General features: G+C 41.8%; 1 protein-coding gene across 4 annotated transcripts; it reads right to left on the minus strand.

Moving 5' to 3' along the window:
- Positions 1-34,674: 34,674 nt before the first annotated feature.
- Positions 34,675-120,879, minus strand: LOC148005168 (uncharacterized). 4 transcript variants are annotated; one of them, XR_015622311.1, is made up of 8 exons: positions 120,683-120,879; positions 118,447-118,645; positions 116,767-116,904; positions 113,692-113,732; positions 78,338-78,432; positions 62,396-62,627; positions 61,055-61,350; positions 34,676-36,913 (listed from the first exon to the last, which is right to left on the minus strand). XR_015622311.1 is itself a non-coding variant. In XM_087554936.1 (7 exons), exons 2-7 carry the CDS (start codon positions 118,568-118,570, stop codon positions 39,968-39,970), a joined length of 648 nt encoding a protein of 215 aa, XP_087411062.1. In that variant the 5' UTR covers positions 118,571-118,645; positions 120,683-120,860; the 3' UTR covers positions 39,185-39,967. The 4 variants fall into 4 exon arrangements, 2 of the variants coding, with proteins under 2 accessions (XP_087411063.1, XP_087411062.1); XM_087554936.1 differs by lacking the exons at positions 34,676-36,913; positions 61,055-61,350; positions 62,396-62,627; positions 78,338-78,432 and adding exons at positions 39,185-40,093; positions 42,475-42,565; positions 108,901-109,028 and having other exon boundaries at positions 120,683-120,860; XM_087554937.1 differs by lacking the exons at positions 61,055-61,350; positions 62,396-62,627; positions 78,338-78,432 and having other exon boundaries at positions 34,675-36,913; positions 120,683-120,860.
- Positions 120,880-121,896: the final 1,017 nt, after the last annotated feature.

A 121,896-nucleotide genomic window follows, 5' to 3' on the forward strand; every position in this document is an offset into this window, starting at 1 on the left:
TTCTTTTTGCTGACTTCTTCTCTTGACTTTTATACACATGTAAATTTTTTCCCTTAAGAAAAAAAAATCAGCTTCTACCTATAACAGGAAAGTGCAAACATGCCATCCAAACAATACCGTCTCCTAAATAAGACCCACACAGTGCCAACAGGAGTGGACATCCCAACGCAGATGAAAAAAAGTTTCACAAGGCCACACCTCTAGATGGAGAGCTGTAGGGAACCAATGGTTGCTGACGGGGAGAATCAGTCTTCTTTAGGAATGAGCCCACCGAAGAATTATTCAATCCCCAAATGGTCATATATACATACACATGGACCTAAAAATATGTACAAATAATACTAAATGGACTCAGAAGGTTAAATACATATATAAAAATAATAATTTAAAAGAAAAGGTCATGAATTTGAGAGGTAGTGAGGTGCTACAAGAGGATGTGTAGAGAAGAGAGAGAGGGATAGCACTAATGTAAATATAGTTTCTGTGAGTGAAATTATTTTTAAATAATTTAATGAAAATACCACATATTCTTGGGTATTCCTGGGCATTTGAATGAGGAAGAACCATCTAGTTTAGATATATTTTTGAGTTCATGCACAGAAGGACTAACTGTGTCACCTGAGAGAAGTTTTGGGAAATAATACTAATCTCTAGTTACAATCTTATCCTTATGCATGAGTGAACATATGTACGATTAAAGTTAGATGCATCATGGGAAGTTAAAAAAAACAGAGGTAAAGTTTAGGTAACCCAAATGTGTCAATGAAATAAAAGAACCATCCTTGCTATATCCCCTATCCACCAGCTCCCTCTCCTCTTCAGCAACATTAAAGGAATCCCCAAATAATAGCCAGAGACCTGAGACACTCTCTAACTCACCTGACACTCTGTTCCTCTTGGCAGCATATCTGACCTGCATTATCATTTTGCTTTGAATAAAATGTCCTTGCTACATTGCAATCTGTGTTTGTCTTTAGCTTAGACTTTTGACTAAGACACCACAGATCTGGTTTGTTGGAGTCTAACTTCTTGAATTCTTTATATATTTTATGTAAATAATAAATATATTACATATTAGCCCTATATATTTATATATTATATATTTATATATTAGCCCTATATGAGATGAAGCACTAGTAAAGACCTTTTCACAGTCTTGTATGCTGCTGTTTTTGTCCAATTGACAGTGTTCCTTGCCTTATAAAAGCTTTCTAGTTTCATGAAGTCCCATTTATCAATTGTAGATCTTAGAGCCTGAATCATTGGTGCATTCAAGGCTATTTCCCAGTTTTTCTTCTATGAGATTTAGTATCCAATTTTATGCTGAGGTCCTTGATCCACATGGACTTGAGTTTTGTGCAGGGTGATAAATATGGATGTACTTGCTTTCTTGTACATGCAGACATGTAGTTAGACCAGCCCAATTTATTGAAGATGCTTTTTCCTCCACTGCATGGTTTTGGCTTCTTTGTCAAAAATCAAGTGTGTGGGGTTATTGCTGTGTCTTTGATTCAATTTCACTGACCAACATGTCTGTGTACCAATACCATGCAGTTTTTATCATTCTTGCTCTGTGGTACAGCTTGAGGTTCTTCCAACAACTGGAGCTGAGACTCTCCCTAAATCTGTAGCCTGACTATGGTATCCATTTCCCAACAGGTCTGCCTCATCTGGCCTCAATGGGAGAGGATGGGCCTACCATGGCAGTGACTTGATAAGCCAAGGTCAGGGGATACTGGGGTGCCCACCCTCTCTGAGGAGAAGGGGGGATCGAGAGAGGATCTCTGTGAGGGGGGACAGGGAAAGAGGTAAAGCATTTTATGTAAATTAATTAAATAATTAAATGTTAAAAAAAAGATACCATGAATCTGTATCCATCCAGAACCCAGTCCAGATACCACCCTCCAGTAAACAGTGTCCCTTCGGTTTAGTTGGATGGCAGTCAGTCCAACAGAAAAGCTTTACTCTCACTTTTGCAGTTTCTGTGCATTGGTACCTGTTGGACAGCTATTCAGAAAGGTAACCCTATGTTCTGGTTATTTTGGGATGATTTACGCTGATGTTTTCATAGCGTGAGATCAGTTGTCATGCGCTGTTTCCCCTTCAGTGCTCACTGCATTAGGAGGCACAGTGACGGGGCTTCCAGATGATTTATTACATAGGACATGAGTTTCTGTTTACCCACTCATAAAGGCCATGCCTGCAAGATCCAGTTTGCATCAGTGCACTGAGCTGAGATGAATAAATGAATAATTGCCTTGATCACATCAAGCAAGCATGTGTCATGTTGCTTTCCTACATCTGTTATTAACAACGTAAACAAAAGGGGGCTGCACCAATTGCAAGTTACTTTGCTTTCAGAAAGAATGCAAGGTGCCAAGATGGTTGGCCTCAGCAGATACCACATAGACATGGTGGGCTTGTCCTGATTATCCCAGATCAAATGCAATTGAATACCGGTGTGTTTAAAATCAATCGGATGACTGAGTGAAAATCAGTTAGGGGCTTTATGTTAAATACCCACTGTTTTTTTTTTCCATCCTCTAAGATTTCAATTCAGTGTGACTCTGGGGCAAGGTAGGGAAAGGAGCTATTTTAGCATATCTAAGATGTAGCTATGATATACAGCCAGGTCCAGGTTCTTCCTCTCACTGTGGCAGCTTCCCATACAGATCTCAGAATCCTCTTCCCCCTCGTACCAGTGGGGAGAAGACTTCAATCAGTTCTCACATAAATTTGGTCTTTGGTGATTGCGTAGTTCTTTCTGCAAAGTGCTGCTGTAGATATCAGGTTGATGAGCATTCATAGAGATTTCCAGGTTCTCATATCTTAGTACAAGGTCTTGGCCTACAACAAAGAACTTAGATGAGGGTAGACACTGAGCAGGCAATATTTCCTGAGAGTCACGCAGAAGACAGAGATGAGAGATCATAACTGAAAAGTGCGTCACCAGCATGTAACACTGACCAGGTAATTCAGCACATAGCACTAGCCAGGTAACCTAACACACTAATTTGGTAACCCAGCACATAGCACTAACTGGGTAACTCAGCACATAGCACTGACTGGGTAACTCAGCACATAGCACTGACTGGGTAACTCAGCACATAGCACTGAATGGGTAACCCAGCACATAGCACTGACTGGGTAACTCAGCACATAGCACCGACTGGGTAACCTAGCATATAGCACTAAGCAGATAACACAGCACATAACACTAACTGGGTAACCCAACAAATAGCACTAATTGGGTAATCCAGCATATAGCACTAACTGGATAACCCACCACATATCACTAACCAGGTAACCCACCACATACTCAGTCCTGCAATCTCTCTACCTCTTTGCAGCATATCTCTGAAGCATTTGAAAAGTCCCAGGTGCTAATCTGAATCATCATGCATATGGTGTCCCACAGTGCTTTCAAGAAACAGAAGGTGTCATTTGCTCCAGTCAACATAAAAATACCTGAGAATGTTAGGACTTCCCAGAGTAAGTCAAAGAAGTTATGGCTTTTAAAAAGTGTTTATCAGTCTTCATTGACCCTTGGATTCTATAGCACATGGAAGACAGTCCTTCCTGTTTTTTTTGTTATGAGATCACATGACAGTTCTGAGGCAAGCATCACAGATAAGCCTAGAAAATCTTTTTACATTCTCCAGACAGCTGCTCTTCACCTGTCAGAAAAGGTTATTCCCACCGGCTGGACACTGGCGTCAGTGTTCAGCTAAGTTTAGGTGGGCCAGCAGACAAATAAATATGCAGACAAATAATGCCTGGATGACTGTGAGCAGGAGGAAACCAAGGAAGCAGGGAGGGTGGAGTGCAGAGCTGTGTGAATAAAGAAGGACAGAATTAGCAGGGAGAAGGGATGCTACCCAAGAACATGTACTTGATAGTGTATGGTTTTGCCTAGGAAATTATTTGCAATTTTTCTGAGGAGAAATCATTGGAACATGTGGTTCCATGGTGTCCTGGTTTGAATGCTATACATTCTTCAAGAGTCTGCTAACCAGCTAACCCAACATATAGCACTAACTAGGTATAACAACACATAGCATTCACTGGGTAATAAAACATACAGCACTTACTGGATAACCCAGCACATAGCACTAACTGGGTAACTCAGAGCGTAGCACTGGTCCCACCACCGCTTGTGCTGTTTTAGGTCATTGAGGAAACTTTGAGGATGGACTTGGGAGGGAAGGTTGTAGCCTGTCCCTACTTTTGCCTACTTTTCACTCCATGAATACCTGGGGTTGGAGAGTCTGAGCTGCTTTGCACTCTCAAGATTGTTAAGCAGCCTCCTTGGCTTTCCACATTTAGGTACCAGCAGCACCTCTCTCTCTCTCTCTCTCTCTCTCTCTCTCTCTCTCTCTCTCTCTGACAATCACACATGTCTGCATGAACTGCCTATTCCCAGCCTGCAGAGAGCTGCCATTCCACTGAGACACAAAGGACTTCCTTCATCTAGCTGTTGTCTCTGCTCTGGGGCAATGGCAGAAGAAAGGCATCAACGGAAACCATCTGCCCACAGTACTTTCCAGATTTACTCTGAACTTTACAGCTGATGCTTACTAACTCCTGCTCTAACACCCAGGAGGAACTCAGTGCTGGAGAATGCATGAGAAGGGAAGGAAGAAAATGAAAGAAAGGGTCTGTTGGTCAGGCAACTAACCACTTCCTCGCTTTTCTGATTGTAAGTCATGGCATACCTGTATCAAGAGGACAGCTAGCCCTGTCCTGAGACACTGTGACTACCAGTTAATTTTTGAGATTAGTCTCTTCTGATGAGACTCCAGGAAGCTAGGACTACAGACATCTCATCAGCTGAAAAGAACTGAGAGGAAGGAACACCTAAGACCTACTAACAGTGCTGGACCTGGGTATGTATACCAGCCTGAACTGGTTCTAAGTAAACAAATCTCTGGATGGAAAATTAGTCCACAGGCCAACATTTATAGAACCTTCAGCTATCTCACACATTCAGATACAGTGGCTGCTTGCATTCCAGAGAGTTCTTAGAATCATCATAAGTTCCTTTTGTTTGTTTTTTTGTTGTAGGTAGTATTTTTGCTTGTTTGGTTTTTGTTTTGTTTGAGACAATCTCATTCTATAGCCAAGACTTCCCCAGAATTCACTCTGTGATCTAGATTAACCTATGACTTGAGGCAACCCTCCTGCCTGTGTCTGATGAGTGAAGAGATTACAGATGTGAGCCGTCATTCCTGGAAGTTATTTGTTCTTGACATAGGGGGAGGATCCTATATACAAAGGAGTCATATAAAGGTCATGGAGTCAGAAGCTGACTTGGTCCAGCATAAGCCTCCCTTTGTGTGTCTACCTCACTGTGGGGAAGATAAAAACCTGTTCAAATCAGTCACATCCACAAAGATAGAAGATATGTCTCTAGGGCAGACTGACACTTCTAGTAGTCCTGGGCCTGAAAGGAAATGAGGGAGAGACAATTGAGTCCATTCGGGAAACCTGCAGAACAGCCTGCGCCTGCTCCCAGGAATAGGACTAATATGCAGGGTAAGTCTGTCTGAGATTTTGCTAAACTGAATGCCTGTGTGGGGTGCTGAGTAACTGGAAAAGACTTTTCAGTAGCACAGAGAGGGGGAAGTCATGTGTGCAGAGGCAGGCAATATAAAGAGAGATTCATCACTTGTTCTGATAACTTGACAGTGAAATTAAAAAGCTTAATTATTTCAGCATGAATTTTGAGAGGCTTCTTTTCCCACTGAACATATGAAATAGTTTCAAAGCATTCCGCGGCAATAAAACATCTGTGACCCAATTTACATAAAACAGAATAAAACCAGGAGCCATTAGGATAGCAAAGAGCACCAAGACAGTTGTGAACAGTTGTTTCATTTTCAAACCGTAAATAAACCCCGTGCGCATTGCAGGTGAAGGAAAGGTCTGTGTGCATCTCCAACACTTGATAGATGGGATGGTTAGTCCTTGGACCCAAGATAGCCCAGAGAAGAATGTGTAAAAGTCCTAGCAGACCAAAAGGCCAAAGGAAAAAGCCATGGCTGAAAAGGTGAATGACAGAAAGCACAATTGAAATACAAATCACAAGCACTTCCCTGGAAATATTGAATCCAAAGCATTCAGCAGTGCCTTCCACCTGGTTTCTTGTGTTGCTAATAAAAAAGTGAGCTCAAGAGCTGAAAGGTGCCATAGAACTTTGGGATTGGTCTTGACTTTTCCCTTGATATAACCACAATAGATCTTACACAGCCCTGAACAAAACCATCAGCAAAGACAGCCGAGCTCTGATTTATGCCCTCATCACATACTCACAGTCTATGAGTGATCAGATGTGAAGGAACTTATCTGAAGTTGATATAAAACCAGACAGAAATCTGGCCAAAAGAATGTAGACAATATTTATATAAGGTATTTTATTCAGTAGAGAAAACCAGTCTGTAGAATATTAACCTTAAATAGGGCACACTGCGAAGTAGGGTGAACTATTGACAAAAGTGCTTGGAGATGATTTTGCAGAATTATCATTATTATTATTGTTGTTGTTATCATTCATATATGGGTATGTCTCAGCTAACCCATGATTTGAGCCAATAGCAGATACATTTTAAGGCTTGATCCCAGGTACCTATTTAATTACAGTCTATCTATTATACACCAAAGCAATGATTTTCAAAGGATAAAAGTCTTGGGGAGTGAAAACATCATTTGTTAGAGACTCTCCAATCAGAAACACCTGCAGACTTCATTCCAAGCCCTGGAGGAAGATTCTAGTATGCATTTCTAAAGTGGCATAGTCTGACCATAGACCCATATTCCCTTCTTACACAAACAGCAAAGCCCTTGTTGACCTACTCTCACTATGAACATGACTTGTTTTTATCTCAAGTGTGTTTGGAAGCCCACATTGAAGTATCTCTGCTTTAAACACAGTCAGGTCTTCTATCTGCCATTAGTTCAACAGAGCTGCCAAGAAAAGTGCTTTCTATATGGCTGGCAATATGCACAGAATAGACACAGAGGTATCTTAGCTTGGTGTCATGAAGACCTTTTGCAAGCTGAGCATGGAGAAGTGACAATAATAATACAGCTAGAAACACAGGTCATCGCACCTGTGCTTTGGAGCGAGTTGGACAACATGAACTGTTTGCATGGGTAGATTCAGTTGAGCATGTGGCTGTGTCCTAGAGGAGACACAGAGCCTCATGAGGTCATTGGAAAGGACAATGACTATTGGTCCACTCTGCGGGGGCTCTTTATCCAAGTGTAGCCTTGCCGTACTGACCACATCTCAGTGTACCATCATGGCTAAAAGTCTTCGCATTATTTTGAACTCATTTATATTGTATTTTACTTACGCAAATTAAGTTTCTTCAAGAAGGCACTTTGGTAATTATCAATTATCAAGAGCCTTTTGGTTAAAAGGAGCTAGGAAATTTTCAGCTTCCCTCTCTTCGTGGCTTCCAGAAATCTTAAATGCATAGACATATAGAGTCACTCCTCTGGACAAGAGTCTTCTTTATCTTTTCTAATGATTCATAGATTTCTTTTTCTGGTTTCTTGATTTTGTTTTTAGATGTAATAAATGCGTGGAAGCACTATTAAAAGTAGCCCTATTAAGGACTGGGAATATCGGTCTGTGCTAAATTGCTTGCCTAACGTGCATGAGTCCTCAGGTTCAATTCCCAAACCATAATATTTGTAGACTCATGAAACTTTTCTTATACTTTGAGCTAGGCTTAGTAATCTGCATATGTTCTCTCAGCAGTGCTGGGAGGCTGAGATAGGAGGATTGCTGCATGTTAAAGTCTAGCCTGGGCTACATAAGGATCAAGTCATACTAGGCCGTGGTTAATTTGGTGTCAGTGCTTGGTGTAAAAATATTATTGCATAATGGCAATTGTGCCACAGAACTTTAATGGAATGTATCAAGTTTATGATTAAATATAACAGTGTTTGAATGGAGAGTAGTCTGCATTTAAATGTCATCTACCCTGAGACATCACATATTGTGTTTGCATCTTCATATTGGATGCTAAACCTGTCTGTGAACACTTCTGAATCCATTCTTCTTTCTGCCATTGGCTGTTTTTTTTTGTCCCAAAACACTTCACAATGTTATCAACTGTCATCTGCTGTATCTTGTAGCCTAGTAATATAAATATTATCATTTACAAAATGCAATTAATTCATGTTTAATATGACCAAAGTGTCATATTAAATGGTGACCAAAGTGTCTCCATTCCTTCCTTGCAAGGGGTAGATATTGGTGTCTCCATATATTGGAGAAAGCTGCACACAGTAGGCCTTTTGCTTGTGAAAATCTTCTTCAAAGGAAGTCATTATATTCTATCATTTCTACTATCCATTAATAAGTTGAAATGACAAGACTTTCCCTGCCAACGTTCTGCTCTTTTGAGACACCATTAATATCTTAAAGATGACGATTACTGGGGAAAGAGGTAAACTATTAATTACAGGGTTCAGAGTCCAGGAAGGCTATATATCAGTCATCTGCCATAGAATGGCAGGGTTCATGATGCAGTATTTTTGTCATACCTGGAGATGACGTTCCAGAGATGGATCCTGTCCTACCTCTTACCTTAGCTTGTATCATGAGCTGTGCCAACGGGCAGCATCCAAAGTTGCTTATAAGATTCTCTATACTTCTACTGATCTAATTATTCAGGCTGATCACTGGTCATCCAAGTAAACTGCTGCTTCCCACATCTACCACTGCACATGAATTTGAAAGAAGAAAAATGTTCCAGGTGTGATACCTCATGCCATTAATCACAGAGCTTGAGAGCAGAGGCAGTGGAGCTCTGTGATTTCAAGGCCAGCCTGGACTACATAGCAAGTTATAAGTCAGTCAGTCAGGAATATACAGTGACTCTCTCTCTCTCTCTCTCTCTCTCTCTCTCTCTCTCTCTCTCTCTCTCTCTCTGTGTGTGTGTGTGTGTGTGTGTGTGTGTGTGTGTGTGTGTGACAGCATTTGTTAATGCCCATTGTAACTCAGTGGATCTCTATGTCAGGAGGTGAGACCCACTTAAAAGGAAAGATAGAGGGAATACACCAGCTGATGTCATTCTGAGGAGACAGAGTCTTGGAGCTTATCTAATGCTGTTTATAAACAATACCATCTCCTGCCACACCACCCTGAATGGGGTCTCATCTTGCCTACGTGAATACCCATGCTGTGAGGATGAGAGTCTGAACAGTCGAAGATCAGTCCATGTGTCCTCAGTCTGACTTAATCCTTCAATTCATAATCCTTTTCACACTTAATGCATAAATAAATTCTCTTTTCTTGATAAGAAAAGCCATTCCTGCAACACTCATAATAACCATTTTTTCTTTGGCATTAAAATAAATTTTATTTAGGGGTCAGTTTTGTTTCAAAGAAAATGTTATAAAAATAAGAGCACCTCTATTATCCACAAATGCTCTGAAATGCTTGAATAACAGAAAAAATAAAGGATTGTGGTGAATTTCAGTGGAAGAAGAGATAATAAAGACTGAAGACAGTGCATCTGGAGAGAGAGAGAGAGAGAGAGAGAGAGAGAGAGAGAGAGAGAGAGAGAGAGAATATAGGTACATATTATGTACATGTCACATACAGACACACATTCATACATACATGTGTACATGCATAATGTTTTTTGTTGACCTGTCCAATTGCCATTTTCTCTTCCCCTTTGACTGGTCAAGAAAAAGCTACCTCTTACCCATGACCAATTCTGAGAAATACCAGGTTGCCCTTTTCTTAGCTCCCCTTCAATCATCTGGGGTATATTACCAAACACCATCCAGGGGCACTTAAGGGCCTTTTCTCTAGTACCTGTGTGTAACCAATTCTTCAGTGATGAAGATGTTACAAAAGAGACTAACCTTCTGCCCAGCTCTTTGGAGGGAAGTGTGGCACATTTCTGAACCTATCATGAGACAAATTTACAGGCAGGACAGAATAAAATTATATGCTAAGAACAGAAGACATTTGTAACGTTCTAGCGTCCTGGGCTTCTACTTACCTCAGTTCTATATGGTGTTAGTAAAGTTTCTACTTAGTTGCAGTCAGAATCAGCCCAGTTTTGCAACTGTAAAGGTTCTATTTCTTTTCCTTCTTTCATCAGCCAGAATGAAACCAAACACTAGGTTCACTCACACATGGAAATCTTTAGTCATCATGGAATTGTAAATCAAAACAACCATGAGATTTCACCTCACACCAGTCAGGATGGCTAAGATAAAAACTCAGGTGATAACAGATGCGGGTGAGGATGTGGAGAAAGAGGAACATTCCTCCATTGTTGGTGGGATTGCAGGCTGGTACAAGCACTCTGGAAATCAGTCTGGAGGTTCCTTATAAAATTGGACATAGTTTTAAATGAAGACACAGTTATACCATTCCTGGACATATACCCAAAAGATGCTCCAACAAATAACAAGGATACATGCTCCACTATGTTCATAGGAGCCTTATTTATGATAGCCAGAATCTGGAAAGAACCCAGATGCCCCCCAACAGAAGAATGGATACAGAAAAATGTGGTACATCTACACAATGGAGTATTACTCAGCTATTAAAAACAATGACTTCATGAAATTCATAGGCAAATGGATGGAACTAGAAAATATCATCCTGTGTGAAGTAACCCAATCACAAAAAACCACACATGATATGCACTCACTGATAAGTGGATATTAGCCCAAAAGCTTAGAATACCCAAGAAACAATTCAGAGGCCACATGAAGCTCAAGAAGGAAGGCTAAAGTGTGTTAGATTGAAGGAACTGAAGGGGTTTGCAAGCTCATAAGAACAGCAATACCAACAAACTAGAGTTGCCAGGGACTAAACCTCCATCCAGGGAGTACACATGGACAGACCCATGGCTTCAGCTGCATATATAGCAGAGGATGGTCTTGGTCTTGTTGGGCACGAATGGGAGGAGAAGCCTTGGTTCTGCCAAGGCTCAACCCCTCAGTTTAAGGGAATGTCAGGGCAGGGAGGCAGGAAGAGGTGAGTGGATGGGTGGGGGAACACCCTCATAGAAGAAGGGGGAGGGTTGGGATAGGGGGCTATGGACAGGAAACCGTGAAAGGGTAATAGGGACATTTGAAATGTAAATAAAAAGATAAAAAATCCAATTAAAAAAGAAGTGAATGCACATAAACAAGCTGACTCTTAAAGAAAAATAAGCTGTAAGTAACTTTTCTCTAAAACACAGAAAGTCAGAAGTACACAAAGAATTTGTTTGAGGTTCCAGAGAGAAATGCACAGATTCTGTTCTGCTTCAGCACATGGACACTAGTGCATCTTCATTCACAAGGGCATCATTCATAGTGCGGATGTCTGAAATGAGGAAAGCCTGTGTTTTGATACACTCAGAAAATACGGCCCACACTTGCAAACATTCTAATGGGCACCTTCCTCTGGACCACGTAATCAGATTTCTACATCAACCCTATACAGTTGGAAATACCCCTATTTCATAATGAAAAACTGGAAAGTTGTTAAGTAGAAGACCCTGGACAAAGAATGACAAGAAAAATAGTGATATCCACAGGAAAAACAGCAACTTCCTGGTTTCTGGATATGGTAACACAGATATAATCTTAACCAACATTCGCAGTTTCAGAGAATGAGCAGAGAGCATGTGTTATGCTGGGCTGTGATGTAATAGGGACATGAGTTCAAATGCTGTTTTAATAAAAAAGATTAAGTGAAGAATGGTTTCTGGGTACCAAGCTGATCCTAGCGTTGGATAGTTAATCTTATATGCTTTTCTATGAGTTTGTTTGGGGCCTCTTTCACTTATATTTGGTTTTCTTTATTAAAAATACCATGGAAGTGTTGCAAATATGTTTTCCCACAGTAGCGAAGTACTACATGTTGCAATCCGAATGGTCAGATAGAAGCTTCCCTAAAAGGGGCAGGGGTAGGAGCCAGGGCGAGGCTGCTGGGCCTCCAGTAGAGACCTTCCCCAATATCAAAGGTAAATGATATATTGAAGTACAACTCTCTTTAGAGTGGCCAAAATTTAGAGCAAACTATGTCTGAAAGAAATGCTATGCAGAACAGACAAGATAGCTATTGCCAGGAGTTTCAAGGCTTCAGAGAAAGAATCAATTTTTGCTTTAACGTGAAGAATTCTCAACATGGTAAAGCAATAGAAATTCACACTCTTTTTTAAATTTCCTGTTGTTAGATGAGAGAACAACAAATTCAGCCACCGTTTTTCCCTTAGTGAAGTGGCAGAGACTTGGAGGACTGGGGAATTTTCCAGGATCCGTGGTCAATGGAGTCAGAGAGGAGCTCTGTGCTTGCATAGGATCCTGGTACCTCCTCTCATAACAAAGCGTCCTCCCTTCTTACACTCATTTGCCATCAGCCATCAGGATGCCTGCAGAATGGCTTGTTCTCCGGGGGTAATTGCAAATTTCCTTCCCAAGCTGAAACTCAGGAATAACCAAGCAGGCCTCGAAATCAAAGGCATCAGTTGGTTCCAGTCCCTTAGCAAATTTTTTCTCCAGAAGTAAATAATTGTTACTGGCTGAAATGACATTCAGCCGAGACAAAATGGTCCTTGTGAGGCCCAGTGGGGTGCTAATGGTCAGATGGTATGTCCTTAGCTTGCAGGGATGCGAAGCACTGAATCTTGCCCATTCGATTTGAAACACTTAGCTTTTCAATAGGGAGCACTCAGAAGGAGAGGAAAATTGCTCTGCCACCAGAATGAGCACAAAGCAGGAAAGCAGAAGCGCAATTGGTGAGCATCGAGCTCAGGGCCCGGTTTATTTTCTTCCTCATTGTTACATTTGTAGGGATTTATTTTTGAAAATGTCTATACTAAAAGGCCAGGCTCAATCAAGAACAATGGCGTATTTGGTAGCTAATAATCAACAACCATGCTGATAAGCCATGTGTTTCAAAATGGGAAGAAAACAGGAAAGAAAAAAGAGGGGGGGGGCAAAAAGACAAGAAAAAGAAAGAACAAAAAGTTCATTCAAAGCACAATAGCAGTTACACTCTTCCATTCATCAAAATTGGCCAAGATGGGGCTTTTACTAATCTTAGAGATCTGAGGTTGGCACACCACAGTGTCTTCAGATTTTGTAGCTGGAACTATTTGGCAGAGTCGCTTCTACAGGCGCCATCAAACTTCCTGAAACTAAGAAGGATGACCGAGAGGCATATCCCTTGGCTTAAAAAGTGGCAGGCCCTCTCTCATCACTCAAGTGTGGCTCTCTGCTCTGCTATGGACACTTGACTTTCTAAGAAGGGTGTACTGGCCATCATGGCCCTATGAGTGTGGAGCCTCTCCAAGTTTTTTTTTTCTTGATGAGCAGAATTGAATATATAAATGTGTGATAGATAGAAGATTATTGATTGGTTGACACATAGATGTATGATAGACAGATTGATAAACAGATAAAAAATAGATTCTCATAGATGACAGTTAGATATTACATACTTACACAAATGATAGGTAGATATATAGATAGATGATTGATAGCTGGGTAGGTAAATAGATAGGCAGATAGATAGAAATATAAATAGATGATAAATAAATGGATGGATGGATGGATAGATAGATAGACAGACAGACAGATGTGGGGAAAAGAGTCCAGAAGAGTTCGAAGAAAAGCAGGGTTGATCCTGATAGGAAGATCAAGATCAGGAGATAGAGCTAACTGTAGAGATAAAAAACTCAGGCAAGAACACAGCTAAGCTTCAGAACCCTCATGATTATGTTTCTGGATTTATTGGTGTCCTCTTAGTTAAGCCTTCCTGAGAAGGGATGAATGACAGCTCAGTTGGGTCTCTGTGACTTTTGAGGCGTCCATAAGCAGTCTTTTATCTCTCACTTCAACTTAGAGGAGGTGAGGTCATGGGAAGTTGAAGGATCATGGTGAAAGTTTCCTGCATATACATCTGAAAAGACTGTTAATGCACTGGCACACCTTTAATTAAACCAACTTTTAAAACTTAAATGTGTTCCAGATTCTTTTCAGTGATGTTGATGATGAGCTAGTACATGTGTGTAGAGGGTGGGTAGATGGGAAGAAACAGTAGAAGGCTGTTTTTATTTAGGAAAAGCCTCAAGCTTCATCACACATATATAAAAATGTCATAATGAAACATCATTTTGCATAATTGATATGTGCTAATTAAAGGCACATGCATTAGTCTCTCAAGCTGTGCTTCCTGGTATATTCAGCGGTTCCTATCACTTTTCTAGACAGATACATTTCCTAAGAACATGAATATAGAGTGACTGTGTACCAGGACAAGATTCATGTAGAGTGACATCCTTACTAAATCTTTGTCTTAAACGTAATAAACGTTAAAGTTTCCTCTTGGCCAAACCCACTTAGTTAACTTTTCGGTATTGTCCTGGAGAAAGGAGGGGGTAAATGCAGCATTTTGACAATCAGGAAATGATTTAAGTATTTGTACCCAACAATGATCATTCCATCTTCTGTGAGTATCTTTTTATTGATAAGTTCGGAGGTTAGGCCCTCAGTTTGAGGTATCAAAGTTCGTGGGAATAAGACTACAAAATGACACCAGAAAGAAATATATACAAGCCCTAACACCCCAAGTCCTTAGGCTTTCTCTGTTCACTTGTTCTACAACTATGTTCTTGTCTTTGTCTGACTCCAAGAGTACATCACATGGGAACACTGTGCAATGTGTACTTCAGGGCTGTTCCTATTTCTTCAAGAACACACATATTCACCCCGGTGTTAACACATCAGTAGACCCAAGACCCTGGGAAGGGTGTTTCAGTGAGAAACGCAGAGTTTTATGCAAGTGGGCCAAGGAAAGTGGGAAAGGAGTCAAGTTGGACGAGCTGAGTTACTCACAGTCACACAGCACCAGAACATTTAAAGTGAGGCAATGAAGGTGCCTACACAAATAATATTACAGGGAAGACTATATGGATCTTTCGTGTCCCATATACACAGCTCAGAAGAGTTCAGCTCAGTTGACTACAGATGGAACGAAACCTTTGTCCCTAAAATTATAGTTTTTATATGAAACAGAGATCATATATTAGGGTTCTCATGACAAACAGAATTGGATATATAAATAGATGATAGATATATGGTTGATTGAGAAGTAGACAGATGTTTGTTAGACAGATTGTAAGCATGTAGATAATAGATTCTCGTGGATAATAGATGATATAGATAGGCAGACAGATAGATGATACATAGACAGGCAGACATTAGTGGAATTGCTTCACAAAATGATGGAGTCTGAAATATTGCATGGAGACTCAGAAATGCAGATAGTGTACCTCTCTCTAGGCCAATGCCCGAGAACATGGTAAACATTAAAGTTCAAAGGCCCAAGAATATGACCCTTTGACATCAGAGGGTAAATGTGATGATTTATTTTCAAATAAATAAACAAGATCTGTAATAGAATTGTCTAGGGGACAAGCCTTCAAGGACACATATGAAAGACTATTCAATTAGATTAGCCTGTGTACATACCTGTGAGGAATTACCTCAATCAGGTTAATTGAGGTGGGAAAACTAATTCTAAAGGAGGATAGTGCCATTCCATTGGCTTGAATCATGGATGTCATAAAAATAAGGAAGCTAACTGATCATGTGTTCATCTTGCTGGCTATAGATGTCATATGACCAGCACTGGTTGTTGTAACTTGCTAGCTGTGATGGACTGTACCCTTACATAGAGACAGAATGAACTCTTTTTTTTTTCACTGCTTTTGTTCAGGTGATTTTATGACAGCTGCAGCAGAGAGCAAAAACACTACATTCCTTCCCCTCCTTGCTCTCTTTAGGACCTCAGGAGATTGATTGACATGTTCGAACACCAAGGACCACAAGCCTTCTGTACTCAGCCCACCAGCTCAAATGTTTGCCTCTTCAGGAAGCATCCTCACAAATATACCCAAAGGGATGCTCCACATCTGTATAGACAACCTTCAAGTCAGTCAATGTGAAACCAAAAATTAACGATCACAGATACTTAAATACGAAACATAATTTATGCATCCACATAAATACAACAAATAGGCAATATATTAATACAAATGTATTTTATACACTTATATAAAATATATAAGTGCTATATATTTTATGCAATATATAAATACATAAATATATATTTATATATGTATATATTATATAAATGTATAAATAATTATACACAAATATATTTATACATTATTTATATAAATATGCTGTATATATTTATATATATTACATATTTATATAAATATATATTGTATTATATTTATATACATCATATATTTATATACATAATTTACCAAAAGAACAATAATGTCAGTGAGACAGTGGAATATAGACTACTGTCTAATTCAGTTTAGAGATGTGTAGTAGTCATAATTGCATGCAAAGAGTTACAGTTCCTCTTATTTATTCTTTTACTCATCAAACATTGAATATCATGTAATGTATTACTTTGCAACCATGATTTTTCATACTTACTATGTTTATGCATTTCTTTATATATTTGTTGAAATCTATATTTCATGGCTTCTGAAGTATGTTTCAATCAGACATTTGAAATATTTTAGTGGCCCAAGTGATTCTAGATTGAACAGTTGAACTAGGTAGTCTCAGGAGAAGGTGAGAGGGTTTCACATATAGTGGAGCCTCTGTGGAAAGTTCATTTCATATAGATTCTCTCGTAAGTAGATATTGTGGGGACAAAACTTTAAATACAGTGCAATGTAAAAGTGTCATAGTGGGGTGAGCACACAGAACCCCCAGAACATCGAGGAGTGTGCCTCCCCTGTTTTGATCTAGACAGTCTCAGGCTTGCCAGTTGTCAGAACTTCTACTAAGTTTCTACCTTTGCCAACTGTTTGTTCCACCTACATAAGTTCCATAGAGATCATGAGTTGGCAATAAAGGAAAGGAAACTCACACAGACACAAAATTAATTCTGACTCTGCCCTGGCTGCTATCTCTAGTGGTTTTCTAGTAACTACAAAAAGAAAAATCCAAATCTTATATTGAAGAACCATTTTTCAACATGTTCTCATCTGCCTGACCATCTGATACATCATCTATTGTACCAGTATCCTTGGTTTTGAATAAATTACTATGAATGAGCTGGAATTAAATGAACAGCAAGGTCAGTAATGAGTCTCCTTCAATCGCCAAATCAGGGTGCAGACTTATGCAGGAAGCAGGGGCTGGGCAAGGAAGGAGAGACGGAAGGGAAACGTTACGATGTAGAATGGGCAGAGCTCATATAACCCATGGTTGTGTTTTGAGAATTTCCCGGAGATGCTCCTACTTTAATCCTCTGATTGCCAGTTCCACATATGGCAGTTGACATGCATGTCATTATCTTATGACTCTCCCGAGAGTGGAGTAAGTGTGAGGTAAGTGTCATCAGCTCACTTCCCTGGGCCACAGAGGTTAAGATGGTGGGACTGATTTATAGTGATCTTGACAATCGCTGAAGCTGAGCTTGCTTCTTGCTCATTACTTCTGATAAAGACCCATGGGATGTCCCAGAAAACATGAAGAGTCTAATGAGACCCTGGGGGGCAACCCTCTGGGCCTTCATGTCTCTGCCTTAAACATTTCTCTTCACTCGAATTCAGCCAGGGCCTCACACAATCTGCTTACAGATTTTTGAGCACTGTTCAGATAGCTCCCACCTCTTACTCTATCTGGATTCCTTCTTACAGGACTTGTCACTGCATCACCACAGCTTGTCTGAACTGTCCTTAGAGCTGAAGTGAGGCTCTGTGCGATGTGTCAGTGAAGCCCTGGCCTCATTCCTGGCTTTCAAAAATCGACCACTCTTTCTATGCCTCTCTCTGTCTGGCTTGATGTCAAACTCTTTTGTTCGTCACACTTCAAATACTCAGGGCCTCATCTCAACCATCCTCACTGGGAAGCATTGTGGATCCCACAAGACTGGTCCATTTCATGCCCCACAGAACTATTTCTTATGGCAACTTAGAAAATCCTTTAATACTCATACAACCTGAAAAGGAAATTCCACTCTCTGCTTTATGATCTATATTCATTGCATTTCTTTCTCTTATTGAGCTGCGTAGATGTTCATTTTTATGTATGTACAGATGTTTTGACATAAAACAAGAAGTCCCTGGAGCAGAGGCCATTCCTCAGAGTTACAGCCGTCTTCAGATGTAAACATCCCTGTGGCATTAGGAAGAGAGGCCACACTTGCCTATGTCTGAAGCAGGACTCTACCATAGCAGAGCATGCTCTAGGACATGGGAGCCCAGGGTTATACAGGATGGTCAGCGCACGTGGCTCTTTTCCTTGATGTAGAGGGAGATTCTGTTGTGTAATGTGCCTGAGTATTCTCCATGAAGAGGTGTTAACAGCCATGTGGGAGGCGGGGGTGGGGGGCAAATAGTTCCAAATAATGTGAACCTGAGTCTTTCTAATCCTTGAACAGAGATTGCTGTCCAGGCATCCTGAAGCCCACATTGACCATGCTTTTGGGTCAGAGAGCCTCACTGTGTGGAGACACGGAAATGTCTCCACAGCCTGGGTTAGCAATGACTGGACCAATAAAGAAGAGGCTGAAAGATTCCAGCAGTCTCATTCCTGATCTTTTTTTCAACTGGATATTTTTTAGTTACATTTCAAATGGTATCCTCTTTCCTAGTTTTCCGTCCATAAATCCCCTATCTCCTCTCCCTCCCCCTTCTTCTGTGAGGGTCTTCCCCCACCAATCTGCCCACCCCTTTCTGCCTACCAGCCCTGACATTCCCCTACACTGGAGAGTCAAACCCAGACAGGACCAAGGGCTTCCACTCCTATTGGTACCCGACAAGGCCATTCTCTGCTACATTTGTCGCTGGAGCCATGGGTCTGTCCATGTGTACTCTGTGGGTGGTGGTTTAGTCACTGGAAGCTCTGGTTGGTTGGTATAGCAGTGTGCAAAAGTTTGTCCTTAGGAAAGTTTTGTTTCCCAGGTCATTTCTGTTTGGTTTGGTTCAGTTTGGTTTGGTTGTAAAGTTGTCTCTTATCAAATTGAGGGAGCTTTCTATCATGGCTGGCTTTGTCTTGCTTAAGCATTAAAAAATAATCTTGTATTAAACTAACCTAATAATCAAACTCTTAAAAGGTGGTAATGAAAGAATGGGGTATTTACCCCATAAGAAAGAGGTAAATAACTTGGGTTAATTGGGTTAATCAAAATGGGAGAAGACCCTAGCCTTGATAAGCTCCTTCTGTAGTTCTAGCAGAAGGTTAAGCTCTGGCCCACTGGAGGTTTGCTTACCTCTGGGCCCACAGCAATATTAGAAATTGTTAGAAAAAGCAATATTAGAAAGTAGAGGAAACCAGAGAAATATGGAGGGATATTCTCGAGGAGATTTAGCAGTTAGAGGAATGAATGTCCTCAGGAAGAGGTAAAGACCATTCCAGAGTAAGACCATCAGGACAGAGGGCCATTACACGAATAATTACAAGAAATCAGCATTTTATTGTTTGCATATTATATTCCTATTGCAAAACAAGGCACCCAGAGGGGGAGGGCCATTCACAGATAGGCTACACCAATTCATGAATGATCACCTTCAGTTGTTTTTCTCAGACAAGCTCTTGATTTTTAGAGGAAGAATCTTTCCCAGAAGCATATTTGGACATGTGCATATTTGGGGGGCAAGTGAAAAGGTTGTGGAAATGTGTTCAAAGAGCAAAAAGAGACCATGCAAGTAGTCTGGTCTGGATTCTTTCGAAAAACATAATTAGCATGTGAGATTATCAAGTATTTTAATGATAAGACTTAACTACATTTTATGAAACTACATTGTCTCCTTACAAATAACTACAATGTGCATGTCATATATTTCCACTGTGACAATGCCAAGAGAGAAAATAAGCATTAATATAACATTTGTTTTACAGCAGGTACTATCATATGCATTTATATGTGTGTTTATATGTTGAGACAAACATATCCAAGTACATGTTCTCTAAATGTTATATATTTTTATATGAATATGCAACATACAATATATAAAATATAATGTATAGAATAGAATATGTTATATAAATATAAAACAAAAATAAAAATATTAAATATATTATATGTGATATATAATATGAGATATATATGATACATGATACATAATACATGATGTGAGATATGATATATCTCATATACATATATAAAATATTCTCTCTTAAAATTTGTTTTACATGTTGTAAAATCACCTTGTACGTCCCATGTGAAATGCTTAGACTATATTCATAGTTAAGGGCTGCTGTGAGCTTAGCTGTAGCAGGCTAGGCTAACTGGAGATCCATTCTCTTTGCCTCGCTGGGTCATACACAGTGTTCCTGCTGGTAACAGCCTCGCTGGAACCGTGAACAGTTGTCCTTCATAGTTATCTGGTGGAGCACCTAGGTCGTTTATGTGGAGATGTCGAAAAGCACATTTTTAAGTGCACTAATGCTAACACATTCCTGCAGCTGAACTGTTTCTGAGTTCTTTTGATTACACTTTGTGGGTAAGGTGGAAAGAAAGAGTCTCAGTAAAAACTTTCCATTGCCCAGAAAAGAATTGTGTTGCCACAAATTCTGCAGGTCTGACATTCACTCAGGTGAATGAATACGGCATTCTAAAGTATACCTTAGAACTGTGTGCTCTTCCCTCTCCAGCATCAATGGAACCAGAAAATTCTGACTCCAGAATTTTCTGCATATGTCCAAATATGCTTTTGGGAAGAGCCAAAGTATTTTAGGTTCTTCCTCTAAAAACCAAGAGCTTGTCTGAGAAAACAACAGAAAGTAATCATTCATGGTTGCTGTAAACTATCTGCAGAAGGTCCTCCCTCTCTGGGTGTCTTTTTTTTTGCAATAGGAATATAATAAGTGCTGACTTCTTGTAATTATCTGGCAAGGAACAGTATAGTTTAGGACCATATAGTTTCAACACCATCATACTGTACAAAACAAACAGGTAGTGGCATGTTACTACATTCTCACCACACCTCCTCAGACCATTCAAGGAAACCAAGTTCCTAGATTAACAGTAATTTCTACTGAGCATGAAGTAAGATAATATCAACATTTTATGGAATAAGAAAAGAACCCTGCTCTTACTCTGGTCTTGCTCTTGTTCTTTCCTTCTTGCTCCCAATCTTTCCCCGTTTCCTTCCCCCAATTCTTTCCATGTGCTCATGGCTGGCCTCTATTTCTCTACTTCTCTTCTCTCCCTCTCTTTCTCTCTCTACCTTCTTCTGCCTCTACTAACCTCTTGACTCCCCTCCACATGTCCTGAAGAAACTCTATTCTATATGAAAGGAAGGAAGGAAAGAAGGAAGGAAGGGAGGAAGGAAGGAAGGAAGGGAGGAAGGAAGGGAGGAAGGAAGGGAGAAATAAAGAATCCTGTGCAGTGACAGATGCAATGATACAGAGATCAAGGAACCAGGGCTTTAAATTGTTGTTGGGGAGAGAAGAGACAAAGACAGATTGAGGGCAATAACCTGAGGTTAGTGTTGAAATGGAAAGAAACATTTAAAGCTCAGGGCTAATAGGATAGAGGCTTTGGAGGAGATGGGCTAAAGACCCAGAAAGAGGATTGGATACTGGAGGGCTGAAGACTCAGGTGGGGAAGGATGGATGCTGGAGAGTGAAAAACAAGATCAAAAGGGCTTCGTGCCTAAGAAAGTGGAGCAGAATAGGTTTTATGTGGACTCAAAAATGACTCTCCCAGGTTAAGAATCAAAAACGGGGTAGATTTTAGTTGGGTAACGTGTATGACTCTGAGATTCGTATGGGAACCTGAGCAACTTGCATTTGACTGACTTTCCTCTGTGACAAAGAAACTATAAGGAATTGTAAGTTGACATAAAAAGGAAGAGGGGTAGTTTTTTCCAGGAATGTGAATCAGGACACTGAACCTAGTGTGACACTTTGTATATGCTAGGCCCAGGGAGTGGGACTATTAGAAGGTGTAGTCTTGTTGGACTAGGTCTGTCACTGTGGGGATGGGCTTTCAGATCCTCATCCTAGCTGCATGGAAGCCAGTCTTCCACTAGCAGCCCTCAAGTGAAGATGTAGAACTCTCAGCTCCTCCTGCACCATGCCTGCCTGGATGCTGCCATGTTCCTGCCTTGATGATAACGGACTGAACCTCTGAACCTGTAAGCCAGCCCCAATTAAATGCTGTCTTTTATAAAACTTGCCTTGGTCATGGTGTCTGTTCACAGAAGTGCAACCCTAAGACACCCAGCATAGGTCATATTAACAGAAATATTTCTAGAAATACATATAAAAGTTTGAACTGAACATAAAGTCCCAGAGGAAAGCGGTGACAGGACTGGTGTCATGGATAAGTTTGACTAACTTATTGGGTGATGTTCTTTGGAAATAAACAGTGCGTGATGCAGGGGTCTGTCCACTGCACTGCACTGCTCCTGGGGAGTCACCAAATATTTATCCCTTACTCTTTCATTTGCTGCCAGTTATATTTTTTATTGCCCTCCACATTACCACCTATTATTGACACTTTTATTTTAGATAATCCATGTTTCCCTTTTTTGTTTCTCTCCTTAGAGACTCAGTTCTTTGTCAAAATTCTCTTTGGTTTCCTCTTTTTCTACAGTTATCAATCACAGTTTATTTAAGTGTCCATACACTACTTCAAACCTCAGAATAATCTATGGTTCTTTTGATCTTGTCTACTTTTTTCATAAGTTTCTTATGGTGCCCTATGTTTAATTTGCCTTAACATGGTTATGTATTAGGTGATTTTGGATGGTACTTCTTCGTGTCTCTTAAAGATCTGTCTATCCCTTCCTACTGTGGTAAGGTAAAGGATGACCACTTTCACTAAATCAGCCCATGATAAATATCTGTGGTGGTGTGAATATGTGGGGTCCAGGGAGTGGCACTATTAGGAGGTGTGGCCTTTTTGGTGGAAGAGTGTTACTATTAGTTGTCTGGAGGCCAGTCTTCTGACTGCCTTCTGGTCAAGATGTAGAGCTCTCAGCTCCTTCTCCAGCACCATGGCTGCCTGGATGCTGCCAGATTTCCCACCTTAAGGATAATGGACTGACCCTCTGAGCCTGTAAGCCAGCCCCAATTAAATGCCATGTATAAGAGTTGCTTCTGTCATGGTGTCTCTTCACAGCAATGAAACCCAAACCGAGACAACTTCAAACCTGGGTAGAAGTTACATCAGACTCAATGGACCTAAAGTGTGCCCCAGATCTAGCCTAACACTTTGCAGGTTTTGGGCTCAGAGCTTTCAGTGTTCATCAGAGCCCTTAAATGAGCCTCAACCTCTAATCTCTGTGGCCTCAGTCAAGACAAAACAGAAAAGAGTCTCAGTCTCCTTTTCCAAGCCTCCCTGCCCTGTGCTTCTTCCTTATTAGGTAAAACAGTTCTGGCATGCATGTCTCTGGTTTTATTTCCAGCTCCTCGAGCTTGCCAAACTCTCCCGCTTTTCTTGTCCCAGAGCATCAGTCCTCTGCCTGGGCACATCCAAGATGCTCAGCCTGAAACTCTATGAAAAGATTTGGTACATGCTGCCAAGGAGAAAACGGCTGTGGAGCCTCGACTTTGCCCCTGAAGGTGCCTGCTTTCACGAAATCTTAGCCTAAGAGGCTCTCATCCCTCTAGTGCTGAGATTTCTTCTGGCATGCTTTATGCATTCCAGCAGTCACAGACCTGGTTTACACCAACCACTTCAACTTACACAGGACGCAGACCCTGGATGGTGCTGTACACTATAGAAACTTATAAACCTTTGGAGGATGGTGGCTATTCCTTCAGCCCTAACTAGATCATTGCATCACCCCTGTAGACCCACTACTGTAACTCTTCAAACCACTTACCAGCATAGGAAACATTCAGCATGTGTCCGTTCCAGCCACAACTGGCCTTAGAGAACACAGCATGAGTTTCTTCCAGTTACCTCCCATCCTTGAAGCCACAACATTTATGAGGCACATAAGTGACACAAAGTGCTTTTTAGTCTCAGTAGAGCTGGTTTGTGCTTAAAGACCACAGGCTTTAGGTGATCCTCCTTGTTGCTGCCACATACTCACTTCAGACAGCTTTAACGCACAGTACATTGTGGGCAATGATGCAGTGGGGACCTCAGAGGTTCAAAAAAAGAACTAAAGGCCTTTCAAAGAAAGTAACCCCATCATCGGAAAATCCCAGGCCAGAGGATCTATATCATTAAATTTTCCAACATTACTTACTTTATCTTATATTGGGTCTTATCCATTCTTCCTAAATTATACATATAAGATAAATACTAACGTTAGAATTCTACCCTCATCTATGTAATTGTTTCCAATGAAGCTGCTTTCTCAGACATTCCTGATCAAGTTGGACACCGGGTCACTCTGCCTTGGTGACAATGAGTTTCCTTTTTGCTCAGTCGGCTTGTTCTCAACCCTTAGGAAAGTTGTTGAAATCAGACTCACTCTGAATTAGGTGACTGATATCTTTCTAAAGTGGCAGCATTCTGTTCTATTGAGGAATTAAAGTAGACCATGTGGCAAAGTTTAAAAACTGAAGCATTCAGGAGGCATAAATGGTGACTCTATATAAATGGTGACAGTATGTAATATCATCCCTTTCACTGAAAGGAATCCCCCCCTCACTCTTCTCTACCGGTAAGAAACAGGCTTGTTGTACCCATTTGTATATATGGAAATACACTAGCCAAAAACTTAAAAGCAAGCAAAATTTGAATGCATAAACAAACAGTGGTCTTCACTACAAAGAAAAAAATATTCCTTAGTACTTGATACTTAAAGTTCGTAAAAAGAGATTGGGGACCTTTAAACACTTCTTGTCGATTTTACCTTTTATTGTATTTATGTGCATGTGTATGTAGGTCTGAGCAACTGAGTGCTCGTGCCTTTGGAGGCAGGGCACTGCATCCTCCGGAGCCGGAGTCACAGATGGTCCTGAGCTACCCAACATGGTGCTACTAAAGGAACTTGGGGCAACACAAGAGCACGATGCAATCTTAGTCACAGAACCATCTCTACAGCGCCAAACACTTACTTCTAAGTGAAAGAAGCCTACTCCAGAAGACTATGTATAGAAAATTCCAGTATGAGGACATTTCAAAGGAACAAGCAAAGTTGCATAGATCATGGAAAAAGATCAGAGTTTAACAGGAGCTGGACATGAGCAGACAGAGCAGAAAAATTTCTGGGCAGTGAGATACTAATTTGCTTGACTGTGGGAATCAGATATTACTATGAATTTGTCAAACCCCAAATAATGTACTCTGCCAAAGTGAACTGAGGCACAAATGGTGGCATTCAGGAAATAATAGTCTATCCAAGATGTAGGCTCATCGTTTGTAACAAACGCACCACGTTATCGTGATTCGTCAATAACAGTGAAACCAAGGCATCCTTAATCTTCCTCTTAAATGTTTGGTATGTCTAAAATTCTCTAAGGAATAAAGTCTACTGATTTAAAAACAAACAAATATACAGCATAGTATATCTTCAGAAAGTGTGCAATCGAGTTGGAGGAGTTCCTGTTTGATATATCCATCAAACAAGTCATTGTTGCAGTTAGCTCTCTGTAATAAATACTATGACCAAAACCAATGTGGGGAAGAAAGGGATTGTTTCTTCTTGTCCCTTACAGTCCAGGAAGCCAAGGCAGGAAGTCAACGCAGGAAGTCAAGGCAGAAACTGGAAGCAGAAATCATGAATGAACATTGCTTACTGCCTTGCATATTATGGCCTTTTCATCCTGCTTTCTTATACAACCCCAAACCATCTGCTAGATATAGCATTTCTCTCAGTGGTCTGAGGCCTCTTCAATCAATAAACAATCAAGACAATGCCCACAACATGCCTACATGCCAATCTGATCAAGGAAATCCCTCAGTGGATACTCTCTGTTCCTAAGTGACACTAGGTTGAGTCATATTGGCAATAAAAACTAGCCAGATCAGTCTTGTTCAAGGATGGGCTATACTATCAAGCTGATTGACATTTTGGGTCACAGGTCATAACAAATAGATACATATTAATACATTCCTTTAAAGAGGTGTTTATTTATATTTCTTAAAATAGTATATGATGATGGTTCCTGAGTTCTCATGGATGTTTTGTAAGAAAACCTTCGAATATTTTTTGGTGAACATCATTTCTGTTGTATGCTATGGTACAGAACTTTTTGGGACTTGATTGTCCAAGTCTGTGAACAACACTGAAGCCTCAGGAAAGCTTTATTTGGATGCCTGCCCTGAACAGAAATCTATATTTCCCTCAGGGTATGCCAAGTTAGAGCCTATATATGTTCTGAATACCAACCCTATGCAGTCCTATCTGAGAACCAGAGCTCAATCTCTGCTGTACAAATCAGATTATGTCCACTTTTGAGAAATAAAATCCTTGCATAATTGTTAATGTATAGGCTGTCTGTCCATGTCCCTATAATTTTCAATTTTGCATTTTCAAACCGAGTGAAATTACTTTGGCCTCTTACAGAATACTTTTGTCATTATTGCTCTTAAGCATTAGACCATTGACCCTAGCCAGAGACAGTTAAAAAATCTATTATAAATCATGAAGGTATGAAACAAAGATAGCCCACATAGGATCACACATTTTAGTGTTTGTTTCCCAACTTCCCTGTTAATGGATTGTTTAAGAAGCATTAGGAGTTGTGTCACAAGGGTAGGCTTGAACGTTTCTAAAGCCCACACCAGGGCTAACTTTTCTCTCTCTCTTTCCCTCTGCCTCCATATTGAAAGTCTTGTGGAGTCTTAGTTACCATTCCAATGCCATGCCTCCTTGCCTGTTCCTTCACTCCCCACAATGATAATATGGACTAAGACTCCTAAATTGTAAAGAAGCCTCCATTTAAGTTCAAAAGCTGCCTTGGTTATGGTGTTTTCTCACAGCAATAGAACAGTGACTAAAACATAAACCTGTGGTATTTGTAGTGAAGAAGTTGTCTAAACGGAGAGTTGTGTTTAGATTAAAGCAATTTATCAAGGAACCAGTTATTACATTTCAATTCCATGCAATTCTTATGATGAATGTATTTTATCAGGCTTCTCTAAGTAATTTTTTTATGAACCATGAAGGTAAAAATAAAAATTTTAGTATATTTCTGTCAGTCAAAAATATCCAACATGTGTGCTGAACTATGATTCTATTTTTGGTCATTTATTTCTAAACATTTCCTTATTAAAAGCCTATTTGGCCAGGTGATTTTGTCTCTTGTTTTACAAATGACAGTGTTTCATAATTCTCTATTTGATGTGGTCAAATAGTTGCCTTTGTTTACATCTGTTTTAAGAACAATTAAATGTGCTAATGAAGCTGGGTGATGTCTATGACTGCCAAAGTTACGAAAACAGCCAGAACTCCATCAGAAGGCTCGGCCACAGTCCTTGTGGCTTCTAACAGCGAGAGCCACCATCCCTTCAGGCAGCTCATCTCCGTCCCCTCTTGCTTCTATGCTTCAGTGCCTATATTTAAACTTTTGACAATAAGCAGACAAATGTAAACTCCTTAACCATTTTACATGCTAATTTCTTGGCTTTCTCATATGTAGAATTTAGATTTGGATTCACTTTAATTTTCTGATAATATATGGTAACAGAAAGAGGGACATGAACAGCTCAATCCATTGCCACAACAACTGGCAGTTCTATGAATAGAGGACATTGTGGCTGTTATTACAGCGACTATTAAAATCCAAAACAATTGTCATATCAATCAATAAACATATTTTTCTGAATATATACATAATGAATACAGACTCATTATAGTTATATGGGATCCACCGGTCAAAATCATTATAGCTCTCCTTTCTCTAGAGATAGAAAGTTCTTGGTGATAGAATAAATGTTTAGAAATCCTGAATTCTTGTTTTGCTGCCAAAATATGCTATTATTACTCATATTCATCAGATCTTAGCCCATGTAACAATATTAGTCAGCATCTGAACACACTATCATAATAAACACAATGCTATGTAAATCTTCCAAGATGCATTCCCAGTGTCAGAACTGCTCAGGGGAGGAAGAATTTGTCTGATGGAGCACAGACCCTCCCATGAGCCTTTGCTCTGAGCTTTTTTAGCCACTGTTTTCATTGTCCCAGAAAGACAGAATTTATTATTTCAATATCAGCTTATTATATGACTAAATAATTACAATGAGAAGTCTCTTCCCATCTACTCTCACTTGATGAGGAATAAGCAGAAGAGCTTATAAAAATGCTTTGGAATTCTTGGGTAGAATAAAGCATGGATAATCACCATTTATCATTCTTATTTTCTATTTAGCCAGCAGCTATCCACAGGCATTTCCTTTGACCCCAGGGTTTGCTTCAGAATTATTTCTTCCTGGAAGCTTGCTCAGACTTCCAAAGTTGAACTGGTTTTCATCCCACCCTTAAGGTCCTTACCATATCTGGACCTCTGACCTCTGAATCAGGTGCCTCTGTTCACGATAAGCTTCTCGAGGGCAGGATGTTGTCCTGTTCTTGAACTGTGTAGCTTTTCCAGTCAGTATCTGCTTGATTGATGGACACGCAGTAGGTGATTAGTGGTGGATTGAAGAGATGAACAATTCCACAGGTACCCAGCAGAGCATGACTTCTACATGAAGTGATGCAGTGTTCTTGATCATACCATGCTCTTTGACGATTACATGAGCATTGACACCCCTATTAGAGCTGTCAGTAGACCAGCAGGAAAAAGAGCAATCATGTTTGGAGCAGACTAGGTCAAGGTTGTGAAGGTGTATCTTGGCTGGGACAGGTGGATGCAAAGGTCTTAGTGGGTCCATCGTGGTCCCTGGATGTCATACATGATGGTCATTCCTACAGATTTTGTTTTTCTGTAGGGCAGCTAGTTAATTCTATCATAATTTAGGGCTTTTTGGTAAGGACTAATTATTTTCTAAGATTTATTTGGTATTTTAATTGTATATATTTTAATATATAGATATATATGCCTGTATGTGCTTATATGCTTTTAGTGCAGGTGCCCACAGAGGCCAGGGGTGTCAGATCTCCTGGAACAGCAAGTGTGTTGTGTCAAGTGGAATTCTATGAGGGTCCATGGCAAAGAGGGTACTTGATTCATCAGACCTGACACTCAATAGAAATGCTTTTTATTATTTTAACTACTTTAAAAAAAACTGTACGAAGTCCAGTGATCTGTAAAGGATGAAAATTATGTACATGTGTATCAATTTCTCTTATTGGTTGGTTAACAGTGATATTAGGCATTAGGTTTTTCCTGTTATTTCTCAGATATGATTCATTGGACAACTTCATTTGCATAAATGACAATACCACAACATAATCATGGTGTAGAGTAATGTGAGTGTCTCTGGATCTCAGAATCTCATTTTGCAGCTCCATTCTGATCCAGACCACCTTCATATTTTAAGACTAAGCATTATTGGCACACAAGCACGCTGACCATGCAAATTTATCTACAGAAACTGAACTATCAGCTGTGTTTTATTGCATTGCACTTCCCACTATTCAGGCAGCCTTTTGTTTCTCATCTTACATGAGCTGTGCGCTGCAATAAATCATTAAGGTGCCTGGGAACAGCATCAGGCACTCTCTTTTTAAGTAGAAATGGACTCTATTTGACAATACAAGAACTGCACTTAGGAGGAACTAGCACAGTATCAATGAATAAGTTACTTGTAATTTATTTGCATGGTTTTGATCCTCTGTCCCTAGTTACGCCTCAAGACACTGACTCTACCCATCAATTCTTTTTTTTTTTTTCGGAGCTGGGGACCGAACCCAGGGCCTTGTGCTTGCTAGGCAAGCACTCTACCACTGAGCTAAATCCCCAACCCCCTACCATTCAATTCTTGAAACATCCACTGAAACTATGAAGTCTCTGACTGGGACCAATTGGGAATTCTGTGTCTCCCTCTTCTTCAGGACAGAGCAAGTTAGGACCCATTGCTTTCAAGTTGAAAACCAGAAAATTGGTATTTTTCTAATCATCTGAGTTAAATTTGCACTCACCATACTCTTCAGAACTGAGAAAATCAATGTGTGGTAAAACAACCCTGTGTTCCCCAGCCTTTCTCTTAGATAGCAGGACTCATCCAGCCAGACTAATTTGAGGTATGGCTGAGAGTGTGAGTACCCCCAAACTTCCTTCTCAGCATTTTCTCTATAATTTGTTTTACTCTTCCATTGAGCTTTGGTACAGGATAGAAGAACAGTAGTGTCCTCTCTGCTAACTGTGAAGGTGGGCTTGCAGATAGCTCACTTCAGATGTTGTTGCATGTTGGCATGGAAGGCTAACTCTCTGGGTAACATGTTTTCTCCTGTGGAACTCCCTTCTACATGTAAACAAATGTAACTCCATAAAGACCCCTTTCAAGAGAAAGTTCCAGCAAGGAAAGATCTTTGCAAAAATCATCCACATACATAGCTTCCTTTGCTTCAGCTCTTTCGGGTCCTGGTTTTCTGTACAGAGAAAATAAAATTAACAAAAGCAGAAGAGGGTTCAGAGCTCTGAGGTGAGACAGGATAGTTCTGTCTTTTCCATTAATTAATTTATTTAATCATTTTACATCCTGATCACAGTTCCCCTTCTCTTAGTCTCCCCCTCATGTAGCCCATTCTTTCTTCCCCCTCCCATTCTTCTCTAAGAAGGGGGAGGCTCCCCTGGGTATCAAACCATGCTGCTACACTAAGTCACTGCATGACTAGATGCATCCTCTCCCACTGAGGCCAGGCAAGGCAGAAATATGAGTCAGTGTAGATACACTGACCAGACCGTATCAATGTTGGGGGAGTCTTCATGGAGAGCCAGCTTGTATAAGAGGAGATTATGACAGAAGAAACAAGAGGACCACAGAGGAATTAGACAGACAGACATCTATCTGCTACAATCAAGACATCTGACATCTCCCAGTCAATATATACAACTGGAGATTAGGCAAGACCTATGTACAATCACAACTTTCATACACATATGCAGACAATGTTTTATGTGTTTTGCAAATATTAACTCAGCCTTCAGATCAACCGCCTCAGGCAGGCACCATGATTGACTCCATTCTTTCAAAGACAAAATTGGCACACAGGCTTTTTTCTAACTGTTATTTACACTTTCCTGATTGAAAAAAAAGTCGTCTTTCTCTTAGCAAATTGTGTATAATTTATTCCATCTAGAAGGTTTAATGCCTTGCTAGTGTTCTTCTAACATAACAGACACCAAGACTTTCTTCAAGGGTCCAGGCTCAGTTAAAGGCATATTTTAGAAAATGTAATTCTATTCTAAGTGCCTCAGAGGAAACTAATATGTTGGGATCAATAAGCAATGAATGTATACAAGAAGGATTTCAGTGGGACATGAAAGTAACCATACAGTCCACAAGATAAAGAGGCCAGCAGAAGAATCTTCCTCAAAGTTCTCTGTGGGCACCAACCTTGTCAATCATGACCTCAGATTTCCAGCCATCAGAACTGGAGGACGATAAACCCCTGCTGTGTAAGATGCCCAGTCTGTAGCACACGGTTTTGGCAGTGAAGAAAACAGGTGACAGGTAGCACGGGTGACACAGCAGAGAAGTCTCTCATGAATTTGTGTTTCAGGAATGTACTGGAATGTCTTCAGTGTTATATTCCAGCTTCATGGTCTTTTGAGGTTGGTCTTTATCTCAGCCATCTGTGCTGTCCTGTAAGACATAGTTGCCTTCCAGAAACATCCCAGATGAGTGTGCCACCAAAAGTGCCAGTAATTAATGAAAGACCGGGAATTCTGGAATTGGGAAGAATAATGAAAGCTACAGGAGCAGAAACTAAAGGCATTAACCAAGATGCACAGGAACGATGGGACACATACCAGAAAAAGATCATCTGCTGGCTGAGGAAATAGTATTCTGTGCAAATTATTATCCCTGTAGTCATTTGGACTATTAGGACACAAGATTAAGAGCACAACTGCAAAGTAACTAAATATGGAAGTTCAGTGTCACATTTCACACAGAATGGGTTTACTTACTCCTTTCAAAAGAAAACAAATAATCCCTACTCTTGATGATTCAGAAACACCTTAGTGTGGAGCCCGGCAGACAAGTATTTTTAACCGAAAGAGACAGTGACGATACAGCAGAAAATCCTGGGAAGGATGCCAAACTGCCAGGATGCTTACCCACAGATCCCAGGAAGAGCCCTGGAGTCTGATGTAACCCCACAGCTCTCCTCACAGCCCTCATCCCCCGGGGGGCACATGTGAAGGATGGAGTCTCACTGCTGCCTTTCCCCAGGCTCAATGATCGTCCCCAGTCTTTGGCTCTGATGGCTCTGTCCCTACCCTGTTGTCTAATATACTTAGTTTCAACTAGGAAAGTTTAAGAGCAGCTGCAGTGATAAAGGCCATGGCATTTTCAAGGCATATTTTCGTTGAGTGTTAATGCCTAACAGCTTGTAGGGCTGACAGAGAGATGCATGCCTGTGGGTGACTGCTAATCGTCAGGTTAGATCCTGTTTATGGTGTCAGCACACCAATGACATGGTGTGGCATGTGGAAGTGAAAGTGTTACACAAAGACCTTAGACATCTAAAAATACGTTGCACTTTATTTTTTATATGTGATTTAGGGAAGAGTTAAAAGATTTCTAACCTCGGAGGAAAATGCACTGTTAGGGCCCTAAGAGGCTGTTGAAAGAAGTCATCGCGAAGATTCGTCTGAGAAAAAGTTACGGTGAACCTTGGGAGGAATGAGAACGCTTTGGACAAATGGGAAAAAGATTGAGAGTCATTGAGGTATTGCCACACGATCTTGCCTTTTGCTATCCTGATGTTGTTGCGGATAAAATTCAAATCCCTCCAGCTCAAAGAATAATTACTATTAACTCCCCAACTTCATTTCTTACTTTCTCTCTACTCTCTCTTCCCTGGTATACTCAGAGGCCATGAGGGGCTGGTGTTGATGGTCCATTTCAGACTGAGCAATCTATCAACATTTTGGCCAGTTATGGTTCCTGTACTACCCACTGCCTGCTACAGTATGAAGCAGCTCAGTAATATTAATACTTATGAATATTTAGATTATATTAATCCATAAACACTAGTATTTGTACTTAGAAATTAGTTTGATATCATGACTGTTCAGTAGAATAATAATGGTACACTCCCCCATAATGCCTATGAGCAATAAATAACCTTCCATCCATGCTCATTCGAGTAATTCCTATACTAAGTGGTCCACACACACAAAACAAGGCATGGAAGGAAGAGGAGACTTATTGAGATGAAGGCTTCTGGGGGAAGAAAATGGGGGTGTGTGAAATGACTAAAAATTTGTTATATAAATGTATGAAACTGTCAAACAAGAACAACAACAAAAAATAAAAACAACAAAAGTAATTACTCATTATAAGCCTTGGGGCAGAACACCTGTGTGTAATTTCTTGGCTGAGTACTATGTGGCTCAGTGGTTCTCAGCTCTAGGAGACTCAACCGGGGAAGCTTTTAAGCCCCTCAGAGTGAATGCAGCATCCTGCCACGAGTAGATCACAACACACAGACTTGGGATCCCTTGCAAAGTGTGCGTTTAAACATTCTTTAAATAAGAACAATACAAACACCAGTTTGAAACCAGTATCAACTTTCTGTCCTAAAAAGCCACTTCCTATATTCTCACTCAGGCTTCATCTAGCTGACAAAATGGACTGTTTAGGGGTTCCATTCTCTTCCAGCACAAGGTGATGCTATGCCCGAGAAGCAGATCCTGGAATATTTGGTGAAAGAGGTTTTCCTTTCCTACTATAAACAGTCTATGCTCATGAGCCCCCAGAAGAATGCAGACGAAGAAATAGCCTTGACACAGTGTCTGATCACTGGGACATCTTCAGATATTCCACCCACTTCCGATCTTCAGACAAGACAGTACCACAGTCCCCACAGGCAATGTGGCCCATGGGCTTCTGTGGTGAATACTTCTGCCTGATAGCACTTTAGGAAGCTCCCAGAACCTTTAGATGGAACCTAGCTGAAGGACGTAGATCACTCAGAAGCATCACTGAGAGATATTCTTCCCCTTGCCTGTATCCCTTTTTTTCTCCATTTCCAGGCAGTACTGGTTAATTTGGCCTGTCAATTTGACACAATCTAGCATCACCTGGGAAGAGAATCTCAGTGAGGAATTACCTAGATCACATTGGCTCATGGGCATGTCTGCAGAGTTTGATTGTCTTGGTTATTAACGAAAGTGAGAAGAACTCTGAATATGACTGTTTCCATTTCAAGACCTAGACTCTGAACTGCTCAAAAATAAGAAACTGAGTTGATCATGAACAAACAATCAAGAAAACAAGGGCTGTTCACCTGTGGTTTTTTTTTTCTGCTCTTAACTGGATGTAAGACTAAATTCTTGTCTTGTTTTTCCCACAATGAATTGTTACAAATAAGTCAAACATTATCTTTTCTGCTAAGTTGCTTTCTTTTAAGTCATTTGTCACAGAAACAGAAGCAAAACTAGAACACTGTATACTCTGAGGTGAGGAGCCTCTGCCACACTCCCTTTTGTTGTTTTGATGTTCTACCTAGGCATACAAGTCCATCACACGGCCATGTACTGAACCCTCTGAGACAATGAGCCAAACTATTTCCCCCTTGATGCAGTCACTTTTCTGTTGTTACAGTAAAATATCATGACATGACCAGGAGCAACTTATAGAATTATTTATTGTGGCTTATTGTCCCAGAGGGTTAAGACTGAAAGAGATCTATTCATGATATCTCCATATATCACAGGTCAGTGGATAGTGGTCCCTGTCAGAAAGGAGACAATGGGAAGTGCTGGGATGCAATTGTAAGACAAGGAAACAGTAAGCAATGTGACAATTCAAAGTAATTACCATACATAGGGCTGGCTCTTGGTGCACTGTACTTGGCTAGGCACATAAAGATTCTACGGTTCAGGAGACAACCTTGAACTTCCTCTATTACACATTTTAAAAGTTTGATCATCACAGTGGAAGGAATCAAAATATTCTCTCAACAAATGTATTTTATATAAAGAAGTGGGTAATACTTTGTCTTTGCACAAATGCATAATAGTATAGATAGTATGAAATTAGCCATGGGATGCATATAACCGAATGGATATAGGTGGGTCATAATAGGGCGTCACTTGTAGTCTCATGTGGTGATGGACCAGGCTGATCTTGAATGTGCTTTACCAGTGCCCTCTTTGCACATTTATTCACTGTAAAATCTATGGCTGAGATAACCAGGAGAACAGAGAACACTTGTAGAATGCTTGATTCTGCTTTTCAGAAGAACCAAACCATAAGCTCTGGGTAGAGCTATTGGGTAGCATCAATAGATGTGGTAAAACCATGTCATTTTGACTAGTTCTGGATGCAGCCACAGGGAAGTAGAAAGCACTGCCCTCATGGGTGGTAGATTCAGCAAGATTTAGTACCTGCATTGGTCAAGATGGGCATCAACAGAAGCCCTTGATGTGTCCCTTATGCTACTTGTCTACCTTGCACCCTAGGCTCCTTGTCACTGTCAAATTCCCTCTAGAATCTCTGTTGCCTGCATGGTTACTGTCTATGACTTTGCTGGTTGCTTGGCAGGAGAAAAAATTAGAACGTGATTATCCACTAGATCATAATGATCCACCCCCTTTGGTGATATGGATTGTTTTAGCTTGCACTTCACTGACCTCTTGAAAGTGGCAAAGCCATGCTGAGTTTTGGTAGCCTAGAGCATGTAGACTTAGTCCCAGACCACAGAGAAGGCAAGAGCAGAAGTCCCTCTAAACGTCACAGGGCAGGCATCTAGGAAGGTGCTCCAGGAGTCCAGAGAAGAAAAGACAGTAATCAGTAATTCAGGAGGAGCCAGGAGGGACTCTCAAGGTTACTAAGGAGCATCTCACTCCCAGTGACAGGGATAGCCACCTATGACAGGAAGGCATTGCTAAGGGCATCTGAATACTACAGCATGGCCATTAGTTAAAGAGGAGGATTCTTGCCAATTGTCATCATTATTCACTTGTGTTCACTTCTGCCAAGCCTAAGAGATCACTACCAGGGCTCCAGAGCTAAGCAGAGTGCCCTTCAGATTGGCTGTGCAGATGCCAGGGAACACGTTATCTCTTTTTAAAAGGGCAGGGGTAGCTGGAGTTCTGGATCCATGGTTATAGCACTTGCTGCCAAAGCAAGAGGAGCTGAGTAAGCGACCTGGGTCCAGATGTCCATCATCTACAGAGATTCTGGCTGGGTGCAATGACCCACTGATAATCCCAGCCTTAGAAGGTAGTGACAAGGAATCCTTGGAACAAATTGGCTAGGAAAACCAGTCATGTGAGAGAGGTCAGGGCTTTCCAGAGACCCTGACTCAGGAGTAAGACGGAAGGCCCATCAGTGAAGATGCTGAACATCTCCCTTGGCCTTCCACAGTTACAGAACATATGCATGTGCATCCTCACATAGGTACATGCACACACATGCGAACATGCATATACCTGCATACAACACATTATATAAACACACGAAAAAGTAACCAAAATTGCAGCTGAAAGCGTTAAAAAAAAAAAAAACCAAAGCTGCAGTATTAACCACACACCTGCATCCTAGGAAGACTTTCACTTCTTTACATTGTTCTTTAAACACCCACATTTCCAGAATTTTCTGTGCTTATTAAGAATGAGGCTCCAGCAGTGGTCATGCCAGCGCTTGTGACCTTCTTTCTGATGGGCATGTGGTCTTGCTCTCATTGTCTGGCCAGCTGGCTCCGAATTGATCTGCACAGACTGGTTACCCCAGGCTTCTCCGGCTGCCTCACGCTTTGCTAACTCCTCCAGAGTCAGCACCGCTGTTCCAAACACCAGTTGTCAAAGAAGAAAGAGAGACTGGAGCAGGTGGGCTGTGTAGGCTGAGCTGTCACACCTACAAAATCTGCAGAGAGAAAGAACTTCAGTGTGCGGTTCACTGCACTTTAAAGTACACACACACACACACACACACACACACACACACACACACACACACACAGGGAGGGGGCATCTCTTGAGAGCCAAAAACAAAGGCTGCGAAAGCCAGAAGGGAAGGCATCGCCAGCATCATGGCAGAACAATCTTCCCTCTGCCCATAAAAATGCCAAGATGAAAAAAAAAAACCTTGAGATCTGTGTTTTGGGTTTGTTTGCTCCTTCTGTGGAAGCTTCTGGGGTGGGGGCGAGTGGAGACCTTGACTTTCCATCGTCTCATCCTGAGCCTAAAACGTTGTTGTCTTTGGATATACAAAATGTATGTTGAATAAAGAAAGGCGATAGAAAATGAAAACAAAAACGAAAAACAATAAAAACAAGAGGGAAGCAAGCAGGGAAATTTCATTTTTTTCCTTCCACAAAAGAATTCTCTGTGAGGTCCCCGTAAACAGTGTGCTTACAGGGCCACCTGGGTAGCTGTTGTTAAGTCCCCTAATTAACTAACATGCCGGCAAGAATCAACAAAGAAATTGTTGAAATAACTTTGGTTTGTAGAACACATTCAGACTGCTTGTTCTTAGCTTCCCTGGCTCCAGCTGGAACATAAATAGTTCTATTTGGTTTACTTTGTTTTCTTAGCTGACACTAATAATACAGAAATAATAGGCAAAACAGTGTGTCATCGTGTATCCTGATATTGCATGACAAAGCATCCAATTCTCTTGGTTCCTCCTTTCCTTCATTTGGGTATCATCAAATGCCCATCATGTGCTACACTTACTTAGCTTTTAATTTGCCACAGGTAAGATAAATCTTGGGTTTTTAAAGAAATAAACCCTTAGGCTGAGGTGATGGCTTCACTCCTCATCTTTCCAATCACATGGCAATTATCTCTGTTATTAGCTTGGCTTAATCATCAGTAGATGGACAACAATACTTACAACATTAATGTGAAGGAGAAGGAAAGAAACTATGCCTGGGAACATAGTAGACAGTAAAGATTCCTCTTCTGTAGAAGCAGTTTCCAGCAGAAAATGGGTGTCAACTCTTTCATTAGAAAAGAGTTTGATAAAGACATTCCTCTGTTGACCACCACATAAACTCCACGTCACTAAAATATTTATTTTGTAATATATTAGGCTAAAAGGAGTTTGCAATTTCTTTTCTAGGATTCCATCATTTCAGACCTACTTCACATTTCAACATTTTCTTTCTTCATACTGTATCGATTGGGGTTTTCAAACTAGAGCTCTCCAGAGAAATGAGAGTAATAGGATGGATGATTGATGGGTGAGTAGACTGATAGGATAGAGTGGTCGTGAAAATTGGCAAATGAGATTATGGAGAAAGTACACAAGCTGCCATCTGTAAGCTGCAGAACCGTGAAAGCCAACGGTGTCCAGTCCAAGTCTGGAGGGCAGAGGATGGAAAGCCAAAGCCAGGTGAGAATAGATTTCCCAGCTCCGGCAAACACAGACAGCGAATTTATCCCAGATTCTTCATGGTAGATCTACAGCTTAGATGACTGACTGTGGTGGATTCTGTAGCCTCTGGGAATAACCTGACTTGAGTCATTTTTAAATAAGGGTTATGAAACTCTCAAGAGACTAAGCCTAAGGATGTGCCCTTGTGGAGGGGAAGTGAGAGCGTTTACACAAGGTGACTCAGGAGAGACCCATGAAGGACTCACAGACAAAGAAGTGCAGGAGTAGCTCAGAAGGAGGACCAAGATGCCTCAGGAGGTGAACAGGGATTGCACATGAGAGCCCACCCCTCAGAGAGATGTATAATGATTTGGAGGGAGCTTTTATTACATTGTGTAGCCATACATAGTTTGAGATGTTCCTAAAAGTAACTCATTAGACACGCTTCTGTAAGTCACCCCAATTAAACTCTTTGGTTCACCAAAAAAGACTTGGGTGTTGGTCTGACAGTGGTAAAGGGAGATTTGTATATGTCCTTAGGTTAGCAGCAGCTGTACCATCCACTACATCTGCTGAGACACATCCAAAATTAATGTTCCATCAGGTAACTGAACCTTGCTTAGAATAAAGTATCACTCCAGGGGCTAGGCAGACAGCGAAGTAGGTAAGCTCAGGTCCAAAGTTTGGGTCCCTGGAACCAACATGGAGAGTGTAAGGTGCGAACCAATTCTCATAAGTTGCCTTCTGATCTCCACACAGGCACTATAGCACTTGTGTGCCCTCACACCACATACGGAAAAAAAACACACAAAGAATAAGGAAATAAAATGAAATACATATTATTCCACAATGTATCTGATCATTTTGCAACATTAACAAATACTCAGCCCAAACCCCAAATTAGCAATAAAATAGGCATATCTGCTTTCAGGTGTAGAATTTGTATATGTCAGCCTCTAAGCTTTCACATAAGAAACCAAAAATATGAGGGCCAAATAAAGCAAGGAAGTCTACCATATAGCCAAGAGTCAACACCATCAGCAAAATCAGACTTAGATAGGATGTAGCCATCGGGATTGTCACTCAGAGATATTAAAGCAGTTGTCACTAATTTGTTAGATGTTCTAATAAAAACAAGTACAAAATTCAAGAACATTTTGGTAACTTCAATGGAATGATGAAACCAGTACAGATGTACAAAATAGAAATGCTAGCCTTGAAAAATATAGAAACAGATGAAGCACACCATGCCATTTCTCAGCTATTGGTTTGAAGAGTGCTGTCCTGTATTTATATCCACGTGGAAGCCCAGGATGTGATCTTATTTGTATTTGGAGTCTTTGCAGATAAAACTAGTCGAAATGATGTCATGCTGAATAGGGGCTCACAGTAACACCCCCTATACAGAGAGAGGAAACCAGCATGTGTGAAACTAGGCCGACATGAGAAGAAATATAAAAGTTACTTCATTAAAGCCTTCAGAGGGACCAGAGCCATCCTGGAACTTTGATTTCTGACTTCTAAGTTCTGAGATTGTAAGAGAATAGTTTCAAATATTACAAATACACTCTTCTTTTGGCCAATGAGATAGCTCAGTGGTTAAGAATACTTCTTGCCAAGCTTGATAACTTGAGTTTGATCTCCATGATCCATGTAACTGATGAAGAGAACCAATCCCCTCAAGTTGTTGTCTGACCTCCTCAGAGGTGTGGTATTACACAGACACTAAAAAATAAACGGACACAGTAAATACACTCATTTTTTAAGAACATTGTCATAACATTCCTACAGAACTCATTCAAAAGTCTCATCAATATTCCTACACAGTAAAGAAGGAATCTCTAATAAACAGATCAAGAGAAATTGCCCAAACTGATACATCCAAAAGCAAGCTAAACAAATTTTACAGGGACTAATCCCAGATGCTTATTTAACAGGGTAATACACATGCAGTTAGAATCTTAGGAACAGCAGAAAGAGAAGAAATGGTTGAAGAATTGTCCACAGACTATACACAGTATGTAGCAATTAGCCACAGAGGTAAAAACACTTAGCAAATGGTTATCAACCCACAAACACAAACATGCATACCAGAAACTGGGGATGCCCAGGGAAAATAACAAAAAGTCAAAAGCAAACAGATTACATTTAAAGAAGGTGGAGGGAAATGAAGAAAAATATGACCCATATTAATAAATGGAATCTTAGCCCATTCTCATCAGAGCCCCTGTGTGAGGGGCTGAATGAGAAATGTACCCTTCAGGTTCATGTATTTCAGTTCTTCCTCCTTAGCTGACAGTGCTGTTACGGGAGGTTGTGACACTTTTAGAAAGTGGAATCATGCTGGAGGAAGTACTTCAAGGAGGGGAAGTAGGCAGTCTTTGAGGGGGTGTAGCTACACCCCACCCATTTCCGGTTCTTTCTGTCAACTTCCTGCGTGCACATAAAATGTGATCACTTTGCTCCCAGAATCCCATACCTTTACCACCATCATAGACTGTATCCCTTCTCTAAGTATAAGTCAAAATAAATGCTACTTTTCTAACTTGCTTTTTGCCAAGATATTTTATCATAACAACAGAAAACTAAGCAATATATCATGACTTTCAGAAAACAATGGAATGGCAATGTAAACTGGTCAGAGGGAAACAACTATTAACCTGGGGTGCTACTCACAGTGAGCCTGCTTAGCAAAAAAATGGTGACAGGCTCCCTCAGAGAACAATCAGCAAAGCTAGATGTCCATCAAGGGTGAGCCATCAGACAGAAACCAGGACATAATGGAGGGTGTCAGAAACAACTGGAAGGAAGCAATTGTGAAGTCAGTGGTTTCCTCCTCTTTCTTTGTCTCAATACCTGGGAGAAGTAAGATGGCAACATTTGAAGAAAATCGTGAATTAATGCAGAAATGCCAGTGAAAGCCATAATAAGCTTAGGATGCTGGCTCCTCCAGAAAAGAGTCTTTTATGCAAGTGTTAAGACCTGAGATCAGAACATCAGAACCCATGCAAAATAGCCAGATGTGGTTTCTGTAATTTTAACTTGGGGGAGCTAGACTCAGGAAGGTCACTAGAATTTGCTGGCCAGCAATATACTGGTGATCACCATGCTTCAAAGTGTAAAAACATGGGTGCAGGGAGATGACTGATGTCTACTTCTGGAGACAACATACACACACACACACACACACACACACACACACACACACACACTTAAGACACCACATATGCATACAAAAAAGAGAGAGACCACATCCACACACACCACATCCACACACAGAGTGAGATACCACAGATACCACAGGGAGAGAGAGAGAGAGAGAGAGAGAGAGAGAGAGAGAGAGAGAGAGATCACCATCCCAACCAATGAATGAGACTGTCTCTTAATTTTCAGATTGTCTCCACATATTGTGTAGAAAGGACAGGATTGATAGGACTAAATAAAACCATAAATATTGGTGTTGTTTGTTCCTGACGTAAACTTTCTGCTTCTTATGGCTTTGGCCTACTTCCTTGAGTTCTCAGGAACTTTGCTGTACAAGTTGGATGCAAAACTCAGACCTCTGTTTCCTTATGCCTTATCAAATATCAACCCTGATATTAGAGGCTGAAACAGTGGAAGGTGGCATCTGGAGGTGGTCAGCAAATGTACTCTCAGAACTCTTTCCCTCACAGATCTCTAAAAGTTAACTAAATGTGTTCTTGATAAACAGCCACTGAGCCACAATAACATAGACTCCAGGAGGCAAAGAGGCTCGTAGAACACAGTGACTCCCAGGGGCTTTGATACCTGATGAGATGATTCTGCTAGTGCTCCTTCAGACATCTGCTAATTTGGATTTCTTCACTTAAGAATTGGGGTAATTTTCACTCGCCCTTTAAGGCTTTGTTGTGAACTGACAAACAGGCTTTTGTGTGGGTGTTTCCGTGGGGACTTTCTCCAGCTTACAAAGCCTCTGTGGCAGCCCATGGCTCCCTTCTGACCTGGCAGCACCCCAAGTCTGCACCTGCATGTTACTGATTGTTTGCCCTGCTCTCTTGTTGCTTCCCGAGCTGTGTGAAATGGGCGGAGGTGGGAAGAAGATTGAACACTTTTACGACCCTCACCTCTTTATACACTGAAGGTGTAATTTCCCAGCATTGCTTCAGAGATTTCATTGGTGGTAACAGAACATGTCTCCTGACATGTAAAGAAGTCCTATTAAAAAATAGACAAGGCCAAATGGGATACTGTGTAGACAACCCCTATAGACCATCATCTACCTGCACAGATCCAGTGCCTAGGACAGGCAAATGCCTCAGTATCAATAACTGGCTCTTGTGAGGTCAACCTAAACTTGGAAGAGTAGGGATCCACACGAGATGGGCGTGGGTTTCCATCTCTTCCCCACTCACAGACACACACACACACACACACACACACACACACACACACACACAAATACAAATTGTATCCATGTATATACTCACTCCACACTCCCATACTCATATGCAACTCCACATTCACTACACTCACACACCTTATAAACATGTACATCCACATACCACACACACACACACACACACACACACACACACACACACACAGTATCCCTGCCGTTTCTCCTGTTCCACCTCCCTCACACCCAGTCATCACTCAGGCCTCAACTCTCTCTTTCCTGGCCAGCACTGGGTTCATCCCCAGTTACTATTTTTATATAAGCCACTTTCCCCCCAAAGTACTGAGGATGTGTGAAAGCCAGAAAACGCACACAGCTCATTTCTGCCCTCTTGACAACATTCTTCTGGGCAAGAAGCTAGGAGAAAGGAAGGGAGGAGTTAAAATATGCACATAATATACAGATCTTCACAAACTGTTCCTAAACTGTCATCTCTTCCCAGCAGAAAGAATGGCTTTCTATGCAAAGAGGACCAAATGGACATCCTTAACCTGATGTAGGTGCTCTGGCCCTGAGTAGCCCTGGGGGCCTCCTGTTCCTTCCATCTCTCCACCTGGCCTATATCTACCCTCTACATTATTACTTCTTGGAGAAGCAAGCATTGTCTGGATGAACTCGTAAGCGTATTTCAAAGCCCAGCTCAGATGCATGCGCTTCTGTGTCGCTTTCTCCTTCACCCTTTCCTGCCCATCACACTTCCCTCCCCACAATGACATGGAAAGTTGTATCCCAGTTGCCACTTAGACTTGAGGACTATGCACCTGGGAAGTGCTGATTGCATTGTCCATAGCCTGCTCACTTCTGAGCAGACAAATCAAACACAATTGACTTCAAAATCTAGCTGTCTTTGCAGGAAACCACATGCCACGCTGCAGACATCACGGCTGATGTGTAGGAGCCTTGTGACATCACATGTATTGCTCCCATGGATGCAACTGATCATGACTGCACTTTATATTTCCACATGTGCACTTAATGGATTTCTTCATTACTGTCTCACACTCCATGTTGGCGTTGGCTGAGAGCAGTACCTGCCCTTGGTGAGACCAGCTGTAATAATGCAGTAGTCCTGCAACACCTTTGAGAAGATGCCCATGAGGGCTCAGTGTACATTTCCATTATGCAGCCTATTGAAACAGACTCCAGCCAGAGTGCTAGAAATGTTCTCAGTAGTTTTACATCAGGGTTCACCTTCCCAGTAACAACATATTTCTTTCATCTGCTCCAGCTTAACTGTCAACAGGTAGAGGAATTCCTCTTATGGGCTCCCTGGAACTCAGCAACACCTTACAGCTTTTCTCTTTCTAAAGCAGTGGAAGACGGCTGTATGAAAAGCTGAAGCGTGCCTCATTGGATGTTCATGCGAACTGAACTCAAAGCAGATAAAACCTGCACCCTACCTAACCTGTGGCTAACGCCATCTGTCTTCCTGTGCTGATGATAGAATAGCTGACAAAAGCTACCTATGGTAGGGAAAGGTTATCCTGGATCCTGCTTCCAAGGAAACAGTACATCATGATATAAGCATTCAAAGACATAAGCCCACGGAAGTCAAAACCACAATGATGGACCAAACCAGGGTCTGGGATGCTGCCACTCCATCCCATTTCCATTTCTGTCTATATCATTCACTGCTTCCTTTTCAGATTTCTTAGAAAGACTAAATCTTAAGAGAGACTCTAAGAAAGGTTGTACTGAGAAAGAAAGAGAGACAGAAACAAAGAGAGGCAAAAACACTAACAGACATAAAAGCAGAGGAAGACAGAGGCACACAGATAGAGAAAAAGAAAGAAAGAGACTTTATAAGTGAAGCTGCAGCTCTTGTCTCTTCGGAGGTAGAGAGAAGATGGTAGAAAAAATGTTCAGTGTCCTGGCCAGCAGGGGTATCTCAGAAGTCACTCTCTAAACAAAGCTGCAGAAATAAACCAGGCTGTCTGAAACAGTAAGAGACTGTGTCTGTGGAAAACAAAATGTTGCTTCCCTCAGGAGGTCTTGGGTCCTTTTAAGGGAACCAGAACTGGAGAAAGAAGGTTCAGGCCTCAGCTGTTTCAGGGGGATGGTCATCCTAACTGGGCTGTGGGAAGCCCAACCCCCAGATGGTTGGAGACCATTGGGGAGTGCAACAGAGCACAGAAATGTCTCTTAGAGTCATACCTGATGGCAGCCTGGATATCAGGTTCACACAGAGTCAACTGGGGAACACAGCTCCTGTCAATCTTGACTCCTGTGTGCCAGGAGAAGGCTGACAGGGAAACCAGGGGCCAAAAGAGAGCCATAAGGAGAACCAAGCCTTCCTTGTGATTAACGACTCTTGTCAGTTCCTTTCACTCCATGCTGAAAACTTGGGGTGACCCCAGGCGATGAAGGATCAAAGTTGGATTTCCTTGGCTTGGAACTCCCCATTTCCTGGTTAACATGACTATCCATCTCTTCCATCAGAAGCAAATCGCCCCCTGAAACTCACAAGACCACTGTCAATAGAATCAGATCCTTCCAAGCCCCATCTCAAGCCAAGAAATTTAGCTATCTCAATTGTCCATCCAGAAGTAATGGCCATGAAAGTAAACATAAATATTTCTCCATACTCTTAGAAAGAAAGAGAATTAAAGGTCATTCCATTCTACTCTCTCCTCTCACTGACATATGGACACAGAGCTTCTTGTCCCTAAGCCATGGGCAATACATCCTTTGAAATATTCTAAATGAAGCTTTGTGCTTGGTAATAAACTTTGGTTTGTAAGATGTCAGCATCTTGTCTCCTCCAAAAGACATGTCTGGGCCTTACATAACAAGGAAAGTGCTCTGGAAGCTGAGATGTGTTGCTACATCAGAAAACAAAAAAAGAAAGAAAGAAAGAAAGAAAGAAAGAAAGAAAGAAAGAAAGAAAGGAAGAAAGGAAGGAAGGAAGAAAGAAAGCCAGCCAGCCTGGGTTCTCTTAAATTCCAAATGACGGTAAGGAAAAATAGACAATGTCTATAGATCTAACATAGTATGCCAGGGAGTAGCAAAGCAATGGCTGACGAGGAACCAACACAAAAAGGAGAGTTTCACTGCCCTAGAGCCACAGCCCTTGGCTCATCACCAGTAGCTATCTAGCTCTGTACTGTGACGGCAGAACTGAGGGTTGTGGCCATGCAGAGGTCCAAGGAAGTAGAAAATATGAGTCCTTGACAGAGAATGTGAGCCAATGTCTTTAGTTACCCATCCAGGGCTGAGCCGGTGACTGAGTGTGATGATTCCATGAGAAGTATACTAATACGGTACCTGGCTGATGCAGAGAGTGATCCTTGGTGGGCAGCAGTCAATAAAACTAGAGTCAAGATGCAGAGCCTCCAAGGGACAACAGAAAAGGTCTCAGGTCCTGGATTCTCAAGTGTGAGCAGCTGCATGCACGTGTCTGTGTGTGTCTGTGTGTGTCTATGTGTGTTTACGCACACACATATTCCTGTATGTAAGTGTAGACGCTTGAGGTCAACCTCAGCTGTCTTTCCTTGCTCCATTCATCTTGTTTTTGGAGACAGGATCTCCCTTTGATCTGCAGCTCACAAGTAAGGTTACGTGGATGGCCAGGGAGCCCCACGGATCTGCCTGCCCAGAGCTCACATTTCAAGTACACATCTCAGTGCTAGGCTTTTATGTGGGCTCTTGGCATGGACTCAGGTCCTCAGACTTGTGAATCAAGTACTTTGTCAGCTGAGTTCTCTCACCAACCACATCGCCATGCCTTTCTACAGCACATCTCAGAAGGACTGACACAGGCTTTAAGCCCTGAAGCTCAGAAGAAAATGGTCACCCCATAAATTATATACATGAAATAAAATCATGTTGCCTAGAAGATAACTCATCCTCTGGACTCGATACATAATTTATTTTGTCTTCTAAGCAATCTGCCCTTCAGATATCTGAATTTAGAAGAAAACTGACATTTGCTGAGTTAGGAGCCAAGCTTCAGGAAAGGCACCGTCCGCCATGCAAAGCAAAATCCTTTTTCCTGAGGGAAAGTTGAGGATCAGAGATTTAGTATCCTATATTACCCAGTAGGGAAAAGCAGACAGGATGTAGGGAAACCATGTCTGTGGTTTCGAAGTCTTTGGCCCTTCCTGATGTGCTAGTCTGCTAGTCTGTGGCACTGGCCAGGTCTGACTCTGCTAATTACAGCCTGGAATCCACCTCATCTTCCCCTGCAATGCCCCAATGCTTCTTAGACATAAAGACAGAGCACTTGAAGGACTTTCACATTAATCAAGAGCCTTAGACACTCCCATCCCCCGCCTGAAAAGAGCATAAGAGGCCTGTGGCCGACAGTCTGCTTGAGCGGCTTGATCGAACACCCACACCTCAGGTCGTTGGTCTCTGCCAAGCAAAGCCACCAGTCCTGCTCTGATGAAAGTGGTAGTTTTCCAAAGACCCTTGTCTGAAGAGAAACAAAGAGCACTTAGCAGCCTGCTTTCTGATCCCAGTCTGTGCAAAGGAGGCACATTATAAAAACATTAGCACTCAACCAGAGCTTCAGTGATCCCTCAGTGGATGGTGGGTGCAGCAAGGGTGATTTGTCAGAACTCAGCACCGCAGCTGGACACCAGCAACTGCTCCTGAGGGCTACAGCCTGGCACCTCTGTGCCCATGAATCACCTTATGTTAGGGTGAGTCACAGCCCTGAGTTGGGCATAGGAGAAGGGCTCAAGAGTGCATGCTTCCAAAGCGAGCAGATGGCTTAACCGTGTTCCATGTGTGAGAGAGATCACGCCCAGCTAACAGGAGCATTTTGACAGAGCACCAGATAACGAATTTATCAATCCTGACTCACTGACAGGAGCTGCCTGCTGGTCTCCACCCCTCACAGCATGGCGAAACCTTCCATTATTGAGGTCACAGATGCCAAAGCCTTCCCAGCACATATTCTAAAATGTCAAAAGCTCCCTCTGCATTTCTCTCTCTCTTTCTCAGAATAAATCCTCACTCTTTCAACACATATGGAGGGCAACGCAAGGAGCTTGATCTGCCGTGGGGGGCAGGGAAAGAGTGGTACTGCCCTACAATATGAGTGGCCTGGGAAAATGCCATGGTTCTAAGAGACAATGTCCTTTAGTGAATGAGCTTCAATTACAGAGAAAGAAAAGAACTATGGCCCATGGATTAGAACTTGAGACAATGTGTTCCTGTGGTTTGTTCTTCCTAACTGTGGGGTTTGGGGCTTTAATATGAAAGTTACTGACTGGGGGCCATGGTCAGGGATGGATGGGAAACTTGTCCAACACGCCCTGGATTCTATTGTCTGTGCATTATAAAACCTTACCCAATCACCTACAGGTAACATCACAAATACTTTGTAAACTAGATAGAGACTTTACCAGGAGAAAATTGAATTAATTGTTAATAAATGTAAATGTGTGGCTGGCTCTTTGTAGCCATATGACATAGACTGCCATGACTCTCCCTTAACTGCCCTGAACACAGTATGTTCATGGAGCAGTTGACTGGGGGCTGGGTTCATTCAGAAGTATCTAATGAACAGAGTCTAGTGATTGTGTTTAAAAAAAAATTGGAGGATAAAAATGAGGAAAGAAGGGAAGCCAGGAGATAGCCAGGTTTGGGGAACACAGGTCAAGCAGAGTGGTACCTGTCAGGGGCATGACCTGTGAAATTATTTATATTAGCTATGTTTCTTTTTACTCTGACCAAATACCTACCAGAAGTAACTTAAGGGAGGAAGACTTTACTTGGGTACATAGTTCAGATGAATGTGGCCCATCACAGTGGGGAAGTGTTCATGGCGGCATGAACAACTTGGTCCATTACCTCCAACACCAACCAGGAAGTGGAGAAAAGGAAATACCAATGCTTTTTTAGCTTCCTCCTTTTTCTCTTTTTTAATTCAGTTTGTGACTTTGGTCTGTGATGTGGGGTTATCCACATTTGGGACAGACCTTCCCTCCTCAGACATATCCAAAGATGTACTTTACTAGTGCCCCAGACATTTCTTACTCTAATCAAATCCATAGTCAAAATTAAGCTTCACACAGTGTCTCTACACAAAGGCATAAAGAGACCAGGAAGGAAATGTGTACCTTCAGAAAAGAGACCAAACCCAAGAGCTCTGCATCCCAGATGCGTTTGTATGTGACATCAGCCTGTACTGGAGGACAAAGTTAGGTTCTAGGACAGATACCAGAGAGTCTACCCCAAACTACCAGGAAACCCACAGCACTTGGAATTCAAGCCATGACACAAAGTATGGGACTTAATGACTTCCAGACATGAGGTGACTTCCCATTTGTTTAAATCAATTGATTTCCAAAAGAAATCCTGAGTGAGTTGGTGTAGAGGGAAGAGGGAGAAAAGTATAAATGTGATCTCTGTGTTTGCTCTTCCAAAAAGCAAATCTCAGATTTGCTTCGGATAAAATACCTATTAAATATCCACTCACTGTGAAAGACAGATCCTCCACCACACCAAACAAAAAGCTATGTTCTGCATTGCTCACAATGACTTCCCTGGGAGGCAAGACATTGCTTAAAATGACTGCCCCATTGATTCTACTAACTATAATAGTATCATAGCACTGATGCGGGAAGTGCCGAAGCAGAAAACCAAGAACAAGAATAGGGTAAGGTTAAGAACATTTCACTGTTGACAACTATTGTTAACATTAGGTCACTTGGTATTAAGAAGTTAGGAAGGCAGGATGGACATACTATCTCCATCCTGGCAAGACACACTTGAAAGTGTTAATTTTTTCTGATCCTCAATAATGCAATAAGGATAGTGGGACTCATTCCCTTCATGTACGATCTAGTATGATACTTAGCAAGAAGAAGACATTTGGGTCCATATTAGAGTATTTGTGATACCTTACCAGATCCCTAACATACAGCTCTTTGTGTAACCCATATAACAACCTTACGAGGAGTATGGCTAATTTACATAAAAGCTATATGAAGATGAGAGGGTTACATAATAGCTTTTTGAGCCATTGGGTTGATGTGAACTCCTCCTGGCGGAGTTCTGGTGGTCAGTTTCCATGGGTTACATCTGGGGAGATTTTGGAGGGAAAATGATCACCAACTAGGCTGTAGGAAGCGAAATAAGGCATGTAAGGACAGAGATCCCAAACCCCAGGTGCTTCACAACCAGTGAAGTAGAGACCTTCTAGAGACACACCCCAGGAAGGATGTGCAGATGCTGCCTGGGTGAGCCTTCTGCTGGCCTGTCAGATCTGCACAATTAAATTTATTACACTACATGTGCATTGTTCACACCAAGTTTGCAAAAATCTTAATGGAATCATCTATCAATGATAATTCTGAAAAATAGAGACTATTTCTCTTTGTTGGTGAAGTTAAGGAACCAGTCTTGGTGCCAATACACAGTGAAGAGGACTTTCTATAAGCAAATCTGAAATTTATTTTGTAGTAAAACAAGCTCATCACCTTAAAAATGCACTCTTCTCTTTGTAAAACTGAATTGTCACTCAGTTTATTTACTTTCATTGTATAATTGTTAAAACAGAATTCAATGTTATCTTATTTATACTAACTGGAGTATAGGCTTATTTATAAAATGAGAAATTTCATATTTTGGATATGAAAATAAGTTCCAAATAATCTATGCTAATACCTCATTTGGCACATAAAACTAAAGCAAATGATATTAAGTAAATTTTGATTATTTAAAATAGCATTTTTAAGCAGGGCATGGATGGTAGCACATGGTTTTAATCCCAGCACTCGGGAGAAAGAGGCAGGCAGATCTTAATGAGTTTGAGACCAGTCTGGTTTACATAGTGAGTTCAAGGCCAGTGAGGGCTATGTAGTGAGACTGTTTCAGTAAAACAAAACAAAAACAAAATAATTAATTTATTTATGTAATTCCAGTAACACAAGAGATTAAGTCTAAGGCCAGAAGATCACAAGCTCAAGGTCAGTTATAGAATTATAGAATTCAAGTCAGTCTGAACAACTCAGTAAGACCCAGTATCAATACTTTACAGAAGACTAATTTGTGTGTGTGTGTGTGTGTGTGTGTGTGTGTGTGTGTGTGTGTGTGTGTGTGAAGATTTAGCTTGGTATATGCTTGACTATCATATATATTATTCTGTATTCAGCTATTACCAAAAACATAGATACTTGAACTGTTGGTAGGGCAAAGAGGAGCACGAAATGTAAGCCAGAAACATGGGTGTGAGCATCATCCCTCACAGAAATCTTTTACCAAGTCCAGGCCCAAGCATTTGTTGTTCTCTATGACCAAATTCTGCATACACGTTGATGCTCATGGCTACCAGACTTCCTAGACTAGGTCACATCCATTCTCCTGTTTCTTCCAGACTTTCTGGGAACACTAAGGAAAGGACCAGACTATTTTGTTCAGTATTCTCATTTCCATCAAAAATGCAAATTAGCTCAAACTAGCCCTTCTTTGTGGAAACACAGCCAGTGAACAGGAAGTCTAGTCATTCTTGCTTCCTTCAGGCCCATGTTTCACACAATTATAATATTTTCTTTGTCAAAAAACATGGGGTTGACAGAAAATGCAAATGCTTTATGAGTCATAGCAATGATCTGTGATAGTATGTCCTTTGTACAGAATTCAAAAAGAAGATTGGGGTAGGGGCCAAAGGGTATTGCAATGGAGTGAATATTATCCAGTTGATTAAGTCATTACTTGGAACAGAATGTATGTTTTTTTAAATGTTATTTCCACTAGAAACATCATAGTTTTGGCGCTGGTCTTTGGCTTCTTTTTTTCTCATAATCCCAGATATAAGTGTACACGCACACACACATACACACACACACGCAAATAACTGTATCTGATTGTCAAATGCCAAGTCAGCCATCTTTTCTTTCCAAAAGAAACATGAATTCTTAGCAGGAGTTAATCATTACAGACCTTCCTACCTTCCTCGACTATTGGTTTTCGATGGCAAATTTTAGCAAATCAGACACACAAAGTGTCACTGTATCTGAATTTGTGTGGAACAATTTGCTTGTTAGAAACAGATCTGGAAGCCTGGGATGCAGCTTTTTCGGTGGTTATTCTGGTAAACAGTGGTGACCATGACCCTGTAATGTGTTCTCTGCTGATAAAAATGATAGGATGCTTTCCCATCCTTTCTGCTGAAAGAGGGTACAAATGAAGCAGCACATTCCAGTGAATGGCAATTTCTCTACATTGTGTTGCTTCTTTCTAATACCCAGTCAGCCCACACATACAAGCAGAAACCTGTTTTGTTTGATTTCTGAAGAGGGAAGCTTCCAAGCTGTCCACACAATAGGCAGTCTAAGAGAAACAGCATGTGAGAATGCATAACACCTCTTGAAACATGACCCAGTACAGAAAGTTTGCTGTGCGTTCTAGCTTCTTGCAAAACTATTTTACCAGCTATCCTTTTTTGTTTCTTTTTTGATTGTTTGTTTTCTTTTTGTTTTTTGTTTTTTTTTGTTTTTTTTGTTTTGTTTTGTTTTTTGTTCTCTTTTGACACTGAATTGACAGGGCTGAGTGTTATTTTTCTCGATTTCAGTTTACATTGAAGATTTGGTTTAAAATGACAACTTCACATCCCAGCAGCCACTGTGGAAAACTCCCACTCCTGCTACTGGTCTACATGGTCTTACAAGGCTAGACACACTGCTAGTGTGGTGATAGTCTCCTGCAATCACAAAACTCCTATTGGGAATTTAAGCCAACCTGAGCTACATATCGAGATCTCTGACTAAAGTTTAAAAACAGCAGCTGAAGAGATGATAGCTCAGCCTGTAAAGTGATTGCCTCAAAAACACATGAATATGAATTTGATCCCCTAAGACCCACATGAAACAAAAGTTGACAGGGCCTAAGGAATAACACTTGAACTTGTCCTCCTGTTTCCACATGAATGTGTACTTCCACAATTACAATTATTTCATTCTTTTACTTCTGAAATGAATTTGCCAATCCTGAGAATATTCTTCATTTCATTCTGAATATATAAAATCATTGCATAGATATGAAGCCATATATATATATATGCATATATATATATCTCCTAAGAAATACATATGTATATATATTTATATCCTAAGAAACATTATATATATACTAATATACACATATAATGATATATAACGAGCAGTAATTTTTTCTTACACTTATTTCTATGGTGCCAAATAATAGAAATTGTAGAAAGTCCTATGTAGGAAGTTCATTTACCTATAAGAAGTTTCCTGAGAGAAATAACACAAAGGACTTCTTCAAATGTCATTCTATTGGTAGCCAATGCTCTATCAACATGAGATGCAAACATTCAATAGACAACATTTTTGACTTAACGGATGTTTCAATTTTAACAACTCCTTCTATACATCCAAATGTCACATCTATGATAAGGTTGGTCAAGGTACTAGCTAGACGCTGACAAAAAGACGTAAGATGCAGGAGAAGGCTACATGGCTGGTGCTTGAGTTGAGAAAGCTGTGTTTTAAAAGAATCAAATATCATCAACTCACACTATACCCCTTGGTCTAGTCTTATGCTCTCACCCGGAACCCTACAAGCTTACCTCTGATTCATATCCTAGACATTACACAATGAATCCCAGTCACCTATTAGATTAAGTTCAAAATCTCTTTCTCACAGGATGGAAGAAGTTATCCACATTTTATCTTCCCAGGTGCTCAATCTATGTTCCAAGACTACTTTGTCCTCTAGAATGTCCATGTGCATGTACATGATCTGTCTTCCTCTGAACCCCTCAAAAAAGTCTCCACACCTGTTTCTCCTATGAATACTTACAAATGTGAAAGGGATGTTGAAGAGGTAAGCTGAAGAAATGAATTCTGACTGAAGTAATGGGGGCAGTGAAGAAGGAATAGATTTGAGTAGTACTGAAGATTTTAAAGTAAGAACATGATAGCAAATGAAGTTACTAAGATAAGTTGGGGAAGAAGCCCAAATATTCATCTTTGAATGACTGTGTAGATAATCCTGACCAATGAAACCAAAACAGTGGAAATTGCCCAGCACTCATTGTTCTCTTAGCTTCAGTTTTAGGTATAAAGTCATTGTAAATTCTAAAAATTCTACAGAATTCCTGATCAGGTAACAAAATGGGCCCAGGAAAAGAGTATTCTGCTAACTTGTACAGAAGCCTGCACAAAGACAGAGCCATGGGATGCTGGCCTTCAGAACTAGGTGATACATCCATGGTCTCAGCCCATCTGAAGAAGACACAATGGGAAAAGTAAGAAATGTGTGGCTGCAGTTCAGACACTAATTGAAACATAAATGTGTTTGTTCTTTGTAATGGATTTAAAACTTGAGGGTGAACCCACATACAGATTCATAAAACCAGCAGTAAAATGTCTTCGTGATAAGCATACTTTTCATATGCATTTGGGTTCACTCTAACTGCAAACAACAACGGCAACAAGTCTTGATTTTTGCATGGCCCCTGAGATAATATGAACAAAAAGAAAAATCTCTCATAGCTTATATATTTGAACGATTGGTCTCCAGTTGGTTGTGCTGTTTGAGGAAATTGTGGACCCTTTTAGGAGGTGCAGGCTTGTTGGAGGAAATATGTTAGTAGGCACTGGGGGTGGGCTTTTGGGGATTTATAGCTCTGCCTCACTTCCTATGCTCTCAAATGTGTTACCTATCTGTCTATCTATCTGTCTGTCTGTCTATCATAAATGTAATCAACCAAGGTGATGCACACCTTGAGTTCCAGCACTTGGGAAATAGAAACAGAAGCATTGAATCTCTTCTGCATTCATCCTGGTCTCCTGGTCTAAAAGCAAGTTTGTAGACTAGACAGGATTAAATAGTAAGACACTATCAAAAGAGAGAAAGGGGTGGGTAAAGGAGATCAACCAGCTTTCTGCTTCCGGTACTATAACTGCCTGTTCCCATACCTTTCCCATCCAGATGGACCTACCTGTCTAGAACTGTAAACCAAAAATGAAGGCAAAGGTGTCTTCATTAATATATAGGCTATGAGGTGACATTGGGAGGTCTATAGGTCCTTCAAAATCTGTCGCCTCACAATAGCTATTAACTTCCAGAGTAACCGGGCTGCCTTCCCTGCCAAACTGCAAAAGGAACCCTATGCAGCTGTCTTAGCCTGCAGGTGAATGTCAATATAGGAAGAATTGGGTCTTGAATATCACGGATTGAAGGTCACTGGAATGACCAGTCAGGTCTTTAGGTGGGAGAAAGGCTCAAGATTCTGATGTACACCCCACAGCAGGGCCATTAAAGGTTCCCTTACCTCTCATTCTCTCAACTCACTTTCAAGAAAAGTTCAATTCAACTGTTACTTAAAAATAAGCTTGATTGTCACATTCCCTTCACCAGTTGGAGTGAATGTCACTGAGTGTCACAGACTCCTTAGCTACAGAATGTGGGTTGATTGCAAACAGAAACCAGGTCACAATGGAGCAGAGACAGGAGTAGACATCTGGTATACCTCTTATGGTATTGCTATCACCCAGACTTCTGCTAACAGAGAGACCACTGACTTTCCTCACCATTATCTTCTTTCCCACCAGTCTCTCCTATACTTAAAATTGTCGTCTTCTCACTTGAAAATTTAACTTCAGCATCATTTTCTGTTATTTTCTCCCACTTGCAGATAAGCCATATGTAGAAAGTGTAGGTCAAATGCCAGGTATTAATAATGAGACAATAATTATTCAAATTAATTGCCAGTCTGGGAGGCCATTCCTCTCTTCCATATATTGATCCAGCAGCTGTTTATGGAACATCAATCATTTGCTAGGTTTTGTGATAATCACAGGACTACAGACATAGTCCATATTATCAAGCAGTTTAAAATAAAAGTCAATCATTCATGATGGCATGGTGTGTTCTGACTGGGTTCTGTATCTAATCCATTCATTTCTTCCCAGTCTACCTATAAAGTTCCTGCACTGAGCTGTAGCTCAGTGATTCATCTGCAAGCACCATCGGATTCTCAAAGTAGATTTGGTACCCTCCCTCTCATCCCTCACATCATCCATTCACCCGTCACACCTCACCAGAATCTGCAAACTGAAAACATACTCATTGATTACATGTCCAATCTCTGAAAGGAAATCCCTTCCCCCTTCCTCATACTGACCAAGGCAATGTCTGTAGAGTTTCTCCTCTTCATTGTTTTAGTCACAGTTGACATTGTGTTTTATAAATATGTCACAAGCAGATAGGAGAAACATGTTCTGGTGCCCCCACTCAGCTATTCACTATATATTCCATAGAAATATCTTAGAATAGGAACAAAGGGGTGTGTGTGTGTGTGTGTGTGTGTGTGTTTGTGTGTAGGAGTACATGTATGTAGATGTGTATGTATGCATGCACATATGTGTAGAAATCAGAGGAGCCATCAACCTAAGGCAGAGTCATTCAGTAGCCTGAAGACTGCTAAGGAGATGAGTCTGACTGATCAGAGAACCACAGGGATCAATCTCTTTACCCACCCCAGTGCTGAGAGTGTCTGTGAACATCATCATATCTGGTTCTGTATTGCTGGTTCTGGGAATTGAACTCAGGTTATGCTTTCAAAGCAAGTGATTTACCAACTGAGCTCTCATGGCAACATCTTAATGATCATCAAGTAACATGATAAGCAACTCCATTTGAAGATTTATTGAGGTTTACAATTTCAAGCATTATGCGAATCAAGAGTACATGCGCCTACATGTAGTAACAAGAACCTAGGATATTGGGAAGTTATACAAGTAAGAATGCCTGCTTGCCTTCATGGAACTCACAATCTAGAGAGAAATTCAAGTAATAGATATTATTCAAGTTTCTATTTTTGTCTTCTACAGAAAAATCTTAAGAAATCACTTGGGATAATTATAAATATAAAAAGAAATGTCTGTCTTGTTTCAAGATTCATTTTTAGTACTCCATCCTTGAATTCTTTATGTTAGCTTGTTAATGTTGCTTCTGGTATGAGGATAATATTTGACACATGGATATGCTGAGATCTTTGGTCCCATCTGTGCCTATGGTTGTACTGAGCTGAAATTGCTTTTGTTATGTTATTTGGAATTTGTCTCTGAAAAACTGATTTTTTTACATTTCACTCTTTCCCTGTGTTAGGATCTACTAATCCTCAGGTGTTTCCCAATGCCTAGTCCTTTACCTAAAGGGAAACAAAGTCACGAGAACTTGACAATCATTGTACTTGATAAATCTATATGCCTAGCACTTTCTAAGCATCACATTTTTGTGTGTGACATTGCCCTTGCTGAAAAGGATGGCAAGATAAACGGAAGAATATTTCCAGCAATGTGAGGAAAACATTTTCAATCTCTGGGTTGAAATGCCATGACCAAGACCACTTATAGAAAGAATAGTTTATTATAGGTTTACAGTGACAGAAGGATAAGAATTCACCACCATCAAGGTAGGATAGGATGGCAGCAAGCACCAGGAAAGGCAGAAAGAATAGCTGAAAGCTCACACCTCAAACTTCAAGCAAGTATAATGTGTGTGTGTGTGTGTGTGTGTGTGTGTGTGTGTGTGTGTGTAGGTATAGGTATATATGTACACACACATATGTATGTGTATGTGTGTGTGCACATGCATATGTGCATGTGCATGTGCATGTATATGTATATTTAAGATACAGCCTCTCAGTGAACATAGATAACAGATAGAATAGTTATCCAGCAGTGAACCCCTGAGATCAGTCTGCCTCTGCTTACCTATTACCAGGATTATAGGTACCACTACTGTCTCTGTCATTTTCAAGAGTTCAGGGGGTAGAACTCAAGTCCCCCTGCTTTTCTAGCTGTGCTTTGTGACCAGTCCTCACCCCTTCCTTTTAGCCTTTAGCCCAGAATTATCGTATGCAGACCATTAGCTACCACTGCTACTCTAAGAACTAAAAGAAGTAGCCTTCTGTACCCTTGCAGGGGATACACAGTGTGGTCCCCAGATACTGTCACTATCAGGTCTAAGAGTGAACAAATTCCAAACAGGAGGACATAGGCAAAAACTTCTCTCCCCACTCCATACGATGTTTCCAGGAGAGCATCCCTTTTGCATGGCCATCTGCAAACCTTTGATAACAGTGTTGCTCAGCCCATCCTCTCTTTAGAGGAGAGGCTGTATGGTATCATCCCCTTTTCCAAACCACCAGGGTCTTAGCCATTTACAGTGTGTCAAAGCCAATTATGCTTTAGCCGACACAGAGCTTCCAGTGAAAGTGTAAAGCTAGGCCCTCAGGGCCAGTCTCTTAGGCCGAGGGTGTCAGGAAATTTCTTCTTCTAACAATAGCCTACTGTGAGTTTGAAAGAGTAGTAGCAGGTTAAATAGTAGCCAATATATATGCAAAAATATGTATTTTCAGAGTGAGATGAAAAACACAGTTTCTTAGAAGCAGTTTGTGGGTGGGTTGTAAAGAACACCTCAGTATTTCAGTGGGGTGATATACACCTGTTTCTAGGTAAGGAAGAGTCGTGAAGCAAACAACACCACTGGGACCACATGAGAAAAGGATGGATATGGAAAAGGGACTCAAATGAAAGAGGTCTCCCAACAAGCATCTACACAGATGACAGGAGACGAAGGTGAGACATAAAACACACACTTCATGGCTCCGTAATGCCCAAAGGAGCAAACAACACAAGTTCACAGATATGTATAAAGTGAAGAATTTGAAACTACAGTGTTCTTCTCTGTGGAATAGACAAAAACATCAGAAGTTGACGATATGCATGGAGTGTCTTGACTATATGAATATCCCATGCTCAATCAGGAGAGGTCTCACAGGCAAATGCCTCTTAGAACTTAAAGACAGTTCTAGTCAAATTCAGTGTGGTCAGAGAAACAAGGTGTATGACCATTAAGGTCACTTCATTGCTACTTGGAAGCATAAGTATGACTGTCATCTGTTGATATAACAGTACAGCATGTAACACCTGCCATGCCAGACTGGCAAGCAGACACTCAAAGTGACTGATATTAGTGCTTTTAGAAGGCTTCATCCCACATATCCTCAGTGTCCCCTCTGCATTATAAAACTCTTTGCAGAGCTAAAAAATCTGCTCTTATACTTAACCATAATTTCTCTCACTTCTTTTAAATCACAATCCTACTTAATCCAAATAAAAGTACAAGAATGACATGGAACATTCCTTCTTGTGTGGTGGTTTGAATATGTTTGGCCCAGAGAGTGGAACTATTAGAAGATGTGGCCTTGCTGGAGTAGTGTGGCCTTGGAGTAGGCATGAGCTTTAAGACCTTTATCCTAGCTGCTTGGAAGCCAGTCTTCTCCTAGCCTTCAGAACTTTCAGCTCCTCCTGCACCATGCCTGCCTGGATGCTGCCATGCTCCCACCTTGATGATAATGGACTGAATCTGTAAGCCAGTCTCAAATAAATGTTGTCCTTATAATCATTGCCCTGGTTATGGTGTCTGTTCACAGCAGTAAACTCCTAACTAAGACAGTGTCCATGATATAAATATTATATTGATACACTTGCCTTCTGATTTTTAAATTGTTACAGTTTTTATTTAGTACATGTAGTCCAGGTTGGCCTAAAACTCATTATGTATTCAAGAATGCCTTCAACTTCTGATTTCCTTCAGTCTACCTCCCTAGTACTGGGATTAAGGGCATGTGCCAATGTGCCTTTGATCAAATACACTACCTCATGCATGCCAGGCAAGTCCCCAACCACTGGAGCTACATTCCCAGCCTTGCTTCAGTGTTAGTGAGACACAAACTGCCATCTGTCTGATCTTGTAGAGTTCAAACTGGGATTGAACTGGTAGAGTTTTTTAAAATAAATAGGGAGGCAGAGATGTGGCTACATGGGTAGACTGCTTCTCTAACCTGCACAAAACCCTGGATTTGGTTCTTCAGTAGCACATACACTGAATTTTAGTGGTATGTGTCTGTGATTCTAACACTCAGGAGGATCAGAAGTTCAAAGACATACTTGGATATGTAGCAAGTCTGAGTTTCCTCTGGGACACACAGACACTATTGAAACTTAATAAATATATTATAACAAATGGATTCATAGAATTTGAAAATAAAGCTCCTTTACATTCTTTGATAATCTATGAAAAAAAGGTCTTTGATGCCCTTTTATTGTCCACAAATACACATACATTTCTACTTTTGTTTTGTTTTTGTATTGTAGGGTCAAATTAAATACCAAATATTATTAAAAAGAAAAAACTAGGCAATTTCATACCAGATCATTTATGATCAGATTTCTACTCTTTGAACTCTTTGTAATGAAGCTGACCCCAAGATCTTTTTATCAGATTAGCTTATTTATTAGGAAAGTGGTCACATGCCACAGTGTGCATGTGTGGTTCAGAAGAGAGCTTCCAAGAGCTGGTTCCCCTCTTCAACCATGTGGGTTCCAGGGATGTGACTCAGTCTTTATCCACTAAGCCATCTTGCCAAACCAACATATGACTTTAAAAAATTACTAGATTCAGACATGTACATGGAATAGTAGAAAAGGAAAGTAAGAAAACCCAAATGAACAGAGCACCAAAGGTGCACCTTGGTCAGCAGTGAGCTCTGTGAGCTGAGGAGAAAGAAGGCAGACAAGATCAACCCCATATTGAACATTTCCATGGCAATGTGTGTCTGTGCCCCCTCATAATTTATGCACTAAAGTCTTAACTCCCATGTGATGGTAGAAGACAGATATCTTGTGGTGATGTGGTATCGTCATCATCGTCGTCGTCGTCGTCATTGTTTTATTGTTATTGTGGTTGTTCTCATGCTAAAATTCCCAAGAGAAACTTCTGGCTTTTCTACTGTATAAGGATGCAGCAAGAAGTGAGCCTTTATGGATCAAAATGAGACTTCTCCATATGCCCATCTGCTGGTATGTTGAACTTGGACATCTATCCAACAGAATTGTGAGACACTTCTGTGGTTTGCAGGCACCCAGTTCAGTCTTTCCTTGTATCAGTAAGAATGGACAAACAACACTGACTTTCATCGAATGCTTTGTAACTGATAGTCAATATTAAACTCCAAGATAACACAGTTAATTCTTCAAGGGCTAAAGCGCATGCTCCCTGCATCATGGCTCTACTGATGAAGTGATACATGCGCAGTTGTGTTCAAGGCAGATAGCCACTACTTCCATATTTACAAATGAAGGAAAAGACAAAAGTCCTAAATCACAACTGGGAGATGAGAAGACAGAGCAAACTGCAGAGACTCCACTCTGAGGCCCCAGGCAGGCCATTTTCCGTCTACACAGTTTCTGAACCCTTACCTGATTTAGCAGGGCAGAGAACAGTACATTTTCAACACTTTCTGGATGCTGCCTGGGCATGACATTTGCAGTTCAGGATGGCATCTTGGTCTCCAACCGGTCCTGGAAGTGCGGAGCATCGTGGGAGCCAAGAACACCTTCTGCCCTCTGATTTGGGCACAGCAGTGGCCACTTCACTCAGATGTGTGCCTCCCAGCAGTCATTCCTGCCTCAGACTGGCATGCAGCAATATGCTCTACCTGGGGCTACACCTGAGACCATATGGACTTTTAGCTGCTGCACCATCCAGGGCTTGCCTGCAGAATGCAGAAGACCAGATGGAGCAGACAATACCTGTGCGAGCCTGTCTGATCAGCTACTGCACCATCCAGGGCCTGCTTGCACAACGCCAAGGACCAGATGGAGCAGACAATACCTGCATGAGCCTGGCTGACTTACACTGCTGGGGCCTTGGTGTGAAGAAAATGGCAGACTATAAACATTTAAATAATAATCCCACAACACATGCTGATTCCTTTCCGCCGGGGATGGTTATGGGAAATATGAATTCACTTTGGAGTAGGACTCGACTTTAATCTTTTTGTTTTGTTTTGTTTTGTTTTGTTTTGTTTTGTTTTTCACCAAGCATAAGTCAGATGATTAAAACCAGACACAGATCTGAAACTTGTCAAAGTAACTTCTAGATTTCAGGCCTGAACAACCGAAAGAATAGAATTACCAGAAGTCACAATGAGAGAGCAGTGGGAAGGACAAGTTTGGAAAGAAGGATGGGGTTTTGGGTTTGAGTTAAATTAGATTTGAGAAAGGGCTGGAGACACTGGAGCTTGACTCTTCTATTTCTTTCCAGGTGTGTGTTCAGTCCGTGAGAAAGTCCAATCTTTCTTAGTACACAGAATCCAGCAACAGCATATTGCCCTGTCAATGATACTATGCCTGACATTCCTGCTTTTGCTTGGGTTATTGCAGTAACTTCACCATTGTTCTCCCTGATTTGCATGTGCCCTAACACCATGGATGGTCGATCAACTTAGAGCATGACTCAGAACATTTCATCTGTCTCCTGCATCACTCAGTGGCTTCCTATACCAGTCACCAGGGTTCACAGGCTTACAGCCCACACCCCACTGTGGCCTTAGCTGCTATTAAGATCCCTTTACCTCTGCTCCCTTAGCTACCCTAGGTTCCTTCATATGCAGGGGTTCCTCTAACTTCTGGAATCCATCCTTTGAATAATTTCTATCTTACAAATATCTTCCCCCAAATAAGGATCACCTGTCTTAAAGATGTCTCCAATTCACATAATGAACATTCAGTATTGCAAACAGAAAGCAAAAGTCTTACCTAAAATATGAAAGTAGGTGGAGGCTTCAGGGTCAGGATGCAAAGCTTTGTCTGCTGGAGTCTGGAACACTTGCAAGCCCACCAATGCTTGTCAACTGAATTTTTATGGCAGCATACAAAAAGGAGTCAAAGTCACAAGGCAAAAAGCGGTTGGGGTGGGAATTGAAGGAAACTCTTTGAGGAATCCAGATCTCCCAAATGCTACTAATTTGTAGAAATGGAAATAAAGAATCTGTCCAAAGGGAGGAAACAAAGAGACTGTATTTCTCTCAAAGGAACACAATCATGTTAGGTTTTGCTACTCAGAAACCAAACCATGGGTCCACAGGGCCTATACTTAAAAACCCAGCTTTCCTGTACGGATACCCTTGACAGAATCAAACAGACAATCAGCCAGCCAGCCCTATCTCATGGGATCCCCACACATGAAAAAAGGCAAGGGCTAAGACTTAGGAAAGATGAGTTTATGAGCAAAATCACAAAACTGAGAAGTTACCATCTGCAGTGAGTTAAGTGACACTGGAGGGCATTCCATTAAGTGAAATGAACAAAGAAAAGCAGCCAATGCCCTTCTTTATGCATGGATGCTAAGAAAGGAAAGCATGAAGCTGAAAATAGAACAGTGAAGACCAGAGGCCGGGAAAGGAGGTGGAAGAGGTGCAAGGAGATTGGACTTGATCACCACATACTGGCCCTATCCTAAACAATGTTAACATGGACTACTAAGGCACATTTACTCAGATTTTAAACTACAATACATAGTTCTGGAGTGATGGATTACTGGAGAAGAGAACTTCGTGTATACACATAAGGATCTATGTTTGAATTCCTAGAAACCACACAAAAAGTTGGGCATAACTGTTAGAGCCTGTGTTGGGGATTGCAGGATACAAGTAGGCCCCTGGAGTTCACTGAGTATACAGGTTAAACAAAACAGTGAGCACACAGTTCAGTGAGAGAGGCAGTCTAAAGGAAGCAGAGAGGGACTGAGGAAGATAGCAAAAATCATTCTCTAGGTCTCACATGCAGGGGGAGAAGGGAGGGAGAGAAGGGAGAGAGAGCAGAGAAAGAGAGGGAGACAGACAGAGAGGTGGGGGGAGGAAGAGGTGCATAAGTGTTTATGACAGAAGATACCAAAAGTTTGGGCTAGAGGGTCTCACATACTGAAAATAATGAAACACAAATTTAGAGAGATAATAAGCCAAGTAAATAGTTTTTAAAAGAGCCAGTATGTAAAAACACTAAGCCAACTTAAAAGAATCAAGCAGACGATTTTCCCAATCAAAAATATAGACATTAGACATATGCTAAACTGAACAAATGTAGTCGTTAAAACATGGTTAAAGAGAATATTAGTAAATTGGTAGGCAATGCCGCAGAAATCACAAAAGAAATCATGAAGTTCTACAAAAAAAAAATAAATCAGTTGAAACAGGATACTCAAGAGGCTGTGGCTACTAGCAGAAAAGGCAGAGGAGGACAAAAGAAAGGGGGAAGTAAAAAAAATCAGCTAAGTATACTCCAGGATTGACAAGAAAGGAGAGAAAAATTAAATTCTATATTGAGTGAGTAAAGTAGTTCTTCTCCTTGGTTGATCTGCCCACTTTTGTAGGACTCTTAAAACCATGACACAGTATTCACAGTGAATGAATGAGAAATCAGGAAAAAGTATACCTTTCTCATGTCCTAGCAGAGAAAGTCATTTCACCAGTCATTTATGTACTTTCTCAGAAGCACCATATTTATGTACAAGTGTGTATACATTAATCTATGCATCAATACATTAAGCTTTTATTTGTTTTCAATTAATCAATTCTGTGCTGTGTGAGTATGTGTGTGTGTGTGTGTGTGTGTGTGTGTGTGTGTGTGTGTGTGTGTGTGTATGGTTGTACTTGCCAAGGCAAGTGTGTAGAGATAAGAGGTTAACTTGTGAGAGTGATGGTTTTTTTCTCTCACCTATGGGTTTCAGGGATTAAACTCAAGTCATCAAGCATCTATGGCAACTACTTAACTTTTGTTTATTTTTTAGATAAGTAATAGAACACTATATAAACTTCTTAAATATTTATAGTATAAAACTTGATCCAAAGAAGAAATATAAAATTTACTCACCATTTTTAGTGGATACAAAGATTTCTGTTGTGCTGATGAGTAATGCTATTCTTTGTGGGGAGAAGGTACACTGGAGATTGAAACCAGGACCTTCCAATGCTAAGCACAAGCTCTACCACTTAGATACAGTGCTACCTTAATGACTTAGCTACTATTCTCTTGCTGAGATAAAATGCGCAACTAGAAGTGAGTTATGGGAAGAAGAGTTTACCATGCTTAGGGTTCTAGAGAAGGGAAGGTACTCAGAGAAAACATCTCATACTGACTGCTGGCTTCTATACATAACAGATGTGTACACCCACCCACTACCATGATGGAGAACAAATTTCACACTGACACCTGCCTTCTATACCTACATGCACAGTTGTGCGCACATCCCCCAAACAGACACTGTCTTTTTCTTTTCTTTGTATGCAGGGCTACATTTTGATAAAAGTATCTAACTTTGCATGTGATTTACTTATACCATGACAATGATAGGATCCTACACAAGAAAATGCTCTAAACCTCTTGTCTGACTCTCAGAAGAAAAGATACCGTGATGATCATCTATCATCTGTGATCACCACATGCCTCAACTCACCAGGTCCTCAGCTTTAGCAGCTCTGAATTGGTCAAGGTTAGCCCTGTGCAATCTACTCCTTCCCTTCCATGCGATTCCCTCAAGGCTGACACTTGCTTCATGCCAACCCATGCCACAGCACACGGGGGCGATGCTAGGGATGGACAGCACAACAGGCTCGTCACTTGATATATTTAAAACAGAACACAAGTGTGTTGCTGGTCCAAGTCTAAGCCAAAGAACCCTAACTCAAACTCTTAAAGGGATAGGCAAAGTAAGATTGGAATGATAAAGGATTCATCTTGTTTAAGATTGTGAAACTTCTCGAACTCAAGTTCCAGCATGGACAGGCTCCTCTACCTATGAAATTGTCCTCGAGAGAGGGTTTTTAGGCTCAGCAGATCCCAGGGATCCTTGACCTTCAATCCTGTGGCCCTGAGAGGCTTCTTTTTCTTCCTTGGATTACAACAACAACAACAACAACAACAACAACAACAACAACAACAACAACATCCCTGGGGGCAATAGCAATACCGAATTACCTAGGATACCTGGCTTTAAAAAAGAAGAAGAAAAAGGAGGGAGAAAAAGATAAAGCTAACAATGTGTGGACATTCCTTGACTTTAAAATACTTTGTAAATTAACACGGGTTGGCTTCACCCAGCCCCTCTTTTCTTGAGTGATGGGTGAGTAGATCACTGTACTTGCATAGCAAGGAAGCATTTCTCCATCAAGGACTTTGTTTCTTTTTTTTTTTTTTTTTTTTTTTTTGGACTTTGTTTCTTTTGCTCTTTCTCAGTCCTGGGGCCTTATGGAGTCTTACTGTAGTCATAGCAACAAGGGAACATCACACTCCCAGCTAATTACCAATCTTTCCGGGTAAGGAAAGAAAATTAATTTCCTCGGACATACAAGGTAAGCCTCCAAACCACAAACATTTCTTATATTGTAGTTCAAAAGACAGAAATATGGCTGTACTTTGCTGGATTCGATCAGTAATTAATTAGAAGCATGATCTGCATTCACAGAATAATTGTGTTTAATTTCCAAGCTAATACAATTTTCAGGGAAAACTGGTAGATCGGCAAGAGTAAGACACCCCACCCTGTTAGCAAAGGCCTTTATGTTTTATTTAAAGTTGTCACGTGGAGCCTACATTTTCTTTCAGATATCTCAAGCCGTGTGGCAGTTCCCCAAATGGCTCATTCCAGAAACAGCTTCAGATCGTACATTTGTGCCTCATCTGTTGACAAGCATTTTAGTTTCTACGAGTTCCCTCTAGTACTCTCCTTACCAAATACAACTGTTGGCGCAGGGTCTCCAAATGGTGGATTGATGCAGTCCCACAAATTCTACTCTTCCCGGTCAGATCAATCACTTTGCCTTTGGCTTCAACAAAGAGAAAATGATTTCTAAAGGTGCTGACTCAGAACTTAGTGGGATTTACTTAAATATTTCATATTTTAATTAAAATATATAGATACGTCTCCCTTTCTTGAGAGAAGGGATATAAAAGCACCTCATAGCTCGGATGGATGCCTTTTTCCTATGGCATCCTATTCTTTCTCCTTCCTCTAGTCAGTAATCAGGAGGTTGGTGGGGGATGCTTCTGTGTACAGTGTGCTATTTGATTTTCTTCTCTGGTGGGCTCTCGCATAGGCTGGAGAACAGAGATTAAAGGTGTGTATATTTAGCATCAGAAAAGCAGAATGCATGCATGTTTTCGTATCTCTCCTATACATTAATCAAGAGAGCTGGCTTCCAGGGAAGGATTGCTGCTCCTACCACTGGAAAAAAATAGCAGCCCCTTAATCAGTGTTTCACTGTTGTCAGTAGGGGAATCAGGGAGAGTCGGGAGCTGCTGGGCTCCTTCCCAAAGGCTTTCATCTGGTAAACCTAGTCCGTTTCCCTTTCCAGCCTGAAGCCTCAGATACACTAGCACCGGCACTGTACATCATATTCTGGAATATCTCACTCTTGCTCCCTTAACTGACTGGTTTTATGGAGAAGCAGACTGACTGCTTTTGTTCCTCCTTTTAATGGAACTGTAACTTTAAACACAGATTCTAAATCTCAATCTTGACAATGACAAACAAATAAACACCTGTTGGGCTGATTCCTAGTCTCATAGTCTGTGTCCTTTCTGATGAAATCATGGGGACTGCACCTGGGTTATTGACATTACAATACGCTGTGAGTGAGATTAGACACCAGGGCCAGCTTCCTCAGCTTCGTAGAATTTAATAGTGAAACTGGCTAAACCCCTTTGTTACTGATCTCCAGTTTCCCCAATTTATGCATGGGGAAAAATGCAGCCCAGGAAGTGAAGACAGTGGGTGCAGCCTACCCACAGGAACAAAACAAACCTATCACCAGAAGTCCCCAGGTTCCTGAAATTGAGTTAGTTGTGAAAAGTGGCTAACTACTTCTCTTGATGTCTTGTGAGTTTTTTTGTAACCCCTGAAAACATAAAGTCTGTTCTGAATTCAAGTAGACAGCCTGACTTGTGACTTTTTATAGAGGCATGTTATTGTCTTTATTGTTTCTTTGTTTTGTTTTGTTTAATAGAAATCAAGGGAGATGACTGTTTTATTTTTCTCAGTGATAACAGAAGGGCTGTTTGTTGTTGGTCCTACTGGTTTCTATGGATCAGGTCACTTACTCGAAGCCAGACAGACATACCATGGCAAGAGCCATTCCTTCAATCCAATAATGGATCTGCAGATAGAAACAGTCTCTTTAAGTTCTGGAAAGAATTTCCCTGGAGACTAAATTCGAAGAGCTTTGTCTAGTAGACTGCTGTTTTCTGGTTTGCAGGATGGATTGGAGTCAACGTTCTCAAATGCTTCTTTTGATAAAGATAGCAGCAAATGCATTGGGTATTCTTGTCTCTGCAGATTTTATCATTTAACATTATAATACTATTATAATACTAATTCTTCCTTTATGTTGGGGATGGCACCAAATTCCATGACTTTTCTACTACACCAAGTAAAACATTCACATGCATAAAAGCAGCCAGGGCCATCTTCACAGTTCCTCAAAGCAGAGCTCTCCAGGGAATGGTCTGATGGAAACTTCTGCACTTTACATCTTCTGCAGGCATTTGCATGTCTGTTATGTCCAATAAATGGGAAGAGGGCAGGCAGGGAGGGTGGGCTTGTTTCTCCACTAAAGGATTCTGATCGGATGACAGTTCTGAACATGTGTTTTTCTCTTGCTTCCTCAAGGCAAATATATCTGGCTTCTTCTTGTGTGTTTTAAAAGGTGGAACAGTATAGTGATAGGTTTCTAGGTTTTTGTCCTACTTGTGTGACTTTGGGTGGTTTATACAACTTATCATTGATACAATATGTCTATGCATAGATCTACATAACAATATCTACAACTCCCAAGGACTGTTTTCAGGAGACAGTACCTTCAAATGCTTGCGATTCCTAAATGGATCCCTGAAACATCATAGCCATCTATATTATATTTTTCATTATGTACAGTACATACGTGCTACACTGGGTCGCTGGAGACCATAAACCTTTAATCCATTGCTTCTTTTCTAGAAAAGATGAGAACAAGGGAGCTACACCAGGCTTCACAGACACAGTTATCTTTACAGGAAACTCTTCCGGATTATCCAAAACATCTAATGACCATGACTTTGAAAACCTACCCATCACCTGAGCATCATCAAATGTTCTGTCCCTTGAGCAAAATAATAGAGAAATCTATTGCCATGCAATCCACCTTCTGCTTCATCTAAAATATGCTTTCGTCTCCTGACCCATGAACAGTCATCATGATTTCCAGTCAATCAAATCTCAGTGCTAGTGAGTTCATCTTGTAACTGGTGGAAGAAAGTGTTGCTAACACACATGGCTCCACAAACATTTAGGACGAGAACAAAGATAGGTACTGATTTTGGTGGACGTCCAGTTTAATTTCTGGGCAAGACACTGCAAACTGTAACCTTTAAGTTCAGTTAACCCTCATCTCCCATGGAGTATTGTTAACTCCCCTACTCTCTAAAATGTGTTTCTGATATCCCAATCACAACCTGCTGTGTCCCCTGATCTTCTATGGAATATGCAAAAGAGTGAAATAGCTGAGTTACTGACACCTAAGTTTCTGGCTCAGGTTAAACAGAGCCATACTCTGCCTTCAAGGTCCAGCTCCCATGTCTTAAATATGTCTGTGTGATATCACTGTTTAAATTGAACTTTAGTGTAGTAGTGAGGGTTTTCTAGTTTCCTTATCTGACTCTGACAAGCACCATGACCAAAAGCAACTTTGCCAGACAAGGGTTTACAAGCTTATACTTCCCTGTCATGGTTCATCATTGAGGGAAGCCAGAAAAGGAACTAAAGTAGGAGCTTGAAGCAGAGACCATGCAGGAATACTGTTTGCTGGTTCACTCATGGATTATGTTCAGTTGGCTTTCTTAAACAGCCCAAGGACTAATGCTATCGACATCAAGACAACCCCACAAAGACATGCCCAAAGGTCAATCTGATCTGGACAAATTTTCATTTGAGATTGGCTCAATTGGCTCTTGACTGTTTCAATTAGACTACCAAAGTTGACCAGTGCAAAAGGCACTCTACCATTTCCAAATGCAAGAAGATTGACATACTCTAAGATGAAAATACATGTGCTAGTTACAGAGATGACAACTGTGAGCCAGGGTCAACTAACACTACATGTAATACCACCAAAGATGTAAATAAACAGAACCATATACACTGGATGACACACTGGCCAATGTATGAACATGTGACCAGAGACTTGGGGAAACAAAAATCCTGTTTTTTTCCTCTAGGCCTAATAACTCAAGTCAATGATTCCAAGTCTCTAGTGACTTTATAGGGCATAGCTAGAGTAAATGGATAAGAATTAACTCTACCAAAGAAAATAAAATCTATAATGATCTTGATGGTGTGGGGCTTATTGAAAGAGGTGCTTATATTAAACATTAATTAAAGCATCATTATCTAACACTACAGCAATCAATACATTGCTGCTGATACAAATTCTTAATATCTCTATTAGATTCATGTGTGTGTGTGTGTATGTGTGTATGTGTGTGTGTATTCCAACATGCTACGCCTCAACAAATCAAGAGGTGATATCCTTATCATCCCATATTTCCTTTTATGTACATTTTCACAGTTCTCTCTGCTAGGCACCTGTGTCTCTCATATTGTTCAGTTCTTTCCTGAAATGGACATATTCTATTACCAGCTTGCAGTTCACAACCCTACAGATACTGAGAGCAGCTATCAACTCTCCATTTGATTTCTTATGTATCATTTATTATAGGTGGCTACTCTCTTCTTTGTAGTATTTCTCTTTCATTTGAGAACATGGCTTTGCTCTTCCCAGACTTTTCTCAGTGTTCCCACATCTCACTTGGGAGGAAGGGTTAAATAATTGACCCCAGTTGCTTTCAAATGGGCAGAGAATAAAGTGGTCTAAAGTAAATACGCTGCCTTAGGAGTAATCCCTTGACAAGGTGACAGAGTATCAATGGGATGCTGTGATATTAAGTTGTTCACATCCTCTAAAACATAACAAAATGTCATAGTAAGAATAGTCATATTCTATTAAAAAAAACAACTACATTTTACGCACTGAATGTTACATATTGAAACTTGTTGTACAGTGGGTGAGCTATTCTGGGGTTTTCTGAGAACTTGTGGAAGTGAGGTTCAATAGGGGGATCAGCATCCTGGGAACTTAGAGCCATATAATCATTTGATTTCTGTTTCCTGGCTACCATGAGCCCTGTCCTTCTACTTCATTCTTCCATCCACAATGGGTCATTGAAGCATTGCCCCTGGGCTCCATGGACCCACCAGAGACTAGAGGATTAGTTTCCATTACACTTTAAGGATGGTATTGAATTGATTCAACAAGGAATGACAGTGGAAATATTGGTTGCTGAAAGCCACTCAGAGCAATATCTCTTGGGCAGCATGTGGGAGCATCTGCCTTTGAAGAGGAGGTTTCAGAGAAGGAAATGAGTAGCCTGTTCCAGGCAGGCATCTATGAACATAGCTGGGCAATCAACATGGGAATATGAGGAAAGGGATGCAGACATTGTGAGTTGTGGCAGAAAGAACACTGATTAGCAACTACTCAGGCAGATGGAGCAGGTCCCAGTAAGCTTTCCTACCAGACGCGCTCACCATCCTTGTTCTCACATCACAGCAATGAGCATAGTAAGAAAAAGTATACAAGGAATTGGGTCATTTTTATGTCTAAGAACCTGGCATAGTTTCCTGTGGTTTCCATAATGAAGGTTGAACTTTTGAGGTGGCAAGAGGACTCACAGAACTGTGGTTACTCGATGAGGAGCCTGGATATCATTGGGTCTGCATAGGCCTTTCTCTAATCTCAACTCTCTTACTTCCCAATTGCCTTCTTCTATCACACACACACACACACACACACACACACACACACACACACACACGCACATGCACAGGCACATATTCATATATCCATACATACACAGAACACATATATACATACATACATAAAAACAGACACGCACACAGACACACATACATACAATACACATATATATATACAGAGACACACACATACATACAAACATAAACACAGACACACATACATACAATACACACATACACACATATCGATACATATATACAGAGACAACATACATACATAAATACATACAAACATAAACACAGACACATATACATATAATACACACAGAGACACATACATACACACATACACACATACATATATACATACACATACACATACATATACATACATAAATACACACAGATGCACACACATATAACACACACACATACACACACACACACACACACACAGCATTCTCTTCTCTATATATAATAGCTCTAATATTGGATCCTCCCTTTAGAAGCATTTCTGTCCTTCTGCCACCAAGCTAGATTTATCTGTCCCTCAGGTCTCCATTTGTTGTCCAGGCCCTCCTCACTGAGTCTGCCTCTCAATGCCAGATCTCAGTAGCCCATTCTTGATGTTTTCATGAATTTGTTAATGTAAATTCCATTTTCCTCAGCAGATTAAAGTGATGTAGGTAAAAGGTGCAACTGCTGGCACATAATCAGCAACTTACACATCTCAGAAGGGGGAAGACAATGCAGGGGAGAGGAGAGCAAAACTTCAAAAGGATGACTCTCCTGAAGTGCTGCAAACTACTGACAAAGGCCAGAGATATTCTGTTTAGTTTTAAGAAACAGACATTATGTAGGCATGGTGGCACGCATCCTTAATCCAGCACTTAAATAGGCAGATATCTGTGAGTTCAAGGGCAGCCTGGTCTTCAAAGTGAGCTTAGGGCTATGCAGTGAGACCCGTGTGGGAGGAGAAAAACGAAAAAGAGGAAGACGAGGATAATGGGGAAAGAGATATTTCTGATGTCGGTAAAGTAAATGTAACTTTGAAATGCTAGCAATGTCACAGCTAAAAATCATGTGTGGTTCCACGTAGGAGAAAATGGCGGCTTGAGCTTCAGTACTTGAGTTTCCCAGGAAAAAGAAGAGTGCAGAACTGGCAACGCGAGTCCTAGGCATCTTGGGACCACCTGTCCCCAGACTACTGCTCTGTCATGCCTTGGATACCACCTTCATCATCATGGCCCAAATAGTATGTTCTTGTGGAGATAGGATGGCGGGAAGAGGATGGAGGGAAGGGCTTACCCATTCCACTGAAACTGCAACCCCAAAAGTCATGGTCCCTACTAATTGGCACTGCATTCTCCAGCACTCAGGAATTTGCCTCTCCAAGGTTGGAAGAAAGACTTGGAAATGAAGCAGTCTAGCAACTATGCAATGCTATCATATCTGTAGCCAATGACTAGGAGATAGTAGACGTGAGCAGTCTTCCACCAACAACACCATGACTCTTTCCTGAAAGTTTATGATATAAACAGAATTCTACAGTCTTAAAATTGACACAAGTCTGTGTTTAAAGCTACAAGAAGCAAAACAAAACAAAAAAATGAAAAGAACCCAATAAAAAACCAGAATGGGAAATAACAAACCTGACATACAAAATTATACAAAAATAGGACATGTTTTCCTGCAGGGCCTCCAGTCACCTACAAGCACACCTCCTTTGAATTTAGTAGCATGAAACAAAAACAAAGTTGTGCTTTGCTGACACTTTAAAGACAACACATAGGGTGCCTGCCAGGATTCCTAAAGGAACAGCGATTTGATAAATGGCATCCCAGGGTCTAATCAAACATCATTGGTGACTGTGAGTGCAAAAGATTGTTATGCTGGGGAGAGACACTTGCAGAAGCATTGCCTGGGAAGAGAGAAAACCAGGTCACTGAGGTGATCAAGTGTTCTCTTTGCTCTCTGCGGCTGCTCCAACACCGTGGGCAGCTGGCCTGAGTGAGTTCTGTCATACATTAATGGGAATGGATGACAGAGAGTCAGACATCTTGATGTCACATGTGGTGTGCTGCTGAAACCAGAGGACTGAGAGATGGAGTATTAGAAGGCCCATCTGTCACCAGAGGCAAAGATGTTCTCCAACCTGAGGCTGCACAAGGCACCTAGGTCTCCACCTGATGTCAGACAGCCTGTTTCTTTATTTCAAAGAAAAATAACCAGGGCTGGATGCCAGAAAGGAGGCCTGGGCCCCCCACTACCAGCAGCAGGAGAGATCATTAGCTTAATCTTCCAGCACTTACAACCCAGAACAAGGCAGCTCCAGAGAGGACAGCAAAAGAAGGCTAAGGCTGGCCTCCCTTCATGACTGAGACTCAGAAAAGCAGAGAGAAGATGCATGGGATGGGCTAGGAGTTGATCTTCCCTATAGCAATCCCAGTCTTTCTCCGAGATTCCCTTCAGAAGCTTATTCATGAGCCTTTCCCCTCCCCTAGAGTTAAGAGACCAAAACCACTAGCCTTCCGCTGACATCTGTGAGCAACAGTTTGAGCAGGTCATTTAATATTAAAATCCCCAGCTTCACACAGCTTTAATGATCTTACATGCACATTGCAACTGTATTGCTCCAACTTAAGCTTATTTATTGCGCTTTGAAAACCTCATACAAGCAGGTATTTGACATTGAATTGGCTGTTTGCTTCAGAGAGCTACATGGGAGACCAAACGAACTTGCTTTCTTCACTCCTTATCTATGGTAGCCTTTCTTTCCTACTCAGAAATGCAGTAGCTCTGGCCACCTGCAGGTGAGCCACAGAGCTGAAGTCCTATCCTTCTACCCAGGCACAGCCTCAGCTTGAGACCAGCCAAGTGCAGGACCTGATTCCTGGATTACTGTACTTTTGAACCTTCTTTAGCATCATGAACTGTATCTTTACAAGCAGTGATCTGGGGCTCGCTGGATGGGTCAATTTCAAACAGTTCCGACACCACACCATGGCAACACGAAAGTCAATGGTTGCCTGCTCAGCAACTGTGCACATCAGCCGAGTCAGCTGAGGTTGTCTGGCCTCTCCACCTTTGTTCTCAGAAGGGAGATCACCATCAAAGTCACAATTCCCAGTAGCCTTAGCTGCCATTACTGTGAGGCTCTGGGGAAGACTGGAGGTGAGTAGCTACCAGCACAGTGCACTGGAACACAGTAGAATGAAAACTTATGGGTGGAGGTGTCAACAAGCTCCATGGAAAAGATTTTAGCTTCGGTGTGTACTCCTTGACAAGAGTCGGGAGATAGAGAAGATTGGGTACTTGAGAAATTATGGACAGGAATGATGAATGAATCTGATCAAAATGTGCACACACAGAAAATTCTTAATCAATAAAAATACTATCCATTTTTTTATTTTGAAACAAAAAGGGCTCCCCTCTCTTCACAGATGAGCAATATAATAGCCCCACCTCATTCCCCTGCAGGTCAAAGAAACATCATGGCTATGTGTATAAGATGCCTAGCCTCCTTTCATGGGCAGCCTGTGTGTACTTTTCCCATGAGAGGGTTTCTATGACAGCTTCTGAGAGCTCCTGAGGCTCTGTAGGTGTTCCTTGTCTCCTAGAGACAATTTGAGCAAATATGTGGCAAAGGCCAAATGAACTCCAGAGATGTACAGCTTCAAGACTTCTCAGTTTCCAGCAGATGAGGTGACTTGGTAGGACAGGGAACCAATCTGTTGATTGAACCCACATTCTGATTGCAAAGCCTGCATTTCTCTGGTAGTTTTGCTTGCTTTTAGGGTGAACAATGGAGTTAATTTTCTTATTTGTGATAATTGGGGGAGGGAAGGGGAGACGAGGATGTATAGTCAAAACCATGATAATAAAGCACACGAAATTTCCTACAATGCCTTTAGAAAAGGAAAGTTTTGAAATACTAAAAGCCAATCACTTGGTAGAAAGATAGTTTGTTCTCAGTATAAATCTATATAAGGACTGATTGGGAAGGACAATGGGAGGGGGGGTTATTCACAAAACAAAAGTGAGTCTTCCAAAGAGAAATTCACTGGGTGACATTATTAGCGCTGGAGTTCCCATGAGGCCCAGGGTTATCTGGAAAGAGTTCAAAAGGTGTTAGACTGTCATGCACAGGAGATGGATAGGCCTGACTTAGGACGAGGCCTCTATTGAGTCGGCAGCTGAACCAAAATCCAGTATAGTCTCAGTAACTCTACAAGATCTGTGTGATCCTATGGAAACATGGATAGAATGAGAAAACTAGGCTCCTGGTACCCTGGATGGTATTTAGATCATAGTCCATTGGTACACTGCAGGATAAGGATGCTGACTGCATGCACTACTGTCCTCATCGCTAAAAAAAACAAAACAAAAAAAAAAACCTGTCAGAATTGCTAACTCTGTCCCACAGTTTAAGGATATAGGCCATCAAGGAAAGGCACAACAATGGAAGCATGAAGTAGCTGGTCACATCACATCTACAGTCCAGAAGCCGAGAGAATACTGAGGGTCAACCTGCTTTCCCCTCTTCATTCATTTCAGAAACACCCTCAGAGACACCCAGAGGTCTGTATGTCTCCTAGGTGATTCTAAATACATTGAGTTGACAATCAAGATGAATTATTGCACTGACCAAATAGAAACAGAAATAACCAGCATTCAGAGAGCACAGCCCTCTGCCATGTGTATGCTAAGCATTTATAGTGCCTGATACAGTCTCCTGGGAACAGGTTTGCTCTTCCCACAGCAAAAGCAACACTAGGACTCATGTTTGATCTTACATTAAATAACCCCAAAGCTAGGCTCCTTGAGTTTTCTCTACATCCCAAAGGCATTGGCCCCTTCCCAACACTCTCTGCTAAAGCCTTTTTATCTATAAGCTACCTGGCTAAGAAACACTTGGAAGTCCTTTCTGATGGGCAATTAAGAATGATGATTTAAAAAAAATAATGTATCAGTCCTTTGCAGTAGCAAAGACTAGGGATCCAAAGATACCTGGAAATGGTCCTTCCCCTCAAAGAGGCTGGTCACTCAATAACAAACCCCAGAGAGCAACACTAACAGATCAAACCATTGGATGGAGCAAATGCACAGTTTCCTTGAACCTCCCCATCATCTGTAATCTGCCATAAAGATGGATTTATCCACTTTGGTGATGGAGATGCTGACACTCAGTCCATTAAGCTGAACACTGTGGTATCCTAACCAGGGTGGGCAGAGGCTTGGATCTTGGAGGCTTTCCTTCTCCCATGAACAACATTCAGAGAGGACCAGAGAGAGCTGGGGTTGGGAGACATGGAAACAAGCCCTGCATAATCAACATGGGGACCCAGGGTCCATCTGTCTTTCTGTACTGACACTGTAGCTTCTACAACAGACTAGCAGCACCAGAGCTACCTGTTACTGCCCACTCACAATGGAAGCTAACACTGTTCAGTGTCCCCTCGTCTGCAGAACAGCCACTGTTGGCCAGTGTCTACAATCTTAATGTCCACTCTGTCTGACCACCTCCCAGCTAGAGTCTGCATAGCGAGAGTCCCACTCCTTTGAATGTTCTTCCATTCGATTGGCTCCAGCCCACCCCATTTCCAAGATCAACCAGGTATCTACACACTGTATTCTCATCAAGCATCGTGGTAATGTCACTGCAGCAAGGGAATCCTACTGACTTCAGTGAACATGGACTGAGGACTGAGGGAGGTAGCTCGCAGACACTGACTTGTATTTCCAGTACTGCAGTTTGTGAAGAGTTTGGTGTTGTCTCGCCAGATTTCTGAATGACCTGAGGAGGTCTATGACACATGTCATCCTACTTGTGATGGAGGGGACAGAATCCTGGAGTGTTACAGTAGCAGTTGTTTAAGTCACTAAAATCATTGAGAATTTCTTTCTCATTTTGGTAACCGAAGAGGCCATCTCCAACACTGTCATACTTGGTACCGTATCATATCAGATAGTCAAACTGTCTACAGATAAGCAAAGCCTAGGCTTCCATTGCCTGCCTTCCTACTGCATCTGAGATTCTTAAATGTCACACTAATATATTGCCTGCCACCCCCAATTTGGCTACATGTCAGCCTGTACCCCTATATCCCAGACTCCATGGCTGCCTACTGCCCCTCTTCGTGCCTTGTTGCGGTCCTTGCTAGCCAACTACAGATAGGGCGAAACGACCGTCTTCTACTTTGCTTTCATGACAAGGATCCATGCTATTCCTTGGCTTATGCTCAGTTCTGTCCCTAGCAAAATGCCCAGGTCTGTATCTACATCCTGATGCATTCACAGACTTTTAGCTGGAAGGACCAGAGAGACTTCTATTACCTGAAGATCTCACCTAAAGCAAGAGTTTTCTCTGACAGACTCCATGTTCCATCCAAAGTGAGAGCAAATATCATGGCACCACGTACATGGACTCTGGTGAGAAGGGGGCTGATGGAGGTTGGGCCTGGTATGCTATACAAATTAGCATGGGATTATGGGCAGGTAGTGAAACGTGGTTTTAAAAAACAAACAAAAGCCTTAAACCTAAACTAAAAGAAAAAGACACCTCAGAAAGAAGAGATTCTCACTTCTCTGAAAAATAGAGCTGACTTTGAGGTAGCCCATGGGTTTCTGGGATGACTGAGTTGACTGGGAAACGATACAGTGTATGTGAGGACTCTATACACATGGCGAACTCAATCCAGTGGAGTCCCGTGGAGACCCATCAAATGTCTAATCCTCTGAACGCTGGCCTTACTTAATCCTTCCAACTTGGCGAAGAACTGCTTTGGCTTCACTTTGCAAATGAAGAAACTGATGATTGCAGAAAGCAAGGTCTAGTTCCCGTCATGGGATCTTACCTCCGTGTCTTCAGCTTCATCTGCCTCTGCAATAAAATGATGAAGTGCACCAGAAAGGACTACATTTCTATTTAACACCAGCCAGTGGTCAGCATCTGGAAGGTATGTCAGTGAAAGCATGGTAAAGAAAAATAAGATATGGCCAATGACCCTCCCATAAATTCCAGGCTCTGTGCCTGGCAGCAGAGACAGAAAATGAGACATTCTGCATAGACCCAAATCAAGAGATTTATATTGGCAGTCTTCGCTTTGAGACTCAGATTTAAGCACCATTTTACTTTTCTCCAATCGTATGTATACACACATATGCATGTCTCTCTATGTGATGTGAACTGGTACATATGCATTTATTTCAGGGTGCATGTGTGAAGGAAGAAGCAGTGGCTGACATGGAGCACTGCACACAGTAATGTTTAAGTTTTGGTCTCCATCTGAATCATGCCTGTGAGAATGTAGTGAAAGCTTAAATCAAAATAAGCTGCAGCAGTCGGATTCCTGTTCACAGGAGTCAGTATCTTTTGTTTGTAGGACGCTGTTTCTTCAACAGTGAAACATACCACAAATGGTCTTGTTCAGACTGTTCACTTTGGGTAGACAATCTGCACAGATAATTGTACCATTTTGTGTGAGTGTGTGTGTGTGTGTGTGTGTGTGTGTGTGCATGCACATGTGTATTAAGTCTCTGTGTGTTCAGGTGTGTGTATCAGTGTGTCTCTGTGTACATGTACATGTTTATGTCTACGTTTACATTTGTGCATGAACATGTGTTACATGAATGTGGAGGCCAGAGGATATACTATTCGGTGTGATTTCTCAGGGGTCATTCATCTTGCTTTTGGAGTCAGGGGCTCTCGTTGGACTGGAGTTCATCAAATGAATTGTGATAAGCTGGCTGGCCAGTGATCCTCAGGGATCTGCCTGTCCCTACCTCCCTAGCACTGGGGTTACAAGCAGATGCCATCGAGCCTATCCTTTTACATGGGTGCTGGGACTCAAAACTCAAGTCCTCTTGTGTGCAGACTGAATATTCTGTTGAGCCATATCCTCAGCACCTGCACCGGTTTTTTGCTTTTAAATATTCATTTTTTTTATTATGTGTATGTGTGTGAGCCTATGTGAGTTTTTATGTACTGTATAAATGCCTGGTGCTCACAGAGGCCAGAAAAGTGCATCAAATGCCCTGGATCTGAAACTGTAGGTGGCCACATGCTGCCCACATGTGTGCTGGAAAATCAACCTGAGACTTCTAGGAGAACATCAAGTACTTTTAACCCTTAACCATTGGATCACGTGCTTAGCACACCATGTACCATTTTTATTTAAGGAGAAATGAAAACCAGTCTTGCTTGTTGCCCATATCCAATGGTCTAAAGCAACCAAAAAACATGGCAAGGATGTCATCTGACCCTTCCTTCTCTGTGGAAGCTTCCATCACACAGGGGGTTTCATAGTCAAAGGGACTGAATAGCACAAACGTTACCCATAATCCTCTTCGGTACATCCTTACTACGTTTCTCCAGAAATCCACGCTGAAGCAAGCAACTCCTGTGTCAACGGGGCTGCCGGTTTTACAGCTCTAACAGACATGCCTGTTACTTCTAACTTGCGTTTGGTCACTTTAGGGACCAATCAGGATGTTTAAGAATTAAAGGCTCTCTGCTTCTTTGGATGCTACTATCTAAGAGTCTTGGTTGCAATTGCAATCATGAGCTGATAAACTCCACTTCGTCAGGAACTGCTCTTTGCAAGCTACCTGTCTAAGTGCTACAGTGGATCCACAACTGGAAACGCTTTGAGCAAGCAGAACAAAGAAGGGGGGAAAAATCACAATTTGGATATTTATGCATTTTCTACATACGGGATCATATTTTCACATTATTTAGTCATCAAGGATCAGATTATTCTAAAATTCACTCTCACCCCTTTACATTGGAGGTTAACAGAATAAAGCATTATTAAATGCATACCAACCGGCAAACTAACCGTTCCTTGAGCATCGCTGTCACCAAACTGCTCCCCCCCAAAGCAGAGCACTAAAGCTTACATTATCTTTATTTTATGCTCCTATCTTAACTTTTGGGGGAAGGTTAAATTATTCTGAAAGTTCTGAGCCATCTACATATTTATTCTTTTTAAAGGTTCTGTGGTGTGTTAGCATCTGTATTGCCAGAAAACAAAATTTTCTTCAAAGTTATTCTTGGGCAGGCCTGGGACGCAACCCATATGTCCCACAGTTAGTGTAGCTCAAGGTTTTAAATTTATGCCACTTTTTCCCAACTTGATTGCAGTGCTCCTTGGTTCAGTGAATTTGTGGCGCCACCTATGGGTCAGATCTCAGAAGTTCACTTTCCTTTATCTGAAAAATCGACTTTCAAGTTATGTCATTAAAATGATGGCTTTGAGGGTCTTAAAGATTTCAGACTGAATAAAAATAAACGGAATGTCCTACAGCAACAGAGGAGGCATTATCCGCCCACCTAGGTCCCTAGCCTTAAAGAATTAGTAAGAACAGACAAAGAAGTATTTATCGTTCCTTCGAACCTCTTTAAGCATTTCCCTAGCTCCTCTCTCAGACTAGCCTCTTTGGGAGATCATATGCACATTAGCCATGGACTCTTGGGGAGAGAAGAGCTCAGTATCTGCTGGGGGTAGTATGTATTATATAGAAACTCAATAGAAAGCAGAGAGACCCCAACATTCCTGTTTCCTTCCTCCCCTGTTGTCTAGATACTTATAGTGTGGAGATTAAAATTCCCGGGGACTGAGGCCAAGAGAGTGTCACAGCATAGCACTCTCACTGATAAATATCTCTCTGAAAACATGCATAGTTCCCAGAGCTGTGATCATCTTCCTGCCTCCATCCTTGTGTGTGACCACCCTTGCTCTCTAAGTAATTAGAACCATAAAACTGGAGAGACCAGCAGCGTTAACCTTCCTAATACACAGGGTAAGCGACCGAACTAGGACTGCTTTAAAGCATGGATTCAGACCCATTCTTTGCATCTTTGTAACAACACGACAGCCGTGTGCCAGTGCCAAACCCCTCAACACACACACATCCATAAAACAGATGCAATTTGCTATATATGGATTATGTACTAGTAGAGCTTTAAAAGTCAAGCCTTGGGTGGAAAAATAAAAATTAATTGTTAATATTTCTGTTAATCCATCTGCCCATATAATGCCCTCTTTTTTTTTTTTTTTTTAATCTTCAGGCTAACAAAGAGCAGTTGGGCAGCTATGGATGGAGGGGAAAAAAAAAACCCTCAGCAGTCAACTGCCTTGTAAATTAGAAGCTGTGGTTGTAAAGACGGATTTGTGCAACAGTGGGAGTGGAGAGTGTGTCTGCCTTGTAAATTTAATTAAACAGCAGGTGCAAAAATCAGGTCATATGGCTTTGATGTGCCCCGTGCGAGGATGACAACCAGACAATGATTCTAATATGAAGAAATTTGCATACATTTGCATCGGACCGCAGAGAACGCTGGGCCCTTGCCACGCTCCGCATTTTATATCTAGGAAGTTGAATAAGATTTGAATGAGCGATTTCTATTTAGACACAGCGGAAAAATACAACGAGATTGCGGCACTCGCACAGAAGGCCGTGTGGCCAGCAGGGAAAGCCTGTGAGGGACACTCTGAAAAGCAACCGCCCTCCTTCACAGCGGTGGATGCCTCAAAATGGAAGGAAGGAGACAGTGGGGAGGGGAGAGGAGGGAAATGTACTGTACTTTGATTTTTTTTTAAAGACTTTCACAGAAGGTGCCACACTGAATAAGCCCTTCCTTTGTGGCTCATTCTTTTCGTTCCCATCGTCCCTGATGTAAATCCTTAAATATAAAAATCTGAAAACCTTCTCGGATGAAGCAAGTGTCATCTTATATAATCAGCTTCTGCTTTGAAAGGAAAGTCTTTCCTGCCGCATTGTGCAAACCTCATCTTCCATAGCGGCACACCAGGATGTTTAATGTAAATGATGCCCTCTGTGCTTATGTCTCCTTGCATAGATATGAAAATATTGTGAATACATAATCCTGCTGCTGGCCATCAGCACTTTCTCTGGAGTGCTCAGGAGAAAGCACTGGTGGGGATGGAAGTCAACAAACTCCACATGAGCTGCTGGGTGCAGAAGTTAAAGAGCTCCGGAGGAATTCCACTGGGCATCTTGAACATCGATGTACCCTCTGTGAGAAACCACTTGGGCAGATACACGGCTCGTTGGAAATTGTTCTGGCCCCATGTCCACATATAGTTCCTGCCAGTCCTGTGGTCCAGGGTTCTGAGACTGACTGGAGCAGAGCCTCACTTTTGCAGCATTCCCCTCCTGAGAGGAGCCCCTGCTGGCCCCACAGAGTATGGGGCCTTGACTTTTATGAACAGTGTGATATAATGTCAGAAAGAAAGATTTAATTGGGTTTCCTGTAGATTTACTTTACTGTCAATTATTGATACCAAGCTCCATTATTATGTATATTTGGAATGTTGCAGTGGGGGGGGGAGGGTCAGCTTTTAAATGCAGGCTTGATTGTGATATCGTGTTCATTTATTACCTGCCAAACAGTAAATGTGGTGAAATCACTTAAAATGTTACATTCAGAAACTAGGGTTTTTGAGTGTTTCTGAGTTTGAGTTTTGTTTTTTGTTTTTGTTTTTGTTTGTTTGTTTTGTTTTTTGTTGTTGTTGTTTTTGTTTTTGTAAATGTTCAGCCTACTGTCTTCTAATTGTATACAGCATGGTTTATCTCCCCTCTGCACATGGCAAATTCCAGAAGGGCTCCACTCGTTTCCGTTTGTCACACTGAGTCAGCAATTACACCAAGGTCTGGTATGGAGCTGGTATTCATAATTATGCTTAATTAATGGAATAGTTGTTTTTATTTAAGAACCCAAGTTAAGACTAAGTGTAGCTAGCTAGTCTGTTAATAAACTGGGGTTAATAGGTAAGGAAAAGGCCAGTACATTCAGTCTGTCCTTAGGAACTGAGCTGTCTGTTAGTTCACACAGACACACAAGATACAGAGCCACGGCCCAGGTCTCTCGAGTCTTGTTTTCAGTGGGGAAAAAGCTAACATTACTAAGAAGCCAAGAAAACATCCATGAGTGCATAATGTACCCTTCCCCTAAAAGATAACCCCCTTCATATACACACAGTAGGCAGCGTGGACCAAGTGCACATAAGTACTCTGAGTAAGTGAGTAGTAGTTCCGGCTCCTCCCCTCCAGTGATTTTCTTGACTCTCTCCCTCTGGGGTTCCCATTCTTGACTCCCTAATCATATAGTGGAGTTGTATTCACACCAAGTCGAATACTCACCCTGCTCGTCAAAATCCCCTTTTTTGGGGTCCAGCCTGTTACGATAGCAAGCCACGGGATGCTTCCCGTGGCTCTCAAGAAGCTGGGGAAACATCTGGAAAGTACTTAAAAGTGCCACATTCAGTTCTCTTCATGGTGACAGTAGAGGACATGTATGCTGTGAATAGCTCTTGTTGATGAGAGCAGAGGAAGAGCGGAAGATTTCTCAGCGGACAATCAGACAATTAAGAGCGTCTTTAGTGGTATGTATCAGAGTGCACTGGGAAGCAGGAGCATCTGTAGCATCGAGACCGGATTCTCTTCTACCAGGATGCTATTCGGGCTTCCTTAGGATGCACTTGCTTTGACAGCTGCTTTTCTCAAGACAAGCCATCTCCTCCGGCAGTGTTGACATTTAAACTGTGTTTAATGGTCCCCTATGAAAGCACAGTCATTATGCAGTTTGGTTTCACTGTGTCTAGGTGACTGTTTCCCATCAAAAAAAATCTTTTCCTGGGGGTTGCTGGATCTATGCTTTCCTTTTCATCCCTCGATGAGGTCAACAAGTCTCTTCTAGCAGACAGCAAGACACAAATGGGGCTGTCTTCCCATCCCTGTCTGTCATTGTCACGGATGTGCCACACTCCAAAGCCCCTTGCTGTTTCATATCTATTAAATGGATGTTGTACTGCTGTTCAGTTGTCCTCCATGCCTCTGTTCATAAGCAGAGCTCCAAGATGATGTGTGTAGGGAAACATACTCTTTAAACTACCAGCTTAGCGCATGCTCCTCATGACAGGTGAATGTGGTACAAGAGGCTCACAGATTAGATAGACACGTATATGGGGATGGTAAGACAGGTGTTTGGACCTTGTCCATTGTGAGCAAAGTACAATCAAGACATAAATTCAGTACATGACAGAATCTGTGCTATCCATTTCCAGACCCAGTAACCTCCTTTATCTCTGGCATGAGCTTTGCAAAGGTCAGTGGAGAATTAGTCCATGCACACTTCCTACCACAACTTCAGACTGTTCACAATGTGAGACTGGCTTTCTGTATAAATGGGTAATGTGTGTTGCGAATTATAAATGTTCCTCACTCTTAAGGCCTTATCTCTAATCATCAGAGAAATGCAACATACCCCCATACTGGGATAGTTCCTCCTTCCTGCCAGACTGGTTACAAAAATCATAAAAACAAAAAAGATAACAAGTCCCAGCAAGGATGGCTGATGAAGGGACACCCCTTCTTTTGTTGTTGGAAATGTAAGTGAAGGTGGCCAGGTTGATTAGTAAGATGATGGTGGTTGCTGAAAACACCCACATTCCATGGTACTGTAGAGCCACGATAATGTAAGCCAACTTGAGTACCCATTATGTGATGGATGGGAAAGGAAAACCACAATGACGTCACGTTGACATCATATTCATTAAAGAAGGAGGCCATCTATTAGCATGAATCTGGAGGGCATAGGTTAAATGAAAGAATTCAGACATGGAAAAGAATTATTGGTCCTGGGGAGCCACTGTGGCTACATATATCTGTCTGGCGTCTTGCTACGTCACTGGTTCCCAAGGCTGTTATTTGATATTCTGTGTCCCCAAAAGCCTGAGCATTAGAGAGGATTTGATTTCAGCTTTAAGAGGTGAGTTCTATTGGGAAGTCTTTGGGGCACTGAGATTTACTCCTCTTGAAAGGCATTGTGGGACCCTAGTCCCTTCTCTTTCTCTCTTTTACATCTGACTAATTCATGAGTGACTCAAGCACTGTGCTCCCAGTCCCCATATGTTGCCAGGCTATGGGACCAGAATTTAGAAGGGCAATTTGGCATGGACCGAGTCCTTTAAAGTCTGAACCAAAATTAACCTGTTTTTCCTTATAAGTTGACTGGGTCTCTTACTTGTTGTAGTAACTGAAAGCTGAGGGCAGGCCAGCTGATAAGATGATCATCAGTCATCGTAACTTGTTACAGAGGTGACATCTTTGAAGGATATATAGGTTTCTGCCTGCCAAAAGGCTTCAGACAATTACACTTGCTAATATGTTCCCACCGGCACCTGCACTTCGGTGGATTTCCTTTTTCATTTTGTTTTAAGAAAAAGTTTCATGTATCCCAGGCTGGTCTCAGACCCTTTCTGTAGCAGAGAATTACCTTGAACTTCTGACGTTCTTGTGGCTATGTCCCATGGCTGGACTTATAGACATGCACTACTGCACTGACTGTGTGCGATGTTGGGAATGGAACCCAGGGTCACGTGTGCCGGGCAAGTACTCCACCAACAGAGTGACATCCTCAGCGTCCTGGCATTGATTTCTTTGCTCTCTACCTCTTGCTGAGAATGTGTCAATGGGTACCTTTTTATTGGCTAAATCCCCCCTGAAGTAGGATTTGTGTGCAATCAACAATCACAGTTTCATCTCACTGAGTTGAACAGGCATGGTATTTGAATCAACTGTTGGCAGAGCCTCGGCAGACATTGTCTACATTCATGTTCACTTCTTGTCATGCCTGACATCTGAAGAAGTTTCTGAATGGCAGAGGGAAGTGAGTGCCTCAAAATAGCATTCATGCAAATTTAATTTGAGCGCAGATCCAAATTTAATGACAATATAAAGAAAGCCCAAGAAATCTGTCCCAGTAGAAAATATACTTCACCAGGCCAGGGATGTTCTCTTTCCCATTCAGTATTACAGCCACAATGTGAAGAGAAAGGCCAGGGTTGTATAAGAGACCAGAAAATAAAGCATCTTTTTATTTAAAATTCTAAATTAACATAATATTTACTGTACAGAAAATTCTGCTATAGTACGAGGAATTTCTAAATTCCCCCATTTCTTGACTAGCATCATACATTAAAATACTACCCATGCTAACAATAATGAACTAAAATGAGCTCAGACTGACTTATCGTTATTATCAGCTGACGCTTTTCACTTATCCACATGACCTTGGTTAAAAATTTTTTTATTGGATTTTTTTATTTACATTTCAAATGTTATTCCCTTTTCCTGTTTCCCATCCATTAGCGCCCCTATCCCAACCCCCACACCGGTTCTTCTATAAGGGTGTTCACCTGCCCCAGCCACCCCGCTTCCCACCTGCCCACCCTGACATTCCCCCTACACTGGGGGAGGGGGCAGAACCAAGGGCTTCTCCTCCCATTGGTACCCAACAAAGCCATCCTCTGCTACACATGCAGCTGGAGCCATGGGTTTGTCCATGTATAGTCTGGGTAGTGGTTTAGTCTCTGGGAGCTCTGGTTGGTTGGTATTGTTGTTCTTATGGGGTTGCAAGCCCCTTCAGCTTCTTCAATCCTTTCTCTAACTCCTCCAATAGGGACCCCATTCTCAGTCCAATGGTTGGCTGCTAGGATTCGCCTCTGTATTTGTCAGGCTCTGGCAGAGCCTCTCAGGAGACAGCTATATCAGGCTCCTGTCAGCATGCACTTCTTGACTTCATCAATATTGTCTAGTTTTGGTGACTGTACATATATGGTCTGGACCTTGTTTATATTTAAAATGTATATGTTTCATGTGTTCATGTCTTTGTTAAAGAATGGGTGGGTCCTATCACAAGACTTGTTGATGAAGTCAGCTGGGATCTCCACATAAGGTCATGGCAATCAGATATTTGCTACAAGAATTATTTTTTCCCACCAGTCCTCCTCTTTGAATGGAGATCACTACACTAGACCATTTCCAAGCAATGGAAAGTTTACCCCACCTTCTGGTGGATGCTATGGCTACATAAATTATTTGACATTTTAAAGGTATTGTATTTTATTAATAGGATGTATGGCTATTTAGTCTTGTACAGTCTTGTTTATTAACACACTATTACTTTATTTGTTGTGTTGGGCAATCGTTTCCAGCTACTGAAATTCTGTTCTCTTGGCTTCCTTCCTATTATGGTACTTTCCCTTCTAATTCTCAAGCACTGGGAAAAAAATGCCCAGCCTCATCTGAGTCTCGAAATCTGAGATTTTTGTCTGTGGAGCCCTGGTTTCTTTTACTATAGAAACCTGGGTGAGCGCCAGAGTTGGAGGCCTGCTGACTTACATGGCAGTGCTGCCTGTGGTTCTAAACCATATTAGTCAATGCAAACAGAAGAAACGTGAGTTTACTGACCTGTGTACTCTCCCCTGTCTGAATACCTTTGTGTGGTGGGGGGGGCATTTTTTTTTGGTTCTTTTTTTCGGAGCTGAGGATCGAACCCAGGGCCTTGCGCTTCCTAGGCAAGCGCTCTACCACTGAGCTAAATCCCCAACCCCGGGGGGCATTTTTTTTTTTAAGGAAGAACACGGAGGAAGAATATTTTTAAAGTAAATCAGCAGTATTAGAGTAAGCTCAGGAGAAATGCTTAGGATTTTAGTGATAAAGTATGACAGCTCTTACAGGGGACTCAGCTCAGGTTGGATTCCCATAATCCATTTAGTGGTTCACAATGATCTCTAACTCTACTTCTAGGAGATCCAACATCCTCTTCTGACAATATTGACAGAAGTAGTAAGAATACTTTCGGTGGTAGGGGTAGGGCAAGCCACAGAGTGTGCTCTACACTGCAAATTCAGAGCATTCTCTACTTAAAGATGACATGGGCTCCAGCTTTGTCCAGGTCTGGGGCATACAAAGCAGGTCTCTTATGTAACTTAGAGCTCACCGGTTCCAGCCAGTCTAACCAGCTCAAGAATCCCTTCTCTTTCTAGGTGCTGGGATACAGCAGCCCCATAAGGGCCTTGGTTTTTATTAAGCACAGGGGCAGGGGTCCAGACTCTGGCCTTTGAATGTGTGAAACAAGCAAATTTATCTGCTGAGCCTTCTCCCAGCCACACTCATCTTTAACTGCAAGCCTTTAACTGCATCCCTTAGCATGGCTGGGACTGGCAATCCCACCTGAGAAATAATTCTAATTACAGGCACTCACAGAAGTGCATGCCTCTCTCAGCTAAACTGTGAGACAGTGGACTCCATCCAAGTCTCTGAGATATACAGGGAAGATGAGGTGGGGGGGACTGTGATTTAGGGGGGACATTTCATTCAACTCTTCCTCTGCACTACGGAAGTCCCCCATGAATTGTCAGTTTCAACATTAGCTCCTTCAGGTCTGCTTCGTGAAGCTCCCATGTGCAAGTGCTTTCAGACACATGCTGTCTTCAGTCTTCAATCTGTCTTTTTATGTTTTTAATACTCCCACCTAAGACCTACCATGCTCAGCAGCTAGAAAGACATACGAAAGCTTGCAGTCATTATCTCCCAAATGAGAGAGACAAGGACATGTATGATTATTACAATAGCAGTCACCCCCGGCTCGATGTCTGATCACAGTGGTGTGCCTGGAATAAACCCTATATGAAATCACAACACTTCATTTTGCACGGTCTCTTGCTGGGAGTCCTTTTACATTTAGAGATAGCCAGGGGGAACTGGCTCAGGCCTCACTGCCTCCCCAGGGGTGGGGGAAGAGTATGTTTGCTGCTCACTAGCTGACTCTCACTGTGGGTGAATATGCCGGTTCCCTTGTCTTCAATACAACCCTGTGAGGTAGGCATCATTATAAATGTCAGAGCAGAAATTGCGAGTCAGTCTTACACTCAGAACTTTTGCTTTTGTTTTAGTATAAGGTCTGGAATGGAGACTTCCTACATGGGGTTGGGGTGGGTGATATCAGACTGATGACTAGATCTTCAGTTGCTTCTCCCATTGCAGGCAGTCCTCATACCTTCCTTTTCAGGCTTGTTCAGTACCCCCTCAGTGTGGTATGGATATAAACTGTCCTATAAAATGTTCATTATTGAAGTCTTGATCTCCAGCTGGTGGCATTATTCAGCAGTAACTGGTTCATAAGGACACAACTCTTATTGCTGAGTTAGACCATGATGGATTTATCATTATGTGCGGGACATAGGTCATTGGGAGCATGCCTTTGAAAGATGTTCTCTTCCTCATGCCTGCTTCCTCGCTGCTGTCAAGCGAGCAGATTTGCTTTCTCATGCCCGTCTGCTATGATGAATGATGAGTCAGGCAATAGAGGATGAAATCTTCCAAACTCAAGAGCTAAAATGACCTTTCACCCTTTTGAGTTTTAATCTCAGCAGGAAGCCATGTTCTATTTATACATGTTCAGACCTCTGCAAATGGAGGCTGGAAAAAATGATTTCGGGGTTGTGGAAGACTGTGGAAAATCGAAACAGCAGAATGTCTCTACCACTTGATCTTTGAAGGAAGTGGAAGCTGAAGTATATTGTGTGTGTGTGTGTGTGTGTGTGTGTGTGTTGTCCATGTATGTGTGTACAAATGAGCTTGAATATGTTTCATGCTCTCCCTCCTTAGAGCTCAGAAAGTGCCTACCTGGAATCCCCAGCTTTCTTTGCTTTTCCAACCTGCACTGAGACACACCCACTGTCATAGAAAAGTCTTCATTTCGGAATGGCTCCAGAAGTAGGGGAAAGAGGCAGAAGAGATAGATGCCAAACGCGGTGCATCTCACATTAGTATGGCCCTTCAGCTTTTGTTTCCAGATTCTTTATTCTAAGATTTCAAGGGGAAAGTATGCAGAATTCTCAGGTGCATGTTCAGGGAAAAACCAAACCATTCCGAATCAGCAGGATGAATAGGAGATGGCCAATTCATTATGCACAGACTAGTCCGTGCCATTTCATTTACGCTCTGCTCTTGAGTGCAGAGCTGCTGGATTCTAAGCGCATGTTCCTGTAGGAGCATTCACTGCAGCCCCAGTGAAAGCAGCCAAAGGATGGGGGCACATTTACTTCTGCATTGAAAAGCCCACTTCTCTACTGTAAGGAGAGGGTGAGCAAATGAAAGTCACCAATTATATAGAAAGAACCTTATATTCTCTGAGGCTCAGAACTGCGTGGCCATGGATTGTGTCCAGGTAGTAGTGCCCTTAAGGTGTACACAGTAAACAATCTGCACAAGTGTAGGAAGCGGGGAGTCAGCCATATTCAGCCTTAGTCATTATTCAACAACGATGCAGGTGAGTTTTTCCCCATTCTTCAGAGAGATGCTGAAAGATGATTTGATATAGCAAAGGGAAAATAAGCTGTGTGAGTAGCCAGATCAGGTTCAAATCCAGGCAGAATAGTCTTAGATGAACGGACTTGGCTCTCTGAGCATTTGTCTATAAAATGAAGATTACAAGTTGAAGCAAAGAGAAATGATCAGTGCTTAATCCGTGTTCACTCTGAGTGTGTGATCTTGTGTGTATATGGTTGGTGCCATGAACAGCCATTATACAGCACATTACAGAATGGCTACTATTTGGCACATTGCAAATGGCTACTGTATAGCACATGACAGCCATCTTTTACTCATTTACTTATTTGGTTTCTCAGAAATTTGTGGGGGAAAATGGAGATTCTGTCTCAACCCAACCCATAGACCTTCTTTTATACCAGTTCTGGAAAGCTTGAAGCTTCATTTCCAAAACTCTCTTTGCTGGCTGAGACTCAGTTTCTAGTTGGCCGGTTCTGAGGAAGGTTGGAGGTGGATGTGGGCATGTAGTCTACCTACTCAGTGCTTCAAATCCCAGTGTTTGTGGGACATGCCACAGAGACCTGGGAAATTGCTATAGAATTACATAATACTGTGCCACCAATGCACAGGGGTTGAATAGTAACTACATGTGGGCAGATCATGGGGAGCATTGGTCATGCTTGGCTTGTGTTCTCTAGGTCAGAACTCTGTTTTCTAACTCATCATTCTCAGATGTATCCAGTCTTAGAGAATGGTGAAAGGCTTACAGATGGCTCAGCTACCATAATCGATCCCCAAGCAAATGGGCATGTGAACCTTATCATCGTGTACCTATTTCAATTCCTGTTTCTTTGAAATTTAGCTCCAGGACTTGAATTTCTCTCCTTATTGGCAACCACCCATTTTCTTGAAGGTTATTTACTTCTATGCCTGATATAACAATGCTGTAGCTAGGAAGGGACAATGGGCTGTTTGCATTGACTGTGAATTTGATCATGTTTTACAGGACAATGTCACCTCAACTAATCAGTCACACATAGCTGCACTTTCTCTATCTAAATACCAGACACAACCATGCAAGGAATGGTGACAGGAGGGAGGAGAAAAGTCCTTTGAGCCCATTTGATGAGCAGTGACTTTTAATGTATGCAGATGTCTCAAGACAGAAGCTATGACAGATTGTCAAGACTAACAAAACCCAGAGAAAATTAATATGAAGGAGGAAAGAATTATTTTAACTTGTGGTTTCAGAGGTTTTAGCGCATGGTTACTAACTCCAGTGTTTCTAGTTCTGTGGTAAAGTAGAACATCAGAAGTGGGATGCAAAAGAGCAAAGAAGGTTCATCTCCTGTGGCCAGGAAGATGGAGACTAAGATAGGAAAAAGGGAGAAAGGGTAAGAATCAAGAAGTAAATATACCACAATTTGTTCACTAATGACTATCACTCTATACATAGGACCCACTCCATAAAATTTCACCATCTTCCAATAGTTCACCATATTATGAATCTATGAACGGATTAAACCACCATGAGATCAGAGCATCCCTGTGTTAAAGACAATGCCTTTAACACAGGAACATTTTGAAGATATACCAGGTTCAAATGCTACCAGAAGTCTATAGTACCAATCTTGGTACTACCAGTAAATAAATATTCTTCAAATATCAAATGTCTCTGTCTGTGAGAAGACAACCTTAAAATATTTTCATGCCACACAGACTTGACTTCACAATCCTGTCTCAGGCCCTGTAAGCCTTGAAAACTTCAACTAGCTATTTACCCTTTAGAGTTCTTGACGTCCTTGTAGGACACCTCAAAACAACTAACCAAGCTATTCAGAAGAATCACTTGAGGCCACACAGCAGATCCAGCCTCAGATACAAGGTCAGTTCTCACCAAGCTTGGTCTTGTTCATTTCACTCCCTCGTTTGAGACTGGGATAGGCCAGTTGGCTTCCAGTCAGAGTCAGTATGATGAGTGCTCAATTCAACTGTCAAGTTTTCATTTTTCTTGTTAAATTAACTTGAGGGCACAACTTAATGCCAGTAGAAATAGCATTTAATAAATAGATACTTGCCAAAGATACCAATTATTATTTACCCCACAAGACATAAAATGAAAACTTAGTCATAATCTACCTCACAGAACCTCACTGTTGAAGAGATCAATTCCCCAACTATGTCCAGGCAGAAGAAAAAATACTCTTGAAAAACAACTTAAAGGCTGGGTGAAAAACATCAAGGTCAGAAAAACGGAATTCGAATTGAGCCTTGAAATCCTAGAACCTAAGCATTTATTCACACAAATAATCATGGAGAGAGTTCCAATCCTTATTATAACTCAGTACCTCTCAGGCTTTCTAACAATAAAGAAATATTTGGCCTCTCAAATAGCTGTGGTGCTTTATCTAAGATAGACATTAAATAAGAAGAGGAGACCAGACAATTCTGAAGCTCCTATCAGTTAAACTATTTTCTTCATGTTTTTATTGGACATCTACATTTCAAATGTTATCCCCCTTTCAGGTCTCCCCACCAAAACTCCCCTATCCCATCCTCCACCCTTCCTCAATGAGGGTGCTCCCCCATCCATCTACCCATCCCCCCACCCCCTCCTGACTCTGTGCCCTAGCATTCCCCTACACTGGAGCATCCAGCCACACAGGACCAAGGGTCTCTCCTCCCATTGATGTCTGAAATGGCCATCCTCTGCTACACATGCGGATAGAGTCATGGGTCACTCCATGTGTACTCTTTAGTTGATGGTTTAGTCCCTGGAAGCTCCGGGGTGTCTGGTTGGTTGATATTGTTGTTCTTGGGTTAAACTCTTTAATGTTATGGGTATCTACCACTCCTGTGTCAGAGACACTGAGCACCCATAGCCTTGTTTCTCAGCCAAGATTTTGAAGTGATGAAAAAAAAAAAAAAAAACCCAAGGCCACTTTAATAATGATCTGCCTCCTCCAGGCTAGACTGCTGTGCAGGATAAGCGATTGTAGTGGAGAGGAGAACAACCCAACCGACAGACATCATGAATCTAATAGACAATGCATAAAGTGCCAGCTATTGACCTGAGAAGCAAGGACACAGCTAAGAGGGAGACTGCATTCTTTACCTTTGTAGGGCTTATTGTAGAGGGCCGCAATAACATTCGCCACCACAAGATGGCGCTGGCTTCCACTGCACCCCATGTGGAAGGCCAGGATAGCTTTGCCATTACAAGATGGTGCTGGCCTCCGCCGCGCCAGCCAACTTCCTTTCAGGAAGTTAACTGTGTGCGCATGTGCAAGAGTGCCTTCATGCCAGGTCTTGCCCACTCTGGGGCGTGCCTAATGAGATCATGGGTAAGCGACCAATCAGGTGTGGATGCGCCGCGCTAGGGTGTATATAAGCCGCGCCATGCCCTGCCCTCTCTTTAAGATTCAATAAACGTTTTAGCTGCAGTAGGATTCGTGTGTCCCCGTGTATTCTTGCTGGCGAGATAGCGCGGGACAGCTTATATCTGTGTGAAGGAAGACAGACAACAAAGAGGATAAGTTCCCAGAGTGTGCGGGGTAGGTATTAGTGTACTATGCTAAGATAGTAACAGCAGAAAGATCTGAGCAGCATGAGGAATGGGCCATGCAGTTCCTGCAGCCAGAATAAACTGTGTTGAGCAGATGAGGACAGCAGTAAGACCAAGCAAGAGGTCCTGTAACTAGGACTAGGGAGATAGCTCAGTAAGTACCTGCCCTGCTACAAAGAGGATAGAGTTGTTACCCTAGAACACAGATAATACGAATCATGGTAGTGTTTTTTAATCCCAGCACTTCGAAGGCAGGGAGAGGAAGGTTCTCAGGGTTTACTGGACAGCTAGCTTAAACAAATCAGCAAGAGCCAGAGACCATCAAGACACCATGCCTCAAAAACAGGAAAAGTACAGAGCAATTAGGAAGGAAACCCAACATGAATCTCTGTCCTCCCCATACACGTGCACATATACACACGAAGAGGTACACATACAAGCAGGAACACACATTTAAAGATCCCATGATAACCCAAATGAACAAGACCATGACACCAAGACTTTTGACCAGAGGAACAAGAATAATATGCAATCATGAAAGTTATAAAAAAAATGGGGTAAAAGAATGAGAACTCAGCAAGGTATAATGGTTCACACTTATAATTTCAGGACCTGTATGGCCAAAATCATAGGATCACTTTAAATTAAAGGCCAGCCTGCATGATGGCAAGAAACGATATCTCAAGAAAACAAATAAACAAACAAAAAATCGTGATTTAAATGGTAGATATTCTTGACTTCTTGGAACTACTATAACAAAGTGGCCTGGAAGTCTTCAGACTTCAAAATATTATCAGCTCCTAGTTTTGGAGGCCAGAAGTCTGCAATCCAGATATTCTGTAGGCTCCAGAAGAGGAGTCTTCTGGCCTTGTCCAGCTGCTGGTGCTATCCAGGGATCTGTATATCCATTGGCCTAGAGATACATTACTCCAGTTTCTGCATCTGATGTAACATGCTACTCTTTCTGTGTCTTTGTCCTGAGTCTCTTTCTTTCTCATGAAGTCATAGTCACTGAAATAGGTAGGGCCCACCTTAATCTACTGTGACTTCATCTTTACATGTGCAAAGACCCTACTTTCGAATAAGGCCATACTCATGGGATTCTAACATATGTTTTTGAAGATCATAAGAAACATTAACAGTGGGCATGATGCGAAATAGGGAATTAAATACAGAAACATGGAGATTAGACAGACGTCCAAGTGGGAAATGTTAATTGGAGGTCATTGCTAACTAGCTAGTAATTAAAGCTGTGGGTGGCATGACATCATGAAGATCATGAAGTGAAAGAAAACATGGGCTGAAGCTGAGAGCTCCCTAGATTTTTGGAGTCAGGAAGAGGGGGATCTAGCCAAAAAGAGAGAGAGGGGAGAGGAGACAGAGTGCCTAAGAGATGGCTCAGTAGTAAATGGCATTTACCACTTTTGCAGAGGACCTGAGTTCCCAGCACTCACATGGTACCTGTAACTCCAGTCCAGAGGGGATCCAATGCCTTCTTCTGACCTCTGCAGATTCATACACACACTTGGTGCACATATATACATCCAGGGACACACTTATACCCATACAAAATACAATAAACAGGCATTTTAAGAAGAGAGAAAGGCAGAAATCATAGACAATGGTGTCTATTGGGAGCCAGATGAAGACAGTGTTCAAAGGATGGGAAATGATGTGCAGAAAAGAGCAAGATATGGCCAGAATCTAAACTGAGAAGAAGGACTTACTGCCATTAAAGCCACTTATAGGAAATGACATAATTCTAGGCAAGACAGAGGAGCTTTGCATTCCTCAGAACAGTGTCTTAACTCAATTCAGCAGATGTTCAGTACATACCTTCCAAAGAACCACAGCACATGTCTGGTCTATAAGTCAGATGTCGCTCTCAGAGAACAGGAAAAATGCAGTGGAAGCAAGTCATGGACCACCATGTGAGGCTTAGAATATGTGAGTAAGTCTGAAGTTATTAAAACAAAGAAGAAGAAGAAGAAGAAGAAGAAGAAGAAGAAGAAGAAGAAGAAGAAGAAGAAGAAGAAGAAGAAGAAGAAGAAGAAGAAGAAGAAGAAGAAGAAGAAGAAGAAGAAGAAGAAGAAGAAGAAGAAGAAGAAGAAGGAGAAGAAGGAGAAGAAGGAGAAGAAGGAGAAGAAGGAGAAGAAGGAGAAGAAGACGAAGAAGAAGGAGAAGGAGAAGGAGAAGGAGAAGGAGAAGGAGAAGGAGAAAGAAGGAGAAGGAGAAGGAGAAGGAGGAGGAGGAGGAGGAGGAGGAGGAGGAGAAGGAGAAGGAGAAGGAGAAGGAGAAGGAAGAAGAGGAGGAGGAGGAGGAGGAACAAAAACAACAACAAAAAAAAAAAAACCAACAAAAGCCAACAATAGCAACCACAACAAAACCAACCAGCTGCGACTGACTTGGGCAAAGATAGAAGACACCTGACATGAGGGTCTCATTGGAGAATCACTGTGTTACAGTGAATGGTGGGGAAGGTAACAGACTCCTCCCATTTGCTATATCCCCACAGCAATGTCCGACATCTGCAGCCATGGGAGTCTACAGGTTAGTACTATACTCACACAACAGTTCTAGCCAGTTGCACGGAAAATAACAGCAAAATAAACCAGAATTCGCCAGTATCCCCACCTGTCTATTTTTTAGGATAGAACTGGAAAGCATTAAATAATATGTGACAATAATAAGCATCAACAATTAAAAGTAGAAACCCTCGTGCTGTAAAAAGTTCTTCATTTAGTCTTCAAAGTGTTCTTTACTTTTAAGAAGGAAGGTGTCCCATTTAATTACACTATCTGTTGGGAAATGGTGATGATCTCATATTCTTGGTAAATTCTGGACCTCTAATAAAGTGCACCTTCCACCAAAGTGAAGTCCACCTACCTATCTATGTCTGTGCCCAGTGTCAGACGATGAACCTGGACTTCAACGATGCAGTACCCCTTGTTTCCTTTCAGTGCAAAGTGGATTGCAACTCCATAAAGGTCACTCCTGGGGTTGATGCTGGAGTGATTTACATCCCTTCCATCAAAGGTGATAGAGATGTCATGGGGGTCAGGGATCAACCTCTCTGGAAAGATTCTCCTAAGCCAAGGATACTTGCTGGATTCAGTTCTTCAGCTTTCAAGGAGCAGCCAGAGATTCCCCAAAAGTATTCAACCCTCTCTCCATCTGGGCTTCAGAGTGTTGCTCCTGATCCACATCCAAAAGCAAATAACTGCATGTCCGTCACCACCAGTGCCCTGACGAAGGCAGGGAATCATAGCTCAGTGGTCACCACACATGAGCCTCTGTGCTCCCTCCTCCGCATTAAGGAGGAATGAGCTGGAACAGAGGTGGGAAAATCCATTTGCTTTTCTCCTTGCCTGACCTGTAGCAAACATCAGACTCATGAGGCCTGGACGCTCTTCCTCTACTCAGGCATCCGGCCCAAACCTGTCTACTGCTTTCTCGCGTCCAGGGTCTTGGCAGGACATTGCTGCAGCTGTGAAGATCTAGTCTAGAAGGCAGTGTGTCCTTTGCATTCAGCTTTGCTCTGGAGACCTTCAGGGTTTAAAAAGGCTTTCTCTCAAACCACTATGCTCCCCCCCCCCATTCTCTCTCTGCAGACTCTTAGTAAGCAATGCACAGAATCCCTGTGCTGCCTGAAAGAAACTGAAACAAGAATGTAGCTCAGGCATTGAGCGCTTATCTGTACACGGGACTCTAGGCTCCATCCCGAGAGGAAGAGGGAGATGAGGAAAGACAAAGGAAGGGAGGAGACACACAGAAAGGACAGAAAGACAGACAGAAAGAAAGGAGGGAGGGAGGGAGGAAAACAAGGAATTAGGAAGGGAGGAAATGGAAAGATAAAAGGAAACTTGACAATCCATCAATAGCAAAGATGGAAAAACAAAGAGGGAACTAAAGAACCTGAAAGTGATACAATGTTTGAGGTTTTCTCCTAACGCGGCACTTCACGTCTCTGCCTCAATTCTTTCTTCAGACAGTGAGAATACTGAGAAGAATGGCTCCCTGCTCCCTGTCCCCTGTCCCCTGTCCCTGTCCCCTGATCCCTGCTCCCTCTCCCTGTCCCCTGCTCCCTGCTCCCTGCTCCCTGCTCCCTGATTCCTACTCCCTACTCCCTGCTCCTTGCACCCTGATTCCTACTCCCTGCTCCCTGCTCCCTGCTCCCTGCTCCCTGCTCCCTGCTCCCTGCTCCCTGCTCCCTGCTCCCTGCTCCCTGCTCCCTGCTCCCTGCTCCCTGCTCCCTGTCCCCTGTCCCCTGCTCCCTGCTCCCTGCTCCCTGCTCCCTGCTCCCTGCTCCCTGCTCCCTGCTCCCTGCTCCCTGCTCCCTGCTCCCTGTCCCCTGTCCCCTGCTCCCTGCTCCCTGCTCCCTGCTCCCTGCTCCCTGCTCCCTGCTCCCTGCTCCCTGCTCCCTGCTCCCTGTCCCCTGTCCCCTGCTCCCTGATCCCTGCTCCCTGCTCCTTGCTTTCCCTCAGCATCTTTTTCCTTGGTCTTATTATATCTCAGCTCCTCCTGGAGGTCCTCCCGGATGGTGATGCCTCCTGCTCTTCCCTCTTCAGATAGATAGATACACCATAGTCAGATAGATAGATAGACAGACAGACAGACAGACAGACAGACAGATAGACCATAGTCAGATAGATAGATAGACCATAGTCAGATAGATAGATACACCGTAGTCAGATAGATAGATACACCATAGTCAGATAGATAGATACACTGTAGTCAGATAGATAGATACACTGTAGTCAGATAGATACACCATAGTCAGATAGATAGATAGTCAGATAGATAGATAGATAGATACACTGTAGTCAGATAGATAGATAGATACACCATAGTCAGATAGATAGATACACTGTAGTCAGATAGATAGATACACTGTAGTCAGATAGATAGATACACTGTAGTCAGATAGATAGATACACTGTAGTCAGATAGATAGATACACTGTAGTCAGATAGATAGATAGATACACCATAGCCCAAGGAGTTGAGACTCATAAAAGAAAGGCTCCACACTCACAGGATAGGAACAGACACCCAGTGCCTATTTGCCCTGAAAACCACATAGGCTGAGGCACACTAAAACCCATAGTGAATATTAAAAGGTCCAAAGGTGGCAGGATCAAACAGTCAAAAACAAACAAAAGGGTAAAACGAGTGCACTGCAGTTCTCCTAAGTCACCTAAGGACTTGAGTACCAAGGGTAGCACCGTCTGTCTTCTTTTTTTCTTTGTGTATGTTTATGCATGTGTGTACATGTTCTTGTGTGCGCAGGTGCACCAGTGCATGTGGTTGCAGGTGGACAGGTGTGCATATGCATGAACGGAAGATTACCAGAAATAATTATCCCTGTGTTGGTCCACTTGCTTTTCTTCAGACAAGGTTTCTCACTGGCATGGAGCTTGGCAAGCAAGCCATGGTGACCAACCAGGGAGCAGGAGCTACCCATCTCTTCCTCCCCAGTACTAGGACCGCACGTGTGAACACCACACCCACCCACTCTTTTTAAGTAAGTTTGGGGGATAAAACCCAGGTTTACCTATTTGCAAGGCAAGACCTTTACCAAGTGAGCTCTCTTGGAAGACCCAAATATCTTTTTTGTGTCTTCCTACCTCAGCAGTCAATGTCTGATAGCATACACATATCCATCCCTGCACGGGGAGCTAGCCTGAGTCTCCTGCTGTAACTGGACACTTTACCTCTACTTCTCATTAACATTCACATTCTTATTACAATGATTGTAGTGTAACTGCAACTCCTTACAATAGGGAACGCACAAAGGTAGAAGCTGTGAGGAAATCACATCACCCACCAGTCAACACGAGTTACATCAGCCCTGCTCTGTCGCAGCAGCCGGGGTGGGAGCCTCAGCTGGAGGCCACCATCACCCTGGCTTGGAGCATTCTCCCCATATTCTGTGATGCTACCGTGACAGTCGCTACCGTGTTTCCATAGCAGGCACAGCAAACATGTGTAAATACTTTATTAAAATTAAAAAAAGAGAGAAGCCCAGCACATGAAGTGAAAGCTGTTCTCCTCTGATTGACTTTTCAAAAGCTCCCTAGACTGCTTCTGTGCAGATGTTTCCAAGATGATTGGATGCAGAGGGCTTAATTCATAAAAGCAATAAAATGCCGCTTATTGACTGAGCAGATGAACAAGCTGAGGGGGGATAATTTGGAGTGCTCTTACTGGAAACGCTGCGAGGAAACGTAATGATAGTGGAGAGATGGAGTCTTATTAGCTGTGGTAAATATATTTTCCCACAGAATGCTTAAGAAATTTCAAAATAACTAGAAAAACAGATTTTCGGTTCTGCTGACTTTAGGACTAAATATGTGTAACTCTCCATCTCATAAACACATGTAATCCTTGATCTGCAAAATGGAAACTACGTGGGTGAGTTTCTAGTGAGATAGGCAGAGCCTAGGACTTGGAGTCTGATAACCGGACCCCAGCAGGAATCCAAGCCTGACCCTGTCTCCATGCCTGGAGAGGCAGAGTAGTCGCTGGGCCCTGTCTACAAGCAAAATCTGAGGGGATAAAGATAGTTTATCGCTGTGCCTTTGTTGTGACTCTCGGAATGATGTGTGGGGAGCTGAGTTCTTCAAAGTATCAGTTTTCCAATAGCAGTATGCTGTCTGCTGGGCAGGAAGGGAGCAGGGTCCCTCCTATTGCTTCTCTGGGTATCGGACTATACAGGAAGATTTTAAAGGAAGGGTTCACTTCTCGAGCTTTGAGATTCTGTGCTTGCAGAGCAAACTGGTCATCCCTATCTGTCCTGCAATGGTCCTTAAAAATGAATCCAGTGATAATTGTGAGACTCCATCGCATCAGTCGCAGAGAAGCTGCTCTTGCCGATGCTGTCCCCTTTGTTCCAGTTTCACCATCAGTCAGTAATTGGATAATGTTTAACTCTTGGTATGTCATACCTCCAAGGACACGGATGATTTTATTCATCCCAAAAATGTAATCATCATCGACAAAATGATGGTTAGATAAGCATGGAGCCACAGGGGAGAGTGCGTTCTGACAGAAGCAGTGTAAGGGTTTAACTTCCAGGACCTGACCCAGGAAAGGTCCAGCCACAAGACCTAAGTCTGCTTAGTTTACAGTGGTGGATGTAGGACATAGAGAAGATTCTGCAAATGTTCTGCAAATGGTGACTCTGTTCAATATTATATCATCAGTTGGCAGCAATCCTTTCCAAGGAAGACATCCTCACCCCCTGTTTTAGCTTGTCATTGGCTGTCGCTGCTTTTGGTCCCTGATGCCCAAGATTTATCATGCCAGGGAAATAAGTCAGGAATCCACCTATACTCCTTCCAGTGTCAGGCCATGGGCTTCACTGGAATGGTGGCAATCAGTTTGGGCACTGAATGGAAACAATATGATTACATGACTATATGATTAATTGTCTCATTTTTTCCCTGTTACTGTCACAAGACACCCAAAATAAAACAACTTAAGGGAGAAAGGCTTTATTTGTCTCATGGGTCCAGTACATCATGACAAGACAAATCATTTTACACCCAAAGGAAGGACTGTGACATAGACAGCAAATGGAAAGAGGCACCTCCTACTCTATATCTCGGTTGAACAAAGAAACACAGGTATAGTCAGCCATAGATGGGTTCATAGTCACTGAGTGATAGAGCTGTTCTCTGAACCAGACACCTCAGTCATCCAATTTATTGATCTAGTTTGATTTTGCCAGGTGCATGCTGTCTGTACCTGAGACACAATTTTTAACTGAAAGCCTGTCTGCACCTTCCACTGGGAGTGTAAGTTTGGGTAGGACATGAATTCTTTGGATCTTTGATTCCTCTTCTCTCTGCTGTGACTAAACATGAGATGTCTTTCTTATAAGAGGTTCCCAGAAGAGCAGAGGGTCTTGCCTCATAGATCCTATCATCTATAATATCCTAATAAATATTCATTACTTTCCTTACATTACACCCCCCTAATGCAATGCAGAACACATTTTACTGTTAAAAACATATTTCTGCAGGACTTTCCTGGTAACATTTTCTGAGGAGATATGAATAGATATCTGCTCGCCTCAGAGAGGATACGAACGAAAACCAAAGAAATGTGTCTGCTCAAGTCTAGCCAGGGGAGTCAATAAACTCACTCGTCTTACTCATACAAACATGGACAGTTTGGGAGGCAACTATACCACCAAAAATGGGTCCTAGGAGTGGACAGGGTCTCATGCAGCTCATGGGATCCCCATATAACACACTTAAGCCTCTCAATTCCTTCTTGCGTGTCAATGGTCTGTATCTTGTGATAAGTTAGTGTGATAATCACACGGATACCATTTCAAGAAGAATGAAAAGTGGGATCCCATACAGTATGCTCAGCTGGAGAGTGACAGTGTGCACTTGAGAGAGCAGGTAATCATTAGGTTGCTCAAGGCCTTGCACAGAGCAACATGAAAAGGTACCTCCTTGCTCTTCCCTCTTCAGAATCCCATGACATGCTCTGCATCTACATCTGTTGTTCTCCACAGAGACAAAGAACAAACATCACTCAATAAGTAAAGGTAGAGTGGATGGATGATAGCATGAAGCCTGTCCATGTAGTATTAGAAAAGCCCATGAGAAAATCACATAGAGAAATAAGACAAATACTGATATGATTGCAAACAGAGATTGATAGCAATTATAGTGGAAAACACATTGGGGAAGTCCTATCATTTTCCTTTTTCTTGGACTTACCATATTGAACTTTCAGGGATACTGGTCCTTAGTAAGGGACAAATGACAAATCCTGGGTTCCTACATTCCAACTCAGGAGGTAGACAAGTCAAAGTTGCCCGACTCTTCCCCAAGACTTCTCATTCACTGCAGTGTGGGGCATACAGGCAGATTAGAGAGGGTGGAGAAACTCTGGAGGGACTTCTATCAGGTGAGGGTCTGACTGATGGGGTATCTGCCATTTGCAGCTTATTGGGAAAAGCAAATTTCCTCAGGTGGCGTTTTTTTCATTAATCCCAAGTCATCCGGTATCCTTACCACACAGTAAGCCCTTCCACCTAGTTAAGGGGAATAGTACTGCACTCGGTTGAGCAATTTAATCCGAGCTCCATCTCAGCTGTCAACCACAGCTGTTCCAAAGCAGCAGCGTGTCACTCATGCCTCAGTTTATCCGTACTCACTAGAAGGGTCCAATGACCCTGACCCAGAACTTCAGAGCAGACAAGATTGTAGCAGAGGGAATAACACTGATTCCCTGCCAATGTCACCAGCTGTGCACACTGTTCCTGAGCTGGGGAGTTGGGTACCTGAAAGAACTGAAGCGAGGGGGTGACTATGACTGGCTTCTAATACCTTTGAAGCTGAACAAAGGCAGGAAGGGAGATTTGAAATGGGGTGCCAGTCACAGCCAGAAAGCAAATGACAGCTCCTTCCATCCTCTTTCCTAATTTTAAGCAAGTAAAATGAAAAGCATTGGGTACATTTAAATTCTTTTGAAACTATTTTCCTGCATTTTGCCTTGTACAGAAGTCTCCCTTGGGTCAAGCACCCTTCTGCTAAATTCCACCTGGTTACACTGCTACACTATGAATATTCATCTGATTAATATTTCTGGAACCATGAATTAGTTTTTTTAAAATAAGATCTATTCAAGCACAATAGGGTAGTTCATTTATGAGATGATAGCATTGTGGGGCCCGAGTGGTCTACCAACAGGGCTCCTCTCTCTTGCCTGTGCTCTTAAAAGCGACAAGAAAGAAAGAAAATCATAGGTCAGCCTTTCAAAAATGCAGCATTTCAAACATGACAACCACAGGAGAACAAAAGAGAGAGTATAATGTACCTTTCTTGAATGAAGAGATGGCTGGTGAATTTTAAAATACCCTTGACTCTGAGTCGGTTGTTTTCAAAAGTGTGGGATGAGACAACTTGTCTCCATCGTAACCACTAGGAAAATGCAGCAAGCATCATATAATTTTTCAAGAGTTGTTAGAACAGATTCAGAGAAAGGGCAGATGGGCAGGGTCATGTGATGATGGGGGGTATGGTTAGAGAACACAGGACTTAAAGAAGTCTATATCCTTTGTGCAGCATTAATTCTAATTCTTCTTTCCCTAAAACTGTATGTCAATATTAATGTTTATATATATCACAGAGTCATATGCAGGTACATATTGTTATATATATGGTTATATGTCATTTATGCATGAGCATGTATATATATGCACACAAATCATTTTCGATATCGTTGTACTTAATGCACATTTATGCCTAATAAATAATGATGTTTTGTGTTATGCTGAGGGCCAAACTTAACTTGAATTTATAAACCGGTGGTGAATTCTGTGCAGATTGCCTAGAGAGCTAACAACTACCTACACTAAAGAGCCCAGGCACAAGAGTTTTACCCCAATCCTGTTACCTTAGCCAGGTATCTGGACTGAAAAGAAACCATCTCATGTTTAGGCAGTGGAAAGACTGTTTTAAAAATTATCCAGAGAATCCCTGACTGAGAATTACCTCAGAAGAAACTAGCCTGAAACTTATGGGTTTGATTTAACCTGTGTGGGGAAAACACACACACACACACACACACACACACACACACACACACACACACACACACATGCACACATCTATCTGAATTTACTGAACAGACTAAGGTACAGCCCCAGGCCATGGTCTCCCTAAGAGACTGAGACCTGGTAACAGGAATACAGTAAGAAATGTCTCATTCCCCTTATGTCTTACCACCATCAGACAGACACCTGGGGAATGATAGGAGATTATATGGGAAAGCTGAGACATAATTTAATAAGAAGTCTTTATGGAAACTCAGACAGCCAAAAGTAAGAACACTTAAGAAAATGTCACAGCTACGGGCGTCAGAGGCCTGAGGCACAGCCTAACTTCTCCACAGACAACCAAAAAACCCCATTCAAAGGGCCTAACTCTTTCAGCTTCTTCTATATGCAGTGTCATATTGATCTTTCAATAAAAGTGTAAGGTATGTGCAAAGACATAAAAACACAGCTCAAAGCACCAAAGCAAAGGTTGGAGCCAGACTCAAGTGTGGCAGGTTGTTAAGACATCAGGCTAAGAAGTTAAAATAACAGAGAATGCCAGGCAAAGCTATCAACAGAGAGAACATTAGTAACAGGTGGGGGTGGGAGTCTTACATAACACTCAGCAGTTAGAGGACCCAGATCCCTGCAACCACATGGTAGCTCCCAGCTAACCTTCTTCTGACCTCTACTGCTACCAGGTACACATGTTTTCTACATATAAGCATACAAGTAAAACACTCATCATGACATATAATAAAATAAATAAATATAAGCACATTTAATGATAACAAGAAGACAGAGGAGTGGTATCTCTAAATAAATTGTATGTGCTAGAAATGCAAAACATTACAACGGAAACATGCTACCTTCAGGAGAAAAAGATGGCCAAGGAAAGATCGGAAACCTAGCATCTTTATGTTAATAGATACTGCAATGTCTTCATAAAAAAAAAAATGTGTAGCCCAGGCTGGCCTTGAACTTGTGATCCTCCTGCCTCTGCCTCCTTCACCAAATCCTACCGGCGTGCACCACCACAACCGGGAAGCCCTTGGTCCTGCTAAGACTGAACCTCCAATGAACGTGATTGTTGGGGGGAGGGCGGTAATGGGGGGAGGATGGGGAGGGGAACACCCATATCGAAGGGGAGGGGGAGGGGCTAGGGGGATGTTGGCCTGGAAACCGGGAAAGGGAATAACATTCGAAATGTAAATAAGAAATACTCAAGTTAATAAAGAAAAAAAGGGGAAAAAAAACAAAGAGAAAGAGAACAGCAAAAGATGAAGGTAGAATGTTCCAGAAACATGCAGACATTACAAAGAATGTGGTATATTTAAAACAGAACTGACAGCAAGAAAAAGAAAGAGAAAGGATGGTCTGCTGGCTAGTTTTATGTCAACCTGACACCAGGTACAATCATTTTGGAAGAAGGAAACTCAATTCTACTATCAGATAGCCTGTAGACAAATCTATGGCCCAGTCTCTTAATGATCGATGTGGAAGGGTCTACCCACTACATGTGGTACCCATTGTGGGTGATGCCTCCCCTGGATAGGTGGTCCTGCCAAGTATCTGAAAGCAAGCTGTGCAGAGCGAGACAGTAGGCAGTGTCCCTCCATTGCCTCTGCATCAGTTGCGACTTCCAGGTTCTTGCCTTGAGTACCTGCCCTGACTTCCTGTCGGTGGACTACAATGTGGACGTATAAACTGAAATAAACTCTTCACAAAAAGCTTCTAGTCGTCGTGGTGTTTTATCACAGCAGTAGAAACCCCAACTAAGACAACTGGAAAATATTTAAATCAGTAATGACTGAGTCATTCCCATAATTGATATAAGACATCAAACAATAAACTCAACAAGGAATATAAATACAGATCTATGCCAAAAATTAAAAAAAATATATGTCAATAACCACACGTCTCATATTCAAACTGGAAGAAATTAATATAGGAAAGAAAATCAAGGATAACAACTTTGTTGGATTTTTTTTTTCAGAAAACATGAAACCAAGAAGAGAGATGACTAAACTATCCTGTCAAAAAGAGAAGGAAGGAAGGAAGGAAGGAAACAAAGGAAGCAAGGAAAGGAAAGGAAAAGACAGAGGAAGGAAGCCAGCCTGTCAGCCTGCCTGAAGAGAGGTCAGTGTTCCAGTGTTTAAGAGCATGTACTATTCCCACAGAGGACACAGTTCCATTCCCAGCACCCATGTCAGACATCTCACAACCACCTGTAACTCCAGGGGAATACGATACTCTCTTCTGGCTTCTGTGTGCATTTGTATACACACACACACACACACACACACACACACACACACACACTCACACACACACAAACACACACACAAACACACACAGACAAACACACACACAAACACACACACAAACACACACACAAACACACACACACACACACAAGCATGTGTGCATACTTCTGAAGGCACTCACATACAGCTACAAAATAAAATTAAATTTTAAATAAGGAAGAAGAGAAACATCCATGAAGAACTACATTTGCACTTAAATTATCCATCAAAATTACAAAAGAAATAAGTCCTTTTGTGAACCAATGAAAGATGTAGAAATTTGTCCCATGCAAACTTCCCTTAAAAGAAATATTTATAGGACGTTTTTCAAGGAGAAAGAGATGAGAGAGGTGAAGAACTCATGGCTCCCCATAAGGGAAAGAAGACAAGGAGGACAAAAAACTGAGAGCAAATGGTGTTACTTGTTATCCTTGCTTTCAGTGGACCTAGAAGATAAGTATTTGATCAACACAATGAGAATAGTGTATTTTACCATCCTTGGTTGTGGATGAGTGAGGCGCATGCCAGGACTTGCACAGAGTGGGAAGCTGGGAACACTCTATTACCTCGGTCTCAGACTTCCCTTGAAGCCCTGCAGTGTTGAAAGCAGCTACCCAGGCTATAAATATGTGTGGCAAACTCCACAAAATCCTTTAAAGGAGCTGATGCTGAAAGTCTGTAACAGACCCTTTCTTGGCATCCATGTGTGGCATGGGCATAATAAATATGTGAACTACGAATCTGTCAGAAACCTGCAGATTGCACAGTGAAAGAATAAGCTAGAATGTGTGTAATCTAAGAAATGAATATTAAACTAGATGACCTAAAGTTGTAATTTCAAATCCCAAATTAACCTGTGTCTATTACAGGTTTCTCACATGACCTTCTGAGGGGAAGGAGAACTTGCCTGAATTACCCGGACATGTGATTGGACTGTTTTGGACTAGAAATGATAAAGATAGAAAAATTCCATCAGCCTGCATATGTGATTGTGTGATTGTATATGTGTGTGTGTGTGTGTGTGTGCGCGCGCGCGCGCGCGCGAGCGCAGATCAGTAATAAGATTAGAATGCTAGAATGAACCAACATAGGTTATGTGAGTGTGTGAGAGACTGCCTGTTATCCACACAGATGCACAACAGATATCTACAGACATGGTATGTTTCAATATAAATACATATATGTATAATGTATCTTCAGTCTACTGAGAGGACTTCAAACACCTGACCTTTAGATTTTGGTTTCTAAGAATCTGTCTGCTCTGAAAGGAGTCAGGACTCTTCCAAGAGACACCTGACTCCAGGACAGGAAGCACAGAAGACAATTGTGGAGCTTGCCAGAGTGGTAGGACACAGGTGTATGGAAAGTGATAGGATAAGAAGCAGAGAGGGTTACATGAGCGGATCTGAAAGCACTCACATCCCTGAGGTCGGAACCCTTTGAGCAACATGAACAAAATTACATTGAATCATGACCCACAACAACATCAATAGATGATCAAGGGAATGAAAGAAAGGACGCAAAGCCTCAGACAGCACATGCAGGGGTCTCCCGTCTAAATGCTGTGCCCATTTGCAAGACCTCAGGAGCCATCTCAGCACTGTGATTTGAATTGTTCCCAAGGTCAGTGTATAGAGGGCATTTGTAGCTTCATTATAGAGGGACCTGTCAGACTCATGCGTGCAGACCAAGTAACAAGACACAATCCTACCCTGAGAAATACACAAACAGTATCTGACCATCCCCCATCTGATCACCAGGTTTGTCAAAAACCACTTCACAGGTAACATAGGTTGGTGGGAGGGAAATGTTAGCCTAAACTCCAACCTCCCACTACATCTGAAACCTTAGCTTATAAAGATGTGAGGAAGGAGGGACAGGATTTTTGACCGTGTTTCTTCTCTCTCCAGCTCTCTGCTTCAGATGATGAGTCTGTGAACATCCCACCAGAGTGCAAGATATCTTGTTTCTTAGCTGCAATACAATTTCACAGAATGTGGAAATGAGCAAGCAAGAAGAGCTATTCAATCATCGTGTCTGCTCCCTGCTGGCATGAGACTGTTCCCTACAGTCCGTTTTCCCCTGCTTTGCTGATTTCAAAATGGCTCGAGCAAGGAGGCTTCCATCACTTCCCTCGGGGGACGTTTTGGTGGTTTAATAGTCCTCGCTGCTACGATGGCTTTCACTTCCCATTTGCTCAGTTCTCCTTTGCTTCATTATATCCCTGCTTCCCTAGCTGCGCTCCTTTGGCTGTGTGCCCCCTACACACCCTGATATTTACAGAGTGTCATCAGCTAGTCATCCCAGCAAAGAGTTCTGTCCTTTAAATCTGGACTCTGAATCCCAGAACAACTCGGGGGCTCCTTTGACTGCTCTTCTGGGCTTCCTTAACAACTATGTGGTTTGCTGTCAGCCAGCACCAGAGCAGTTTGAGCAAAACTAAACTACTTTATCAGGACTCCATTTGTTTCTGAACTCTCTGCTCTGCTCTTCTCCCTATTGTTGGCTGAAAACAGGGTCTTTGCTGGTCATTTCCAACACTTATTCTGTTACAGGAATGCACTGGGAAAAAAAAAACCTATGCAAAGGATATTTTTACATTTTTTTAACCCCTAAACCAGCATGCCCCAGTGTGAGCATGTGACAAAAAAGGAGTAACGGTCTGAAGACAGCAAGTTGGCCTCATAAGAAACAGACCAACATTTTAGGCTTCCAGAATTTCCCTGGAGGATTTATACACTCATGGTAAAGTGCATTATGTTTATTTTAAATAAAGTACTAGGTGTCAACAGTTACGAATTTATACCTAAATCTGATGATTTTAAGATTGTCATTTGATATTAGATATATAGCTGTGGTATTTGTATTCATTTGTTCCATTGTGTGATGGCTGGTTTCATGGCAACTGACAAAAACTAGAGTCACCTGAGAACCACAATGAGAAAATGTCTCAATAAGATTTGTCTGTAGGAAATGGAGAACTGTTATAATTAGTGGTTGCTGTGACACCACCCAGTCCATTGTGGACAGTGCCATCTTTGGGCAGGTGGTCCTTTGTAAATCGCTAAATGACTTGTGTATAAGAAAGCAAACTGAACAAGCCTTGGGGACAAAGTCAGTAAGCACCTCTCCTCCATTGCTTCTGCATCAATTTCTGCCTCCAGATTCCTCACTTGGGTTCCTGCCCTGACTTCCTTTGAGGATAGCCACTGAGATAGGGAAGTGGAAATGAATACGAAACAAAACAAAGAAACAAAAACTATTTTCTATTCAAGTTGCTTTTCGTCGTGGTGTTCTGTCACAGCAGTAGAAAACCTAACTATGACACCTGGGGGTTAGTCCTTGGCCTCCTGGCAAGGATGAGGAGGTCAGAAGAATCAACCAGGCGCATAGCTGAATCCTGAATGTCTATAGTCTTCCCTCCATCCCAGTGATACCGAGAGGTGCTGGGAACATTTCAGATTTGGGGGGGAATGTGCAATAATTTTTTGAGGAACAATTTTTTATGTAGCATATTTCGTCAGTTGCCAAAATACAGCCTAGAAAAGACTGAGACTAAAGTTTCTAATGTTTAAGACCTTTATAATTATATTTTCATTCTAAACAAATATTTCATTTCTCATTTTATTTGGGGTTTTTGTTCTTGTTTGAGTGTTTTGTTGCTGCTGTTGCTGTTGTTGCTGTTTTTGTTGTTGTTATGGGTGTTACTGACATACATGCTTGTGTGCGCTGATATGTGCTCCCATGTATGTGGGCATATATATGTGCTTGTGTGCAGAGGCACTGAGGTTGGCAACAGGTATCTTTATTGGTCTTCTCTGACCTCTCTCAATTTTATTCATTGAGACCGGGTCTATTGGTTGAATCTATAACCAGATTAGGCTAGTCTAGGTATCCAGCTTGCTGGATGCTATGCTCTGCCCCCAAATTTAAATCAGTCTGGCAAACCAATCTTTGGTTTTCATGTGTTCATAACATGAATTTTAACCGTCAAGGCATTCCAGGCTTGGGAGAGGGGTTGAGACTGGACCCTGGCTGACCTAGGCTTTACTATGTATTTCAGGATGGCCTTTGAACTCATGGTGATCCTCCTGCCTCTGCTTCCCAAGTACTGGGGTTACAGATTACCACCATGGGATTACATATACCACCATATTTGGTTCTTTCTTAAATATGTTTTGTAACACAAACCTTCTTTTAGTTGTTTCTCAACACGTTATTCAAGAATCATTAAAAAAATTGGTATTTCATGGATCAGACTTTGAAAAATATCTCATCCTTCAAATCTAAACTACTTTCCTTACTGTAACCTAAATCACGTGTTCATTTTATTGTTGTTATACAAGGAGGTTAAACAAATCATCTTGAAAAGCTACATGAAACTTGAAAAATGAGAGTTCTCTTTCCTCCATTACCAACGCGAACAAATACACCATGACAGAGAGAAAAGAGGTTGGAACTGATGGTTGCATCATTCTTGAGTGATTTCTTGAGTTGCCATCTGCCTGGCCATGAGACTCCTGTCCTTGGGTGTACTTCTCCACCTGGAGTGTACTGGGCTAAGCCTCCCATGTCCCACCTGGGCAATGAATCATGCAAAATTACTGTCGGCCTTCAGCCTCACCAGAGGTTTTGTGAAATGCCATCTGGGCTGCTGTGACTTCTCCAGCTGTATTTCTTAAATCTTTAATTAGCAACAGGTTTTATGTGAGGACAGAATGCAACCCCTGGGCTGTTTCGCATACCAGTGAACCCTGCGCACTCCTGGGAAGGCTTCGGTCCAAATGTACTCTCCTTGTTTTCTCCCTCCTTCAGTTCTCTTTGTTGGAGACAAGCAAGGAAACAAATTGTTCCGGTGCACATTCAAGCCCATGAAAGCAGAGCTGGTGGATCTAAATCATATCACATGATTTCTTTCACAAAGTCAGAGGCTTAGGAAGACAGAGTGACATGTTTACTTCTGTCAAATTCCGGGGAAGGGAAAAGTGAAATTCAATATCTGTTATTCTTTCCGTTGTCACTAAAGGGTCTCTATACACTCTGAAGCTTTCATCCTTGGTAGATCAGTTAACCTTCTAGATTATTCCATTGTTCTTACATTGCTATGAAAAGAGCTTCTTTATTCCTCATCATTTTTACTCCTCTGGATCATAACACGAATTATAAGATAATCCGTCTACCTCTGTTTTATAACTGTTTCCAACTTTATCATCTGATTTATTTATGTACACTGAAATACTACAAACCCTACAGGATCCTGATTTCACTCCAATCTTACAGTCTTTGTCTTTTAATTGGCTGTTTAGACCATTTACACTTAATGGGATGTTTGCTACCTTTTGGTTAAGTATTTGGTATTGATGTTTGTTTTGCCAATTTCTGGTTTTTTGTCCATCTCCCTTCACCTTCAATGGAGTAGCCATTATAGGGTTGCCAAAGAGGAGTAGATGAATGATATTTTACACAATTTCTGTAAATCTGCTTCAGAAGCATATGATTTCTATCAATCTTTCTTATTAACTCTACTTTGTGTATAGTTATTTAGTGGTTCCTTTCAAATTAATTTGTATGTTAACACATAGCAGTTTGATTTTAAGTAATATGTATTGGGTCAAGAGACAGCAAACAAAGCACAGGATTCTTCTATATATTTTTTCTCATCCTGTTATTGTTCGATAGGGTATGGTATGTGTGTGCAAGTGGGTGCACACGAGTCTGCATGGAAGCCAGAGTCAAACCTTGGGTCTTGTTCCTCTTCAGTCACTTTACATCTTGCTCTTGTAATAGCATTTCTTACTAGAACTAGCAGCTTACAGATTAGATATGACTCACTAGCCAGGAAGCCCAAGGGAACCACTTGGTTCCACTTTCCTAGAAGAAGGAATTTCCCTAGCTCAGGACATCTGCTAACATGCCTGTCTATTTACATGGGTGCTGGGAATGAACGTAGGTCTTTGTGCTGGTGTAGCAAGCACTTTGTTTATTTATTAAACTATCTCCCCTGAGAGATAGTTTCTGTTGTAGAACATTTTACTAATGTGTGTTGTAAAGCCAAAGACACATCATCTTAGTGGAACAGTCGATATCCCAGAAACATTTCAAAAATAGCAAAATACCTTCACATTCTCACCAGAGTAGTTACCATACCCAGTGATCGTCCCTTCTTCAGATAGATCCAATTTTACCAGCTGAGCCATCTGTAAAGACTTTTATGAAGACCTACTGTGCAGCTGATCTTCAGGTCAAGAACAGATACCCACCTATACACGTGATTTTCATCTTGCACTATTCTACAAAGCTGAGACACAGTTAATGAAGCTATTTTCCTCCCTACCATTTCCCTCCTTGTATTTCAAGCTGGCAATTCCAAAAGTCTGTAACCAGCATCTCCTTGTTTATTGTTGATGGCATCCTCTGTGGGCCCCTGTAGAGTGACTGTGGGGGAATTAAACATTTCCATGCTGGGTACAATCTTTCAAAGAAAGTTCTTGCCAGAGACAAATTTCCTCCAAAGTTTGTAGCTAACAATTTTCTTCCTGTTAATAATTCTACACACCTTGATCTCACAGCAGCTGGAATTGTTTAGCATGAAACATTGTAGCTTTATTTTGAATTGAGAAAAAAATTGCTTGCATACCTGTTTCACGTTTGGGCATTTCTTTGGAAGACCAGAATATTCTGAACAGACCAAGGAAAATAATCAGTGTCTGTCAACAACAAAGGCACAAACTTCTAATCCTGCGTTCCAGAGAAACAAGGGGAGAAAATGTGTTGAACTGAACCCCTTCAAGCAGTTTTAAGAAGAAAGCCATTTATAGCTTCATCCAGGATCAGTCAGGCATAAACTGCTCAAACAAGGTGATTGTTTTCCAAAATGAGCTTTTCTATTCTGCCCTTCCCACCCCCTCCCATCAAAAAGATTGGCAGCTATCCACAAAATACCCAATAGCTATTTATGGAGCACAGTGGATATGGGGATATGGCTACCTTATTAAAAGTGTCTCTAGATGGGTTACTGTAGCACTTTTGGCAGCTAGAATTCTATAAGTGTATGGCCAATGTGGTCAGTGTTCTGGGTTATTTTCCATTGCTGTGATAACATACCTCGGCTAGGAACAACCAAAGGGTGAGATAGGGATTTATTTCAGCTTACAGTTCTAGATTACATTCCTTCCTTGCAGAGAAGTCAAGGCAGGCACTTGAGACAAATGTTCAAGTCACATCTTTGGTGAGGAGCAGAGTAAAATTAATGATCACAAAGGAATGCTGTGCTCAGCTCATTTCTTCTGCTCTCATACAGTTCAGAGACCCTGCCTAGGGAATGCTGCCACCTACAGTGGCTAGATCTTTCTATATCGATTAATCTAATTTTTAAAAAAGCCCCACAGACCTGTGACCAGACCAACCCAATGTAACTGATCCTTCAGTGAGACCTTCTCAGGATTCTAAGCTGTATGAAATTGACAATTAAAACTGTCAGTCACCACTCAAGTGTTACATGTCACCAAGCAGGCTAAAACACAAAGAGAACCCAGATTTTTCTGGATATGATATAAACGTTCCTTCTTTGCATACAATTTTAATACCAGTGTAGCCTAGGAAGACATTTGGGACAGGTTGGATGTGTCCATATTTCCTGTCTACCTGTGTTGCCGGTGATCTTTAGCAATCTGTCCTAATTATAATCCCCTCCAGTTTGGAATCCCTTGGTATACACATGCATCATTTTGTTGTCTTGGTCTAATATAAATATCATCAATACTCCTCTGTTCTCAATATCCAGTCAACTCAGTGCTTGCCAAAGAAGCACGAGAGGCTGGTTTTTCAGATCCACAGCACCAATGTAAAAAGCCATGTACATGGCATGCTCTTATAATCCCAACACTGAGGAGGCAGTGACAAAAGGGTGCTTAAGGCTCACTGTCCTGGCAGGCCAGCCAAAGCAATGAGACTTGGATTTAATGACATATCCTGTCTCAGAAAATTAAAGGACTGCTTGTAAGGAATGACACCCAAGATTGATATGTGGCTTCACACATGCATATATACATGTGCATTCCTCTCTCTCTCTCTCTCTCTCTCTCTCTCTCTCTCTCTCTCTCTCTCTCTCCTGTTTAAAAATTACTTTAGATTCTAACAGGCAGCAAACATGCTTTAGAATTATCACAGGCAGAAACCGTGATACCTTTCCTCCCTTTTAAAAGGAAATATTTTTATTTCTTCTTTGGAAATTTTATACAAGCATGCAATACACTTTGATCATATTCACCCCACTCTCCCTCCACTCCTCTTGACTCCCCTCCTCACATGCCTCTTCCAATCTCGTATCCTCTATATAGACTGCCCTCACGTTTGCCTCATGGATCAACTACATTTCATTCTTCTCGCACATCTGGGGTCATGTACTATCTGTGAAGCCTTTGCCATGAACTGTAGGGAGAGGAGGTGCAGTCTCCTCTGAATCCCGCATGGAAATCAGTTTTCTCCATCACTTTTGTCAAAGCCAGAATGAGTCAGAGGAGGGGAAAAGCTCATAGTCAGGAATAGGAAGGCCAAAACCCAGTTCCTAATAGAGACTATAAAACAGTAATTGTGGCACCGGGAAAGATCCTCTAGTTCATCCTTCAGTGCTATTGTTTGGGCAGAGGTGAGAGTCACATGACTATATCTTGTGCAAATCCATAGAGATGCTGTTTGTGGACTTCGAGTGCTAGAAAACATTTTATTTATTCTGCACCAGCCCTGCATTTACTTATATGAAGGCATGCCACTTTCTTAAACGTTACTTAACTACAAGAATGGCCCCCCCCTTCATCCTCCATTGCAATGTGTCCTATGAAGATCCTAGTCACTTAAAGAGAATCTGGCATGTCTGGTCTTAGACACCCATCTGTAATGAGTGGAACTCTCCTACTCCAGTGGCCAAGACAAGAATACTTTAGAGGTCTGTGGTTTGAGAATGGAGATAAAGGAGAGGGAGGATCATTGCTACATATGTGGGATACCCTTCAAAATCCAGTATCTAGCATGGGAGCACATTCATGAGAGTTGGAGCTAGAAATGACCTGCACTGAGACCAAGGAAACCCTCAGAGCATCCATGAAAGAGTGGTGAGGTGCTTGGTGAAGTCAGAAAGAAGAGTGTGTTCATGAGAAAGAAAATCTAAGTATTGAGTAAAACCCATGACACACACACACACATAGAAATGATCCTGGTTAGTTCTTATCTCAACTGAAGAATTGCCTTGATCAGATTGGCCATGTCTGGAAGAGCTTTTCTTGATTGGTGATTGATGTGGGAAAGACCAGCCACCCGTGGGTGGTACCATCCTTAGGCTTGTGAGCCTAGAATGTATGAGAAATGTAGCTGAACTTGAACCCTTAAGTGAGCAAGCTATTAAGCAGCATTCCTCCACAGTTTCTGCCCCCAGTATCCTGTCTTGAGCCCCTGCTCTGACTTCCCTCAGTAGAGAAGAGTGACCTAGAAGTATAAACTGGAATAAGTCCTTTCTTTCTGAAGCTGCCTTGGGGCAGGTGTTTTATCACAGCAACTGGGGAGATACTGAGACAGACATTACACCTTCTGGATCTCCCCTTCTTAACCACTTGTCTGAACCTCTTCGCTGTCACATCCCTGCATAGTGGTTTGTTTTCCTTCTCTTGAACTTCACATTACTTTCTAGTCTCTGCAGCTTGGGCTTGTTGCCACTTACCTCTGCAAACATTTTTCCTTTCCGATCTTAAGTGAGTTGCAACTGTCTTATAGAGAACTGCATTACCAGGAACCAAACAGTATCCGAAAAAGGATGCCACTGGAGCCCTCACAGCCCAAGTTGGGAGTCTATAAAGACCTATTAAGAATAAATGGTGCTGTATCAGCCTTGCAAGCTCACTCATTACCTCACTGCTATTCAGATATACAAAAGTCAGCTATTTATCCAACAATTTTCTGGGTTTTTTAGCATGGGTATTTTGTTAAAAATGGGAAATAATAAAAAACGTTATTTATAGCAAAAATAAAAATAAGTGGTTGTGTGATTATTTTTTAAAGGGGAGGAAGTTTTAGAAGCCTTGCCAATGTTCTCCCAAAGAAAATGTAAGGTTTTCAGGTTGTGCCACAGTCTGCAAGGATGGCACATGTGTTTATCTCCAGTTCCAAGCTGATCTGTAGTCTGTGAAAATGCAGTGTGTGTGTGTGTGTGTGTGTGTGTGTGTGTGTGTGTGTGTGTGTGTTGTTTTATTTTGTAATCAGCCCTGGTGGCCAAGGCGATCTATTACTCACTCCAGCATCCTGTTTGAATTCAACCTTTGGCTAAAAAGTAATTGTATCTTCAGAAGCTAAGCTTTTCAGATTCAACTAGAACATTTTCAAGGTCAGATGCACCTACCCATGTGAGAGCCACAAGCAAAACCTGTTGGTTTCTACTAGCTTCAAAACCTGTGTGTTTGCCTGCATGCACTGGCTGTTATTTCATTATCTGAGACTGAGGCAGAGCTGGTAAGCTTCTGCTCACAGCAGCATTAACAGACTTCCTTATTTTCAATAGGACATCACGATACCATTTCAGAACCGTACTTCTGGAGCACACAGAGTACAAGTTTAGATGAACTCAGCACCATGTCCCAGTTAGGATTCGAATAATTCACTGGAGATAAACGACAGTCAAAGGTTCAGATACTGTTTACACATGGCTGAGCGTGCTTGTATGAAGGCAATCTCAATTATGCAACAGACATTTCCTTCACAAAGCAGATGACAATGAAAACATAAGCTCTGCGTGTCAGTTTAGGCTGTAACTTGATTTCATCTGTTCCTGAACAATACAGGCAAGAAATCCTAACTTCATCCATCGACGGACAGAAGATGAGCTTCAAACGCAGCCTGGGGGGAGTGTTTACCTTCACTTTAACCATCTTGCCTGGCTTCATCTCAGATGTGTTTCCTGTAAATAGGACATAATTCTCTATGTAAAAGCAATTGTAAGGCCAAGTGAGATGGCTCGGCTGGTAAAGGTGCTTTGTTTGCTAACAAGACAGAAGAGCCTAGTCACATCCTGGGACATTCATGGTAAGAGGAGAAAGTGGAATTCTTTAACGTTGTCCTCTGATCTCTATATGTGTACTGTAATATGGTCTCTCTCTCTCTCTCTCTCTCTCTCTCTCTCTCTCTCTCTCTCTCTCTCTCACACACACACACACACACACACACAATTAAAAATAATTAAAAGCTATTTTCATCAACTCGAACAACCTTAGTCTTAACTGAACATTTTAGGTCACTTCAAGCTACCTTAATATAAACACTAACTTATATAAATCCATACCCACACGGACACATGTTCTGTGTGGATTCATTTATACTGGTGACTGGGCTTTTTCTCGGCTCACTTTACCTCTGATGGTTACTGTGGAGCTTGAAATGAAAAATGTCCCCTGTAGGCTCAGGCATTTGAACACTCGATCCCCAGTTAACCGTGCTGCCTCACCAGTTTGATCTCTGTGCTTCCCGTTTGCCATTGAAGCTGTGAGCTCTCAGATTCCTGCCTCTTACTGCGATGCTTATCTGTCACCATGGACTCTTATCCTCTGCAACTGTAAGTCAAAAGAAAGTCCATTACTTTGGATGATAATTCTCTGTGAGTTTTTATGTATGTCAGTACTGCTGTGCTTTGAGGGCTGTGTTTCCTTGGTGTCCTCCACCCTCTGGCTCTTACAATATTTCAGCTTCCTCTTTTGCAGTATCCCTGAGCTCTGAGGAGGGGGACTTAATGGAGACATCCATTTAGGCCTGATTGTCCTAAGGTCTCTCTCCTTCTCTCTCTCCACAGTAGAAAACTTCTCTGATGATGGCTGAGCAAAGCACGGAGATGTGAGCACAGTAGAATGCCCTCAGATATCATTTTATTGCTATATTTCTTTAGCAAAATGGTAGCATGTGGCTTTCCCCTAGGTCCCCAACCTCTCTAGCCTCAGGTTCTTGGCCACTCAAGCAGTGTCAGGAAAAGGTTCCATCTCATTAACTGTGTCTTAAATCCAACCACGTATCTGTTGGTTAATCCCCCAAGTTTGGGCTGCTATTGTTCTGGCAAATCTTGCAAGCAGGACGCCATTGAAGATCAAAGGACTTGTGACTGTTTGGTGCTTGCTTACCTTTTGCCTTCAGTAACATGAGGAGTCTCTTCTAGTACCATGAACAATATTCTACAAGGGTAAAGACTCTGGATTGGTATCAATTCGATTTTTCCATGTTCAATGAATTGTGTAGGTGTTTCTTTAGGAATAGAATCTCACCCTCAGTTTGTGGATACCAACCAGGAACCTTGGCATCAGCCTATTTTATTGGAAAAATCATTGTTTCAATTTTCATTTTTTCAGTTTCACTAGAATGTAAGGATTTCTTTTCATTGTTTTTATTATTCCTGCTTGGGGCCTCTTGGGTTTCTAGATGTAAAGACTGATTTATTTTAAGAAATGTGAAACAATCTAGTGAATGGATCTCAGAATATTGCTTCTTCTCACATTCTCTTCATCACCTCCCTCATCATCTCTGACAATTACCAGTATTTGTTTCTGCCAGCAACTCCAGCCTCTGTCTTGCTTTGATGTACGACCCTGATCCTACCTCAGCATATCACTTCTAACTCTCAATTCACTCTATCTAACCACCAACAAGATTTTCATTCCAATTACTATATTGCTTTTCACTTATATTTCCAAGAAACCTATTTTTTAAAATTTTCTTAGTTTTGTAGCTATTAGACATTCTAATTTTACTTAATGTTATGTGCCCCGAGATAAAGTATGCATACACTAGAATGTGCAACGATTTTACAGAAGATCCAAAGAGGTTCTGCAGGTGAAATTAAGAGTGTAGCTAGCACAGCTCTCTACATGGATATAATCTACTCACATAAGGCAGAGGAAGGAAAAGGAGGAGAGGACAGAGGGAGAGAGAGGAGAGAGAGGGAAGGAGAGAGGAGGGGGTGGAGGGTGGTTTCTCTGGAGGGAAATGGGAGAGAAATGCCACAGATGGGGAAAACTGAAGAGTCTGGATACATAGAAACTTAAATAATTCCAAAATCCTCTGCTGTCTTGGAGATGCTGGAATGCCCAAGCAGCAACTGCAAGCAAACAACATGAAAGTAGCATGCAGGAGGGGATTATAATTCTGACCACAAGAAGCCAGATTCTGCTAGCAATCGGAATGAACTTAGAAACAGATTTGTCTAGGGCTAGAGAGATAGCTCAGTGCTTAAGAGTACTGGCTGCTCTTTCAGAGGTCATGAGTTTATTTCCCAGCAACCACATAGTGGCTCAGGACCATAAAGGGATCTGATGAGCTCTTATGCCATGCAGGTATACATGCAGACAGAGCCCTCATACATTTTAAAAAGAAGAAATAGATCATTTTAGAGTCTTCTCCTAAAGCCTCAGTCACTGACCCCTACATTGAGAATTTGTGAACCAGAAAGAAAGAACTCAGGAAGGAAGAACTCCTCAGAGCCAACATGTACTTTCAACCCACAGAGCTGAGTTGAAGTTCCTGTCGCTCCAAGATTGGGCTGTGATACAACAGGAACAATGGAAACAAATGCAACACAGACAGAGTATCAAAACTTCACTGCATACCTCTTAGTCCACAGATGGCCACAGTGACAAAAAACCTTGGGGTGGTCCTCCTGAGTTTTGATTTCATTGTGATGAACCAACAAACCAACAAACAAACAAAACAGAAAAACTACGTGGTGATGCGTATGCTTCCAGAAGCAGTAAGACAGTTAGCATCTATTTCAACTTCTGCTATCTTAGTGGGGTTATTACAGTGTGGTTTGTATTGGCTCACTCTTCCTGTGCTTGAGTCCTCGGGCATCATGTGACTTATGTGAACTTCTCTGCACGAGAGTACTGTCTTTGCAATTGCCGAATGCACCTATGATTATGTCTTCTTTGAGGAGGACTGAGGTGGGTCCTAAAAAGGTGGATCCCTCCAGAATCAAACTGCACTTGATTTTCCTAGTCCACTTAGATCTGGCCTGACCTCTTATATACACAAGAACTACAAACTAGAAGTGCAAGCTGGTGTGAGGCTCTATGATGGCTGAGGTGTCTCGAGGAATGTTGCCTTTTGCTGTCATCTTTAAACATTTAATTAGATGAGCATGTTAGTTACTGTTCTGTTCCTACGATGAAATTCTGTAACTAGAAGCAATTTATGGAAGAAAGAGTTTATTTGTGTCAATGATTCTAAAAGGGTAAGAGTCTGCCATGGCAGGAGGGAGGCACAGCAGCAGCTGGCAGACATGATGACAGGAGCAGGAAGCTGAGGGTTCGCACACGCAGCACGCAGGAAGCGGAGTGAAAGGGAGTGAAACTCTGAACTCTCAAATACCAACCTGTGGCACACTCCCTCTGCCAAGACGGTGCTTCCCACAGCACCCCTAAACAGTGCCACCAATTTGGGATCAAATGTTCAAATACTAAGCCTCTGGGAGACACTCTCATTCAAAGAAACCACCATAGTTTTTCTTGCAGCCACCAGAGGAGTTGAATATTCTCTGACTTTTCTGTACAGTGAAGGCTTAGTTGAAATTATGGGCTTAAGTGGGTGGATGCCTCAACAGAGCTGGAATGACAAGAGTTATCCTGAATTCATTGTAACCTTGCAACTTAAAAACCTGAGCCACCTCTTCCCTGTCATTCAATGTCCTCACTTGGATGGCCTGTTGTATTTCTCTGATGGTATTTGTCTCTGACTTACCCTTCTTCCCCCAGGGCATGTCTACTAAAACTTAACACATGACTTCTATGTATTCATCTTTTAAGGATTAAAAAGGATTGAATTT

The sequence above is a fragment of the Rattus norvegicus genome, chromosome 6 (genome assembly GCF_021556685.1).
Source record: "Rattus norvegicus strain SHRSP/BbbUtx chromosome 6, alternate assembly SHRSP_T2T, whole genome shotgun sequence".
Taxonomy (NCBI): domain Eukaryota; kingdom Metazoa; phylum Chordata; class Mammalia; order Rodentia; family Muridae; genus Rattus; species Rattus norvegicus.

Coding starts and splice junctions, on each gene's coding strand:
- LOC148005168 (XM_087554936.1), bottom strand. CDS start 118,570: ATGGCAAACGGGAAGCACAGAGATCAAACTGGTGAGGCAGCACGGTTA. Junction 116,905..118,446: donor CTCCACAGTAACCATCAGAG/GTAAAGTGAGCC, acceptor TATTCTTAATAG/GTCTTTATAGACTCCCAACT. Junction 109,029..113,691: donor AATGCCCAAACGTGAAACAG/GTATGCAAGCAA, acceptor ATTGTATTGCAG/CTAAGAAACAAGATATCTTG.